Below are 135,034 nucleotides of genomic sequence, written 5' to 3' on the forward strand. Positions count from 1 at the left end.
GTCCTGCGGTCCTGCAGAGCTGGTGCTGAGACCTAGGAATGGTATGTGGCTGCTATTGGTATATGGAAGGATTGTGGTGAGGCTGGGTTTGGGAGTACATCAAGAAAGTAGGGGCTGGAGCCAACTGCTGCTGCTGGAGTGATGCTGGCAGGAAAGGAAGAAACAGGAACCAAGTCCCTTCTCTCCTCATCTTGCCTTCCAATCTTCCTCGAGTGCCTTTCGTTGTGGGAACCTAACAGGAAGCCAGCTGGTCCTGGAGTCTGGGAAGCGTTGTGTTCAGAGTCCTGGCCTCAGCAAGAGCAGAATACAAAAGGGTAGATGTGAGCTGAGAGACATTGGGTAAATAACCTGCATAGAATTGCACTGTGTGTATATTGCATCTCGGTTCTTTCCATTTTTATGTGTAGCTATTTTAAATGGTGCTTCACAAACATCCTTGCACATACGTTTTCCTTAGAACTTGTTTCCGAAAGTAGAATTGTAGAGTCAAAGAAAATGCATATTTTTAAGGCTTTTGGTCCAGGCTGACAAAATCACCAGAGAGTAGGTTTTGGAGGAAAGGGAGTCCCCCCCACCACCCCACACAGTGTATTCCTGGAAACCACATCACAGAGCAGATGGTAATGGAGAAGATCATCTTTCTACGCTGGGGTGCTGTTACCTGGGAATTGCTTCCTGCCCAAGGAATGAGTACCAGGAGATAGCAGTTCTAACAACCCTATCTCAGAAAAAGAGAGCTACAGCCTCAAACTTCTGTGTCATTTATACTAGTTATATTATTCTCTGAATTTTATATCTATTACCCATTGACCACGGAAAAGCCACAGTGAATTTTAAAGTGTACCCACACAATTGAAGCACACAAAAATGTAATTCCACAGTATCACTCACGCAATCTACCACCAGCGATGTATCCTTCTGCTAAGTGCTCAGTATTAAATTAACTGTGGATTCGTTTGCTTAATTGGGCTTACAGGGGCCAGGAGTGTGTGTATGTGTGCAGTGAGTCTGGACAGCTGGAAGGCAGAGGCTAGAGGGAGTGTAGAGAGGAGATAAAAGTCTGAGTTTAGGAGGGTGAAGAAAGTTGGTGTCAGTTGGCACAGTGGGAGCTCCCGAGGCATTTAGGGGAACAGAAAGTGCAGTGGAAAGAGGGATGCATGGGCGTGAAGGCCTGGGAATCCGTGGGGCAGTGCTGAAGAAACACCTCACCTGTATCACCAGATAGCTAAGAACTACTCCACCTGGCCCAGATTCTTTGGCGTGTGTCTCTGCTCAGCTCCGATGAATGCAGGAATCCCTAATCAGATGGCTGCAAGACTCCCCTCCAGCAGGTAATCAAGAAGCCAGAGCCCCTGAACATTGGGCCAGGTATCCATCTCCAAGGGAGCTGTCCCTCCCACGGTCACCTTGGAAAAAAGCCCTGCAGAGGGACCTTGGCCTTGGCTGGGTATTGTGGGAAACGAAGGGTTGAAGTCTGGGCCTTGAAGAAAGCTTCTCATAATTTTTCCAGCTCTTGACACTTCTGAAATGTGTCTGGGGCATTTGGGAGAAGGTCCCCAAGCCGTATCCAGCCCTGACTATTCTCTGAATTGTCTCCTGGATGTCTCTTGGTATCTTCCTCTCACCAAGGCATACCTCCCATAAGGGCAAGAACTATGTTTGGCAAACCATAATATACCCAGAGTCCCATGCAGTGCTTAACACAGATACTCAAGACATATTGACTGGATGAAGGAATGGAGTTCTAATACAAAAATGTTAACTTTCCACTTGCAAACAGTTCCGTCTCTGGGCTGCTTTGTCTGTCACTGATGTCATCATAGTCATTGTCAGATTCATTCTCCATCTTCCTCCTTCTCTCATCCAATTGGCCATGTGTATTCTATCACCACTCCAGTGCCCTAGCGTAGTCCTCTTTCTGCGCTTTGTGCCATCCTTCAACTTCACATCTAAAACCCCCATTGGTTCCCTTTCACTTTCAGCATAAAATCCAAACTTCTTAGTTTGGCCTTCAAGGCCCACCATTGGTCTCCAGCATCCTTCTGTCTGCCTCATCCATTTCTCTCCTGCATGTGTCCTGATGCTGCCAACCTGGTTTCCTCCTAACTGCTCAAATATGTTCTGGATTTACCTGTTCTTATATCTGGGCTCATCTCCCTGCCTGTAATCTCCTCTTTTCACTGGCCAATCCTGTTTGATGATTTCTCCTTCCACTGAACTGAGAATCAGACTGAAGTCACAACATGAGACCAGCTCTGTGTCATGGTAGGTGTCGGGAACTGGTGATGAAGCTGAGGCTCTGGTACATGTAGTGATGGTCAAGGTCACACAGCTGGTAATAACAGCTGCCACTTATTGGCTGTCTTCTATGTTTTAGGTCCTCTTCTAGGTGTTTTACACACTTCCTTTCCAATGTGCTCAATACACTTGCAACATATCATTCAAGTAAGGATATAGCATTAAAAGATTCCACAACTGTGCCCATTGCCAGGCAGGACCATTGCAGGAAACTGGCTCAGTGATGGAGTAAGTTATGGCTGGAATAAGGAGAGGATAGGATCTTGGAATGCTGCTGAGGACACCAGGGGTTACCTTGTGTAATAAACGCTCAGTTCCTGGGGAAGGCAAGGGAAAGGAAAGGAGAGATGCAATGAAAAAAATCCTCCATTTGTGTCGAATTATTTCTCTCCTGGAGGAAGAGGAGATAAAATCTGGAGGTGCAAATGGGGCATGGTTCTATCTATACACAAGACACACAATGTCTTTTTAAAGACATTAGTGCAGACTTCAATGTACTGCTTCTCAGGTGGGGCCTGGGATTCTTCATGTCTAACAAGCTTCCAGGTGATTCAGATGCTGTTGAGTCCTGCACTTTGGGTAGCAAAGCTGTAGGAAGATTCCATCTTCCTGTGACTGGGGTCTAGGCCGATGTGTGACCAGGGCCTAGGGTCAGTCTACAATTGGGGAATTGCATCAGTCCAAAACTGGAGAATTGTATGATTGACCATACTTTTGGTTTTGACCAACACTGCATCTGTCCTCCAACCTATAGCCACGAGTCATAATAAAAAAATCACACAAGAGTGAAGGAGAGAAAAGATATTTCCCCTGAAAGAGGAGGTGCAGAGCACATGGGGGAAAGATTCCCGTACTATCCGGGTTGGTTAGCTCCTTTTTTGTAAAGGAAATTTCTCCCTCTTCTTTTCTCACTCTCCATCCCCGCATTTTACATATGTTCTTAACAAAGAAATATATGGTTAGTGCCACATCTGGGAGTCTTGTCCACAAGGCCTGATGGCAATATATAATCAGTTTGGGAGAGGGGGCGGCACAGCATAAAGAAAGGAAATGGTTTCTCTAGACTAGGAAAGAAAAAAGGAAGAAAAGGAAACCAATATGTATTGAGCTCCTGCTATACACAAGGCACCCTACCAGATGTTTATATGTAAGCCAATCATTTCATCTTCCCAAGAATAAAATATAGTTCTTATCTTATTTCACAGATAAGGAAACTGAAGTCCATGAAGGCATCAAGTACCCATGGTTGCTTGAGTGTTAAAGCCAGGACTCCGTCTAGATCAGTAATCTCAAAATCCTTGCTGCCTCATGGGACCTAGTCAGATGAGTTCAGTTTGGGAAATAATGCATTTGAGGAGCCTGTGGAGTGGGGTGGGGCAGGGAAATACTCAGGTGGAGTGGTTGAGGTCTTAGAAGTCCCACATGGTAGAGTGCAAAGAGAGAAGAGGCCACGGCAGAGACTGCTCTCTTATTCTTCCTCAGTGTTCAGAATACCTGAGTTTTAGCTAGACACAGCCATTGGAATGAAGATTCTGCTTCTCATCCACCCACAGAGCTGGGTGTGGCTATGGTTAAGTTGTGAGTAGTGGGAAGTGTGGGAGAGTGGTTCTCACCTACCTTTGTCCCTCCGTGCTCCCTTTTCCTTCCTGCAGGCTGGAATGAGGCTGTGAGGCTCCAGCAGCCGTTTTGTGCCATGAGGCAGTAGAAACCTGGGTTCCTGATGACTGTGGAGCTGCCAAACTAATCTGGACCTCCAGATTCCATACCTGCAAGACACATGAACATCTGTCTTATGTAAGCCACTATTACTTTTTTTGTTTGTTTTTTTTCCTGTATGGCAGAACATAATCTTAAGGAACACAAAGGCCAAGGGCATCTTTTCCATTCAGGGCTGCCGTTCTCAAACCCAGCCACACTTCAGAATGCTCGGGCCTCCCAAAGACCAACACATTGAGACTTGCTGGAGGGCGTGGCTGCACATTGGTCGTTTGAAGCTCCCTAGGTGATTCTAGTGTGTAGGAACTGATCTAGGACTGAAAAGGATGTGAAGAGGGCATGTTCCTAAAGAGAGAAGAACCAGGAGAGTGAGCTGTGAAGGCCTGAGGAGGGAATTTGAGTTAAAAAACAGGCGGGCATCAGCACTGAATGCCTCAGTTGGAAGCTGGGGAGGGGGGAAGCCATGGAATTAGGTTATTGAGCTCACTGGTGACTGGGTGAGAGGCATGAGGTCAGGGTCCAGTTTGAAATGGGCTAAGGAGGGGTGAGTGCTTCATAAGAAGCCTGGTAGCCCATCAATGATACACTGGATAAAGAAAATGTGGCACATATACAACTTGGAATACTATGCAGCCATAAAAAAGAATGAGTTCATGTCCTTTGCAGGGACATGGATGAAGCTGGAAACCATCATTCTCAGCAAACTAACACAGGAACAGAAAACCAAACACTGCGTGTTCTCACTCGTAAGTGGGAGGTGAACAATGTGAACAAATGGACAGAGGGAGGGGAACATCACATACTGGGGCCTGTCGGGGGGTGGGGAGAAGGGAAGGGAGAGCATTAGGACAAATACCTAATGCATGTGGGACTTAAAACCTAGATGATGGGTTGATGACGGGTACAGCAAACCACCATGGCACATGTATACGTATGTAACAAACCTGCACGTTCAGCACATGTATCCCAGAACTTAAAGTAAAATTAAAAAAATAAAGAAGCCTGGTAGTGTAGGAAAGAGAGGTAGGCCACTAGCTTGATGGGACAGTGAGCTCATATTTATACTAATGACTAAATTTCCTTGAGTGATGAAGGGGCAGGCAGCGTGCTAAGCCTTGCCAGGCATCAGCACCTCATTTCACGGTGACCCTTCGTCTGAGTTAGTGGCTGTTATTTCCACTTCACAGATGTAGAGGCTGAAATACAGAGATGGAATGACTGGCTCAAGGTGAATGCAGCTGGTAGGTGATGGAGCCTGAACTTGAATCCAGATCTAATTCCATCCTGGGAAGGCCACCTTTAGCCTGGAGGCACCTGGAGCCTGTTTGTTGCTGGAGGTCAAGGGAGAGGTTTTACGTGCAGATCCTTGAGGATGCAGAGGGCATGGGAACTCAGCTGTAGGTTTGGGCTTGGATGAAAGGAGGGGCCCTTCCTCTCTCTGAGATGGAGGTGAGGATGTGGGGAGTTGTGGAGAGGAGGGAAACTGGGGCCCTCCTGTAGCACCTCCATCTTTCCAGGAGCCAAAGCAGGGTCATGGCAGGGCACAGGGGCAGTAGGGACTGATGAAAGCTTGAACAGCAGGAATTTGTTCTCTGCCAGAGGGCAGGAGAGTTGGCCTATCTCTAGTATTGTACTGAGGCCATGGGACCTTGTGATAGAAGGCTGATTCCAGGCTCTGATAGTGCTAAGCCAAGCAGAGCTGATTATTAAATGTCCAAGGACTCCTCTTCTGATAGAGACATAGGTGAGTTCTCTCCCATCCCCTGCCTCCTATCCCCAGGACAGCCTCCTAACAGGATTCTGCTGTGGCTGCAAATGAATTTGCTGTGATCCCAAACTCTTTGATTCCAGCAGCCATCCCTGGAGAGGATCCCTGGAGAGGAGAAAACCCAGGCCATCCGGATTTTCTGCATGGGAGACCTGGCTGACCGCTGCCTGGGCTGCTTTCAAGTCTCACCGAATTATGAAGTCAACTACTGGGTGTTTAGAATGTCTCAAGTTCAAAGACTAGCAGGCTAGAAGCAGACATCTGAGGGAACTTCAGGCACCTTAGCAGGAGGAATATTAAGATGTGGCACGCTGAGCTTATCGGGAGACTGGATAGGGATCAGAAGGAATACATTTCTATTCTGCGAGCTGCAGAGCTCAGGAGTCGTTCTTCTGATATCAGGCCCATTGGTGGGTTTAGTTTTGGTGCAAGTTTCTTGGCCATGGAGCTTAACTAGGAGGAAGCGAATTGCAATCATTTTGGCCTGTGCTCCTTAGAGTCCCAGGGATCAATGGGAGGTGAGTGGCTGGGTGGGCGGGTAGAGCAAGGAGAACAGGGTACAGGAGACACTGCCACTTATTTATTTGTTTTTCCTACAAATATTTATTGAGCCTCTAAGTATGTACCAGGCACGTTCCAGAAGAGGGACTCAGAGGTCGTTGGAAGTGTGTGCCAGGAACCACTGAGCAAGGCCCTTGTCTCTCTTTGTGGGCCTTCTTCAGACACTTCCCCCTCATACACGGGATCTGGGATCATTAAACATCTCATTGTCCTTTGGATTCACCAGCTTTTGAAAGTGCTGCTCCTGCTGGAAAAGCCCTCGCTTCCACTCTTCACCTAGAAAACTTCTATTCATTCATTAAGGCCTGACGTCACGTTTTCTGGGAAGTCTTCCTTGCTTATCCTCTGACAAATTTGATTTTTTGTCAAATTTGTATTATTTATATCTTTGTGTTATTAAATTTCCATCACATTTCAGAGTTTCTGAGTGTTTAAATAACTTAACCTAAGTTCACACAGCTAGTTAGAGTCTCAGCTACGATTTGAACTTGGAACTTCCTGACACCAAAGCCAATACACTTAACCACTAGATCACATGGCCACTGAAGTTAGTGGTTCCTTCTCTAGGCTCCCAGGGCCCCAGAGTTTTGTCATGGAACTCATCATTGTTGATTGTCATTATTCATTTGCTGGTGAGATTTCCAGGGGTACGGGCTATACGGAGTCACTATGATGACTCAACATAGAATCGACAGCCCAGATGCTGGTGGGATGATAAGAAAGGCTATTAATGTGCCCGGTACTGGGCTAACCTCTCCATATTCATTGTATCATTGATTACTCATGACAATCCATGAGACAATCATTACTATTCTTCCCATGTCATATTTGGAACAACTGAGGCTTAGAGAGCTGAAACAATATGTCCAACTCCCACAGCTAGAAGAGGCAGACCTGGGGTTCAAACTCAGGTCTGGCTTATTCCAGAGCCCATGCTTTTAACTGCTATATCACACTACTTCTCCTCGACGTGTTCTCTGAAACCCTGTAGTGATGCTGGGGTACAGAGACAAGTGCCACCAAGCTCCTACCTTCAAGGAGCTCACAGTCAAGTGGAGAAGACAGGCATCCCGGCATCCCAGGCATCCCTGATTATCCTGGTATGAACAGATAATCACAACACAAGCTATAATGCAGGTAGCCTGGAGAAAGGAGTAAATAATTAGTCAAACAGAGGGAGTGCTAGGGAAAGATTTCAAAGCAGTGGGGATACCTGAACAGGGTTTTGAAAGTTAAATAAGAGTCTTCCAGGAGACAAGGAGGTAGAAGGACACCAGACATACAGAGCAGCATACACGAAGGGAGGGAGGGAGGGAGAGAGAGAGAGAGCTGCTGGGTGGTAGGGAAACTCCAAGTGATTAGAAATTTCACCCTTCCTGTCTCTCCTTCCGCAGCTGACTCTGCTAGGAAATGTGGAAAGCTGCAGCTGCAGACAGCTGGCTGTGCCTGCTTCACTGGAGTTCTCAGTTCTCTTACACCTGTCTGTTTAGAAAGGAGCAGACGGGCGGTGAAGCTCTGCAGGATTCTTTTCAGTGCTGGGGCAGGAGGAGAAATGGTGGGGACAGCCACTCTGGGCATCAGAACCGAATACCTGCTCCCCACTCCTCTCAGTTGCACAGCCCAGCTCCTGGCTTCGCTGCAGTGGGAAGGGAGATGAAGGACTCTTGAACTCAGAATATGACTGATCAAGACCCTTACAGCTGGGGTGGAGGTAGGGGGCTGAAGGCAGGTTCTGGAGGTGGAGATTGAGTCTTCCAGTTGTTTTCCTGGCAACAGCGGGAACAATAGATTCTAGGTTCTGGCTGGCTCAGGAGTTGGGGTGTCTGACCTGTCTTTCCTCAGTCCCTTCTGCTATAGATACTGATAGTCCTCTGCCACCAGGCTCTGCCTACCAAGTCCCTGAGCTCTTCCTGACCTAGCCTGGCTCTGAGAGGGGAGCCAGCATGGCAGAGTGTGGGCCTGGTACTAGTTGTGTCTCCCTGAATACAGGATCTGAGAGCTGGGGAGCTTTGGACACCCAGAGCCCATCAGCCTGGTCTCTCCCCTCACTGTAGGTTCCCAGGCCAGTGGCTGGTTCCTGATTTTACCTAGTCTTCTGCACTGGGATAAGAACCTGACATCCAGCTTCCCCTTTGGGAGTAAGGCCTCTTCCACGGGCTGCTCCTGGTCTGTGTTTTCCACTGCAGTCTGGGAGCCTACTTCCCCCATGAAGGCCCTAACCCCACCCATGAAGACACTACACGAATTACTGTCCAGACTGGACTCCAGATGCAGCCTCGGATTAGACCCAATTTGGCCTCATCTCCTTGGAGCTGTCTAGTAATTTGGAATACACGCTGCTCCCTACTTAGCCACCTGCAAAGCAGGGTCCATCTCCCAGCCTGGTTCTGCCTTTTCCTCAGTCTTATATGTGTGTGTCTGAGTACATGTGTCAGTCAGTGATCATGCCAGGATGGCCAGCTGGACTTGTGTCAGCATGCATATATGTTCCTTGAGCCTGTCCCGTGCAGGCGTGCACTGAGTTCTCAGCCCAGTTCTGAAGCGTGTTTGTGAATATGCCCAGATACATCATGAACATCGCTGGGATGCTAGGAGGGGGATCAGTATGAATGACATTGCATGTCCTCAAGTACACAGGTATGTGTCTACGCACACGCACAAACCTCTCTAATATGTATGTATGCACGTGTACATGTGTATAATATGGCTAAGTGTGTGTCTGGGAGTATTTGACCATGTCTGATGTGAATCTTCTGCCCATTCTGAAAGGAAAGGGGACATGGGCCCACTCTCCCTTTTTGTAGTTACACTGTGGTCAGGGCTGGCTTGTGACAGAGGGAGTCAAGGTGAGTGCCCCTCTGAACTTCTGGGATCTTTCTGCCTAACATTCTGAGACTTCCCCAGCTGTTCCCTAGTCCTGCAGTCTTGGCTGTCAGTACTTCAAGATTATCTGGCCAGGCGTGGTGGCTCATGCCTGTAATCCCAGCATTTTGGGAGGCTGAGGCGGGCAGATCATTTGAAGTCAGGAGTTTGAGACCAGGCCAACATGGTGAGACCCCATCTCTACTAAAAATAAAAAAATTAGCCAGGTGTACTGGCACGTGCCTGTAATCCCAGCTACTTGGGAGGCTGAGGCAGGAGAATCACTTGAATCCAGGAGACAGAGGCTGAAGTGAGTCGAGATTGCACCACTGCACTCCAGCCGGGATGACAGAGTGACACTTGGTCTCAAAAACAAACAACAAACAAACAAACAAAAAAAAAACAAGAAAAGAAAAAGATTATCTGGTGCCTTGGCCCAGTCCCCACCCTTCACTTTGGAAAGGGTGTACCTGCAAAAGGTACGAGAGGAAGTCCACACCCCCACATTTAGTCTGGCAATGATGCCAACTATTCAGGACTCGCCTACTGTGGCCTGTGTAGGTCCTCCTCCTCCCCTGCTCATGTCCAGGCCATTGTCCTTAGTGGGACAGGGGGGCCTGAGGGAGGAGCTTCTGACCTGGCTGTTCTGGAGGCCTGGGCTTGCCAGAGGCCTTCAGCTTTGGCAGAGGACTCCGGGCTGTTTGGAGGCACTCCCAAGGCCCCTGTGCTGTGTCAGGGGCAGGAGGTGATGGCGGGGGGGTGGGTAATACGTCCAGAGCTTCCCCTTCCCAACAAATCTGTGGATGGGCAGGGGGAACACTCGTGGGGAAATTACCAATTTAAATAGGAAATGCAAGCAATGTGGATAGAACCCCAGGACTGCAGTTTGAGAGCTCATTCTCTGCCCCGTGGGGGTTTGATTACAACCAACTTGGCTGATAACGTGCAGAGAGGGCCAGAGAAATGGTTTCCAAGGAAACTCAGATCTTTCTAAGCCCCTTCTGGCTCAGGTGGGAGCCAGGGCTGGCCGGGAAAGCAGAGGCTGTGCTGAGTACCATGGTGCTCAATTCCCGGTGAGCCCTCTGCCCACTCTCTGCCTGCTTCTGTGCTTATCCCTGCTTCCCCAAACCTGGCCTGCACTTTCATTCCTGTTTACAACAGTTGTTTCTCTCTTTGTCTCTGCTCCCTTAGTCTTCTTATTTATCTCAGCTGATGTCTGCACTTGGGAAAGTTGGCAAACAGTAAAAAAAAAAAAAAAAAAATTCTAATTTTTTTCTTATTAATGGCGACTATTCATTCAACACCTACTCTGTTCCAGAAATGCCACAGGATTTAGTTCTATTATTTCCATTTTCACAGCAACCATATGGTAGACAGGATACTATGTGTTCATCAGATCTTTTTTCTTCCTGGAACTACATTTCCCAGCATGCCTTGCTGTAAGGTTGAATCATGTGACTGAGTGCTGGTCAATGGAATGTGGGTAGGAGTAATATATGCCACTTTTGTGGCTGCCCGCCCCCTCCAAATATCACGAACAATCTTCTACACATACTCATTTACTCTTTTTTTTTTTTTTGTAGGCCGTGGAAACAGAAATCTAGTGGAGGACTCTGATCCCTAGGGAATGTAGGGCCACTGGACCCAATTGCCCTATAATCTTGTGTGGTATTTCCCTGCCCCTGCTCAACTTCATTGGATGGTAATGTTACATTTGTTAAGCCACTAAGGTTTTGGGGGTTGTTTATTAGGCTGTTGTCTAGCCTGATAACACAAGCCTGAAAGAAGGGCATTCTTATCCCTATTTTTCCATGGGGGAAATGGGCTCAGAGATACTAAGTAACTTGCTAAAGTCACACAGCAAGTAAGTGGCAAATCCAGATTTGAGCTCAGGTTATGTCTTTTCCACTAACCCAGGCTAACAGGATGATTGTTCCTGCTTAGGTATTGCCTTGGTCTTTGTTTCTTGAGGAGTCACAGAAAGAAAGACACAGACCAGGACTGGGAGATAGGGAAGGAGGGAGCAGCTGGGGGGCAGGTGTGTAGTGGTGCATCATAGCAGCAAAGGGAGGTAAAGGTTCTAGGAAGGGGTGGTCAATTGTGTCTAATGAGATCCAGCCAGGTGGAGGAGGAAGAGGGCTGGGAAGAGCCCATTAAATTTAATGACCTCAGTGACAGTTTTATCTGAGTGATGGGGCAGATGCCAGCTTGCAGAAGGTTTGGGAACAAGTCAGTGATTATGTTCGTTAAGGGAAGGAGAGAGGAAAAAAAGAGAGATAGCTTTAAGTGGAAGCCAGGCCAAAGGAAAGCATTTTGAGAAGGAAATCAGTGGTTAGGGAGAGGTTAAAAATAAGAAAGGGAATCATGACCTACATAATGCAAGGCATCTGAATGTGATGATTTCCTCCTTTAGGCTTGGTTCTGATGTGCATTTCCAGGGCTAAGCTGACTGGCCAGGAAGCAGGGAGCAAAGGGGGTTGGACACAGCCAGCAAATCACGCAGCATTAACTGGGCTGCGAGGCCGGATCCTGAGTGGGCAAGCAGGTGGCAGCTGAAGTATTGTGAATCGAGAGCCTGAAATTCTTCAGGATCTTCTAAGATTATCCATTTGATTGGGTCATGGAATTAATGCGGGTAAGCCTAGTTGATCAACCTGAGTAGAGGGTGCTGTCACCTGCACAACACCTACCACAACTTCCTAGAACCTAGTGGCCAAGCTTGTTAAGTGTCCCCAAATGCCCATTCTCTCCTTCCTTTTAGTCAAGGAGCCGTGAATTTTAGGGAAGAACATGATCATTTAGCTCAGGACCACAGTTCCCAGACTCCCTGCAGCTGGATGCGGATGTCTACTCAGTTCTTGCTAAAACGATGTGTGCAATTTCCAGAGCACATCCTTATATGGAAGCTATTTGCAGTGAACATTGTCTGTTTCCTCCTTTCAATGAGGTGGAACTGGAAGTGCTGGAGATGAGCTGCTGTGGCTGTATGGACAAAGGCAAGATCCTATGGGATGGCCAAGCAACCAGACAGAAGAACTCTTGAGACCTTGAGGAAAAGAACTGCCCGCAACTGCTCTTGACACTCTCTCCCTCTGGCCTGTTGTGTGGGAGAGAAATAAACTTCTATTTTATTCAAACCACTGGATTTATGGGTCTCATTGGTACAGCAGCTTGTCCTGCACCTTAATTAATATTCCTCCTACCCCTCTCCCTGTCAACATCTCTTTCTATAGTGTTCTCCTTCATTCAGCAGTCGACCCATCCCCCTCTCTCATTTCTTCCCTTCTTTCTCTTCTCTCCCCACTTTCATGGCAATATTCTTTGAGTCTCCACCCCACATCTAGACCATCTTCTCTTTCCTATTCCGTTTCTTCTGTAGAGCAATTTATGCCTACCAACACTAGCGCTCTCCAGGGTCCTGGCCTTGGCCCTGCACTGCTTTCCCCTCCACGCTGTACGTGCTTTCTTGAGTCAGTCTCATCTACTTTCTCAGTTTAAATTCTGCCTGATGACATCAGACTTGTTTCTCCCACTTGACTTCTTGGGTCACCTCAGCTCCATTCAACATATCTGTGTCAGTTAGGATGCTCGTGGCTGTACATGGCAGAAAACCCCACTCAAAATGTCTTAAACAATAAGGAAATTTATTGGCTCATATAAAAGAAGGGGACAGGTTGACCTTCTGGATGGCTTGATCCAATGGTTCAATGAATTCATTGAGGGTCCAAGTTTTTCTATCTTTCCATTATATTCTTCTTCTAGAATGGCCTTATCTCTTGAATTGGAAGATCACTGTCAGTCCTAATCAGGACTGTTTGTTTTCTGTTCTCAGCAGAGAGCTCCTCTCCCACAGTTATTGAAGACAGATGCTTTTCTTTGGTCTGAATGAATCAACTTATGGCCCCAATACCAATAAAGACACAAGGGAATAATATGTGCTTATTGGCTTAGATTTCTACTCCAACCGGTTATTAGCAAGGGGGATTATTACAGGATGGGTTATCATGATTGGGTTACACGGGTCAAGGCCCATCCTGGATCTGGAGTGATTCCTCACATCGCATTTCTGGGACAGGTGGCAGAAGGCCTGAATGGATGTTGTGCGTTGATTACAATGTCAACGTCAATATCAAAATCTAAATTCATCATGTATACTCATTCCCTACAACCCAGACCTCCTCTTGTCTTTTCTATTTCAGCACATGCTCCCACCATGAACTCAGCTACTTTAACCAGAAACTAGAGTCAGCCTTGAATTTTTCTTTTTGACCCTCTCAATGATTACTCAGTTATTCAGTACTTTTCTCATTTGTAGCCCCCTCTTCTATCTGCTCTCCCCAATCTAACGGCTTTTTAATTGGTGTTCTTTCTTCAATCCCAGCAATTTTCAATCTACTCTCCCTGCTGCTTCTAGAATGAGCTTTTGAAAATACAAATATGATCCTTTTTGTCAACCCTTTGCTTATACCCTTCATTGGCTTCATATCATTTACGTGATAAAATCTGACCTCTCCCTAGGTAGCTGGGGGGTAAGTAGGAATTAAAATGATTTATCTTGGCTACAAAAGGAGCACAGCTAATCCTGATGCATAGTAATGTCAGTAAATATTTGTTGCACTAAACAGAATGCTGCGTGGTGTGTACATGTGTGTACAAGGGCCTGATGAGAGAGTGAGTGATTGGCAGGAAGGGAGAGTCGACACGAGGTAGCCTGAAGTTTGACAAAGCTCAGAATTCATACTGGCACGGTAGGTTGGTCTGTTTGTTTTTAATTGTAGTGTGGTGCTTAGGAGCTTTGGTTTAGAAGTTACGCAGCTGGGGTTGGGTTTGAATCCTGACGTCATTCATTGCCACCTTGGGCAAGTTGTTGAACTCTCCAGCATCAGCATCTTCATTTTCTCTGCAAATGAAGAGAATACTATTACCCAAATCCAAGATTTCTTGTGAGAATTTGCTGAGGTGATGCTCAAAAAGCACTCAGCATGTGGTGAATATGCAATTAATGTTGGTTGTTATTGTTATTTCTTAATTGAAACGTAACATAAATTGTAGTCATGCTCCATATAATGATATTTTGGTCAATGTCGGACCATATATATGACAGTGGTCTCATAAGATGATAATGGAGTTTATACAGAAACTTGATATATGGCACTTGATATTGGCATTGCAGATCAAGTAGGGGGAAATGATTGATATTCTGTAATGGTGCTGGGACATTTAGTTTTCCATATGATAAATATACATATAAATAAAAATATATATACCCTCTAGGTTTGTGTAAGTACACTCTATGATGTTCACGCAATGACAAAATTGCCTAACGACACATTTCTCAGAATGTATCCCCATCGTTAGGTGACACATGGTTGTACTAATATTTAAAATGATTAAGAGACGTTTTATTAGTACAAACTTCTCCTGTAAGAGGATGAATTACATAATATTTCCTTTCACACATGAACACAAATTTTTCTATTGATTATCTTCACTGCATTAAAATTTGGAGTGGGATGTCTTTAAGTGCGAATATTTTTACATTACTTTTTAATTTTTAAAGTTTTTGAAATTTTTTTTTTTTTGAGACAGAGTCTCACTCTGTTGCCCAGGCTGGAGTGCAATGGCTTGATCTCGGCTCACTGCAACTTCTGCCTCCCAGGTTCAAGCAATTCTTCTGGGTTCAGCCTCCCGAGTAGCTGGGACTACAGGCGTGTGCCACCACACTCAGCTAATTTTTTTGTATTTTTAGTAGAGATGCGGTTTCACCATGTTGCCCAGGCTGGTATCGAACTCCTGAGCTCAAGTGATCCACCAACCTCGGCCTCCCAAAGTGCTGGGATTATAGGCCTGAGCCACCGCGCCCCACCATTACTTTTTAAGTAGTTAAAAATTCCTAAAAATGAAATTCAAACCAAATGTTTAGGGACCTCTTGAAACATTTCTGAGGAAGGCTGTGTTCCATGGGACATAATTTAAAAGCCGTGGATCTAGCCCTGCACAGTACAATACTAGCTATGTGTGGCTATTGGGCGACTGACATTGGCCAGCCCAAACTGAGAGGTGCTGTAAATGTACAATACACATGAGACTCTGAAGACTTAGTACAAAAAAGGAATGTAAAATCTCATTAATGTGTTTTCATATTAATTACCTGTTGAAATAATATTTGATATATATTGAGTTAAATAAATATATTATTAATATTAATTTTACCTGTTCCTTTTTACCTTTTTAAATGTGGCTACTAGAAAATGTACAACATAGGCTGGGCGCAGTGGCTCACGCCTGTAATCCCAGCACTTTGGGAGGCCGAGGCGGGTGGATCCTGAGGTTAGGAGTTCCAGACCAGCCTGGCCAAGACGGTGAAACCCCGTCTCTACTAAAAAATACAAAAATTAGCTGGGCATGGTGGCAGGCTCCTGTAATCCCAGCTACTTGGGAGGCTGAGGCAGGAGAATTGCTTGAACCCGGGAGGCAGGTTTGCAGAGAGCCAAGATTGTGCCACTGCACTCTAGCCTGGGCGACAGAGCAAGACTCCATCTCAAAAAAAAAAAAAAGAAAGAAAATGTACAACATGATATATGTGGCTTGCATTATATTTCTATGTATTTCTAACAGGGCTGATCTAGACTTCCTCCAGCCCTACCTCCTTCTTGCCTCTGGATTCACTGCCTCTCTGTTCTGCTTTGCTCTCCTTAACTCCTTTGGAACATCTCCAACATCCACTTTTTGCCCCGCACGTCTTGTGAAAGACCTGTGGCCAGAGGTTCTGCACAGTTCTGCTCTGGCACCTGTGAATTCTCATTTAGAACTTCCTTGGTCCATTCTGCCACCTCCTGTGGGTGGAATTGAGACTCAGGAGCACAGCCTGATGTCCCTAGAGACTTCATTAGGGCCAGTTCTTGTGTGTGGAACTCAGCAGAGCCTTTGGCTGAGCAGGGGCGGCCGGGTGCAGGGCAAAGTATACACTTTCTGTGACCCTGGGGGATGCTACTCCTCCAAACACCTGCTCCTGGATTTCTGCACTGTGGTAATTATCAGTGTAACAGCGAACAATGGTGCAAACACAGGCTTTGGAGCTAGACGTTCTGATCCCAGCTCCACCTTACGAGCTCTGCAACACTAGGCTTGTTTGTTGATCTTTTTGCATCTCGGTTTCCTCTTCTGTGAAATGGGAGCAATACAAAGCTGTGAGAATTATTGATAGGCTTTAAGAGGGCATGCATATAAACTGCCTAGCCTGGCATATGTGCAGACCCTCAGTGGATCTGACTTCACTTCCTCTCCCGAAATCCGTCTCCACACTGGGTGAAGAGTAAGTTTGGTAAAGGAGATGAAGAGAACAGGGAGATGGAAAGGGCTCAGAACAGAAAGGCTGAGGGCACCAAAGGAAAACTTCCTGACTGTCCATTTTTGTCTAGGGCTAGCCCTGAGGGAAGAGACAGGAGTGGGGCTGCTGGGAGCTCTGGGTTAATGAAGAACTGGAGCCCACTCCACTGCTGTCACCATTGATTTTTCGTTCCAGGCAGCTTGCAAGCTGCCCCAGGAATCAATGTCGGAAGGTGAAAACAAATTTCTAAAATTAGCCCAGAATACACTGCAAGAAAAACCTTTTGTGCAACAAATTGTAATGAAGCTAATATCTGAGGAAGGTGTCATAACAAGGAGTTCAGGGGACAGGCAGCACATCCAGCACTCTCTGCTTCACCACAGGGGACTCAGTCCCCAAGGGTACTGATCCTATCCACCGGGAAAGACATACAACTCGTCACCACACGGACACATGCACAGCACATTCCAGCACCTGTGAGTCCTATTATGCAGCCATTAAACCAGCAAGAAAGGACAGCCAGGCTAAGTGCTAATTTTGGGATGGTGTGGAGGGAGGGGCACACATTTGTACTCTGCTGGTGGCACTGGAAAGTGTTCCATCTTGCCAGAAGGCTCTTATCTATGGGCAGTAAGTGCTGGAAAACCATTTAGATTTTTGGCCAGTTACTCTGCTGAGCAGAGTCAGATGTGACCATTTGTGCTGGGTTAGGAATCCCAAACATGACAGTTTTCTGCTTGCTTTTCATGATGATGTGTCTGCGGTAAACCTTACTATCTGAAGTGAGCACCCTCACAGAAGCCCAAATGCCTGAGTGTCTTATTTCGCAGTCTTCCCACATCCTCCTGCCAGCATAAGCTATAAGAAGAAAGGAAATAAACAATGAATTTCAGGAGAATCATTTTGTGCCAGGAGACCCTCACCTGGTACCCATCTCCAAGACTGTGGAATTGTAGCAGGGGAGTTTCAGGAAGGGTGTGTGAAGGGGGAGGACATTTATTCTGGCTTTTTGTGACTCATGGATGACATAAATGAGCTGAAGACAAGCCTATGGATTTCCCATCCTCAGAAGTCGTTGGGATGTTTTAGTACAACTAAGCGTCTGAGTAAGAAGGCTCTTGGTCTTTTGTCCTCTTGCAGTGGGACCGAGACATCATTACAATCCCCAGCAGCTGGAAAAACTTGAGTTTAAGGGCCCAAATCTGCCAGAGGAGATAGTCAACAACTGGAGGAAGACATCCCACAATCTCCTTTTGCAAAGCTGACTCCAAGGAAATAACCAAGAGGGAAAACAAATATTTGCAATACCCATGTTTTTAGCTGCATACTTTTGTAGGTGCAAAATATTGGAAACAATCAAATGTGCCACTTCTGGGGCTTGGTTAAGTGGCATAGTGGGATCATGGGGTGCTATGTGGGGGCTCAGGGTGAAGCAACTAGGGTGAGATGTTATGGGCTGAAAGGGACACAGAGTCATTTGCCCACTGGGATTGTAACTGGGTTAAATGCAGGCACAGACATGAGATGAGACATGATGCATTGTAAGTGAATAGATATATAAAGCAGACGGAATCAAGTAGGAAGAGCGGATTTATTTATGTGTGTACTGTTCTTTTGTTAGTAAAACCATGCTTATTGTACCTTCAAGAAAGAAAGAAAGAAAGAAAGTAACCTGAATCCGTAAGGCATCTGCAATTTGCTGTGATTCCTGCCTCTCCTCCTTCTAAATAAACATTCACTTCTGTATTTAAAAAGAGTCGTGATAAAAAAGAGAGTTCATCGACATTAACTATAAAATTCACCAAGATCACAGACCAAATTCTAACAGGGCCCTTAGGGGTAATTTTGTCTAACCCTTCATCTCACTCAATTCAACAGCATCTACGGTCAAGCATCTACCACAATCTAGGTCATGTGCAAAGGACCTGGGGAAAAATGTTGAGCAAACCCAGAATCCTGACCCTCATGGTCTTCAAGGTTTAGGGTCTTTAAGGCTTAGGTCTTCAATGTTTCAATGTACGATCCCTTCTACATTGCTTCTCATAAACAGTGGTCATCCGATATCTGCTGGAATACCTGTGGGAGACCATCTGCTGGACACCACTTCTTTTTGAGATCAGTGCTCCTCCACTGTAGGACATCACTTGCTGGGAGCTGAAATGTGGCTCTCTTATTCCTTCCACATTAGAGCTGAAGCTGCTCTTTGGGGTCACACTGAAAAGATCTCTTTCTCCTCTAGACTAAGCCCATGTGTTTTCAAGACGGGAGAAGGTATTTAAAAGTCCCAACCCTGGTGTGCTTGGCTGTGGTCATACCCAGGGGGAATGGTGTGCCCAGAGCTGCTGTGCCCTCTCCCAGGACTGTAGATGGCCTGGCTCTGCTGATCTGCTCCCTAGGCCCACCATGATGGGCTTTCTTCCTCAGTGGAGACCTTTCTAAATATGTGGACTCCTCAGTTGTCCTAATATGGGCTGGCACCCAAGGAGTTACAGATCTTTTAGGTTGTTCAGTTTTTAACAAGAAGGAGCTTTAACGAAGTCCTTTAGAGGCTACACTGGGTTGAGGTGGGTAAGGATGTGACTAGTTTTTTGACTTCACACTCCTGTTTCTCCTCCCCTGACTCCAGTCTTATGTTCTTTGACTTCCTCAAACCCAAGAATCAGAACTTTCTTCCTTTTCTGCGACAGAGGGTCTTAATTTCAAAGTTCAGGATCCAGAAATTCAGTCCCAATGGCCCCAATATTCAATCCCAATGGCACCTTCCCAATTTCTCCCAAGAAGACTAGGGACCCTTAGTCAATCAGAACCCTTGGCAGCCAGCCGTAGAGGATTCCCAGTGTGGGGCTGTCAGGAATGCTTCATGCTCAGCAGCACTCACAGTATTTGGGAAGCTGTCTCTTTCCAGGTTCCTTTCTCAGGGTCTAATGTCTTCAGGAAATCTTGATGCTGCTGTTCACTAACTGTTTGGTCTTGGGCAAGCTCCTTGGTCTCTCCGAACCTTGTCTTGTAAAATGGAGAAAGCCCTGGTATCTATTTCATAGGGAGCCATGAGATATTGGAACTGAATGAGATAACTGATTAAAAGAATATGCCCGGCCGGGGGTGGTGGCTCACGCCTGTAATCCTAGCACTTTGGAAAGCCAGGGCGGGTGGATTGCCTGAGCTCAGGGGTTTGAGACCAGCCTGGGCAACAAGGTGAAACCCCGTCTGTACTAAAATACAAAAAAGTAGCCGGGTGTGGTGGCGTGCGCCTGTAGTTCCAGCTACTCAGGAGGCTGAGGGAGGAGAATTGCTTGAACCTGGGAGGCGGAGGTTGCAGTGAGCCAAGATCATGCCACTGCACTCCAGCCTGGGCAACAGAGCAAGACTCTGTTTCCAAAAACAAAAAAAAGCATATGCCCCATTACCAGGTACACTGTAAGCACTCAAAATGTTTGCTTCACCGTCTATCACTAAGTTGTAAAGGGAGGCACCGGAGCTAGACTCAAGACCCCAGGCTTGGTCATGCCAAAGTACAGTAGAAATTTTTTCTCCAACTTTTTAGACACTAGCATTCTATGTCTGGGAATTGCATTAGTTTTTGAATACCTTCAAAAGCTTTATGCATTTACTGAGACCTCCCCCACCATCCTCAAGTCACCCCAAATACCACCCAGAAACTGAGAAGTTCACATTTTGGTCTGTGTCTTTCCATAACTTTTTTCAATTCTTTTTCTTAAAAAATAAAAATGGGCTTGAACTATTGCTTTGTAACTGAATGTTTTTCCCTTCATAATATTTCCTGATGTTGTTTAATATATTCTTATGCCATTATTATTTTTAATGGGTATATAGTTGTCAACTTCACAGATGAACCATGTCTAGTGGACACTTAGATTGCTTCCAGTGTCGAGTTATTATAAGCAATGTTGTATGAACATCTGGATTTTTTTTTAGTGTCGTAGCCATGTTGACTGTGTTCACTGAACCTCTAAGTCTTATTAAAACCTGCTGTTGCTAAGTTCCATTACTGTCCCACCCACCTCAATTCTGTCCTTGAGCAGTTATTATTTTGAAGCCAAGTTCGGACATGACATTTAAACCCTGTTTTATTTTATCTTATTAGATTCAGCCCATCGGTCCAGCCTGTCTAGAGCCATCTGGATCCTGTCAATGTTTTTGTAGGCTGCCTCTCCTTTTATTCTTTTTAAAAATTAACTACAAATTTCGTAAACAAGTCTTTTATGTTTTCAACTAAGTCATTAATAAAAATGTTGTACAGGTCAAAGTTGAGGCCAGAGCCCTGTGGCAGGCTTCCAGAGACCTTCTTCAGGTTTGATCAGCCCTCGCTGGGTTCAGCAAGTTACAAATTCTCCTAATTGAACCAGCATTCAGCTCACCTCCTCCTATAAGTTTATAATAAAGTTCATAAAACAAAGTTGGACCAGATGGTCTCAATACCCAGGCTCAGTCAAGGGGAACCATCTTCAGATGCAGAAGCTCAGGTTCTGGATGGAGAGTTGGGCTCCCATTGTTTCTATTTTAACTGGGGCACTTGGCCACCTGGTCTACTCACTGCCTCCTTAGTGACCCAGGCTGAGGGCTCCCTGGGGTTACTGTCCCCGTCATCAGTCAGTGACAGCCTAGGGGAAATGGCTGACAATACCAGCTGAGCCTAAGTAAGAGGGAAGTCCAATGCTGAAGGAACCCAGCCAGGGAGGGGAACCTCTGAGTGCTTCATCAGAACGTCAGTCTTGACCCCACATGCAGCACTGGGCCGTGGACACGGGGAACCACACATCCTAGGCTTTCACCACTGGGGAGCGACCTGGTGTTGATAGGGTGGTTCAGGGCCCTGCAGAAAGTACAGACTCCAGTTGCAGTACTTAGCTGTGTGGCTGTGGGCAAGTCCCTTTTCTTCTTTGAGTCTCAGTGTCCTCATCTGTTGGATGGGGATGAATATTATATACCTTTTAGGGGCTGGCATGTGCATTTAATGAGATAAGGTAGAGACAATATATATGGTACAGTGGGGGCAGACCAGTGGCTAATGGACTTGATTTGGCCAGCAAATGTGTTTTGTTTGGACTCATAGCATTAAAAAAAATTGAGGCGGTTTTCAAAAATCAGGCTATTTTACTTTATACTCTGAGTCCTGGTTTCTCTTGAAACATGAGAAGATATAGCAACATCAGTCTCACATTCCTAGCTTCCCGCACGTGCAGCAATATGGCAGGCCATTCACGACTGTTCCCCTTGGACAGGCATCCTTTCCGTTAGCTTTTGCTGTGGTCTCCTCCACTCACACAGCATATGCCTAGGCATGTATGCCCAGCCTGCTTGACCTGCTTACTTCGCAGGCCTGGGTCCTGGAGAGATGGGTTCATCACCCCTGGTGCAATGTGGATGAGCACTGGCTCAAAATTGGGTTGCTTAGCCCTTGTGTGACCTCTCAGTGCCTCAAATTCCTCTTCCATAAAACTGGCATTAAGAATGGGTTGTTACAAAAATTGTGTCTGTCGCAGCTCTTAGCTGGTGCCCTGTGGAGTTGTGCAGACTGCACGGCCACCCATGGTGGCCTCGGCTGGGAGACCAACCTTGGAAATTGGTGGCAGCCAAGGGAAAGCCAAAGTGCAGAGCAGCAGCAGGCACAGCACCTGCCTCATGGCCTCGCCACCTCCCTCAATTACAAGAGGTCATGGAAGCCATCATAGGGCAAAGGGACGTCCCAGGTGACATTCACTATACATCACGAAATGCAGCTACTGGGGAAAATGTCATCTTTCATAGAAGAGGCACCCTATTCCTGTGTTACTGTGCCTTCAATCTCTTCTGTCTGCTTTGCTGCAAGGGTCCCCGTGGGTCTAAGACATCAGTCAGGTCTTTCCTTATGCTTCCTCCTCGTGTCTTCAGAGTATCAGGGCTCTTCAACATGGATTTCCCTGAGAAACCAGAACGGGCCCCTGTGGGCCTCAGAGGAGCAAAGAATTCTTAGAAAAGGGTGCAGCCTCACCAGGCCACAGGTGGCAAGCTGCTTGGAGACCAGAGCTATTTTACTTTAAGACTAAAAACTTCCTGGTGCCACAGAGCAGCCCAGTACGGAAGTCTCTGGGCAGTGGTGGGTATAGATGATCATCCCTTATGCCTGTCCAGTGATTTCAAAGTGCTGGGCTAGTAAACCAGCTGGCTTCGGTCTACAAGTTTTTGGCCCAGTGCTCTGGCCTGTTGTATAAGTTTGTAACAAACTCGTCTGTGTGCTATCAGCAGATTTCAAAGCTGCTTCCCCTCTCTGCACTCTGGTCTCCACTGGAGACCTCCTTCCTCTCATCTGATGGGGGTGGGGGTGTTAATGAACCCTGTTGGGCACAGCTGTTGGAGTGGCTAGGCTCTGATGCCTGCCTACCATGCAAGCCTTTCCCACTTTCGTGAAACCACCAATTCTCCACCTCCTGATTTATTCCCTTTTCTCTCTTCAGAAGGTGAAGACCATCAGGCTTAAGCTCAACATTTCTCTGTACATTTACCCAGTGCCTTGTTCTTCCTTCCTGCCTCAGCATCCAGGAGTTCCTGTCAGTGTTCAGAGAGCACCTACTATATGTTGGCACTGTGGACAGCACTCAGCAGACAAGGTTCCCCTTCTCTCCAAAGTTTATTACCCCCAACTGCTCCTCCAGAAGCACCTGCAGCTTCCTGTGCTCTAGATTAGGTGGTGTAAATTTACAGCCCATGAGCCAAATGCATTATGGTATCTGTTTTTGTAAATAAAGTTTTATTAAGACATGGCCATGCTTATTTGTTGACACGTGGTCTTTGGCCACTTTTGTGCTATGATGGCAGTTGGGTGATTGCAAAAGAGATTATATGGACTGCAAAGCTGAAAACATTTACTCTCTGGCCCCTTACGGAGAACATTTCTGATCCCTGCTCTAGGTCCCATGCCTCCCTGCCTCCCCTACACCCAGATGAGTTGCTTCTCTCACCTCCATGAACCCCTTTCTCTGGTCCAGGTTGCTTGCCTGTTCTGTAAAACCTCCCTCTCTGTTCATTGACGGGTTTCTTGAAGGAGTTCTGTATACTCACTGTCTCCACTGCCTCCCTGTGCTAGCACCCAAGGGGGTGAGGGTGTCCGTCTTCCCAGGCTCTGAAAGCCACTCTCTGGATGGGACCTGGGAGAGGTGGGAGTGGCATGGAAACCTTCAGAGGAATCTGCCCGCTGAGACCTTCCTCCTTGTGGGACTCCCCCAGCCCCCTGAAACTTGTTTCTAGTCCAGCTATGCACACGGATGATGTGAGGATCTGAGAGGGGAACAGGATCATACAGAGAAGAGAATGCAGGATGAGGACTCAGGCAGATCTGGGGGCGACTCTGCCACTTGCTAGATGCGTAACCTTGGGTTGGTTCCTTCACCTGCGACCCTCTCAGTTTTCTCATCTGTACAATGGGGATGTGATGCCCTGTCTCTGGCACCTGTATCCAGAAGGCTTCCTCTCCTCTCCTGTTCCTGCCCCTCCAACTCCCTGGGGGTACCCACTCCCCTGGGGGATGGCTAGAGGATAATAGAGGCAGGCCATGCTGAGCGTAATGGCCCATGAGATCAGAGCCAGAGGGGCCGATGGCCTGTGGCCTTGCCCATTTCTGGACTCTGGATCCCTACCCCATGCCCCTCCCCTGAGCCTGGTCCTTTCTTACAAGTGTGAGCTGAGGATGAGTGTGCCCAGCCAGTGGCGGGCTGCAGAAGGCAGCAGCCACGAGAGCTGAGGGCCTTTGAGAGGCACAGGTGCTGGGGCCTGGCAGAGGAGGCCCGGCTGGTTGCTATGGAGAGAGAAATGTTATGTGGTTAAGTTGTTTGACTGGCGGCCTTGAGAAATACCCATGTCCCCCCAGGGCCTCAGAGCCATCTATCACTCAGAAGGCCTCCTTTCATGGTGAGGGTTATTTATTTGGCTAAGAAAACTGCAATTACAGTCCCTTCCATACAGACGGCCCTTCCCTTTTTACACATTTTATGGAGCCCTCTTCAGTTTATAAGGATCCTGAGGCTTCATTCTGTTCAGCGCTGACTTCCACTGTGACAGGCATTTTGGGACAGACATTCTATGTGCTGGGCACAGAGTGGTGCGGGATAAGCCCCACAGAGCTCTTGCCTTGCAGCAGCTCCTAATCCCATGCAGACAAGCTCAGGCCAGGTACAGTGGCTCATGTCTGTAATGCCAGAATTTTTGGAGGCTGAGATGGGAGGCTTATTTGAGGTCAGAAGCTCAAGACCAACCTCTACAAAAATAAAAATAAAAATTAGCTGGGCACGGTGGTCCCAGCTACTTGGGAGGCCGAGGCGGGAGGATCACTTGAGCCCAGGAGGTCAAGACTGCAGTGAGCTGAGATCCAGCCACTGCAGTCCAGCCTGGGTGACACAGTGAGACCGTGTCTCAAAAAATAAAATGAAAAAACAGAAAAGAGATGAGAAAATCTCAGAAGCAAGGTTCTGAGTGGGAAAGAAATGGGATGTGGAGGTGGCCTGGGAAGGGAGGAGGGACACTCTCATCTGAGATGGGAGGAGAGGAGGCAAAGAAGGATGAGACTACAGGAGTGCTGTGAGGGGAGCTAACAACAATCACGCATCTGCTTCGATCCAGGCACCGTGCCAGGCATTTGGTGTACATGGATTCATTTATCACAACAGAATTCTTTTGGTTGTGAGTAACGGAACCACAGTGCAAACTGGCTGAGATGAAGAGATTATTACTGGCTCAGGTGCCCAGAATCTAGTAAGGGCCGTGTTGACAGAGTCTGAGGAGTCACTTTTTCATACCATGTGGGAAAAGGCCACCAGCTGTTCCCAGCCTCCCCATTTTGTCTCTCAGGCAGGGGACATTTTGCTCTTTCCCTGGCTGCAGTTTGAAATATCCCCGGGAAGGACTTTCACTGGTTCAGACCACATCAGGTGGGCCTTTGAGTTGGTCGCAGTGGCCAAGAAGAAGGGCATGTCAGAAGGTGGCTGGTAGCTCCCATTGGACCCGGTGCTGGAACTGGGGTGCGAGGTTAGAAGTAGTCATTTCTAGGGGAAGTGGTGGTGGTGGTAGCACAGAAATGTCTCCAGAGAGTCATTAAAAAATTCATTTAACAAAATCTGATGAATACCAACTATGCGCTAGGCATGGTTTTGCCATGGCAGCTTACTAGGGCCAATACTCAGCCCCTGCTCTCTTGGAGCTTATACATTTGTGAGGGAGACAAGGAATAAACAAGTAGATGAAGTAACATAATTTCAGGTCTTAAGTGATAAGTAAAACAAAGAGAAATAATGTAAAGAGATTAGAAAAAAATGGGGGGAGGTGCTGGTTTTGTTGGGGTCATCAGGGAAGGCCTTGCTGTGCTGAGGAGGCTGCACTGGTCATGAACTGCCTGTAGGGGAATGAGTCATGCCAAGATCTGGCAGAGGGAACCACATGTGCAAAACCCCTGAGGCAGAAATGAGCTTGGCATGTTTCAGGAATAGACAAAAGTAAAGGTGGCTGGAGCAGTGTGAGCCGGGGAAGAGGAGTGGCTGATGGGGTGAGAGTAGACAGGGCCGGGTTGCATGGTGTCCCCTTTGCTGGCCATGGTAAGGAGTTTGGATTTTGTTCTAAGTGTGATAATCCTCCATCTTGGAGCACTGACCTTTCACAGATAAGGAAACTGAGTCACAAGGAGGTGGAGATAACTTGCCCAAGAAGGAAGGTCGTGCATGGTGGGACTCTCTGGAGCCAATCCTTGCTTGCTTTCTTCCACATCTTTCTTCCTCTAGTTAGCTGTGAAAAAATTAGGAGGGGGCAAGGAAAGAAAGTGGGCAGCAGCCTCATGACCTGTCCTTCCTCTGTAAAGTAGGACAGATGGTCTTCAGAGAGGGAGGGGCAGCGGTGGGTCAGTGAGACTGGCAGAGGGTGGAAAGGGTTGGTACAACTGTGGAGCAGAATGGGAAATGGACAAGTCTGGGAGTGAACAGGAGGATTGGAGGGCAGAGGAGAGCCTAGCCAAAGCTGGAGACCGCGAATCTGTAATGGAGTGGATCAGCACAGTTATTTGATTTTCTCCAGCAGTACTTGGCAGGCAGCCAGCCTGGGACAGGGGCAGAGAGGAAGGAGGGATCTGTGAATATAGGTGGGGATTGGGACCACAGGTTCGGGGGCAGTGGAGGGTGCTGGTGGGGATGTGGTGGAAATGACATATACACATGCGCAAGCATATGTTTTGGTGTTTTCTAGGACAGGCACAATAAAATGTTAATTAATTTTCAACAAAGGTGGTTATTTACAGTTTTAATTCATTGAGGTTTCAGTTTTATACATGTATAAGATCTTGCTTACAGATAACATCACTGTCATGAGCTGAGCTGTGCCCACCCCACCAAATTCATATGCTGAAATCCTAACCCTCAGTACTCAGAATGTAACAGTATTTGGGGATAGGACCTTTACAGAGGAGATTAAGTTAAAATGAGGCCATTAGAGCAGGCCCTAATCCCATCTACCTGACGTCCTCATAAAAAGAAATTTGGAGGCAAAGAGACACCAGGGGTGGCGTGCACAGATGGATGACCGTGTATATGAAAAGGGCGGCAAGAGGGTGGCCATCTGCAACCAGTGAGAGAGGCCTTGGAGGAGACCAACCCTGCCGACACCTTGATCTTGGACTTCCAGCCTCCAGAACTGTGAGGAATAAATTCTTGTTGTTTAAGCCACTCAGTCTGTGGCATTTTGTTATGGCAGCACCAGCAAACTAATACAATCATGGATCAGAACGTTTTCCTTGGGTCAGACTGTGTCCTAACTCGGCCTGCTCAGCCCTGCCTGATCCAGCCCATGCCGACCTTTCCATCCTCACTGTCCTTGCTCCCCTGACTTCTCTCATGCTCAGTGTTCCAGCCACACTGCCTTGAAATGTCCTTCTTGTCTCAAGGTCTTCCCACATTCTGTTCCCTCTGCCTAGAACATCTTTCCTCTCTTTTTTTCGTCTGGATAATTCCTTATTCTTTGGATTTCCACTCAAATGTACCCCTTTTTTATTAGGGAAGCTTTCTGTGACCATCAAACATTCCCCTCACCCCTGGCCACCAACTAGAGCAATCCTTCTTTGATATGTTGTCTTTGTTGTTCCTTCGGGGACAGATTCCAGGACAGGGACCTGTGTGCATGGAACCGACACCCACAGGGTATGAGGTGGGAGTGAGAATGAGCAGGTGGAGTGGTAGAGCTGTGATAATGTCATAATCAAGGCCAACATCAATTCCTTAAGGAGCTGTGGAGCTGGGACCATCCAGTAGCTTTCCCGTGACTGCATTTACTGGTCATTGGCAATGACATACCCCAGGGATGGGGCTTGGTCTTTGCAAGGTGGCTGTTAAGGGCTGAGGGCAATTCTTGAGGAAGACTCAAGTGAGAGCTGCCAGCATCCAATACCCTTGGCAGTTGGGAATAAGTGTCTCAGCCCTGAAGGGAGGATTGGGGGGCACACCATAGCACCCACTACCTATGCTCCCACCTTTCCTTCAGAGCACTTGGCGCCAGTTGTAAGTAGATATTTCTGTGATTAGTTCACTAATTTTCGTTTCCCACTAGATTTAGAGCAGAGAGGAGTTCCTTGACAGTAAAAGCGGCAACCCACAGGGCATAGAGGAAGGAGGTGGGATGGGTGCATATATGCGGAGAAGATAGTTGGACCAGGGAATGGAAGAGCAGGGACCTCAGGAAAATCTAGGAGAAAATGCTTGTGCGGCTAGAAAGACTTGACATTGGTTATTATTGTAGGAAAAAAGGGAACCGAGTGAGAGGGGAATGTTAGTTCATTTGCCACCTGCTGTGTCCCAGGCACTTCCTTGTTTAATCCTTATGACAACCCTGGGACTAAGGATTGTTGCAGCTTGAAAAGGGTTGATGAGAGGTTGGGCATTTCTAAGAGGAGGCTGATAGGTTGGCTGCTAAGAGGCCTTTGAGCCTGGCATCAACTTTGTGAATTTATTGCAGAATAAATATGGCCAACTTCTGGCTCCTTGGGCTCCCCTTGTCTCTGCTCCAGGCTAGGCATGTTCTCTCTGTTCACGCAGTCTTTTGTCAACTGATTTAGTTAATTAGGTTTCTGCTTACTCAATTACCATCACCCCCTCCCAAAGTCTTGCCTCCCCGTGACCATACCCAGGCCACCATGATTGGCGTTTGGGGTCTTCCCAAACTCTGTTCAGTCACATTTTCAGGTCATCTCTTGGTTTGTGCCAACAGACGACGTATCTCATCATTCTGCGTGGATTTTACTAACCTCTTTCTCAGAGGGCAGCCTTGCTTCTCGGTCCCACGCTCACTTCCACATGTGGCTGTCAGGTATTGCTTTTGTAGCTTTGACAGTGAGGGGCTGAAGCTCAGAGAGGTTAAGTCACTGGCCCAGGAGAGCTGAGATTTGGTGGCAGGTCCTCTGATTTCCAAGGCAGAGTGAAGGGATGGATAAAGGACAGGAGGGTCACAGGTCAGAGGTGCACAACCTCAGGTTCCATGGGGAGTTCTGGGCATAGATTGCTTTGTGATCTTGTACTTAGGGTCTCCCAAGGCTTGGTAGAGACAGTTGTAGCCAGTTCAGCCAAGAGCCACTGGATCCTTGGAGCCACATCTGTGTTGGCCGGAGCTGAGCCTGTGCTCCAGGGATCTCTCAGAGCTGAGCCTACTATGGTGGCCGCAATGGGAGCTGACTAGTGCTGCTGCCTGTGGTTGGGTAAGTTGAGTCTGGGGGGTGATTGGGGTTAAAAACCAGCTCACTTATACTCTCCAACCTTTGCAGCCTGGTTTGGGGCTGCCATAGCCTAGAAGAAGGAGCAGCTTCTCCCTTCCAGACGAGGCAGCATTTTGTAATTTTACCACCTTGTGGGGGAGGCTTTTTCTAATTCCCGCAAAAGTCCAGCCTGAAAGTCAGCCGAGTGGGTTGTGCCCAGCACTCCGTGAGCTCTGCAGACCTCTCATATGCCCCTAGATTTCTGGAAAGCCCTCTAGGCAGCCAGCACAAGGTCAAGCACTTCTGTGCAGCGAATCCCTGCAGGGGGATTTGTTCCGGGAAGGGAATTACATTTCAATTTGATTTAATTCAATGAGAATGACACCAAATTGATCAGCTGGTAAAATGCCATTTGACGGGCAGATGTGCTCTTTCCAAGTCAATAGGAACCACCAGAAAAGTCAGTCTTGTTTTTTCAGACAGAACTGAAAGTTTTACCCATTTTCTTTGCCTTTTAAAAAGGGCTCAAATTCCCTGAAGGTGGAGAGACTTTTCCTGATAGGCCTGTTGACCTGAGCAAAGTGATTAAACCACCAGGCACCCAGGGAACACAAAACAAGTTCTATATCTGTTTTTTCGTTTTTGTTTTTAATTAAAGTCTCCCTAAAGCCTAGGAGCTCTCCAGCTGTGGTTCCTTGCCCCTTTCTATATGCCAGCTTGTTTTCTGGGGTGTAAGCAGACATTTGGGTACTTGACCATGTCCTCTGCAGGAGTTCGCAGAAACCATCTGGTCACCTCTGTTGACCTAGAAGGGTGCAGCGGTCCAGACTTCTGTGCACTTTGTACCAGACTCTTGTATGATCTTGAGAAATTTCTCAGATTCTTTGAGCCTTAGTTCTGTCATCTGTAAAATGGGCATGCAGCCTCCCTTGGTCCATCTCTGGGCTACTCTCTTTGGAGTAGTAACATGAAAAATAGCTATGGCCCCACAATAACCACTGCCATTGTTCCACACACCACAGTCACTAGCATTATTTTTGAGCAGTTACCATGGGGTTCATCTGCATTAAATCGCATAATCCTTGTAACAATTCCATCAGGTAGATACAGTCTGTTTGGCTACGGTGCTTATTTTGAAAACGCAAATTTCTTTCAATGCGATCCATGTGTCAGGAAACTATTTGAGCATCATGTTATTTTTGCATTTGCTTATGTCTGATTTGGTGTGTGAGAAACACAAGGTGAGCGCAGAAAATTGCACCCAGTTGAACTGAGCTGTGTAGGAATATACATAACACACACATGGACACACTTCAAACATCTCCCAGCATTCTCAGTTCATGTGTGTTATGGCCACTCACAGGATGCTACAACCTTCCTTCTGACTCCAGATCTACCTCCTCCCACCACCTGACAGTAATTCTGAGGCTCGCTTCCACATACAGAGTGAAGTGTGTGTGGCGTCATGCTTATTGTAGTGTCTCTGTATGTCTTTTATGGCATTTAACGTGTGTAAAACTGTGTTACCTTTTTTATTAGGTTTCTTTTATTTTTCATGTGTCGCCGAAGGAAGTTTATGAGCATTGTACCCCAACTCCATTGTTCTCATGAACCCTGTGGTTTTTGCACAGTGTGGTGATTCTTTGTTTTATTTATTTTATTTTTTTTCTAAATTGTGATAAAAAGACACAGCATAAAAATTTCCACTGTGATTTTTTTTTTTTTTTTGACAGAGTCTTGCTCTGTCGCCCAGGCTGGAGTGCAGTGGCATGATCTCAGCTCACTGCAACTTCAGCCTCTTCGGTTCAAGCAATTATCCTGCCTCATCCTCCTGGGTAGCTGGGATTACAGGCATGTGCCACTGTGCCTGGCTAATTTTTGCATTTTTAGTAGAGATGGGGTTTTACCATGTTGGCCAGGCTGGTCCTGAACTCCTGGCCTCAGGTGATCCACTTACCTTGGCCTCCCAAAGTGCTGGGATTATAGGCATGAGCCACCGCGCCCAGCCCAATGTGACCATTTTTAAATATACAGTTCAGTGGTACTAAGGACATTCATATTGTGGTGCTACTGTCACCACCATCCATTCACAGAATTATTTTCATCTTAAAAAGACTGAACCTCTATACCCAGTTCACAACTCCCCACTTCTCCTCTCCCCTGCTCCTGGCAAACACCGTTCTACTTCCAGTCTCTAGAAATTTGACTACTCTATAAGTGGAATCATACAGTATATGTCCTTTTGTGACTGTTTTATTTCACTTAGCATAATGTCCTCAAAGTTCACTCATGTTGTAGCATGGGTCAGAATTTCCTTCCTTTTTAAGGCTGAATAATCTTCCATTGTATGTATATAATACACTTTGTTTATCCATAGCGGGTGACTTTTAGGAACACTTACGAGGCATGACAGCAGAGCTCTCCTGTTATTTTTCTGTTTTGCACATGACGAAACAGGCACAGAGTGGTTAAGTGACTTCCCCAATGTTTCCCCACTAATAAATGGGAGATTTGAGATTCAAACCCAGGCCTCGCTCATTCTGCAACTTGTGCCTCTGACACTGTGTCACCTCAAATGCTGTGTTACCTGCTTCCTTTTTTTTTCACGTTATTGTCATCAAACCAGACGATGTTGACTTTGAGTCAGCTTGGTTATTAATTTCCTGTTGTTAACAGAAGCTTTAGTGTCTGAAATCTCTGCTGCACCATCTGGAATTTTTAATAAAAACTCAAGGAATTTCCAGGGGTTTCTGTGTATTGCATATGTGTATTAGCCAGGGAAAAATGCTATTTAAAAATAGAAATGCCTACAGCCACTTTTAAACTCCAGGTGTGGGGCGAGGAGGTGCCCAACAGAAGGAAGGCTGCTCTTTTGTTTAAAAAAAAAAAACAAAAAAACACTATAGTCAGGCTTTTTGGATTATTCAAGGGAAGGCTCACTCCCTACCTCCACCTCGAATTGTCTGGAAAGGGGAGGCTCTAAACTAAGTTGCTCTACAGAACAAGCTAGCAGGAATTCCCGAACAGTTCACTGGCAGCTCAAAAGGGAGGGAGTTTTCAGGGTCTTGTAACAGTCAGGAAAAGAGGAGATTAAATAATGTTCATGGTAGAGAAATTAAGTGCCTCTGAACAGGGCAGCAGTCTGGGGCTCCAGAAGAGTGATAAGACAGATGGGTACACAGTCATAGTAATAAAGAATACTATGGGAAGTATCCTTTGTTGAGGTGGTTAAAGAACTCTTTGATGGTGACAATTTTAAATGTTTTCAGCTGTGTGCTATTTTATACCCTCCTTCACCCTTAACGTAGTCAGCTACAGAGAGCAGGCAGGCTTGGGTTAGTGACACCTTAGTGCAGGAAGGTGGATGGAATGGGTTCCTGAGAAGGAGCAATTGTAGGGAACAGGACAGCAGGGGTGGGAAGTGCAACATGCGAGGGGCTCTTCCCACAAGTAGCTTAGATGGAGGCTGAGATTGCTTTTCATGGATGACAGAGGAATGGATGGTTCAGAAGGCAGCACACATGGCCATCTGGGGAGCTGGCTCCCAGGGAGTGATCCACATGCTGCCCCTCCTGGGCTGTTCTGCAACTTAAGGGCGTGTACTTCATAATGAGCATGGCCATGATCTTTTACAACTATCACTTGCACATCTCCAAGGCACTCTTTGCACATATAGGTGCCCTTCTTAAAGTCATCCACATAGATTTGAAAAGTTAGCACGAGTACTTCCCTGTAATGGCAATAAAGCAGCATAAGGAAGGGACTCTCTTTTCTAATTTGCCCAAAGTCATCATTTGGGCTTGTGGCAGGTAAATAGCGCTGCCCTTTTTTGAGTACTTAGTATGGGTCCTTTATGCATATTACCTCTTCAGATCCTTAAAACAACCAGACAAAGTCAGCCTTGTTCCAGTTTTCATCAAAGAAGAGAGGCTTAGAAAGGCTTAGAGGTTGGTGACTTACCCAAGGTCATGCATCTAGGAAGTGGCTGAGGTGAAATGTGAACGAGGATTCACCCATCTCTCAAACCTGTGCTTATAACCACTTTGGTTTCTACCTTCATCCTTGAAAAAGATGGAGGGGTTCTTAGATCCATCCTTTGGCCTGTAAGTCCCCTCTGCAAGGCTAGGGGTTCTTGTATTGAGCAGTGTTAGAATCACCCGGAGGGTTTGTTAAAGCAGATGGTTGGGTTCCCACCTGCAGAGTTTCCAGGTAGAGTCTGAAAAATGTGCATATCTAACAAATCCTCAGGTGAGCAGAGTAGCTCTTCTGAAGACAGCAGTTGAGAGCACTGTACTAGGCTCATCTAACTTGCTAGGTCACCTAGGCATTGTCTCTGAACCCCATGCTGTGCTCTGCTATACTTCCACAGCCAAGGACACAGACTGGGTGGGGCTTTGATTTACTATCCTCTCAGGCTGGGTGCTGGGTGCTGTCCCTGTCTTCCTGGCCAGCTGCCCAGGTCTGTCTGGCCCTGGCTTGGTCTGGTGTCCGGGCCCTCCCTTCTCCCTTATGGGAACATGCATACTTTCTGTGGCGGGACTGCACATCAACAGTGCTGAGATCTGAGGGACTGGAGGGAGGGGAAGCAGGACCTCAGAGCTGAAGCGGGCTGGAGGACAATGGCTTCATCTGTTCTCTCCCTCTAAGAGCAGGTGCATGGGGCGTGGGGCATGCTGACTCAGGGATTCGAATGGCCTCTGCAGCAACTCAGGGGCTCCTCTCCTCTCCCTGCTGGGTTCAGACAGCCTTTCCCTTGGAGATAGACAGGTTGGAAATCCAAGCAGAAAGAAAAATATCTTAATGTATCAATGTCTTTCAGCAGTGGTTTAAAGCGCCCAAGAGACAGGCTGTCAGATGCAGTCTCTGGGTACCCAGACCAATATGCCTCTGCTCTGCTCTGCTCTGCTCCTGACGCCAGTCTCTTAACTCCACAGCTGGAAGGGGAATCAAATCATGAGAGTGTGTGAGTGTGTGTGTATGCATGGAGAGTGGTATCTTCCATAAAAGAGGAAGCTAAGGAGCTGGGATAAAGCTTCTATGTGGTGTGAGGCTGTATGGGGTCAAGGGGAAGCAGGAAAACAGGGAATCTGGATTGGAGAGATTCTCACACCAACCCCATGAGGTAGGGACTGTCACTCTGTTTTACAGAATCTGAGGCATGGAGAGGTTGAGTCACTTGCTTGAAGTTACAGTTGGTAAGTAATATGGATGAAATTTGAACAGACACTTCACCAAAGAAGAAATGATGGAAAATAAGCCCATGAAAAGATGCTCTACATTATTACTCACCAGGGAAATGCATATTGAGGCCACAATGAGATGCCACCACACATCCACTAGTCCCACTAGAATGGCTAATGTTAAAATACCCAAAACTGTATCAAGTGTTGGCAAGAATGTGGAGGAGCTGGAACTCTAACACACTGTAGGTGGGAATGGAAAATGGTAAAGCCACTTTGGAAAACAGTTTGTCAATTTCTTAAAAAGGTAAACCTATACCTATCATAGCATCTGCCATTCCACTCCTAGGTTTTTACCTGAGAAAAGAAAGTCTTTGTTGACACAAGAAGAACTCGTACATGATTGTTTCTAGCAGCTTTATTTGTTATAGCCCCAAACTGGAAACAACCTAAATGCCCATCAGCAGGTGAATTGATAAACAAATAGTGGCAAATCCATACAATGGAATAATACTAAGCAATGAAAAAGAACTATTGATATATGCAACCACGTGGGTATATCTCACAAGAATTATGCTGAGTTCAAGAAGCAAGACATAAAAGAGTACATACCGCATGCTTCCATTTATATAAAATCCTAGAAAATACAAGCTAATCTGTATTGACAAGAAGCAGATCAGTAGTCGCCTGAAGATGGGGGAGTGAGGAATGGAAGGGGCAGGAGGAAGGGATTCAAAGGACACAAGGAGACCCTTGTTGGAGGGATGGAGGTGTTCAATATCTTGATTGTAGTGATGTATTCAAGGGTGTATACATAAGTCTAGACTTGTCAAATTGTGTAGTTTAGACTTGCACAATTTGTTGTATGACAATTATGTCTTAATAAAGGCTGTTAATAATAATAATAAACAGAACCCAGGCTGCAGTCTGTCTCTGTGCTGGAACTCTAATTTACTCACTGTTCTATTTTGCAGCTGTGTATTAGAGAGCAGGGCTGGCTCTGGGTCTGCACAAGGTAGATCGTCACATCACCCTATTCCGGGTAAAGTGCTTGGTACTTCACATTGTTTACTCTTCCCATTCCTTAATTCTCTCAGGAAGGTCCTGTTTGATTATGCCCATTTAATGCACGTGGTGTGGAGTTAAGTGACATACTCAAGGTCACATGGGTGGGGCGTGGGAGAAGGATGGCCCCCCTCCTTCACCACTTACACAACCAGCACCTCTTTCAGAAGAGAGGTGAAGGAGCAGCAAGCTGAGCCCAAGTGATTTCCAAGGCCTTTGGTCAGGGTCCAAGAACAGGCTGGCCAGGGCAACAAATTTCTTCTCCAAAGGGATGGAAGCAGATCCATTCTAAGGCTCCCTCCAGTTCTGGTCTCCAAGGAGTCTGTGAAATGAAATACCTAAGCGGATGCCCTTGCCTGCATTTTAGAAATAGACCTGGTCCTGCCGTTTACCTTCCCGGTGACCTTGAGCAGTTCAACTCTCTGGGCCTCTATTTCCTCATCTGTAGAATGGCAATAATTAGACCTAACTTCTAGGGTCTTAAAAAGGGTTCAATAAATTAAGGGATATAAAAGTGCTTTGGACAATGATGAACCCTAAAAAAAAACAAACTTTGTTTGTCTTGGTATTTCATAGTTTGTCGTTTGCCCTAAATAAGGTCAATTTTTTAAAAATTGTGGTAAGGTATATAATATTTATTATTTTAACTCTTTTTAAGTGTGTAGCTTAATGGCATTAGGTACATTTGCAACGTGGTGCACCACCATCACTTTCCATTTCCAGAACTTTTTAATCATCCCGAACACAGATTCTGTCCCATTAAACACTAACTCTTCATTCCCCCTTCCCCTCACCCTCTGTTCCCTGGTTACCTCTATTCTACTTTCTGCTCCTATTAATTAGCCTATTCTAGGTCCTTCATATAAGGGGAATCGTACAATACTGGAATGGGATCATTAACCCCACATTAATTCCCACTTTTTTCTGTTTGCTTGGTTTTGGTGTCGGGGTAGGAGGAGAGGGAACTTTGGAGACTGCTTTGTAGACAGTGGAGCCCATTCTTTCCAGAACAGAAGATGGGGTGCTAGGGAGTCCTTGGGCCTCTCTGAGAGGCTGGACTTGGCATGTAATCTAATATGACTGATGTTTTTATAAAACAGGGTAAATTTGGACATAGAAAATTAACACCATGTGAAGGTGAAGGCAGAGACTGGGTGATGCTTCTATAAACCAAGAAACTCCAAGGACTGTCAGCAAACCAGCAGAAGCTAGGAGAGAGGCATGGAACGGATTTCTCCTCACAGCCCTCAGAAGAAACCAACCCTGTCACCATTTTGATCTTGGACTTTAGCCTCTGGAACTGTGAGACAATACATTTGTTTGTTTCAGCCACCTAGTTCATAGTACTTTGAAGTGACCTTTACACCACTCTCACTTAGAGATGAGGTCTGTGTCCCCTCCTCTTGAAATTGAGTGGCTTTTGTGACTGTGTACACAGGTAAGAGTAAACTGCAGAGCTGCCTGTCTGTGACTTCCAAGGCTAGGTCATAAAAGGAGATAAAGCTTCTTCCTGGCTGGTTGGGCTGCTTGCTCTTGAAGCCTTCAGTCTCTATGCACGCAGCATGCCTTCCCAGCCTCCTGTGGTTGTAGAGTGTATAGAAGGCAGTTGGATCACTATGGACAGCGGGTAAGAGCTGAGGAAGCAGTCTCCGCCAGGTGGTAACATGGAGGACCCTGAAGGTAAGAAAGGGCTCTTACTTGTTGGAAGCCCAGTTGAATCCACTTACAAATTAATTAGACACAATGCCATTTCCAGATGAGAGTTCTGGGAAGGCTACTGTGGTTAGGGCTTGTTCTCGTTCCTCCTAGGAAACCATTTAATCCAGACTCTGAAGGATCAGGGGATGGGAGGATCTTCTTGCTGGTAGGCAGAGTGGCTGGCCTGTAAATGGCATTATTGGAGAGGCATCCCCAGCCTGAGCCCCAAACACTTCCTCTGCTCCCCTCTGTCTTTCCCTGTTAGCAGCACTTCCATTGAGCTGTCTTCACTCACCCTCAGAACGGGTTTTTATTGAGTTCCTACACTGTGCCAAGCACTTTACCTACATTATCTCGTTCAAACCTTGCAATGACTCTGCCCAACAGGTTTTATTGTCTTTCTACTCTATCATTCACATCTCAGTAAGATTAATTAACCAAATTAATCCTATAAGCAAATCTCAGTTGCACCGTGAATGTCTCAGGCAAAAGAACAGGTTTTAACTACTGTGGAGGAAGACTGGCCCCTTTAAGGAAGAAGTGACTGCAACCAGGGTTGAAGCAGGTTGTAAAATGTTGAAATCTGCTGAGCTCCGGAATGGAAATTTCTTTCAATGTAGATTAGGCCTTGATTCAGGGTACGGAGAGAGACTGGTACCTGTGGTTCCCTTGGCAACTGCTCTCTGATTGGAAGGAGCCTGAGTGCAGAGAAGGGAGCAGCTGGGGGGCCCGGGTGACTCATCCAAAAGTGGGCAGGAAGCAGTTAAAAAGCAGCCATCCGGTGAAGCTGTAGAGGGACAGGGTTTTTGCTTTCTTTTAATCAACATGCCAAGGTTTTGGGAGGGACTGCTGACACCAGAGATATCAGAGAAGTAGCATAGAATGGCTGGCTTCTGAGAAGCCTCTTGGTTAGGAAGGAAGTTGTTCTCTTTCCACTGCAAGCTTAGAAGCCTTCCAAGTTCTCTCCTTCTGCAGCATAAAGAGACAATAAGTCAGAGGAAGGTATCCCCAGGAGTTTCCAGACAGCGGCACAGATTTAAGTGCAGAAATCTGAGCAGAGGTATAGTCCTGGCATTTACATGAACACCTTTCAGTAGCAGGAAGAATAAATGGAAAGAGAGCTACAGAAATACCAGGGGTGAAGTCTTCATCTGAAAGTCCAATCTTTGATCAAGAGCTGGTAGGAAGTCTGAGAATTTGTATCAGCAGTGATTCTAGGCTGTCTGGTCTGAGTAATTGGGATCAGAGCAAAAGTTGATATCATGCTTACCTTGTGCCAGGCTCCCTTCTAAGGGCTTCCTGGACACCTGCTCATGTCAGTCCTCACAGCAATCACATGAGGTATGTTCTGTCGTTGTCTCCTTGTGCAGATGAAGACACTAGGCACAGAGAAAACTAGAGAAAACTGGCCACAGGTGTACAGCTGGGGAGGCCAGAGCCAGGATTCAGACCTGGGGTGTCTTGGCTGATGTGAGCTAGTGTGGGCCAGCATGGGACACAGAGGAGGATTAGCTGGAGAAGCAGGACAGGGGGCAAGAGAGACGATATCTCGGACAGTGCTGGGTCAGAGACACTTTCCTGAGCCATGATTAAACCTGATTATGGACATGTTTTAGCCTGTCAGACTCCAGCACCCAGAGCGGTCCCCTCCTCAGGGTAGTTCCTGGCCAGTCCTGAAACAAGATGGGTGCTTTTATTGTTACTATTAATTATTTTTAGACACAGGGTCTTTCTCTGTCACCCAGGCTGGAGTGCAGTGGCACCATCACAGGTCACTGCAACCTTGAGCTCCTAGGCTCAAGCAATCCTCCTACTTCAGCTTCCCAAGGAGCTGGGACTACACACATGTACTACCATGCCTGGCTAATTTTTTAAAATTATTTTTTTTAGAGACAGGATCTCCCTATGTTGCCCAGGCTGGTCTCAAACTCCTGGCCTCAAAAGATCCTTCTGCTTTGGCCTCCCAAAGTGCTGGGACTATAGGCATGAGCCACTGCACCCAGTCTAGATGGATGTTTTCAAAACACAGATCTAGTTATGGTACTCCCCTCTATAAAAAATCCCTTGTTTGTAGGATAAAGTCCAGGCAGGCCCTTTGGCCTGTCATATAAAGCCTTTCTGATCAGACCCACCCTGCTTGGCCCACTCCTTGCTGCATTCCTGTGATTCCAAGCCCTAAGTTTCCCAAGTCTCTCCTTTCCTCTGGCAGAGCTAATCATGGCTCACCCCATATTTTGATGGCTGTTCTTTCCAGGTGATGCCACTCCTGTGATGAGTTTTCGGTAAAGAGAGGCATGCTTCCTCGGCAGGACTCTCAGATAACCACAGATATAAGCAACATCGGAACATAAAGTCAAGGTACAATAACCATAAACCTTGACAATAATCTTAAAACAAGAAAACAAGTGCTGAGTTCTAGAAAATGAGCCTATGTACATTAATTATACAGTATACCCTCATGTACTATAAAGCGGGCATGAAGGAAAATGGCGCAACTCCACCATAAATTTGATATCAAATGGATGTGCCGGAAGGCAGGGTGCGGCTGAGGCAAGTCAGATCAGCTTCTGCCACTACTGATTGTGTGACTTTGAACAAATAAGCCTCTGTTTCCTTCACGTTAAAGAAGAAATACCAATAGTGTCCAGGTCATGGTGGCGGCATGATAATTAAATAATATGTGTAAGGCTCCAGGCAGTCCTTTACCTTACCTTTCCTGACCAGTAGGAAATGTTCAATAATAATTAACGGCAATTTTCCTCACTTTGTCACAATGATTCTTATGAATTATCTAGATGAGAAGGTAGAGCTGAGGTCATCTTTCCCTGTGTGACATTCAAACTCTTTCCACAATACTTAGAGACACTCAAACTCTGGCTATGTACTTAGAGACACTTAAGATCTTTCTAGGTACTCAGGCTGAGGATTTTCCAGGCATGGTCCTTGGCCCACACAGGGCCCCCTGATGGGCTATAAACAGATTAAAAAAATCAAAGTTCTTGTTTTGTTTTTTGTCTTTTTTTTTTTAAACAGACAAATGCTGTGCAATCTGCAAATGTTTGTTTTTATATAGCACTAAGGGTTGCTTACTGAGTATGTTATTAAAGATCACCAAAATCACTATTAAAAATATATTTATAGTAAAAATCCACCAGATCAATTAGGTGATGAATCATGATAGCCGCCTTGGTTCTTTTACTTAAATTTTTTATAAAAAAAAATCTTTATTGAGATAGAATCCACATACCACAGAATTCATCCACTCATTTGTGATTGTGCAATTCACAAATCATTGTTTTGTTTCTTACCAGTTTTTTGATATCGCAGCGCTTCCCAAATCTCCCTCTCCCTTTGAAAAGTGGGACCAGGTAGAGAGGGACGCCATGGGTCTTTGACGACACCTGAGGGACTGTGGTAAAGCATTTTGAGACCTTGTGCCTTGCAGTGGTTTGGAAAAGTAGCCTGCATTCCCCACTTTTACCACTGGGTGTCAGGCTTGAAGGTGGGTAAAGTCTCATGCTTGGGGAACCCAGCAGGGTACAGGGCCCTGCACTGTTGCTCTGCAGGTAAATGTGATGAATGGAAGAGAAGTAAAATTAGACAGCATGGGATGATTAGAACTTTGACATTTCTTATGTTTGGGCTTGGAGAATTGCTTCACATTTCCTTAGGCATGTGGCAAAAAAAAAAAAAAAAAAAAAAAAAAAAGAATAGTTTTTTCCCCCTCCTTTTGCTCACCCTTTATTACTATATTTCACCATGTTTTGAGGATTGCTGTGTGTCAGGAACTGTGCTGGAAAGGAGAATACAGAGATGTACAAGACACAGCTGGTTCTTTCCCCTAAGGTGCTCATACTATAGGGAGGAGGGAGATTATAAATAGATCAGCAGGCCACAAATGGCAAATGCGAAGAAAGTGGAGAGCACAGGGTCAGAACCAGGGGAGGGGAAGGGCCGTACTATACACGTGACAACAAAAGCAACACAAATGACACGTCTGACCTGTGTGGGGGCTTACACACTACAAATGCTTTCACAGACAGAGTTTATCTATTATTTAAATTATATTTGTTGAGCACTGGGTTAGGTACTGAAGATACAACAGTGAAAAATTACTGTGGATGTTATTGTTTATACTTTGCATGTGCCAGACACTGTGCCTGGCTTTTTTACATACATTATCACATTCAATCTTCCAAGAAATCATACAAGGAAGGATCTCTTAGACTGATTTTTCAGATGAGGAATGTGAGGTAGAAGTTTCTCCCCCAAGAAACCTGTAACTTAGTGAGTTTGGATCGTTGTCCCCACCCAAATCTCATGTTGAAATATAACCCCCAATGCTGGAGGTGGGGCCTGGTGGGAGGTGATTGGATCATGGGGACCGTTTCTAAAGGTTTAGCACCATTCCCCTAATGCTGTTCTCATGACAGAGTTCTCACAAGATCTGGTTGTTTAAAAGTATGTATCACCTCCCCCATCTTTCTATTCCTCCTGCTCTGGTCATGTAAGATGTGCCTGCTTTCCCCTTTACCTTCCACCATGATTGAAAATTTCCTGCGGCCTCCCCATATCACTATCAGCAAAGAGCCTGGCTGTGTTGTGCTCCTGCTCTAGGGATCTGTGGAACTTTGAGCTTGAGAGTGATGATTTAGGGTATCTAGTGGAAGAAATTTCTAAGCAGCAAAGTGTTCAAGATGTGGCCTGGCTACTTCTAACAGCCTATGTCCATATTTGTGGGCAAATAAGTGACATGAAACTGGAACTTATATTTAAAAGGGAAGCAGAACATAAAATATTGGAAAGTTTGCAGCTTGGCCACGTGATGGAAAAGAAAAACCCATTTTCTGGGGAGGAATTCAAGCCAGCTGCAGAAATTTGCATAGCTAAAAGGAAGACAAGTGCTGATAGCCAAGACAATGGGAAAAGGCCTTGTGAGTTTTACCAAACATTCAGGAGATAGATATTTTCAATCTTACACAAGCTAGTCTATAATATAGATAAAGAGGAAATACGAATATGCCCCAACCCATTTTATAAAGCTAGTATAATTTTAACACTAAATCTTGACAATGATAGTGTGAGAAGAAAATTGCAGGCAAATTTTACTTAAGAACATTGACACATAATTCTAAACCGAATGTTGGTAAACAAAATCCTACAATGTAGAAAAGAGATAATATGCCATAAGCTAGTTTACCTAAGGCATGTAAGATTGGGGAAACATTAAAGCATAAAAAATCAATGTGATTCCTTACACTAACAAGATAAAGAAGAAAAGCAATGTGAGCATTGTATTAGTCTGTTTTCACACTGCTATAAAGAATTACTTGAAACTGGATAATTTATGAAAAAAAAGAGGTTTAATTGACTCACAGTCCTGCAGGGTTAACAGAAAGCGTGACTGAGAGGCCTCAGGAAACTTACAATCATGGTAGAAGGCAAAGGGGAAGCAAGCAACCTTGTTCACATGGTGGCAGAAGAGAGAGCGCGCGAAGGGGGAAGTGCCACACATTTTAGTGAGAACTCATTCACTATCGCAAGAACAGCAAGAAGGAAATTTGCACCTATGATCCAATCGTCTTCCACCAGGCCTCTCCTCTGATTTGACACGAGATTTGAGTGGGGACATAAATCCAAACCATATCAATCATTTTAATAGATACAAAAATATAATAAAATTTAATATTCACTTATGATCTTTTAAAGAAGTCTTTGTAAGCCAGGGATAGAAGAAAATGTTCTCACCTGATAAAGGACACTTACAAAAAACCTATACCAAATATCTTTTTTTTTTTTTTTTTTTTTTTTGAGACAGAGTCTCGCTTTGTTGCCCAGGCTGGAGTGCAGTGGCGCGATCTCAGCTCACTGCAAGCTCCGCCTCCCAGGTTCACGCCATTCTCCTGCCTCAGCCTCCTGAGTAGCTGGGACTACAGGCGCCCGCCACTACACCCGGCTAATTTTCTGTAATTTTTAGTAGAGACAGGGTTTCACTGTGTTAGCCAGGATGGTCTTGATCTCCTGACCTCGTGATCCGCCCGCCTCGGGCTCCCAGAGTGCTGGGATTACAGGTGTGAGCCACCGCGCCCAGCCCCAAATATCTTATTTAAAGGCGAAGCACTAAAATCATTCCCTTTAAGATAAGAAACAATACAAAGCCGTCTGCTATCACCACATCTCTTCAGCAATATGCTAAAGGTCCTAGCCAATGAAACAAGGCAAATAACACACACACACAAACACACAGAGGAAATACAGATCACGAAGAAAAATCATATTGTTATCACTTTAAAATGTTAGCTTATAAACATAGAAACCCTCCATGAATATGCAGATACATTATTAAATTAATAAAAGGTCTCTGGATATAAAACCAGTGCAAAAAGTTAACTGCATTTTCTACATCAGCAATAAGCAGTCCAAATTTTACTTCAAAATAGATACCATTTACAGTACCTCCAATGAAATGAAATATCTAGGAGTAAATCTAAAAAAATATGTACAGGAACTTTATGGAGAAAATATAAAAACTATTGAAAACATTAGAAAGTGATAAAATAATAGTGGGCTAGTTTCACGGATTGAAAGGCAATAATTTTAAAAATTTCTGTTTTCCCAAATTGACTCAAACATAGATTTGATGCAATTTCAGTTAAAATTCAATAGGTTTCTTTTTCAGAGATTCTGAAAAACTGATTCTAAAATATATATGAAGAAATAAGAGGCAAAGAATAGATACCATTTACAGTACCTCCAATAAAATATCTAGGAGTAAATCTAAAAAATATGTATGAAAACTTTATGGAGAACATATAAAAATATTGAAAACATTAAAAAATGATAAAGTAATAGTAGGCTGGCTGGGTGCAGTGGCTCATCCTGTAATCCCAGCACTTTGGGAGGCCAAGGCAGGTGGATCACCTGAGTTCAGGAGTTCAAGACCAGCCTGGCCAACATGCTGAAACCACATCTCTACTAAAAATACAAAAATTAGCTGGGCATAGTGGCAGGTGCCTGTAATGCCAGTTACTTGGGAGGCTGAGGCAGGAGAATTGCTTGAACCCAGGAGGCAAAAGTTGCAGTGAGTCAAAATTGTGCCATTGCACTCCAGCCTGGGCAACAAGAGCAAGACTCTGCCAAAAATAAATAAATAAATAAATAAATAAGAAAAAGGCTGAGTTCATAGATTGAAAGACAATAATGTAAAAATTTCTTTTTTTCCAAATTGATTCAAACATAGATTCAATGCAATTTCAGTTAGAATTCAATAGGTTTCTTTATCAAAGATTCTGAAAAACTGATTCTAAAATATGTATGAAAGAATAAGGGGTAAAGAATAGTCAAAATCTGCTAAAGAAGAAGAGGGTGGAGAACTAGTTTATCAAAAAGCATTACAACACTATAGAAATTAAAACAGAGTGGCACTGTCTTAGGAATAGACAGACCAATGGAAGAAAATAGAAATCTCAGAACAGCTCCTAATACCTAATACAAAGGGAAACTTGATTTATGACAGAGTTGGTACTACAGTTCAGTAAGGAAAGACTCAATTTACAAAACTGTATTGGGTAAATTGATAATTTGCCATAAAAAATGTTGGGATAATGCCTCACACCATATATAAAAATAAATTTTAGATTGCTAAAACTTTAAATGTAAATGTCAATATTCTAAAGCTTGGTGATGATGATTATGATGATAGCACATAATACTATGTTCCAGACTATTTTCAACAGAGGTTATTTAGTCCAACAGAACATGTATATGATGTAGGTACTAATACCGTTTCCACTTTGCATTTGAGTAAATTGAGCCACAAAGAGGTTAAATAAGTTGATCAAGGTTTCATCACTAGGATTTGAACCTAGGCAGTTTGGCTTGGGAGTTTATGTTCTTAAATACTGTAAATAGAGAGGCAGGGTGCATTTATGACCTCAGGATAGGTAAGGATTTCTTAAAATCCAAAAGTAGGAGCCACACAAACAGGTATGAAAAATGTGACTATGTTACAAACTTTTGTTTGTCAAAAGACACTCTAACAGAAGTAAAAAGAAAAACCACACGCTATAAGAAAAGATTTGTAACACAAATAAGTGGAAAAGATTAGCATTGAGAATATGTTAAAAACAAAAAACAAAAAACCTCCTACAAGCCAATGAGAAAATGACAACCTGATATATGGTTTGGCTGTGTCTCCACCCAAATCTCATATTGAATGTAAGCTGAATTGTAATCCCTATGTGTCGAGGTGTTAAGGGATCTTTGGGGTATCAATTGGCCAGAAACTTCTGTGGCTGGTGGCACCTTTGCTGAGTTCTTGTCCTGTGTCCAGGAAGAATGAGGTACACAGACAAGTGGAGGGTAAACACGATGAAGAGGAGGTTTATTGAGTGTTAGAATGCTCAGAAGAGACCTGCGGTGGATAGCTCCTCTCTGCAGGCAGGTCATCTCGTTGAGTGTTCAGCTTTCAGCAGAGAGGAGGCCCTGGGGTCTGTGGCTCCTCTCTGCTGGCAGGTTGTCCCATTAAGGGTTCAGCTCTCAAGAGAGAGGAGGCTCTAGAGAGGGTAACTCCTCTCTGCAGCTGGTCATCCTTGTCCTGTCGGGCGTTCAGCTCTCAACAGAGAGGAGGCCCTGGAGATGGTAGTTCCTCTCTGCAGGTGGTCATCCCAATGTCTGCTGCTTTCAACAGAGAGGAGGCCCTGGAGAGGGTAGCTCCTCTCTGCAGCCGGTCATCCTGATATCTGCTGCTTTCAACAGAGAGGAGGCTCTGGAGAAAGTTGTTCCTCTCTACAGGCAGGTCTTCCTGTCTTCTTCCCAGCTCTCAGCAGAGAGGATAGCTCCTCTCTGAAGTTGGTCATCCCATCATCTCTCCATCCTCTACCCTGCTTTAGCTGAGCCTAGGGCTTTTACGGATGTCAGAGGGGAGGAAGTGTGTGTCAGTTGGTCCATGGGTGGCCATGGGCAGGCCTGAAAGGCACTGCAAGTCCCCACTTTGATCTGCGGGACTGACTGCTCAGCCCCCAGCCTTCAGGCCATCCCTGGCCTAAAGGTAGGGCCTTACTGGGGATCCACTCCCTTCAATCCAGGAGCCTGTCTGCCTCCTGCTGCCATCCATGGTGCCTATGGTGCCCAGGCTGCTTGCACCAAAAGGCACCTGCAGGCCAGTGTCAAGCCACCCTCAGCCCTCCCCCTCAGTTTCTCCTCTCATGCTCATTTTGCCCAAATTCTGGAGGAGGCCGAGGTAGCAGGGTACTGGCATGTCAGCACTGCCCCAAGCATGTGCACACCTGGCCAGGCTGTGCCAGTGCCCAGGATGGGCCCCAACCTGGCTCCAAGATTGGAGTAGGGTGCCAGGAGTGGAGAGGCCAGGCAGCAGGAGCAGACACTCCCGAGCCTGTGGGGCCAGGGGGTTGGGGGGGACTTCTGAGGCCCCCAAGAGTGAAGACTGCAGAGACTCTTGGGTCCTGCACTTGGGAGGGTGGTCACAGCTGCACCTAGGGAACTCCCACCTTGCCAACTCAAAAGGGGTGGGGCTCCCACTTGTCACCAGCTCCTGCCTGCCTCACGGAGTGTGAAGCCCTGGGGTGGTGCCTCCCTGCTGCAGCCTGCATGATGGCAGCGGCCACTGCCAACAGAGGGAGGAACCTGGTGGGAGGTGATTGTATCAAGGGGGCCAGTTTCCCCCGTGCTGTTCTCGTGGTAGTGAGTGAATTCTCATGAGATCTGGTTGTTTGATAAGTGGCTCTTTCTCCTTCTTTCTCTCTCCCTCTCCTACTGCCTTTTGAAGATGTGCCTTGTTTCCCTTTTGCCTTCTGCCATGATTATAAGTTTCCTGAGGCTTTCCCTGTGAGTCCATTAAACCCCTTTCTTTATAAATTACTCAGTCTCAGGTAGTATCTTTATAGCAGTGTGAAAACAGACTAATACACAACTCAATACAAAAATGGGCAAAGTAACTTAAATAGACACTTAATGAAACAGGAAATCTGAATGTCTAGACTGAATGTTCAGTTTCACCAGGGAAGTAAAGGAACTATTTGTATTTATTTGTATGATTATTTGTAACTTGGGAAATACAAATAAAACAGATAACATTATATGCCCATTACATTGTTAAAATTGAAAAAAAGTCTGATAAGATCAAGTTCTAGCAAAGGCATGGAGTAATAGGAACTTTTACACTGCTGGTGGCAGTTCTAAGTGATGAAATTTCTTTGGCATAAATTTAGCATTATCTAATAACATTAATAATGCACATACCCTGTGATCCAGAAATGTTACTAGGTCTATACCTTAGAGAACTTATATAGGTGCAGCAGTGGACACATCAAGAAAGCCCATGGTAACATTGCTTGTGAAAGCAGAACAATAAGCAATGTCCATCAATAGTATAATGATACAGCAAAATACAAAACAATAGTAGAATGATATAGCAACAAAACCAAAAAAATCCATCTGCATAGATAAAACTGAGGACAATAATCTTGGGTCAAAAAGCAAGCTATAGACAAGTTGCTGAGTAGGAGAAGATATTTTCAAATCACACACCTGAAAAGGACTAGAATCTTGATTATATAAGAGCTCTCAAAACTCAATGGTAAAAAGAAAACAAGTAATCTACTAGAACATGGGCAAAACACATGAATAGATATTCCATAGTGTAAGTTATTCAAATGGCAAAAAAATCCATGAAATGTGTTCAACATAAGGGTAATGCACATTAAAACCATGATAACATATCACTATGCATCTATGAGAATTGCTAAAATAAAAAAAAATGAGAACACCAAATATTGGCAAGGATGTAGAGAAATAGGCTTGTTCATATATTGTTGATGGGATGTAAAATTGTAGATCTAGCCTAGAAAACAGAGGGCAGCTAATTATAAAACCCAGCATGCCTATGACCCAGCAGTAGCGCCCTCAGGTGTTTATCCCAGGGAAATAAAAACTTATGTCCACACAAAAACCTGGGGAGCTTTATTTGCAATAGCCAAGTGTTCACAGCAGCTTTATTTGTAATAGTCAAATATACTACAGTTTGTTTAACCATTCAAATATACCACAGTTTGTTTAACCTTTTGCCTGTTGGTTGAAGATGCCTTTCAACAGGTGACTGGTTAGACAAACTGTGGTATATACACAGGATGGAATACTACTCAGCAATAAACAAGCAACAAGCTATTGATTGCGAACAACTTGGATGAATCTTTGGGGAATTATTATGAGTGAAATATGTCAATGCCGAAAGGCTACATATGTATGATTACATTTATATAACATTTTGAAATGACAAATGTTACAGATAGAGAAGGGATTAGTGGTTGTTGAGGGTTAAGAATGTGGTGAGGTGGAGGGAGGTGGTTATAAAGGCACAACATGAAGGATCCTCATGGTGATGGACTGGCTGGTGTCTTGACTTTAGTGATGGACACACACACACACGCACACACAGACCACAAATGATACAAGTAAATTGGAGAAATCTGGGTAAGATTGGTGAGCTGTATCATGTCAATAACCTGGTTATGATATTGTACCAGTGTTTTTAAAATGTTATTGTATTGTTCTCTTCTCATGCTGCTGATAAAGACATACCTGAGACTGGGTAGTTTATAAAGGAAAAGAGGTTTAATGGGCTTACAGTTTCACATGGCTGGGGAGGCCTCACAATCATGGCAGAAGGTGAAAGGCACATCTTACATGGTGGCAGATATGAGAGAAATGAGAACCAAGTGAAAGGGGTTTCCCCTTATAAAACCATCAGACCTTGTGAGACTTATTCACTACCATGAGAACAGTATGGGGGAACCACCCCCATGATTCAATAATCTCCCCCTGGGTCCCTCCCACAACACGTGGGAATTATGGGAGCTACAATTCAAGATGAGATTTGGGTGGGGACACAGCCAGACCATATCAGTTACCACTGGGGGAAACTGGATAAATGATACACAAAATTGCATATGAATTTATAATTATCTCAATAACAAATTCTAATTAAAAATTATTAACTCCTTCACTCAAAAATTTCAGAAACAAATTTATCATAGCTTTGACTTGGCTACAAAAACCCCAAGCCATACAAACCTACATAACTGCAAGATTCTAGTCTTAGAGATCAAAAACATATTAAACAATATATTGTTCAGGATATAAGGTGATAAAGAAAAAAAACATTGGAGAATGAATTCAGATTAGCATTTCTCTGGGTTACGAAGAGAGGCAATCAGATCAAAGAGGTCATGCTTGATGGTCACGCTTTCATTTCTAAACTGGATGGTGGGATACACGAATGTTCCCTTTATTGTTATTCTTTGTACAGCAGACATGTTTTATAAATATCTTTTGTACCCACTCAGTATTTAATGAAACCTTGTAGGAAGTCTTTGGTGTGTGTTGGTGTATATGTTGTGTGTGTATTTGTGTTTGGCAATGTATGTTTCCACCTCCTGAGCCTGGCAAGCTCTTTCCTGCCACAGGACCTTTGCACTTGCTATAACCTCTTCTGAGAACTCTCCTTCTTTGGTTCTTCAAAGATTGTGGTCCCACCTCAGCTCAGGCAAGTGAAGTGAAGAGACTTTCAGATCAGTGCGTATGCATCCTGAACGGTCTTGTTTGTTGATTCACGTATCTGCCTCTTCTGACTAGAATGTAAGTTCCCTGACATCAGAGAGCTCCTCTAACTTATTCACCCATTACCTAGACGTGGGTTGACAGACTGAACGAACGCGTATTTATGCATATGAATTTAGGGTCTAAAAAAAGCATGCCAATTGAAAGCGTTGGCTTCCTAAGAATTTCTTTGGGCTACTGACTATTTTACTCTTTAATAGTATCATGGTAAACTGGGGGTTAAATTGCTTTTGCAATTATTGAAGGCTTCTGAGTGAAGGGAGTTACGTAGAATAACAAGGGGCATGTCTTTGAAGGACACAGGTAACAGCAAAGAACAAGTTTAAAAGAGTTAAACACATTCTAGCTAAAGAGGGAATAAGTTTAAATTGGGTTATTTTCCCTGGAGATTATTGCAATTTTAAGAGTAATGCTGCTTCCAAGAATGTTAGCTTTTCTCTTGGTGACCACGGATATAACAGTGTGTGGGTCCGTCATTAATCAGGATAAGGCATTTCAGATCTGGGTCCTATTACCCTAGGTTTGTTTGTAAAATGGATTTCTTTGCAGGCAGCACTGACGTGTGACCATGTGATGTTTGGATTGTGCTTCAGAGCAGGGGATGGTTTGGCAAAGGCCTTTGCAGTTTATAACCTATTTTATTTTCTACAATTGAATTTTGAATTTTGAAGTCCAATCAATTTGAGTTCTTTACAAGTATAATTTGGTTACCCGTGGGATGGTTTGAATTTAAGTTTCATGGAAGTAAGTTTGCATGCATTTTGGTGTTTTTAAATTAATTCTCATTGGAAACGTTTCATTATTCTGAAATGTTTGGTGATAGTAATTGTGAGGCTAGAACTGCTTGTTCATAAATAGGGTTATTATTGGATCTCCTCATGCCTTGATTGATTTATGATGAAGAAGACACACCTGTAGCATAATGCTCTTTTTTTGGTGGTGATTTCAAGTACAATCACTATGAAATATAAAACCAGGATACAGAAGTAGAGAATTTAGTTCATGCCTTTCTGTGTAATTGATTTGAATACATTGAGTCAGGCTACATGCTTATGGGGAATTAGAGGATCAGCAATTTACAAATGTTGCCATTATAGTCGGATCGGAAAAAGAAGCGATGGGACCTGCTGAGTGGTGTGAGGCAATGGGAAATGTATCTTTTGACAGGAACCCCAGTGCCTAGGATTTTCTGTAGCATGAAATGGAGTGAGTGTGCTGGGCGAGGTGGAAAGCCACCATTTCTGCAATCAAAATTATAAAAAGAATTATAATAACTGCCAGTTATTAAGCATTAACTGTGCACCAAGCACTTTGTTAAGACTTTGTCTCTGCATTATTGCATTTGATCTCATAAAAAGCCTATGCAGTAGGTTGTGCTAGGTTGTTGATTGTTCATCTGGCATCACCGCCACCTGTCATCAGGTGTCCCTTGCTTTGTGGAAGAGGAGATGAGACCTACATTTCCCAGAATGCCTTTTGCCATATGGCTCCTGGTTTGAGTCTGCCAAAAGAGGTGCTTAGGGAAGGTTTGGAAAGTAGGAAAGGTGGCGAGGCTGTGATTCTCCAGAATTAGTTGCAGGTAGGTAGATAAATAGGCAGACATGAGGTTTGAAGCACCTTCCACTTGAGCTTTACCTGCTTCATTGCTGCAGCCTGAGAAGGCCAGCAGAGCTTCCCAGGGGTTTTGGGTAAGACCTTGGATGTCTGCTGTACTGGTGTCCTTGGGTGCTCAGTGGTGGCTTCCCCAGCTATTCTTTCCCAGGTCTTCTAACAACTGTAGAAGCTTCTAATTCCCTTCATTAAAGCCCTTCCTACTTGGACTATGTGGAATTGGCTTTGGTGTTTCTGATTGGACTCTGACTGATACATAGGGTATTATTCTTCTTTCCAGTTTTTAGACAAGTGAACTGAGGTTTAGATAGGTGAATTGACCACTCACAAAAAATGGCAGAGTGGGATTTACACCCAGACTGTAATCACAAGCCTTCACCATCTCTGAAAAAGCACCTGGAGATCCAGGTGCATGAACACTGCTCACAGCCTCATACATATAATGTTTGCTCGATCCCAGAACTATAGCCCCACATTAATTGTGACCGTGGGCACCCCTCTCAGAGACAGGGTTTTCCATTTGTTGGTCCACTTAGACTGCATGGTCACTGGTCAACTATGGTTGCTCTTCCTTGTTGGAAACCCAGACAGCCTCTGGAAATTAGTTAACTTGTGGATGAAAACAAGAAATATATATTCATATCTTGCCTTGCTCATACCAATTGCTATCGTAGGTGACAGATTCTTGCATCAGTAATTTTAGAGACAGCTAAAATTGTTCATGATAGATGTCCACTTGAAGGTTACATAACGGGATATTAACACTGCTTACATCAGAGGAGAGGTCATGGGTGGGGACTGGCGCTATAATTTACCATCTTTTTATTGTATGTTTCAGTTGTTATAATCAAACATGTGTTACTTTTGTAATTTGAAAAACATGCTATAAACAAACTGAATATAAAATCAAAAGACATGCTCACTTAGATACTAGGGCATGTGGCATGATGTATGTGATGGTGACACCAAGTTGACAACGGACATCTATAATGTCACATAATGCACTTTAAGTGATGGCACAGGACTTGTAAATGGTAGCGAGCAGAGCAGCAGTGGTTCTCAAATCTTTGTCTAGTTGGAAGAACCACTTTTAAATAACATTTCACATGGAACCACAATATACAAAACTGATAAGAGGGAAGCTACTCTGAATAAAACTACAGTAATCCCTGGAGCCTCAGAGCCCCAAAGACTAGTATTTTTGTTTCAATCCCATGTTCTTCCATTAGCCTTAGAAATGCCACTGTAGAACCTTGCTGCCATGAAGAAAACATAATGACAACATAAATGGCAACAAGAAATCAGCTCTCATGCTGATTGATTACTTGTGTTCTCTCATTATTGTTCCTTCTCTTTGTAGGGTAGGCCATGGGAATGAGCCCTCGATGCTTCTCTACAATCATGAGTAAAAGTCAGGCTTCTCCATGGAGCAGAACTAGCTTGGACACTAGCTTGATGAGCAGATATCTCAGGAACTATATAGGACAGAGAAGATGAGGTCCCAGTGAGCATTGTTTCCCCAAAGCCTGGAGTCAGAAAGCCCCATGGGATGGGAAGAAGAGGGAGTGTGTCTTCAACTTGAGATATTCTAAAACCCTGAGTCACCTTAGATTGGCAGCCCGACACAGATAGGCTTGGAGCAAAGAGCAAGGACTGAGGGATGGATGAGTCAGAGGGAAGGGGTCTGGACCAATGCCTCCATTGTGAACTGTGAGGCTCTTGCATATTGGGAGCTCTCTGAAGGCAGCAGTGTCTCCAGCATCACACCAAGAGCAACTGAGGCTAGGCTTGTGTCTCTACCCTCTCCCTTCTAAGTGAGGGAAGTCTTTGGTTTTCTGTGTGTCTCCCCACAATGCCCAGAATAGGGATTGATGCAGAGGGTGATGTTGTCTGAATGCAATCAAGTGACTTTGCTTTCCTGTCTCGGCCGTTTCATACTGATATCACAAAATACCACAGAGCATGGATGGATCTGTAGGCCATTATCCTTAGCAAACCAACACAGGAACAGAAAACCAAATACTGCATGTTCTCACTTATAAGTGGGAGCTAAATAATGAGAACTCATGGGCACAAAAAGGGGAACAATAGACACTGGGACCTACTACTTGAGGGTGGAGGGTAGGAGGAGAGAGATGGTCAGAAAAATTAACTATTGGGTACTAAGTTTAGTACCCGAGTGATGAAATTATCTGTAAACCAAACCCTTTTGACACGAGTTTACCTATATAACAAACCTGCAAATGTACTGTGAACCTAAAGTAAAGTTAAAATCCCACAGACTATATGATTTATAAAGAACAGGAATGTATTTTCTCACAGCTCTAGAGGCTGGGAATTCCAAGATCAAAGTTCCAGCAAGTTCAGTTTTCTGATGAGGACCTGGTCTCTGCTTCCAAGATGGCACCTGGAATGCTGCATCCTCCAGAAGAGAGAGATGCTGTGTCCTCACATGGCAGAAGGCAGAGGTCAAGAGGAGCAAATTTCATCCATCAAGTCCTTTTGTAGGGGCACTTAATTCCATTCATGAGGGCACCACCCTCAAGACTTAATCACCCCCTGAAGGCCCCACCTCTTAATATTGTTACATTGGTGATTAGTTTCAATGTCTGGATAATGGAGAGGCCACATTCAAACCATAGGATCTCCTCTCGTTAAACATGAACCCAGTGTCCCCATCTAAGTCTGGGCTTGGATCCTGGATTCCTGGTTTCAATTCTCAGGGCCTCTGGACAGTGTTCTGGTGACATCATGGCTCAAAAATATCTTGAATCTTAAAACCCATAGTCTGTGTTGAAGGACTCACTTACCACTCCAGAGCTCAGCTATGCTCTGGGAAATACAGCAGAAGGGGCTGGCATCTGGGAGGACCATGCAGGACGGGGAGGACATGGACTGGGAAAGGAAGAGAGCGGCAGTGAACATGGCAAACTTGGCTTGTGAACATGGGGCCCTCTCTTGGCCAATTTCGAGGAGCTGGTGGCAAACTAGGTGGTTTAAGTTTTAGACTAGTCATGGTATAGGTATTTACTGTCAGATCTGAGCTGAGTCTGCTCAACAGAGCATCCCCAACAGGCCTGAGCTCTCACACTCATTCCTTCTTCTGCTTCTCTTCCTTCTCCTCCTCCTCCTCATCATCATATTAGCCTGAGTTCTCCATATAAAGAGAACCAATAGCATATGTTTATGTATAATATATTCCTTATCACATAAATATACATGTCTTCTATATGATAAGGAATTGGCTCACATGGTTATGAAGGCTGAGAGGTCCCATGATCTTCAGTTGACAAGCTGGAGACTCAGGAGAGCTGATAGTGTAGTTTTGGCCTGAGTCCAAAGGTCAGAGACTGTTGAGTGCTATTGAGGGCCCATGTCCTTGAGGCCATCAGCAAGGGGAAAGGCAGCTTTTCTGTAGGAGGAAAAGAAGATAGCAGAAAGGAGAAGCCACAGAGAGACAGTCAGAATTGCTGATGGTTAATTTCCAGTCTGAATCTTAAGGCAGCAGAGAAGACCAGTGTCCCAGCTTGAAGACAGTAGGGCAGAAAGAGTGTGAATTCTCTTTAACTCAGCCTTTTTGTCCTATTCAGGCCTCCAACAGATTGGATGAAGCCCAGATGAACAAATTGGAGAGGGCAATCTGCTTTACTCAGTTTACTGATTCGAATGTTAATCTCATCCAGGAACTTCTTCACAGACACACCCAGAATAACATTTAACAAAATATCTGCGCACCCAGTGGCCCAGTCAAAATGACATAAAATTAAGCAATTATTATTATCATCATCATTAAATACCTATTTAGTAGCAGATCAGATCAAGCACCATTGGCCTTGGTGAGAATTTTTTTTTTTTAAATTTTAATTGCCATGGAAAGCCTCGATGATGTGATCTGATTTACACTTACAGAAGGACAACTGTGGCAGCTGTATGTGAGGTAGAGAGACCTGTTAGGGGGCTGTTGCAGTAGGCTAGATAGACAATAATGGGGCTTTGACTAGGGGTTTTGGAGGTAAATCTGACAGGTCATTTGGAGAAGATTTGAGGAGGAGCAGATTTACGAGGATGGTTGGTAGTAAAATCAAGAGTTATGTGCCAATGTTATGTTTGATCTGCCTGTTAGATACCCAAGTGAAGACTGGAACTGACAGTTGGATAGATGGGTCTGAAGCTCAGAGAAAAAGATGTGCCTGGAGATAGACATACAAGACCCATCAGGCGGGGGCTGTGGCTTACGCCTGTAATCCCAGCACTTTGGGAGGCTGAGGTGGGTGGATCATTTGAGGTCAGGAGCTCGAGTCCAGCCTGGCCAACATGGTGAAACCCTGCCTCTACTAAAAATACAAAAATTAGCCGGGCATGGTGGTAATGCCTGTTGTCCCAGCTACTCAGGAGACTGAGGCAGTCTCAAAAAAAAAAAAAAAAAAAAAAGCCATCAGCATGTGGAGAGTACTTAGGGCCATGCGGCTACATGAAATGTTTCAGTCAGCTTTCACTAGGTCATGCTGCACTAGCAAATGACCCCCAAATTCCACAAGTGCCAGTGGCTTACAAACAACACACGTTTATGTTACTCTTACTTTACCTATTATCTGCAAGTCAGATCCCAGGTCTGTTCCTCATGTCTTTTCATTCTGGTAGCTGGGCTGAAGGAGGAGGCCCTGTCTAGAGCATGCGGTTCCTGGGGCAGAGGAAAAGGAGCAAAGGCAGAGCAATATGACCCTAGAAGCTTCTGTTCAGATGTGGCATGCGTCACTTCTGTGCACACTCCCTTGGCCCAAGCCTGATGTTCCATGGCCATGCCTGATGTCATTGGGGGTGGGAAATGATATCCCTTCCTGCAGGGAGGCCCTGCAAGTCACATGGAACAGGCAAGGAGGCAGTGAAGAGTTCATTTAGTCAGAACAAATGGCTGAATACTCTGTACATTCCCCTCTCCCGCAACATTCACATCTGCATCCTCAAACACCATGTCCTCCAATGCATAGATCAGCTGTTTCGTGCAGTGGCTCACACCTGTAATCCCAGCACTTTGGGAGGCTGGGATTTGCCTTGCACAGGTGGGACCTGTATGCTCTCAAATAAATGGCCCTCGTGGTGTTCACGTGTCCCCAACGCAGGGTGTATGAACTTTCCTGATGACTTCGGAGGCTGAGCACATGTTCTTCCCGTGTAGCATGTCACCCTGTATGTGTGGCATGTGTTAACATATCCATCCCCTCTCTGCATGCACCACACTTCACGGAAAGAGGATCCTCAGGCTGCTTCTGAAGATCCTATCTTGGGACTTTGGAGGTTTTTCTCCTGCCCTGATCTTGAGCTTTTCCCCCTGATCTCTAGAAGTCACCACCACTGGAGGTTCTAGGATTGGGGGAAGGGACACGAAGGGAAGGGGAGACACCCCAGATAGAGGAGATTAAAAAAAACCCATCTGCAATAAATCCCTGAGGAATAGAGAGGAAAAGCTGGTCTGCCACCAGGAAAACAATGAAGAGGTAGCAACAAATGCGTGCAGGTGCTATTGAGGCCCATATCCTTGAGTGCGGACAATGAGGCCATCGGCAAGGGGAAGCGCAGCCGTTCTGTGGGAGGGAAAGATGGTGGCAGGGAGAAGAAGCAACAGAGAGGGAGTCAGCAAAGGTGGGCAGAGACATGGTGACCGAGCAGAGCCACAGACACACAGAGAAACTCAGGCATGGCAATGCTGATGCAGGGGCCAAGGCCCTTGGCCACCTGAAGTTTCACTGAAAAATCAATTCACAAAAGATAGATTAATAGGAGAAAAGGCATACACATTTATTTAGTGCGTATACATGAGAGGCTTCAGAATGAAGGCCCAAAGATGCAGGAGAAAATGTCCACTTTTGTGCTTGGGTTCAACAAAGTATGAACAGTCGTGTAGAGATACGATTGGACAAAAGGCTATGATTGAATGCTAATAGACTGAGAGGGGAAACCCAGCAGGGCCTGTCTGCTTAGATTCTTCTTGGCATCTGTGAGCACGCATTCCTTCCTTCTGGGCAGGGAGCAGGACCTTCACTGGAATGGGAGTCTTATAACCTAAAGTCAAACAAGGTAGTTCAGATAATTTCTTTTTCTTTTTCTTTTCCTTTTTTTTTTTTTTTTTTTTTGAGACAGGGCCTTCCTCTGTCACCCAGGCTGGAGTACAGTGACTCAATCACGGTTCATTGCAGCCTTGACCTCCTGGGCTCAAGTGATCCTCCCATCTCAGCCTCCCAAGTAGCTGGGACCATAGGAGCACACCATCATGCCTGCCTAATTTTTTTTTTTTTTAAATAGACAAGGTCTCACTGTGTTACCTAGGCTGGTCTCAAACTCCTGGGCTCAAGTGATCCTCCTGCCTCAGACTCCCAAAATGCTGGGATTACAGGTGTGAGCCAGCACCCCAGGCTAGATAATTTCTTTATGGCCAGTTTTTACACAGAAAGGCAGAGGGAAAGTTAGAGTAATATTTTTGGGTTTTATGGCTGGCTTTGGGTAAAGGAGGTTCTGGTTTCCATGACCCGCCTCAGGGAAGAGAGATTCTAGTTTGTATGGCTAACCTCAGGGGAGAATGAGACTGAGAGACAAGAGGGCAAAAGAAGGTTAGAGAAGAACTGCTTCTGAGTCTGCTTCTGAGGCCTTCCTTTTGGGGTGTTGCTTTCTGAACCCCAACACTGACAAGGTGCAGAGACAGTGATGAGGTGAGATAGAGGTGCAGAGAAATGGGGGTGTTCTAGAGAGCACAAGAAAGAGGCAGGTAGAACTGGCCAGAGGCAGGGCTGAGGAAACAAGAGGGCTATTTTTCCTGTTTGCCTTTATCCAGGGGGTTGGGGGCCCTGGCAGATACTATGAGGGATTGCCCTGGGCAGGTTCCAGGCAGTGGGTATCAGTAGGAAAAACTCAGTCAACAAGTGTGGCTATGTGCCCATCAGCCCATTCAGTCAACAAGGGCCAGTGAGCAGATATCAGCTAGCAACACAAACAACATGAGAAACACGGATGCAACGCTCCTGGGGTGCCAGGTATGGTGCTGGGTGCTGGGGAATGGAAAGAGACAGATGAGGAAGGCTCAGACTCTAATAGGGCAGGCGAACACATCACCATGGAGAAAATACTGCTGTTTAGTGTTTGCTCTGGATGAGTACTGAGCCTGTCGGATCAGCATGGATGCCTGCCCGAGGCCTCACAGCACCCCAGGAGGTAGGCATCAGTACCCCCATTTCACAGAGGAAGAAACTGAGCCTCAGAGAGGTTAAGCAATGAGTGCTGAGCAGAACCAGAGTTTGCACCTGTCAGTTGGATTTCCAAAGGGGCTACACTTGCCCACGGTGCTTTCTTAAGTCTGTCCAGCAACAGAAGATTGAACGCTGACTGGTGCACAGAATGATAGAATGATGCTGCTTACTGTGGACTGTCAGAGAAGGGAGTGAGAAGAATTAATTGGTGGGAAGGCAGCCCAGGAAGAGGGAATAGGCTGGGCAAAGGCAAGATGTCCGAGGTTTCTCTTGCCTCATGTTTTCCCTGCTGAAGTCCTGGGATTGGTCATTTCTTCAAGGAGCCCTGGCTCCTTTTAGTGGAGAACAGTATTTAAAAACCAAGACCTAGGTGCTAGGTGTGCTTGTTGCTATGGGGATTTCTTTGCATCTTGGCCCTCTCAGCAGACAGAGCTGGGAGATAAATACATGTTTGTTTGTTTTTTTTCTTCACTCTTGTTGCCCAGGCTGGAGTGCAACGGTGCAATCTCGGCTCATTGCAACCTCTGCCTCCCAGGTTCAAGTGATTCTCCTGCCTCAGCCTCTCAAGTAACTGGGATTACAGGTGCCCACCACCACACCCAGCTAATTTTTGTATTTTTGGTAGAGACATGTTGGCCAGGCTGGTCTCGAACTCCTGACCTCAGGTGATCCACCTGCCTTGGCCTCCCAAAGTGCTGGGATTACAGGCGTGAGCCACCGCGCCTGGCCCAGATACATGTATTTTTATACACACATACTTAGAGACTGTCAGGGGATGCAGTCTGAGCTGCTAGAAAGGACTGTGGTTGTGAACAGCATGGGGGACCTTACACTCACCTTAGGATCTGGAAGAAGACAATGTGACACCTGCGAGCTGGTCCTGAGACCAGACCCTCTGTTTCAGACTCGGAACGAGAGAGTCTGGGAACGGGGTCTGCTGCTAGTGGGATTGCTCAGGAAGCCCCCCAGCATTCCACCCATCTGCGGTGAAGAAACGTGAATTTATTTATGGTTCATCAGTAGGAATCTGTTTGGGGAGAAAGCATTTGAGCTCTCCCCTGCTCAGAGCTAAATGCAGCAAGCCAACCACCCCACATTGTCCCTCAGTCCCTCCCACTGCAGCCTTATGTAGGGAGGCCACAGGGCTGGCACTGTCATCCACCAGGAGCTATGGAGCACCCTGACTGCAACTGGGAGGGACAGTGCACCCCGCAGAGGGATGCCACCCAGAAGGCAGAGAAGGGAATGCCTGGAGTCAGGAGCCTGGGGGAATGCCATGTCCATGCCAGTAGGAAGGTTTTCTTCAGGGCTACACCTGCATCACCTTTGTATCATCAGTGTAAAGTTTCACTCTGGGAAAACATTTGAAAATGTTTAAGAAATGAATGAGTGCACAAGAAACACCCAAGGATGTGGGAAGGAGGAAAAAGCCAGGCAGATTCTGTTTCTATGACTTAGCTCTGAGTTGTCTGATTATTGTTGCCTTTAGAAAAATCCTTGCCTCCCTTCAGCCTCTGCACTCTGGGCAGGACTGGTTCAGATGGCTCAGTTTATCTATCTACAGGAATAACTGCAGATGATGGGATCCCAGTGGATGGATTCCCAGAGTGAAGGAGGACTTGGTGGGGTCTCAGCCTGAGTAGACTCAGGCAGGCCATGCAGGGACTCAAATCCACTGATCTACAATTTAAGGCAGAGATTTCATTTCTGAGGCAAGACTGAGGCCACTGCAGAAGTGGGCATAAGGCCAGAGCAGGGTAGACAGCCAGGCTGGATTGAGGCTGTGTTCCCTTGGGCATGGGCTAAACCCTGTTGGGCTCCTTCAGTTGGGGCAGGGTTGGTATTGGAGTCTGTGTTTGGCCAGGGCTGCAGGTATGGGTCTGATTTCAGCATGGTGAAGGTGGGGAGAGGTGGATGTACTGGGGGAGGTGGATGCAGGGATTCTGGGGGTGTTCAGCTTTTGTCCTGGCTTTTTTATTTCTTGCAGCCTCTTAAAGGGCTTTCTAAATCTCCTCCCTCTCAAACCATCCATTTCTTTCATCGGCTTTGATATTGTAAACACAATTTTATGGGTTTTCTTTTTAAGGAGGTTGGATTTTATCTTTCGTGTCTCCTTCATTGAGTCCTTTTCAGAGGCCTCCTTTTCTGTTTCTGAAAACCTTTTCTCTGCTTCCCCCCCAGCCTGCTGCCCCAGCAGGTAGGGTTTGATGTTTGCCCTCAGGCATTGTTATCCTCGACCTTCTTGTGTTGACAACACAAGTCCAGACACCTGAAAGCTGTTGTGTATTGATCCTGCCGGGTCCTCCTCAGTACTGGGCGCTGCCGAAGGAGGCCTCACAGAACTGGAGCTTGGGCAGTTGGCCCAGACTCTGCCTAATAGGGCTTTGCTTTTTCTTTTTGGTAAAACATACAGATTTCCTAAGTTTCTCTTCTCTTAACTTGGCATTTAAAATCCAGGAGAGTCTGACGTTGAATGAGTTTTCTAGCACTGCCTCCCACAAACCCTCCTTAAGGTCCATGTGCCTTGGGATCTTCATGCTCCTTCATATTTTATTTCTTCTTATTAAAAAATTGATCTATTTATATATTGCTTGGTTGATTGGTTGAGGTATATCCCAATTCTTTTGCTTACCTTTTCCATATTCCTCATGTCGAAATCCTGTTCATTCCACAAATGTCACCTCTCCCAGGGAGTCCTCCCTGCTTTTCCTAATTAGCACTAGTCATTCCTTCTGGGATCCAGGGCTCTTCGCTTCTCTCTCTATGGGACTAATTACTGCCCTGGGTCTGTGCTTCTGCTCATCTCTCCCACCAGGTTTTGAGTGCCATCTCCTTGTTGACAAGGGCTGTATCGTGTTTATCTGTCTCCAGCATGACAAGCCCTGGCGCACAGTGGGAAATAATCCAAAAGAATTGCATTTAATCAAAGATCATTTTCCGTGGACTTTTTCTCTTTTCAGTTTGCCCTGGGATGTTGATGCTTAAGTCCTTCGCAGTTTGTCTGCGAGTTCTTTGTCATTCAATGTGGTCCACAGAGGAGCAGCAGTAAGCACTAGGGAGTGCATTAGAAATGAAAAATCTCAGGCATCACCCTGGGCTACCAAATTGGAATCTGTATTTTAATGGGATGACCAGTTGATTTCTATGGATACTGGTCTAACTTACTTGCTGGGGGCTGGGATGAGGGAGGTGAGGACAGGACTGACACGTACAGCTGTGCAGGCTATGCACTGCACAAATGTGCCCGGCTGAGGGGCTAAGTGGGGGCTCCATTTGCCCAGCTGTTCAGGTGGGCTGTCAATCCAGAGGGGATATCTTCTAAAAACTCATGCCTTGGTTCCACATAGGCTACAGGTGTAGGGAGGGGTGGGGTTACTGTCGTGGATATATCCTTTGTTGGTTTCTAACTTCATGCCCCCTGACAACAACCTGAAAAACATGCCTATTTTGTGTTCCAGCCCTTCTGGCCTTTTGGTCTTTCAGTTCCTCAAATATGTCATGTTTCTTTCCTCCATTAGGCCTTTAACAGCTTCTTTCCTCTGCCCTCTGTCTTCCTGTCTTTCTTCTTCTCCTGCCTCTCTCTACCCTCAATCTATCATTACCTCCTGTTTAAATCCTTTGAGTCTCAGTTTAAATGTCACTTCCTCAGGAATGCTTTCTCTCCTTCTCTGGATTACATCAGATCCCCAGGGTTGTTTGCTGTCGGAGCTCCCTGTACCCCGTCATGGCATTTATCTCCATTTATAATTATATAACTAATTGCATAATTAGCAGTTTCATGCCTGTCTCCTCCCTCTCTTTGTTGCAAATGCCTCAAGAACTCTAGCCCCAGCTCCTAGTTCGCTAATTTACTCTAAGATGCTTAAATAATATTTGTTCAATGAATGCATAATATAAAGACACTAGCCAGAGAAACAACAAAAAAAGACACTAGCCAGGACTGCCTGGGTCAATGTCTTCTTCCTTTCCTATCATGAAAATTCCTATCCCTCCCACCTTGAGCTTGGGCCCTGGTCACACTGGTATGCTAACCCATTCTGCAGGACTTCTGATGCACCTGGAAGCTGTGTGTTCTTAGAGTGAACAAAGAGATTTTCTGGCCAACACCTGCTCCTGACATAAACCTAATACAGTTTTCCTTCCTGCCTTCATCTGGCATGGTCCGTCCTTGTGCCTTGCTTAATTTCACCAGACAGCTAGCCAAGATATTAACCATCCTGCTTCTCTACCTTGTGTTTTGTGTAAGGGAGCACAGTGCAGAGAAGAGCCCAGAATTTGATATTAGATTTGACTGTAGCCACTAACCATGTGACTTAGGTAAGTTGCTTCTTTTTTTCCACCTATATAAAGATAAATTTGGCTAGATAAGAGAGGGCAACTCTATGGCACACAGGCTATCATTCCTGTTCCTGCACCCATGGCAGACATTATTAATTGATCATTGAATTCTTTCTTGTGGAATCTGGACAGAGCCTTAGAATTCTTCCTAAGGCAGTGCTCCAGGCCCCCACTAGCAGTTGATCAGAGTTGGCACTGAGGTAGAAGTCTATTTGCTGTCCGAGCAACAGGTGTTCCGAAGGTTCCCTCTTGCTCTGGCAAGTAAAGATTTTGTTTCCTCTGCTGTTCTCCCCAGCCTCTCTAAGGAAACCTTGTCAGCTCTCAGCACTCTCAAAAACCTCCAACCTCTTACACCCTCTATTACAACCATGGGATTGCCAAGCATTTTTGACATTCCTCTTCTTTCCCGTGCATTGTGGAAGAGCGCGCCCTGAAACGTGTGCAGGCCAGTCTCAGAGGTCCCCAAAGTGATCAGAATTTCAATTCATTTGAGCATGCATTGAGCAGTAAACCTTTACTTTAATATTTAAAGTAAATGACTTGAGCCCACTCCTTCCCAATGGTTTTAATACCTTCCCCAAGGTTTCAGCAAATTCCTGGGATGGTTTTTGTTCTCACGCTTACCTTTCCCTTCTGACTTGCTTTCTCGACTTCTCAGTCATCTGCTTGCCAGCTCCACTCCTCTGCTGTCCCTCTGTGCATGGTCCCTGCAAGACGAGGTTTCTTTGCCTTTATTCCTCTTGAGCATCACCCCAGCAATGTTGATCGCTAGCATTTGCCTGAAGGTTTGGGGTATTGTGGGGAGAGGGGCAGGACTGTGTGTGTGTGTATGTGTGTGTGTGTGTGTGTGTGTGTGACAGCATAGAATAGCACAGTGCAGGAAACACTTTAAACCTGAGTTTTTGACATCTGTTTCTTCAGGTTCCTCAGCCCACACTGTCCCAGAGATGTCCCACCGTCCACCTTTCCTCTTTAGACCCTAAGCCTTCTTGCTGTGTCCACCCTCCCCTACATAGCTTCTCACATACTCCCCACGTCCCTTTGTTTTCTCAAGAAATGCATACCTTCCCACCGAGGCTGTCCAGAAGAATGGAAACGTTTCTTGTTTTTTCCTTTTTTTTTGGAAACCTTTCTTCATCTTACTACGCAGTTTGGTCCCTCCTTCATATGACTGCTCTTTCTAGATTATGCCTAGGAGAGCATCACATTTCATCCCAAAGAGGCGCTGCAACATATTTTCCTAAATAAACAGCCATCTCCTCTGATAGGAATTTTCCTATCCCCCTAGCATGTAAAAGCAACTACAGTCAGTTCTTATTCTGAAGGGCAATCATTGTTTCTTCCTGATATCCACGATGAATAAGCTGCATCCTTAACCTCAAAGTGCTCACGGCTGGATGGTGAATATAGAAAAGTAAGCCATCAGTTACCTTATGAGGTGAGCAGTGTGCAGGAGAGAGGACTAAGTAAGATAAATGGGGGCCCTGGGGAACACATGGTGGGAGCAGTGGGGCAGAGCCTGCCAAAGCTTCTCAGAGGACGTGCACCAGAGGAGAGTTGGAAAGGCTAAGTAGGAGGTAGAGGTTAGACTGGAAACGGTGGTAGAGAAGAGAAAGGCAATCCAGGCAAAGGAGACTGCATGTGCAAAGTCGTGAAGTCTTGAAAGAGCATCGTGAAGTCCACAGCACAGTTCCCCTCCAGTGCAAAGAGTAAGGTAAGAGATGAAGTTACAGAGATAGGCAGAGACCAGGTCTCAGGACCTTAGTGGGATCTCTTGCAGGGCATTAATCTGGGGAGTAATGGGGCTGCTCTAGGAAAACCACTGGGCAGCTGCTGGTATGGAAACTAGATTGGGACAGAGAGCGAGGGTTGATGGGAGCCCAGAGATTTACTTTTTGCTAGCCTCTGGGAGAGGGAGTAAGAACCTGACCAAGAGCAGGCGCAGTTCTGATGGAGGCAAGACTGGATCTGAGGGACATTTAGATAAAGCAGGTTAAATAGGATGAATGGAGGCTGGTTGTGGGGATGAGGGCCTGAGGGACTCTTGGGATTAATTTATTGATCAAACATTTATTGGTATACATTTATTAGGGATTGCTCAGGAATTCCAGATCTCCCAACCAGGGGCAGAATTCTCCCGTAGCCTCTGATTCCACTAACAGCTTTGAGGACCTCCCATACCTACCCTTTGGTGGACAACCTGGGGAACAATGTTGCCTCCCTGCTATCAGCTGGACCTCCAGTGTGTTGGATGCTGCATTCAGCCAAGGAAAAGGTGATGTTCTGTTTTATGGCAGATGAAGAAGGTCTTCAGATCTGGGAGTGTGGGTGTGTGTGAGTGCTGGGTTGTTCCAGGCATGCCAATGAAAAGTTTAGAATCATATCTCTACTGGTAAACCCAATCCAAACAAAACTAGTTAGAAGACAATTTCACAGGGAAGCTGGAAATCACTGTCCCATTGTGGAGTGGGGCTGGCACTCTGAGAGTGGCTGAAATAGGGATTCATGGAATGAAACTTGACTCTGGTTTGGGATTTCAGATTCAAATGGGTCTAGGACACAGAGAGCAGGCGTTGGTCTGCACATCTCATCACAGGCTCTGCTTTTAGGACTCCACTCCTCACTCCTAGGAAGGGGACAGGAAGGAGCCATAGGTCCCTTCAGATCCCCACTTTCCCCACAGCCAGCCAAGAGGGTGCGGTTTGAAGTTAGAGGAGATTGGTCTGTGCTCTAGGCTTGACTGCTTGGTTAAGACTCTTAACCATTCTGAGTATTTTAATTAAGATTATTTTATTTGCAAGTATCAGAGACTAAGTTGGCTTAAACAAAAATAGAGAATTTTGGGCAGGTGTGGTGGCTCACGCCTGTAATCCCAGCACTTTGGGAGGCCAAGGCGGGTGGATCATGAGGTGGGTGTTTGAGACCAGCCTGACCAACATGGTGAAACCCTGTCTCTACTAAAAAAAATACAAAAATTGGCTGGGCATGGTGGCGTGTGCCTGTAATCTCAGCTACTCAGGAGGCTGAGGCAAGAGAATTGCTTGAATCCGGGAAGGGGAGGTTGCAGTGAGCCGAGATTGCGCTATGGCACTCCAGCCTGGGTGACAGAGCGAGACTCTGTGTCAAAAAATAAATAAATAAAAACAAAAATAGAGAATTTTTTTTTTGCAGGGAGGCAGTAGCTCTCACAGGGGACTGGGAGGCCACCAAGAATCAAAGCAGTCACCCTATCTCAGTCTCACGCTCCCTGGAGCCAGACAGTCTTTCATGTTTGGATTTCTCTGGGCTTGTGCTTAATCGTCTCTCTTTCTCTCACTTGTTTTTGTTAGTTTGCTTGTTTGTTTTATTTTATTTTTTCAAAAATTTTTATTTATTTATTTTTTTGAGACAGGGTCTCACTCTGTCCATAGGCTGGAGTGCAGTGGTGTGATATCGGCTCACTGCACTCTCTGCCACCTAGGCTGAAGTGATTCTTGTGTCTCAACCTCCCCAGTAGCTGGGATTACAGGTGTGCACCACCACGCCCGGCTAATTTTTGTATTTTTAGTAGAGACGAGGTTTTGCCACGTTGCTCAGGCTGGTCTTGAACTCCTGGCCTCAAGCAATCCACCCACCTCCGGCTCCCAAAGTGTTAGGATTATAGGCGTGAGCCACCATGCCTGGTCCTCTCTCTTGTTGTTATCTGTCTTTTGGCACATGTCATCAGATGATAGTCCAGTCTCCAACTTCCCCAGTGCGGCTGATTATGAATTGCACACTTTAGTGGGAGGACAACTCTGATTGCTTCATCTTGAGTCATGTGCTCTCCAGTATCCAAACAACTGTAGCCAGGGAGCGAAGCCAGTTACTGGAATGAATGTCATCGTCAACCAGGAAGGGGGTCCGGCGGGGGCTTCCTAATCTTCCAGGTAGGGCCTGAGCCTTAGGCGTCTCTTCTGGAAAGTGGGATGACAGTGCTCACCTCAGAAGGTTACGTGACCGTGAGAGGAGCGAAGACATGTGGAAGGCCCTGGTCAAGTCTATGGCACTGGCACACACCCCTCCTTCCTGCTGCTTCCTCAGCTCCAGCGTGCTCGCACGCTTTCCACCACCTGCTCCTGCGAGGGGAGAGGTCCTGAGCTGAGGGAGCTGGAGGCGCCGGCACTCCTCTGCCAGCGCAGAATCTGTATTCAACTGTCTTCCGACCAGGAGTGAGGAAACTGTGTCTGGGGGCAGCTGGCTGGTCGTGGACTGCTTGGGTCAGTGCGGCTTTGTCTCAGTCTTAGAAGCTGTAGAAGAGGGCGGCAGGTTCAGCACCAGGAAGATGAGGGGAGGAAGACCAGAAAGCCAAAGTTCAGGAGCCATGACATGTCTGGATTTGGGGAACAAAGAACAGAGGATCAAGGATCAGGGAAGTGTAGATGACCTCTTCTTTTTCCCTCCCTCCCTCCCTCCCTTCCTTCCTTCCTTCCTTCCTCTCTCCCTCTTTCTCTTTCTTTCCCTCCCTCCTTCTCTTTCTTTCTTTCTTCTCTTTCTTTCCCTCCCTCCCTTCTTTCCTTCCTTCCCTCCTTCCTTCCTCCCTCCCTCCTTTTCTTTTCTTTCTTTCTCTCTTTTTTTTCTTTCTTTCTTTCCTTCTTTCTTTCTTTCTTTTGTTCTCTCTCTCTTTCTTACCTTTCTTTAATTTTTTTTTTTTCAGAGACAGAGTCTCGCTTTGTCATATAGGCTGGGTGTGCTGTGGTACGATCATGGCTCACTGCATCCTTGACCTCCTGGCCTGAAGTGATCCTCCCACTTTAGCTCCCAAAGTGCTGAGATTACAGGCATGAGCCACCATGCCTGGCCAGTGACCTCTTCTGAATGGTTTGTGTGCTGTTTAAGCAAGATTTTACTGGGTCCATAATCAAAGAGATTTTCTTCCCCCAAATCCCATAGCAGTGAATGGAGGGAGAATAGATTCGAATTCATCCTGTTGGATTCCACCACATTCCATTGTCTCCTGTGTTAGTGGGAAAGGCTTTCCTCCTACTCCAGATGTTTCTTCGGTGAAGGTGGCTTAATTAGTGTAACTGAGTCCTTTTCTATCCCGCTTGTTTTTGCTACCCTGGGGAGATGGAATGACTTATCTGACTGGCACATTTAAGAAGAATAACAGTCATGTCTCTGTGGTACCTTGTCTCCCTTGGGGGTGATCTGGCCTGGATGAGACCATGAGGGCTCTACCTTGCTGTGTGTCTTGACTGGGCAGGGTTCCTGCAAAGAAGTCTGCCCTGTTCTGTGTGTGTGTGAGAAACTTAAACTTGGAATTCATTCTCCTAACTGTCATCACTAAGCTACATCCTCCAACTCAGCCTCTGTCAGTAATAATATCAATATTTTGATCTCCATCTATTTGTTTTATATTTAAAAATTCTGCAGACTGAGTCAAGAAGAAGGCTGCCACTTATTGAGAACCCCCTGGAGACCCCAACAATATTGCAATGGTTAACAATATAAATAATACTAACAATCATAATAGAAACAATGCCTGTTCATGGAGATTTTACTATGTGCTAATAGCCTTACATGGATTATCTCAAGAACCACTTGCAACAATCTTAGGAAGTAGAAGCTATTATTTCTCTACTTTACTGTTGAGGAACTGGGAGTTTAGAGTAATCTGGCTATTAAGCAATGTGCCCAAGTCACACAATTAGTCTGAGGTAGAACCCAAATTTTACTAGGCATGACCAAAACCACGCTCCTAACCACTAGGGTATACAGCCTTCTGGAAGGAAAGGTCTATGGAGATGATGTCATTAGGGATGGCTTCCTAGAGGAGGAGGGGACGGAGGCCCTGAGCTGAATCTTGAAGGCTATGCAGATAAAATACTTTGAGCTGTTAGTTTACCAATTCCATTTTGCTTTGTTCATTGGCAGATCCCAATGCTATGTGCTCCATAACTCTCGGGTGCCTCTCCCTCAAATTTAGATATCATATCATTTGTTTAACTTGCTGAATAAAGTAATTAGTACCTGGGAGCCTGCCTGCCTGGCAGAATATATTGGTGCAGCTAACGAAGTTTATGCCTTCAGGCCGTGCAGTGGAATTTGATTTAATTTGTCCCAATGTTAGGAAAGACGATGGGAGACTTTGGCATCTTCTCCATCTCCGTCTCGGAGTAATTCATTGCCAGTGTGGAGGGAGGCAGCATTGGGCCGTTTTAGCACTAATGGAGACTCCAGAAGCTTTCCCAGTGGAATCTGACTTGCTTTATGGATGCAGTTGAGCAGCTACCAACTTCCCTTGCAAGGGAGATGCTGTCTTTCAGAGTCACAGGGACCATGCCTGGGGAAGGCACCCTCTCAAGCCCATCCATGGCAGCGGCTGCTACAATGGCTTTTGCGTACAAGATTGTGAGCTCCTTGGGGTGGGGATTTTATTTTATTCACTGTCTCTGTTCCAGACAAGGCATTAGGTGGGACTCTGCCATTCACCTTGTCCTGTCCCTGTAATGATGATTCTGTTTGAGAGGAAGAACAAAACTAACCCTTTACCTTCCCCAAGGCCTCTGCCCCAGCCAGCCGACCTCCTCCCTGCCTATGGCACACCTTTACCGTTTGCTCCATGCTGTTCTCCCAGACAATGCCCTTTCTCTCTGTTTTCAAGTCTCTGAATCCTTCCTACCCTTTTAGTCTCAGTTTTACCATTCCTTCCTGTAGCCTTTTCTTCCCTGGATTGCTCTAGATGGTATAGTGCTGGGAGACAATGTAGGACAGAGAGTCAGGATGCAAGCTCTGGAGCCAGATGGTCTGGGCTCAAACACCAGCTGTATTGCATATTTGCTGTGTGATCTTGGGAAAATGACTTAACCTCTCTTTGGCCTGGTTTGCTCCTCTCTCAAATGGGAGCAGATAGGGTCTTGTGAGGATAAATGAGTTACTCTGCAGGTAAAGTACATAGAACTGTGCTGGTAAATGGTATGTGCCATCTAAGGGTTAAACCATAACAACGTTGCTCTCTCCCTCCATGTTCTGTGTCCTCTGGGGACTTCCCGCCTTCAAGAGGCTGCTGGGTTGTGCACCTGGTCTTGCATCCAGTGACATCTGGGCCAGCACATCCCTTCTCCTCACTTGGTTTCCCCAGGGAGCTGAGTTAGGTGTGAGGCTGACCTGTCCCCTTCTTGGCCACCCAGGCAAGTTGGGCTGGCTGGCATGCAGGATGTCCGTGCCCTCCATCAACTTTCACGGTCTGGGTGCTCTGTGGCAGACGCTGGCCTTTGCAGATAGAGAGAAACCCTTTAGAAGTGTGCTGTTCAAGGGAGGAGCCTAGAAACACCAGGGGCCCTGCCCAGAGATGGGGTAAAGGAAGAAGAAATGATTGGAGGTCTTAACTTGGTGGCAAAGTGCCTGCTCCCAAGCTCAATGAACTGGGGAAGGAGGATAAGGAGAAAAGACCAGCAGACTTGGGGATGACATCCTTGTCTGGGTCTCTGCAGAGCTGTCAGGGGAGGAGGGTTAGGGGCTGCTTCCAGGGCACAGCTAGGACCAAGGGGAAGAGGAGACAAATTTTGGCTCAATAAGAGGGTGACTGTTCTCGTAACTAGAGCGGGCCATGTCAGGGTCTTTGTAAGGTAATGAGCTGCCCATCACTGGAGAAGTTAAGTACAGCCTGTGTGGGATTTGTTGTGCTGACACTTCTTAAGAGCTTACTATGTTCTAAGCCCTGCATTAAGTCCTTTATCATCTCATCTAATCCTCATCACAACTTCATAAGGGTGGGTAAAATATAATATGATAAGCCTCATGTTATAAATAAAAAGTTAGAACCTAGAGGGTTTATGGGATATACCCAAGTCAGGCAGGCCACCGAGAGACCTTGGCTTGACCACCTATTATATATTACTGGGTACATTGCATTTCATTCCTTTAAGTTTCCGTATCTGAAAACTGGAGATCATGAAGTACTGTACAAGGTGAATACCCAGCAAATATGAGCTACTGTTATTCTCAGACACGGTCATCTCCTCAGGTGAACACAGCTGGTTTCAGCATCTTTTTTTCTGGGCAGGTCACTGTGGTCCTGGGTTGAGTCAGACCCCAGTCTCTTCTCTTACATGCAGCTGAAAGTCTTGGCTGTGCCAACAAACATTTCCTTAAAGAATGTTCTTGGGGATGTTTGCAGGTATCCACGAAAAAGGTACCTTGATCAGAGCAGTGCAGGAAACAATGGGTTAAATAAAACTAGCCTGGTTATTTCTTGCAGGGCTTCTCAGAGCATTTAGAATGCTAATGTGCACGGTGAATCTCCCAGAGAAGGCTAAAGTATGCAGCATTTCCAAAATTTATTTAATCATGAACATCTCCCATCCTTTTATTTTTGGTGTCATTGCCCAGGATTGTTTGCTGACTCCCTAGCCAATAACTTCTGCAAAAGCGCATGACTCTCAGGCTATTGGTAAAGGGGCAGGGAGAGTAATCAAGACAGGAGGCTGTCAGGCTAGCTGGCACCCAGGCTGGTTCACAGAAGCTGCCAGGAGAATGGCCTTCCTTAACTCTTGGCCAGAGGTTTCTCTCATGTGGTGACACCAGCAGATAGGCAGACAGGTGCATGATGTGAATTCACTGACAACTGCTTATGATGGTGGCAACCATTGGTGGTAGAAGTGACAGCAGGTACCGTACCCAGGACATTCTTGAGCACATGGGTTTCATATATCCTTTCTACCACTCAAGTCTGCCCCCGTGTGCTTTAATTCTTTAATCCTAAGTGCAAGGCTCTCCCAAGTACTGTTCCAGGATCTCCTTCTCAGGTTATGAGAATGTCAGGATCATCCGATCTTTTCCTCATTGTCATTTCTGGGTCACCAAGATTCTTACCATCTGAGGTATGTTTTTTCTTGCTTACCAAGAGGTTTATTTATTCTACTGATTCAATACATCCCATGTCTACCAAGAAAAAAACATAATAGATCAAATATTCCCAAGAATGCATAACCACAGCAGAACCTCTTACAAGGTACACTTCCCTTTCTTATTATCTAACCTAATTATTTCTCTCTGTTATAGCACAATACATTTTCCTCCTAATCATTGGTTCACTTGGGAATCATGTCTTAAAGACAGCTAGAGAAAAGGAGGTGAGGGGCTTTGCAGGGTGGGAGTGGAGGGCTCTGTCTCCAGGCTTCAGCTCTGGCAGTGCTGTGGGGTGGAGGGAGTCAGCTTTCAGCCCGGGAAGGGTCCAGCCAAATGGTTCTGAACCTGTGGCCTCTAGGCCCTTTTGAGAAAGAAAAATGAGTCAGCATCAGCTCCGGCGTAGTTTGCTTCCCTTCTAATCGGTGCCAGGGCCCAGATACCAGGGCTGTAATTACTTATGCTGTCGAGAGAAAGGAGTTCTTAAAGTGATTTATCATGGAGGTGACAGAAAATGACAATTGCTCATCACTTAAAACAATGAGCCTGCCAGATGCTGACTACACAGGTGTGGGCACGTGGGGTGGCAGCATTCCATCTCTATAGGACTTCACTGGTGGAGTTAATGAACAATTAGCCCCCCAAGGGACATTGCCTCCAGGGAGAGGCACCCATGGTCAGGGCTGTGACTCCCATGCAGGCTCTTCTGAGAGGTTTTAAAAACATGTATCACACTTTTACTCTATCAGGCACTGTGATGTGTTTCACATAGATCATGACATGAGGTGGAAATTATCTGTCAGGTGTGCTGAGAACCCCAGGGAGGCAGGGGTCCCCATAGCTGGACCACCCTGAAGGGCCAAGAGAGCCAATTGTCATGGCAACTGGCCAAACTCATATACCGACTCCCAGGACCAGGGTGGGAGTTGATGGCTTGACTTAATGTTCCAGAGGCAGCAGTGAGCTTTGGGGCTTTCTCTGCCCCTGCATTTCACCCCCGACATCCCCTTAGGCATCCCTGACTTCTTACCTCAATGTGGCAGATGGAACGTTCTTTTCTGTCTTTTCTCCCATCTTTGTTTTCCTCTGGCTAGACTCTTGGGCAAGAAAAGCCCGTCTGCGCGTCAGGACCCTCCCCAATCTCTCGTGCATGGCACACACTTCTCCCATCTCTCCTCCTCAAGATGCACTTCAGTGCAGTTGTGAGTAGCACTGCTGCTGGAGTCTGACTGCCCGTGTTCAAATCCCAGCTCTGCTCGTTAGCTGTATGACCTTGAGCTAATTATCTAACCTCTTTGTGCCTTGGTTTCCCCACTTGTAAAACAGAAGTACTTTAAACATTAAAAAGATTAATGTATGCAAAGTGCTTAAAATGGCTTTGTGTGTTACTGTTACTTACTTCCTTTAATTAATATCTTGAGCCTCTACTGTGTGGTGGTAGTGAGACTGATGCCAGGATACATACAGTGGTCATCCTCACAAGCACAGCTCTGCCCTCGAGTCTTCTTGAGCAAGCCGACATTGGACAGATAATCACACAAATAATTATGTACTTAAAATCATGACAAATGCGACAAATGTGACATAGAGGGAATACAGAAGCTAGGAGAGCATTTAACAGGGGGACATGACCTTGTGTGGGAGATCAGGAAGGCTTTCCTAGGGAAATAATGTTTAAGCAGAAACTTGTAAGATGAATAAGGGGTCACTAGACAAAACGAGAATAGAAGAGAGTGTTCCAAGTATACAGAAAAAAAAAAAAAAAAAAAAAAAAAAAGTAAAGCATGTACATAGGCCCTGGCTGCAAAGAAGCATGGCATTTTTGCAGAGCTGAAAGGAAGACCAGTTTGGACAGGGCACAGATAGAGTGAATGAAGTTAGGGATAACGGCTTATTTTCTTTTTCTGGTCTTTCCTGGCCTCTCTCTCTCTGCTCCTTCCCTCTCTCCTCCCAGGGAAGACAAGTGATTATTCTGACTAGTGAGTTTGAGACGAGGTGCTGGGTATTCTGGACTCCGTTAGGGGTCTCTTGGCAGTAAACATTCTGCTCCTGCAGGGTGAAGTCTACAGTCCTACCGTTCCTTGAGGCTGGACGTGTGAGGATGCTTGATGATGAGGGTGGACTTAGGAAACCCAGTGTTGACACTTAAGCCACAGTCCACAACAATACACTTTCAACAACGCAGCTGATGTCTTGATCTCCATCTGCAGGACTTCATAAGTTCTATATTAAGGCAGGGTAAGAAAGGGGTGTCATCTATTGGGCCCTATGGGAAGGGGCCAGACCATGCGAGACCTTATCAGCCATCTGCTCTTTCTCCACTCTCTGGCCCATAGTTGGGTGTTTCTGTTTGGAGGTAGGATCAAGTGCCGAATATCAAATATTTTTAATACAACTCTGTTTTTCTTTTATAGTTGGTGGGCTAGGGGTGGGGGAAATGAGTCCAGAAACCTCTTTAATATCGAAGGGTCCAGGGATTCAATTATACTTGTCTCTGACAGAAAGTCAATTTTAAAAGAATACATCAACAGTTTAAATGGTAGTGCTGGCTTTGTTCTGCAGTGAGGAATTTTGAATTCTCTAGCTTGGTCTCTTTGAGCCCAGCCAGCTTGGTAGATTTTGGCCCAAAGCATGAGGGACCCCATCACCCATTTACCCCTACTTGAATTGCAAATGGCATGAGGCTTTCAATTCTTTTGCAGTTCATTTTTGAAAGGACACACCTTCCATCTCATTTCCTCCTTAGGAGAACCTTGCAAAGGGAGGAATTTTTGTCCCATTTTACAGATGAGGTAACTCATGCTTATACAGGGGAAGCAACTGGCCCAGGGCCACACAGTGACAAGTGGAGGGTCCAGGAATTGAGGCCAAGTCTCTATGATTTCAAAGGCCATGCTACCATCTGCTGGAAGCCTTATCATTTTTAATCAGGGTTTGCTCATGACTAGCCCATGAGAGAAAAATGGAGTGACTGGGCAAATAAGAGGCAAAACTGCAGTTGCAGGAGCCTCAGGCCAGGAGCCATGGACACACTCACTCTTGCCTGCTAGCCTCCTTTATTCCCATAGTGGGCAGTCATGTTCCACTTGGTGGAGAATGGGGCCACACAGTCCCCGGTTCCTATTGCCAGTTCTGAACAACCACTTCACCTCTCAGCTTAAAGATTCCTTCTTCAGGGAAGCCTTCCAAGATGCCAAGGTTAGGCCTCTCTGTCATTCCCCTCCATGGCACTGATCTCAATTTGTAATGATTGATTAATCTGTGTTGTTATTTGATTTGTCCTTTGAGGTAAGTATGACTCTTCCATGAGACTCCGAACCTCATAAGGAGATCGCCTGATACAACCCTGGCATTCTGTAGGTAGTTCTTGAATGAATTTGTTGAATAAACTCAGCAAGTGAAGAAGAGGGGGAAAAGTGTTTTAGGCAGAGGGAATAGCACTTGTCAAGGCCCAGAGGACGGAACGAATCTGGCACTCTAAAAGCAAGCATGTTGAGTCTGATCAGATTGGACTGGAAAGGGAGGGGCAGATCGTTAAGATGTTATAAATCCAGTTAAGGCTTTTGGACTTCCTCCTGGGTGCAATGAGAAGCCTCTGCAAGGTTTTAAGCAGGGGAGTGATGAGGTAGATTTGTGTGTTAGCAAGATTGTTTTGGTTGGAGCAAGGGGTGAAGCTGGAAGCAGGGAGGTCAGGAAGGAGGCTCTTGGAACAGCCCAGGAGGGAGACGAGGGTGGCGTAAACATTGATGGTTGCTGTTAGTGGTGTGGGAGGGAAATGACACATTTGGATGATGGGATGGGTAGGGCTTGGTGTAGAAGGTGGGTTAAGAAAGGTTGGCTGGGCACCGTGGCTCATTCCTGCAATTCCAGCATTTTGGGAGGCAGAGGCAGGTGGATCACCTGTAGTGAGGAGTTCAAGACCAGACTGGCCAACATGGTGAAACCCTGTCTCTATTAAAAATACAAAAAATTAGCCAGGTGTGGTGGCTGGTGCCTGTAATCCAGCTCCTCGGGAGGCTGAGGCAGGAGAATTTCTTGAACCTGAGGGGCAGAGGTTGCAGTGAGTCGAGATCATACCATTGCACTCCAGTCTGGGTGACAAGAGCAAGACTCCATCTCAAAACAAACAAACAAAAAACAAAAACAAAAAACAAAAAACCAGAAAAGGTGTCAGGAAGAGGCTTGGGTTTCTAACTAAGGCAACAAAGCAGTAAGGCTGTAGTTTTGAGTGCACGGTTGTTGGTCTGGGCTCATTCACAGTGGCAGGGTTGAAGCCAGTTCCCACGGGGCTCCTGACTTCACACATTTTAAAGGGGTTCTGAGCTGGGCATGGTAGCTTATGTCTGTAATTCCAGCTACTCTGGAGGCTGAGGGGGAGGATTACTTTAGCACAGGAGTTTGAGATTAGCCTGGGCAATATAGCCAGACCTCAACTTCCTACCAAACAAACAAACAAACAAAAAATTTCAGAGTCACCCTCAACAGGTAGAATTTATCCTACTACAGATAGAAATTCTGGTCCAACTGTCTGGGCCACCTGAAATCCCAGCTGGGTCAGCTGCAGGAGCTCAGGAAGCCTTTTCTGGGCTGCCACTCAGAGAAAGACACTCTCATGTGGGAAACCAGAGGGCCAGTGCCTTCGCAGTCTGAAAAGCAAAGCTGAGTCCACATCAGGATTAGGACGTCTGAAAAGAGCCAGTTAAGGCTTGTTCATACAATCCCAGATGTAAACACCAGGGAGCTTCCTTGAGTCTTGAGAAATAAGCACGGGCCACAAAAGGAAGCTGGGTTTCCTTACCTTTGTCTTGAGAGGAGGTTAATAGGCTCGTGGAACTTATTACCTAGGGCTGGCTGGGATCAAGTGATTGATTTATGGATTGATTGACAGCCACTCACCCAACAGATACTTATCGAGGGCCTGCTATATTTTGCTCTGCAGTGCCCTGAGGGTTCGAGGTCTTGGACCTGCTACTAACCTACCAGGTAACCATGGACAATCCCGTTCTCCTTCTTGGATTAATAATCATAAAAGCCACACTTTACTGAGTCATGAACATGTTCAAGGTGCTGATTGCTCACTACTCACAACAGTTCCTTGAGGTAAGTATGGTTACACCCATTTTACAGATGAGGAAGCTGAGTTTGGAGAGATTTAGTAATTTACCCAGGGCCATATGGAAGCAAGGTGGAGCTGCAGTTCCACTCCAGTGCCAGAGGTCAAGGGAAAATGCACTCTCCCACGAGGCATCTTGGCGTTGAGGTGCCAGGAAAGAGTTTTAAGTAGAAGGATGACACAATCAAACCTTTGTTTGGAAGATGGATCCAACGTGGGGTGACCTGATAGGAGGCGTTATAGTGGTCCAGGCCGGAACTAGGGCAGGGACTGTGGGCTGGAGAGGCAGGGCTGGATAAGAGTTACATGGCAAAGGACAAATCCCCAGCACATGGGGTTGGAGTGGACAGAGCAGTGGGAGATTCTGAGGTTTTCAGTGGTGTGGCAGGAAGGATGATGGCAGAGACAAGGAGGAGTGGAGGAAGGGGAGGTTTTGGGGGCAGATGAGAGCTTCGCAGCCTAGAGGTAGCCCTGTCCTGGCACTGCGGAAGAGCCTCTGTCCAGACAGCAGTGCCTGAGGTCATCTGTGGTGTGGAATTCTATCTTTCTTTCTTAATGGTTTCCCAGGCAGGGGCCATATCTTCCTGTTTACTCTTTAAGAATTATTTGAAATGGAGTGTATGTGTATGTGTGTGTGTGTGTGTGTGTGTGTGTGCGTGTGTGTGCGTGTGTGTTTATTTCTCAGCTTTTAACCTTGCCAACTTGCGCCTCTTAAATACTAATTACCTCTTGGGCTCTGACAATTCTGCTTTCTTAAAACAGCCTCAGCAGGCCTTTCCTGCCCACGAAAGGCCAAGAGTGTGGCTGTCTCTGTGTCGAAGGCCTCTGGACAGTGCAGGTTTTGGGGATAATTAGCCAGGGAGGGCGAGGCTCCAGGAGTAGACAAGGTGACTCAGGGTTGGCAGCCACTGCGTCTCCCCAGCAGAGCTCTGGTGCTCGAGGCAGGAGGTGCTACAGCAAGCTGCTGGCTGCGATGCGTCCTGTCCCCCCAGGCCTAATGAGAAGAGTCAGGCCAACCACAGTGCCTGCTGGGGGGCGGGGGCACCATTGGGACCAGCAGGCTTTTCCCAGGACAGGCTGACAGCCGCATTGTTTCCTTAGTGCTGGAGGGGAAATGAGATTCCTCCTAGGGGGATAGTGTCCACCCTACAGTCCACCCAGTCCTCAGTCGCCAAGCTCCCCACTCCCCGGGACCAACCCTGGGCAGAGCAAAGGGATGTATGTGTGGGAGAGGGGGAGGTCCTTTGAGAGGTGGGCAAAGTCAGGGCCTGTGCTTTAAGTTACCAGACGTAATGAGAGGTGCTGTGCCCCATTCAACCTCTTCCCAACCCCCAGCACCCCATGCAGCATGGTTAAAATTAGTGGTTAAGATCTCTTGGTAATCAGGCAAACCTTGTTTGAAATGCCAACTCCTCTTCTTCCCAGCTGTGTGACATGGGCGAGTTACTCAGCCTCTGCAAACCTGAGTTTCTGTAAAATGGAGATAACAACAGAGCTGGCCTTCTAGAATGGTAGCCGTGGCTTGATGAACTTGTATTTGTTTGCTAGGACTGCTGTAACAAAGTATTATAAACTATGCTTTTAAAAAAACAGGATTTTAGTGTCTCACAGTTCTGGAGGCTGGAAGTTTGAGATCAAGGTGTTGGCAGGGGGGTGTCCTTGGAGGGCTGTGAGGAAGGATGTGTTCTGGGCCCCTCTCTTTTGTCTGTAGATGGCTATGTTCATGCCATGTGGCATTCCCTTGATATGCACGTCTGTCTCCGAATTTCTCCTTTTTCTAAGGACACTAATCATCTTGGATTAGGGCCCACCCTAAATACCTCATTTTAACTTGATTATCTCTGTAAAGACGTATCTATCTCCAGGTAAGGTCACAGTCAGATCCCCAGTCAATTCCCAGCCTGGGTGCTGGGCATTTTGGGAAATGGTGACATACATTTTAACCCATGACAGAGAAAGATGACATGCAAAACACTTAGTAGGGCACAGAATAAGTGAGCTATACGTTATTATTATTGTCCTTGCCATAATCCTATCCCTAATCTCCAGCCCCCTTCTGAAATGTGCTCTGTTTCAGCTTCAATATCCTGTCTGTTCCCCAGAGCTTTCTCGCCTGTGCTTTCCCACCCTAATCTCTATTTTCTGTTTTTCCCGACCTGAGAATTCAATCCTCATCCCCAAGATGGAAAACGATCACTGGGAATGGTGTGACAAAGGTTTAGATCACTGGGTGTGTGGACCACATGTGAAGGGGGCTGGTCTGAGCCTAGGTCCTGGCTGATAACTGAAGCCTGTCTCCTGCTTCTGTGATGGTCATCCTCTGGGACTCGCTTACCTTAGTCTCTAGAGAAAGATGTGGCTGAGAAATAAAAATAAAATTTGAAGCCCCACAACTAAGTGAACAGACCCCCTCTTGGCCAAAGGAACCTCAGAGAAACTGTAAAAACTGAGTACCCATCCAAGACAGAATGGGATGGGGAGGCAAACACACCTTGTTATATCCCCTCCCTCACTGACTACCATTAGACTCTTTCCTAAAGGTGAAACAGAAACCAGCCCTTGTGAAAGACTTGTCAGATGCCTCCCTTTTTGCCGTTCTGACACAACCTACTAGCATTCCTTCCTGATAAGAGACCACTGACTGGGCTGGGCATGGTGGCTCATGTCTGTAATCCCAACACTTTGGGAGGCCGAGGCGTGTGGATCACCTGAGGTCAGGAGTCTGAGACCAGCCTGACCAACATGGTGAAACCCTGTCTCTACTAAAAATACAAAAATTAGCTTGGCGTGGTGGCGTGTGCCTGTAATCCCAGCTACTAAGGAGGCTGAGTCAGGAGAATCACTAGAACCTGGTAGGCGGAAGCTGCAGTGAGCCGAGATCATGCCACTGCACTCCAGCCTGGGGGACAAGAGTGAAACTCTGTCACAAAAAAAAAAAAAAAAATAGAGACCGCTGACCATGGACTGGTTCTAGCCGGTTTAGAGGCTGTGCACAGGATGCTTCTGCATCCTTTCTTTGACCTTTTGACATACAGAGCCTAACTTTACTGCATTTAAAAGTTAAGTCTCCACCCAAAGTGATATGGTTTGGCTCTTTGTCCCCACCCAAATCTCACCTTGAATTGTAATAATCCCCACCTGTCATGGGAGGGACCCAGTGGGAGGTAATTGAATCATAGGGGTGGGTTTTTCCCATATTGCTCTCATGATGGTGAATAAGTCTCATGAGAGCTAATGGTTTTATAAAGGGGAGTTCCCCTGCCCATGCTCTCTTGCCTGCTGACATGTAAGACATGACTTTGCTCCTCCTTCACCTTCCACCATGATTGTGAGGCTTCCCCAGCCATGTGGAAGTGTGAGTCAATTAAACCTCTTTCCTTTATAAATTACCCAGTCTCTGGTATGTCTTTATTAGCAGCATGAGAATAGGTTAATACACAAAGTGAACATGGATGTATGTACCATGCATGTTTGTTTATTATGCATGCATATGCCCCACTATCATGAATAGTCATAGCTCCTCCTGTAACCCACTAAATGTGTATACTTATCCAACCCATTTTGCTAAATTACTGTTCCACCCTTACCTCCCTTGTAGTGCTTGCTTTTGGTTTCTACTGGAGGCTACATTTTCCCACCTGTGGGATGGCCAGCTCACAGGCTGCAACCCTTATAAGAAATAAAGCTCTTCTTTCCAAATTTGTGAATCTTGTGGTTCTTCAATTGATACGGATAATGGCTAAGAATTTGGACTCCAATATCCCTTGCCTCCTAGCTTATGGATCAGCAAACTCAGTCTGTGGGTGATATTTGGCTCACTGCCTGATTTTTGTAAATAAAGTCTTATTTAGACAATTACACCCATTCATTTATATATTGTCTATGATTGCTTACATGCTGCAAAGACAGAGTTGTATATTTGCATCAGAGATCAACCATATGGCCTGCAAAGCTGAAAATAATTACTATTTGGTTCATTATGGAAAAAAGTTCACTGACCCCTGTCTTAACTTTATGATCTTGGCAACTATCTTGACCTTTCTGTACCTTACTTTCCCATTTATTAATTAGAGGTGGTGATGGTACCTTTCTTATGGGGGTGTGGTGATTGTCAGGCCTCTGAGCCCAAGCCAAGCCATCACAAAGGTGTCAGACCATGCAGGGACGCCTGCCTTGGTCCTTCACCCTTAGCAGCAAGTCCCGCTTTTCTGGGGGAGGGGCAAGTACCCCAACCCCTTTTCTCTGTGTCTCTACCCCTTCTCTGCTTTTCTGGGGGAAGGGCAAGTACCCCAACCTCGTATCTCTGTGCCCCGATCCCTTATTTCCACGCCCCGACCTCGTATCTCTGCGCCCCGACCCCTTCTCTGCTTTTCTGGAGGGCAAGAAACCCCCACCCCTTCTCCGTGTCTCTACTGTTTTCTCTGGGCTTGCCTCCTTCACTATGGGTAAGCTTCCACCTTCCATTCCTCCTTCTCCCTTAGCCTGTGTTCTTAAGAACTTAAAACCTCTTCAACTCTCCCCTGACCTAAAATCTAAATGCCTTATTTTCTTCTGCAATGCCGCTTGACTCCAATACAAATTCGACAGTCGTTCCAAATAGCCAGAAAATGGCACTTTGAATTTTTCCATCCTGCAAGATCTAAATAATTCTCGTAAAATAGGCAAACGGTCTGAGGTGCCTGACGTCCAGGCATTCTTTTACACATCGGTCCCTCTCTAGTCTCTGTTCCCAATGCAATTCATCTCAAATCTTCCTTCTTTCCCTCCCACCTGTCCCCTCAGTCCCAACCCCAAGCGTCGCTGAGTCTTTCTAATCTTCCTTTTCTACAGACCCTTTTGACCTCTCCCCTTCTCACCAGGCCGAGCTAGGTCCCAATTCTTCCTCAGCCTCCGCTCCTCCACCCTATAATCTTTTTATCACCTCCCCTCTTCACACCTGGTCTGGCTTACAGTTTCATTCCATGACGAGCCCTCCCCCACCTGCCCAGCAATTTACTCTTAAAAAGGTGGCTGGAGCTAAAGGCATAGTCAAGGTTAATGCTCCTTTTTCTTTATCCCAAATCAGATAGCGTTTAGGCTCTTTTTCATCAAACATAAAAAGCGCAGCCCAGTTCATGGCTCGTTCGGCAGCAACCCTGAGATGTTTTACAGCTCTAGACCCTAAAAGGTCAAAAGGCCGTCTTATTCTCAATATACATTTTATTACCCAATCTGCTCCCAACATTAAATAAAACTCCAAAAATTGGAATCTGGCCCTCAAACCCCACAACAGGACTTAATTCACCTCACCTTCAAGGTGTACAATAACAGAAAAAAGTTGCAATTCCTTGCCTCCACTGTGAGACAAACCCCAGCCACATCTCCAGCACACAAGAACTTCCCAACGTCTGAACCGCAGCAGCCAGGCGTTCTTCCAGAACCTCTTCCCCCAGGAGCTTGCTACACGTGCCGGAAATCTGGCTACTGGGCCAAGGAATGCCCGCAGCCCGGGATTCCTCCTAAGCCGCGTCCCATCTGTGTGGGACCCCACTGAAAATCAGACTGTTCAACTCACCTGGCAGCCACTCCCAGAGGCCCTGGAACTCTGGCCCAAGGCTCTCTGACTGACTGCTTCCCAGATCTTCTTGGCTTAGCAGCTGAAGACTGATGCTGCCCTATCGCCTCGGAAGCCCCACAGACCATCACAGACGCTGAGCTTTAGGTAACTCTCACAGTGGAGGGTAAGTCCGTCCGCTTCTTAATCAATACGGAGGCTACCCACTCCACATTGCCTTCTTTTCAAGGGCCTGTTTCCCTTGACTCCATAACTGTTGTGGGTATTGACAGCCAGGCTTCTAAACCTCTTAAAACTCCCCAACTCTGGTGCCAACTTAGACAATACTCTTTTATGCACTCTTTTTTAGTTATCCCCACCTGCCGAGTTCCCTTATTAGGCCGAGATATTTTAACCAAATTATCTGCTTCCCTGACTATTCCTGGACTACAGCTGCATCTCATTGCCACCCTTCTTCCCAATCCAAAGCCTCCTTTGCGTCCTCCTCTTGTATCCCCCCACCTTAACCCACAAATATAAGATACTTCTACTCCCTCCTTGGCGACCGATCATGCACCCCTTACCATCTCATTAAAACCTAATCACCCTTACCCCACTTAATGCCAAGATCCCATCCCACAGCACGATTTAAAAGGATTAAAGCCTGTTATCACTTGCCTGCTACAGCATGGCCTTTTAAAGCCTATGAACTCTCCTTACCATTCCCCCATTTTACCTGTCCAAAAACCAGACAAGGCTTACTGGTTAGTTCAGAATCTGCCCCTTATCAACCAAATTGTTTTGCCTTTCCACCCCGTGGTGCCAAACCCATATACTCTCCTATCCTCAATACCTCCCTCTACTACCCATTATTCTGTTCTGGATCTCAAACCTGCTTTCTTTACTATTCTTTTGCACCCTTCATCCCAGCCTCTCTTTGCTTTCACTTAGACTGACCCTGACACCCATTAGGCTCAGCAAATTACCTGGGCTGTACTGCCGCAAGGCTTCACAGACAGCCCCCATTACTTCAGTCAAGCCCAAATTACATCCTCATCTGTTACCTATCTCGGCATAATTCTCATAAAAATACATGTGCTCTCCCTGCTGATTGTGTCCGATTAATCTTCCAAACCTTAATCCCTTACAAAACAACAACTCCTTTCCTTCCTAGGCATGGTTAGTGCGGTCAGAATTCTTACACAAGAGCCAGGACCGCACCCTGTAGCCTTTCTGTCCAAACAACTTGACCTTACTGTTTTAGCCTAGCCCTCATGTCTGCATGCAGCAGCTGCCGCTGCTTTAATACTTTTAGAGGCCCTAAAAATCACAGACTATGCTCAACTCACTCTCTACATTTCTCATAACTTCCAAAATCTATTTTCTTTCTCATACCTGATGCATATACTTTCTGCTCCCTGGCTCCTTCAGCTGTACTCACTCTTTGTTAAGTCCCACAATTACCATTGTTCCTGGCGCGGACTTCAATCCGGCCTCCCACATTATTCCTGATCCCACACCTGACCCCCATGACTGTATCTCTCTGATCCACCTGACATTCACTCCATTTCCCCATATTTCCTTCCTTCCTGTTCCTCACCCTGATCACGCTTGATTTATTGATGGCGGTTCCACCAGGCCTAATCGCCACACACCAGCAAAGGCAGCCTATGCTATAGCACAAGCCACTAGCCTGCCTCTTAGAACCTCTCATTTCCTTTCCATTGTGGAAATCTATCCTCAAGGAAATAACTTCTCAGTGTTCCATCTGCTATTCTACTACTCCTTAGGGATTATTCAGGCCCCCTCCCTTCCCTACACATCAAGCTTGAAGATTTGCCCCCACCCAGGACTGGCAAATTAGCTTTACTCAACATGCCCCGAGTCAGATAACTAAAATACCTCTTAGTCTAAGTAGACACTTTCACTAGATAAGTAGAGGCCTTTCCTATAGGGTCTGAGAAGGCCATGCAGTCATTTTTTCCCCTCTGTCAGACATAATTCCTCAGTTTAGCTTTCCCACCTCTATACAGTCTGACAACAGACCAGCCTTTATTAGTCAAATCAGCCAAGCAGTTTTTCAGGCTCTGAATATTCAGTGAAACCTTTATATCCCTTACGGTCCTCTGTCTTCAAGAAAAGTAGAACGGACTAAAGGTCTTTTAAAAACACACCTCACCAAGCTCAGCCACCAACTTAAAAAGGACTGGACAATACTTTTACCACTTTCCCTTCTCAGAAGTCAGACCTGTCCTCAGAATGCTACAAGGTACAGCTCATTTAAGCTCCTGTATAAATGCTCCTTTTTATTAGGGCCTGGTCTCATTCCAGACACCAGACCAACTTAGACTGTGCCCCAAAAAAACTTGTCATCCCTACTATCTTCTGTCTAGTCATACTCCTATTCACCGTTCTCAACTACTCATACATGCCCTGCTCTTGTTTACACTGCCGGTTTACACTGTTTCTCCAAGCCATCACAGCTGATATCTCCTCGTGCTATCCCCAAACTGCCACTCTTAACTCTTGAAGTAAATAATCTTTGCTGGCAGGACTATGCTGAATCTCCTTAGGCACTCTCTAATCAGACGTCCTAGGTTCTCCCAATTCTTAGACCTTTTGTACCTGTTTTTCTCCTTCTCTTATTCCATCTAGTTTTTCAATTCATACAAAACCGTATCCAGGCCATCACCAATAATTCTACACGACAAATGTTTCTTCTAACAACCCCACAATATCACCCCTTACCACAAAATCTTCCTTCAGCTTAATCTCTCCCTCTCTAGGTTCCCACGCCGCCCCTAATCCTGCTTGAAGCAGCCCTGAGAAACATCGCCTATTCTCTCTCCATACAACCCCCCAAAAATTTTCGCTGCCCCAAGACTTCAACACTATTTTGTTTTATTTTTCTTATTAATATAAGAAGGCAGGAATGTCAGGCCTCTGAGCCCAAGCCAAGCCATCATATCCCCTGTGACTTGCACGTATACATCCAGATGGCCTGAAGTAACTGAAGATCCACAAAAGAAGTAAAAATAGCCTTAACTGATGACATTCCACCATTGTGATTTGTTCCTGCCCCATCCTAACTGATCAATGTACTTTGTAATCTCCCCCACCCTTAAGAAGATTCTTTGTAATTCTCCCCACCCTTGAGAATGTACTTTATGAGATCCACCCCTGCCCGCAAAACATTGCTCTTAACTTCACTGCCTATCCCAAAACCTATAAGAACTAATGATAATCCACCACCCTTGGCTGACTCTCTTTTCGGACTCAGCCCACCTGCACCCAGGTGAAATAAACAGCTTTATTGCTCACACGAAGCCTGTTTGGTTGTCTCTTCACACGGACGCACATGAAAGTGATGATTAAGTGTGCTGATACATACAGTGCCACGTAGGCTATTAGTATTATTATTATACAAGTCACAGCCAAACTCCACTGGCCCAGAGCCATGTGCCCTCAGCTGGGGTTGTAATCAGGGCCAAAGGCTTGACTTCACAGCCTTGCTGGAGGAACTCGGCCTCTCTACACCTATAGCATCCAGACCTCCACCAGCAATTTCTATTAATAGTTTGCATAGATGGGCCTGCAGTGCCTCTCTGTTTTTTTATCTCCAGCTGCCCCACACAGGATCTCACACTTGTTCCAGTTTATGCCATCTCATTCAACAACGATTTGTTGAGGACCTATTAGATATGCAGAGAGTCTTGAGCTGGGCATTAGCCGGGGCAGGAGATAAATACAGCATCATCCCTGCCGTCACATTTATTGTCCTCCTTCTACTCCTTATGTAATAGGATGCCTGGTAGAGACTCAGACCTCACAATTTTTGTAGCTGAAAAAATTTTGAGCAGTATTGTAAAAATTTTGAGCAGTTTCTGTCTTTAAGGGTGGAGACTGAAATTTACCTTTAGGGCAGACTGTCCCTTTGTTCTTGGCAGAACCTCTTGAGTGGGCCCTTGTAGTTATGTAAATGAGAAGCAAGTGCTTTCCCTGGTTCTCCAAGACCTAAATGCAATTGCTTCAGACTGAGATGTTAGGTGTACTGCTTAGTAATGGAAATCAGGTGGGTATTTTAGCGGAATCAGGCCTCTGCAAATTATGTTTCCTTTAGAGAAATGTTTCCTTTCTAATTCTGGATCGAGACTGCCCCAGGCCTGTAAATTGCCACATTTGTATCTAGTTGGTGAGGTTTTTCTGCGGCAGTTGTTCCTAGTTGTAATCTTGGAGAGCCAGACTCTGGGAAGTGTACCGGGGGATTCTTGTGGGGCTGCCTTGTTATGGACTTGATGCCAGATGTCTCCCTTGTGGGTGGGTGGGGGTCAGTTTCAGTGGGGGTTCCCATTTGGGGATAGGATGTGAGGATTTGGGAGGCAGGTCTGGACTCCAGAGTGGGAAGGCTGGCCAGCAGCCAGGGAGGGAACCAGTCCAGTAAGAGGTTTTAAAGTTGGAGTTGGGTCTGTGGGTTCAAAGAGTGGCCTCTTCTAGTAGCAGTTCTAAATTATTCTTTCTGTTGTGCTTCCCTTTCTTGAGTCCTAAACCTTCAGTTTGGGATTGGGGGGTGGTGGATTGGGGAAGATAATAATCTGGGGTTTAGAAGGAACAGCCAGTTTCGATTGAGGGCCTCAGAAGTGGACGTCAGTGGTGGATCAGGATGGGACAGCTAGGCTCAGTAGCCTGGTGTATTAGTCTATTCTCACACTGCTAATAAAGACATACCCAAGACTGGGTAATTTATAAAGGAAAGAGGTTTAATTGACTCACAGTTCTACGTGGCTGGGAGGCCTCACAATCATGGCAGAAGGTGAATGAGGAACAAAGTCACGTCTTACATGGCAGGAGGCAAGAGAGCTTGTGCAGGGTAACTCCTCTTTATAAAACCATCAGATGTTGTGAAACTTATCCACTATCATGAGAACAGCACTGGAAAGACCTGCTCCCATGATTCAATTACCTTCCACTGGGTCCCTCCCAAGACACATGGGAATTATGGGAGCTACAATTCAAGATGAGATTTGAGTTGGGACACAGCCAAACCATATCACCTGGTGACCTCACCAGAGCCCACAGCAGCAGCAAGCAGACCAGCCAAGGGGCTCATTCTGGAGCATTCAAGGCCGTACCCTTGAAAACTCTCAGAATTAGCTGGAGGACAGGTTGAGGGGTACATTTCCAGCAATGAGGAGATGGTTTCATGGAGTATGCAAAAACAGCCACTTGTCACTCTTCATTTCTTTGCCCGTTAAGCCAAAACCATCAGGTAATGATCTGTACTTCCTTTCATCTTAGAATAGTTCACTGTCACCTCCACCACCAGTTGACATTTGGGATCTGTGTAAATTTAATATCGGTTTGGCCTATTGATATTGGACAGGACAGAGCACACTAAAATAATACCACTTGTCCAGGATAACCGAACCCTTTGGTACTTAGGAGCAGGTGCTGAAAATCCTAGATGTCAAGAGTTCACAATAAGGAGGTAGGAGGGGACTCCCAGGACAAGTATCCCTGAAAAAGGGGCAATGGTTACGATGGCAGGTGGCCCTCTTAGTAATTGCTGTTGTGGTGCCCAGAGGGACTTGAAACCAAAGGTAATTGTGCAAAGTTGCAATGGCAGAAGCTGGTGTTTCTCTTTCCACCAAGCATATTCTGAATGTCCACTTTTGAACTCAGCAGGCAACATCTGTCTTCTAGATCCCATGATGGGTCATTCAGTAAAATCTCTGGGGCTTCCATGAGCTAGATGCCCCTTCTGTGTCTACTGGTGCTAGTACCAGGAATGATCTCCACAGGGGAATTTGGAGCTGTGTGTTCCCACAGAAGGGAACTAGCTGTGTGTAGTGAGGAAGCAGATTAGAAGCAAGTCCCCTCTGAGAGGACCTAGATAAGAAATGATCACAGAGAAAAGAGCAAGAAGGGACTCTAAGGAGAAAAACATTTAGTGCATGAACCAAACACTTTGCACACCTTTGGAGCCATTGAAGTCACCATCACCTTTGCAAAGGGCCTGCCCCGATCAAGCAGCTCTTTATTGGATAATTCAGGTCGATAGCCTGCTTTTACACAACTTGGGGCCAGATGCCTCTTGGTACATAATGTGTGCCAACTCATACCTGTAGGTGATTTTCACAGATGGTCCCTTCCCCTGGAGGGGGCTTAGTGCCCGCTCCAGGACTCTGAATGGCCCTATTCAAGAAGATCCCCAAAGCATAAGAGGAGAACAAGACTAATGGGCTGCAAGTCACGTGGTTTGGAAAAAGAGGTGGCCTAGTGCAGTGGCTCTCAGGACTGGCTGAGACGGTGAGTCCTGTGCCCCTGAGCTGGGATGCCTGCAATTCTAGAGAAAAGGAAGCTGGGCAGGGCCAAAAGGAAGGTTGACAAATCTCCTTGGCCCACAGGACTGCTGCAGGGCCAATATCCTTTTTCTGGAAACAATGCAGACAGACAGACAGACCCTACAACTTTTCCTTTGAATAGGAATTGAGTTTTCCAGGGAAGGACATTTAATAAGTTTCATTCAGGAAGTCTGTTGCCAATAAAGACTTAACAAAGTTAATTAGACTAAACAGCAATTATCATGTCTCCTCATTGTTCAATTATCTGCTGAACTGGTGTTTCCTGATTAATTTTCTGATTAAAATGTATTAAACTGAAAAGACCAGCAAACAGGCCCTGACAGATTCCTAAAGAAAGAGGGAGGTTGCAGTTGCCTGTGCGGGACACTGGGCACTGGGGCCAATGAGGTTGTCTCTCACCTTTTCAGCTAGGGGACAAGGGAAGGCCAGAGGGTCCAGCAAGGTGGGAGTGATATCTGTCTACCTGCATCCCCACAGACACACCTATCAACATCTCCACTCAGAGTCCTCCTCCCAAACCTGGACTTCCTCCTATATGGGAATGGCATCTTGGCAAATGGTGCCTGTAGGTGGGTGGAAAAACCTGGGAGCTGCCTTCAGTCTTTCTTGACCCCCTCCCACCATGTCATCTCCCCCTTCCTTAACCAGCTAAGCATGGTGTATTAGTCTATTCTCACACTGCTATAAAGAATCACTGAGACTGGGTAATTTATAAAGGAAAGAGCTTTAATTGACTCACAGTTCCACATGGCTGGGGAGGCCTTTGTAAACTCACAATCATGGTGGAAGACAAAGGGGAAGCAAGGCACATCTTGCATGGCAGCAGGAGAGAGATAACTCACAGGGGAAATCACTGCTTATAAACCATCAGATCTCATGAGAACTCCCTCCCTATCATGAGAACAGCATGGAGGAAACCGCCCACATGATCCTCCCACCAGGTCCCTCCCTCAAACGTGGCAATTACAATTCGAGATGAGATTTGGGTGGGGACGCAGAGCCAAACTATATCATATGGATTGTAATCATTTCCTTACAAATGTCCTTAACTCTCTTCCAGCAAAACCTCTGTCCTGGCTAACCCTATCTGTTGGTCTTCCTGGAATCTGCACCCAGGCCTCTGAGCATTGCTGGAGAAACCCTTGTAACCCTGCTGACTGATCTCACTTTGAATTTGTGACCACAGACCTCAGATGGGCATCTGACGCTGCCCAGCAATGCCATAACCTTTCCTTCCTACCTCCCCTTCCCCACTCTGAGAGGGCGGGCAGTCTCTCTCTGCTCAAACACTGCCCCTCCCTCCCTCACTGTCAGCTGATGACCTTGCCTTATACTTCACTGAGCCTTAGAAGCAATCAGACAGGAACTCCTGTGTCTTTCCATCAAGAAATTGACAAACCTCCTTCTATGACAATGAAAGACGTGTCCCTACTCTTAACAGAGGCCGACCCCTCCACTCGGGCCCTGGATCCTGTTCTTTCTCCCCTTCTCAAGGACTTTGTTCCTGTAAATATCCTTTCTCTTTCCTGCATCATCAGTTTCTCCTGTCTCAACTGGATCATCCCATTAGCATACAAAATGCTGTAGCACCTCTCATCTTTAAAAAAGAAGAAAAGAAAAACTCCCTTTGAACAGCATATATGTACTACAGCTATTCTTTTGAATGTCTGCTACATTTCACAATCATAAAAGTGTAAAACAAAAGTTCCTTCCCTTGACCCCATGCCCCACCCTAGTGTTGTTCATTTTTTATGTGTTCTTCACAATAAAACTTCTCAATGGACTTGCTTGAATCCACTGTTTTTACTTCCACATCTCTCACTCTCCCCTCTACATACCAGAACTTGGCCCTTGTCTTCACAATGCCACTGAAACTGCTCTTATCATGGCCAGCAATGACCTATACCTTGCCCCATGTAACAGTCCTTTCTCTTCTGACCCATTTATCCTGCAAACGCATTATTCTTTCCCCCTGGCCTCCCTCACTGCTACTTCTATTTTACTTGCCCTCCTTGCCCTCTCCTCCTCCTCTACACAATGTCTAGCCCCTGTGGATTCTGGATCCTCTTTTTCTCCTCTTTCCATGTTTTTATAGGTGATCTCCTAAGACCCACAGCTTTCAACATCTTCTATAAGTTGAATGACTCACAGCTTTATGTCTCCCGCCTAGACATCTCCCTGGAGCTCCAGTGTGAATGTCCAACTTAGAGCTCAACATTTCCATTTGGATGTTTAATAGGCAGGTATAAGACAGGCGAAAGAATCCCCCAGATTCTGAGAATGGTTTCTGCACTGACATCCATCCTCCTGGTCAGTTGATCGTCTGACCCTCTAACTGTATCTGGCTCATGCCACCACTGGGCTGCTCCCGCTTTCTGTCTCACTGGAGCAGGGCCAGAATAAACTGCTTAGGCATCACATGGTGTTTAAGGCTCACTTTTTTTTTTTTTTTTTTTTTTAAGACAGAGTCTCACTCTGTCACCCAGGCAGGAGTGCAGTGGCGCGACTCGGCTCACTGCAACCTCTGCCTCCAGGGTTCAAGCAATTCTCCTGCCTCAGCCTCCCAAGTAGCTGGGATTGCAGGCATGCATCACCACCACTCCTGGCTAATTTTTGTATTTTTTAGTAGAGGTGGGGTTTCACTGTGTCGGCCAGGCTAGTCACAAACTCCTGACCTCAAGTGATCCGCCCGCCTTGGCCTCCCACAGTGCTGGGAGTGAGCACTGTGAGCCACTGTGCCCGGCCTAAGACTCATCTTTGATGTGAATTGGATCGAAAGGGAGAAGTCACCCCTGGGGAAGCTGGTCACCTAGGACCACCCCAGAACCCTGGACACACAGTGGGTTTTCTGTGGGTCTCTCTGGGGGTCACTCACTGAGCTGCAGTCAGTGACAAATCAGCTGGGGCTGGGTGGTCCAGGGACTTTCAGCTGGGACGGTTTGTCTCTGCTTTCTGTGGTCCCATCTTCCAGTGGGCTAGCCTGAGTTCCTTCAAAGGGCAATTTGTGCTTGGGTCTTACATTATAAAGGTGACTAGGTGATGACATGAGTCAGTGCCATTGAAAGAAAAGTTGAATGTTACTCCCAGTTCCCCTATAAATAAGAGGCACGGAACAGCATGCCCCACGGGGCCACAGAGGGAAGCGTCAGTGGTGGTCAGCAGGCAGAAAGGAGGGAGCAGAAGCCATGCCCTCTATTGGGTTTCCACAGGAAGGCAAGGCAGGGCAGGGCAAACGGTTTAGGATTGGCTAGTTTGAATAATTCCAGTGGGCTTTGGAGCATTAGGGCTGTTGCTTGCTGTCTGGTACTTGGTCCTAGGTTGATTTAGGGCAGGGGATTGCCTCATGTGTGAGAGTTGGAGGAAGGAGGTGGCTGGGGGCGTGCATGTGGGTTGGTTGGTCTGTATATGAGAGGCATGCTCACCGACAAGCTGTTCACTGTCTCTAGGAATTAGCTAGAGAGGGGTAGTCTCTCCCCAGCCAGCAAAGCTCCCCAAAGATGTCAAAACATTATAAAACAAAGTAAAAAATATGATTAATATACATGGCAGCAGGAGGCTAAGAGTGGAAGCTGTGCAGTGTTGTACTTGAGATCTGGCTTTTGAGCTCCCCAAATAACTTCTGCTGCCTTCTCTTGATCAAAGGAATTTCCTAAGGCCAGCTCAGAACCAAGTGGATAGAGACATAGACTCCTTCTGTTGATGGGGGAGCAGCTGTACCACATGGCAAAGGGGTGAGCTCACAGGAATTGGAGAGAATAGTAGCCATATTTTGCATCCTACTGTAAGCCTATGGAGTGATGTTTTAAAGATGGAAATCAAAGGAGATCACTGTTTTATGTAAAGCCGTCCAACAGCTTCCTTCCCACCACTATTGCGGCAGGCCCCTCAGGATCTATCCTTGGCCCGCCTCTGGTTTTATTTCTCAGCCCTGTCTTTGTTCACTGCACTCTGGCCGTGCTGACTCTCTATTTTTTGGATGCTCCTAATTCCAGCCTCAGGATCTTTCCCTTGTCTGGAGCACTTTTTCCTAGAACTTTGCATTTTTGGCTATTCTATCCATTTTTTAGTTCCAGCTCAAGAGTAAGCAACCCAGAGAATCCTTCCTTCACCTGCTAACCAAAGTCACCTTTCCCTAGCTCTAGGATGGAAGTCCCTCCGTGCATTTTAATGTGTTGTTTTTCTTGTTATAATAGCTAATACTTACAGAGTGCTTACTATGGGACAGGCATTGTTCTAAGCCCTGAACATGTATTAACTCATTAAATCCTTACAACCACCCTATGAGGGGGGTTCTACTAATGTCCCCAGTTAACAGATGAGGAAATTCAGCCACAGAAAAATTAAACAACTTGCCCAAGTTCATGGCATGGCACATTCTTATCATGTTTATTTTTGTTTGCTTGTTTATTTCTGTAACCTCCACCCTCCCCCAGTGTAAGTTTCATGGGCGTGGAGACATTGGCTCTCTTGTTCAGTGTCTAGAATGGTGCCTCGTACACAGTCAAGGTTCCATAAATATTTGTTGAATAAATGAATGCACCTTCCAGGCCAATTTGTTGCCAAATCCTGTCTGCCATACTTCCTAAGTATTTCTTAATTTCAGTGTCTTTCTCTGTCTGTTTCTGCCACATAAGTAAAGATCATCTCTTACCTGGCCCTTTGGACCATCCTCTACAGACTCAATTGCACTTCCTCCAACCCATGGCAGAATGAGCAAGCTGAAATAAAAAGTTAGGGCCTGGCATGGTGGCTCACACCTGTAATCCCAGCACTTTGGAAGGCTGAGGTGGGCGGATCACGAGATCAGGAGTTCAAGACTAGCCTGACTAATGTGGTGAAACCCTGTCTCTACTAAAAATACAAAAATCAGCTGGGTGTGGTGGCGTGCACCTATAGTCTCAGCTACTCAGGAGGCTGAGGCAGGAGAATCACTTGAACCCAGGAAGTGAAGGTTGCAGTGAGCTGAGATCATGCCACTGCACTCCAGCCCAGGTGATAGAGTGAGACTCTGTCTCAAAAAAAAAAAAAAAAAAAAAAAGGCCACATTCTTCAGCTTATAAACCTTTTGTAGCTTTTAATCATCATCACAGCAAACTGCAAACTCATTAGAACCCACGTGGCCCTTCCAGACCTGGTTCCCTCTGCTTCTTTGCCAGATTCCCCAGTAACAAACTCTCCACAGCTCCCCCATCTGTACGCTTCTTCCCATAGCCATGCCCTTGTCTGAGGTACCTTTGCTTTCTCCCTGCAGACTCCTATTCTACTTTTGAAACCCAGTTTAAATGGCCTCTGTTCAAATGCATGGTCATATAGTTTGTAACTCATTCATCTACACTGCAGCACTCATTTATTCATACATCCACCTTTTCATTCATTCATTCAGCAAGATTTACTGGACCCAACCTTCAGAAGCTCAGCCTTGTGGTCAGAGAGTTGCAGTAGTGATTTTTTTTTTAGTTTTATTTTTTAGATGGAATCTCACTCTGTTGTCCAGGCTGGTGTTCAGTGATGTGGTCTTGGCTCACTGCAATCTCTGACTTCAAGCAATTCTTCTGCCTCAGCCTCCTGGGTAGCTGGGACTACAGGCATGCACCATCACGCCTGGCTAATTTTTGTATTTTTAGTAGACACATGGTTTTGCCATGTTGGTCTGGTTGGTCTTGAACTCCTGACCTCAAGTGATCTGCCTGTCTTGGCCTCCCAAATTGCTGGGATTGCAGGCGTGAGTCACTGTACCCAGTCATGATTTTTTTTTTTTTTTTTTGCACTCATTCATCTGTATATTTGTTTCCTCCTTCACACTGAAAGCCTCATTTGGTTTTATATCCCTAATGCCTGGCTTAATAAATGTTTGTTAAATAAATGAAGATAATTATGAAACAAACAAGCACAGACTGTTAAGGGGGAGCTTGAAGCAGCCCTAACTCAAACTGAGAGGATCAGGGAAGGCTTCCTGGGAGAGGTGATGTCTGAGCTGAAATTTACTTATTTCTTGCCTTTCCCTCTCAAACTGTGAGCATCTGAAGGGCAAAGATTCTGTCTTATTCACATTTTTGTCTGGGCTAGCATATAACATAATGCTTGGTACGTATTAGTTAATTCAAGAAATTTTTTCAGGCTAGGTGTAGGGGCTCATGCCTGTAAATCCTAGCACTTTAGGAGGCCGAGGTGGGCAGATAACTTGAGGCCAGGAGTTGGAGACCAGTCTGGCCAATATGGCAAAATCTCATCTCTACTAAAAATACAAAAATTAGCCGGGTATGCTGGCACATGCCTGTAGTCCTAGCTACTCGGGAGGCTGAGGTTGCAGTGAGCCTAGATTGTACCACTGCACTCCAGCCTGCACAACAGAGAGAGAGAATCTGTCTCAAAAAAAAAAAAAAAAAAAAAAAAAAAGATTTTTTTTTTCAACTTTTAAAAATTATAGTAAAATACACAGAACAAAATGTATCATCTTAAGTGTATGGTTCAGTGGTATTAAATACATTCATTTTTGTGCGACCAGCACCACCCTCCAATTTCCAGAATGCTCTTTCATCTTGCAAAACAGGAAATATTTTTGAATGCATGTCAAATATCTCTTTCCTTGCTCCCCATTCCTGCATGTCTACCCCATATTCAGTTTTTGAGACAGTCCAATAATTCAGCTCACCCACAGCCAGCACCTCTTGTTTAACATGAGGTTTAGCCACAGTGTACACAACCAGCCAACAAGACTTAGAATAACTACCAGGAATGCTCAGATTTAGACTGGAACCATGGATCACTTTGCCTTCCAGCTGTCCATAAGGATGCTTCTTTACCCCCAGACCTGGGAGGGCTTTTCCAACTCTGCCACTGCATTGGAATTCTAAATCGGCGCCTGACATCTGAGCCTAAGGGTTCTAACTGGAACTTGGAGGCTGACTAGTTGCATGCTCAACCCTTCCCCTACTTCCTTCCTCTCTTGTGTTAACTCTGTAGGCATCTGTCTCACCCACCAGATTACAAGCTCCTTTGAGACCAGAGACCATACCTTCAGCATGTTTGTATTCCCCACAGTGCCTGCCACACTGCAGGCAGGCATCAATAAAGGGTTGTTAAATAAATAAAGAAATAACCCACACTGAACGATTTATCCTAATTAACTCCTTGGAAGTAGTTCCCTTAGGATGAATTCAATATGTGGTTTCTCCCATCTTCTAAAAGCCTCACCCTTTATCTACAGCAAATTATGGTCATGCTGGTTTCTACACCATTGGTTTTCTCCATAAACTGCCTGTGCAGGTCTCTCCATTGAAACTGCAATGGCCCGGTTGACTCTGTACCCCAGAGCCCTCCTCTCCCATCTTGATTCCTGGGCATGCAGGTTTGGTTTAATTGACTCCTGGAAGTAATATTGGGGTGTAGCTGAGATATGATCATGTCATGATTGTAGGCTAGGAACCCAAGACAACCTGAGGGTGTTCTATACACAGAACCCAATGTGGTGCATGAATCAGCAGCCTTGTTACGAGGGGCCATTTTTGCCTTACCTGTGTGGTCATCCATGGCCTAAAATGTTTTGATCTGTTTCATCTTCTTCCACCCTAAAAGCTTGGAACCAAGTCTCAACTCGTACCATTTCAGTGGGAGAACAGATTAGCCCAAAGCTTCAATGTTTGTTAATAGAACCAGAAGAAGAGCCAAGAGGTTTTACCTCGATGCTTAGAGCTGGGCTGGCTTAGATCAACCACCAAGATTTTTTTTCTCCCAGAAAGTTCCTTTGAGCTCTCTTACCTAATCTCATGGGATAAGACAGAACATCCATAAAATGACCACACCCATGTTTGCTGGACCCTTTTGGAATCCTATTCAGTGAGACCGTGGTCCAATATGCTGGCCCTGAACTTGAGTACTGGAGAGTGCACCTCTCCTTCAGGAGTTGGGGAAAGGATGGATAGGAAGGTACAGGTTCCTTGCTCTTTCCCTAGAACCCAGTGTCCCCATTCCAGTCATCTCCAGGCTCTGGGCCCAATTCAGTTCTGGGGAAAGGGAATTTTAAGGAGCCTCGTTTTAAGATTTAGCACCTCAAGGACTCAGTCCAATCTTGAATAGAAGCCTTCTGCTTAATCCTGAAACCAAGTTCTAACTTTGTACCCCTGATATCTGGGGCTAATTTTGCAGTCCCGACCTCCCCACCTTATGCTCTGACCTTGTACTTTAGTCCTCCTAATATTGGGACCTTACTTGGCTCAGACCACTCCTGTGCGTTTGAGATGCTCTGTCTGTGAGCCCAGGGCCCTGGGACCTTATGCTTCCTCACTCCCTGCCATGTTCTTTGCATCTGCCTATTTCACTCACCTGCAGAAACACCTATTGTCTCCTAAACTTTCTTGTGGCTGAACTTGCTTGGACAACTGTTCATTTGTTGACTACCTGTTACCGCTTGTCTTGATCCTGGGGCAACACTGACATGGATTGATTTATTTCAATCAGCTTCAGCTGGGCTCACCTTCCAGCCCTTGACTCATCCCAGCTTGTGTGCTGGGTCCTCAGGTTCTAGGATTTCCTGGTCACTCTTAAACCTCTGCTCCTGAGTTCCAGGCTCCTCTTTTGATTGATCTTGCATGAAATTTAACTAGGTTTAGACAAAACTGCTTCACTCCTGATCATCACTGTACTGTTTAGTGTCACCTGAATGCAGTTTAAAATAATGAAAAGCTTTATTTTTCAGCATTATTGATTTACTACCAGTCATTAGTCCCCACAGAGAAAATATTTAAAAATGGACTCAGACCAAACTATAATAGGAGAGGATAGTAATGGGCCCATGTTAAATGGAATAAAATATGATCACATGCTGTTATTTTGAATTTATGTCTTAATAACCTAATTGAGTTTTTAGATGATCTGGATATATTTGCTCCTGACACAGCAGTTCTGGAGATAAACATGTTTTCTTTGTTGAAGACTGGTTTGACAAGTCTAATTAAGGTTTAAGAAATGATTACTTCATTCACTCATGCGTTCATTCATTCATTCATTCATTCATACATGCATGCATGCATTTATGCATTTGTTCATTCTACCAAACACCTCTTGAGTGCCCAGCATGTCCCAGACCCTGGGGCAGGTGTTAGAGGTTAAGAGGTAAATAAACAGGGGTCTCAAGTTCAAGGAATGACTTTTCTAGAAGAAGAGGCAGATTATTACAATGCAACAGGTGTGGTAGGTTGCCGCCAAGATAGCCCCCAGTAGCCCCCACCTCTTGGCATTCATGCCCTGGTGTGTTTTCCTTCCCTTGCATGTAAGCTGGACCTAGCAAATGTTTTCTAACAAATAGAATACTGTGAAAGTGGTGAGATGTCTCTTCCAAGATTAGGTTACAAAAAGACTCTCTGGCTTCTGTTCTGGGCTGCCCTCTTACTCGCTGGCTCATTTGTTTTGTTGGAAGCCTGTGGCCATGTTGTGAGTTCTTATGTGGAGAGGCCCATATGGCAAGAAACTGATATCTCCAGGTGATAGTGAGGACATGAGGCCCGCCAACAGCCATGTGAATGAGCTTGGAAGTGGATCCTACTCTCCTTGATTACATCATCATGAGGGACTTTGAGCCAGATGCTCTGAGCTAAGTCACACCTGAATTCCTGACACACAGAAACTGTGAGATAATAAATATTTGTTGTGTTAAGACACTAAGTTTTGGGGTGATTTGTTACACAGAAATAGATAACTAATACAACACGATGCTTTGCTGGAAAGATGAACCATGCGCTGTAGGGGTAGAGAGGCAGGAGTGATCAAATCTGCATGGAGAAGTTGGGCAAGGAGGGTATGGTCCTCTAGCTAGAGAAGAAGGCTACAGATAATTAGTGGTGATCAATCCTCCCTTTCCCTCTCTTCTTATTACCATGGAAAAATCTTCAAGCTCCTACTCTAGAATCCACACCTGGCAAAGACTCTGCACCGTGTCGTTCTGTAGATCTGGGCTAATGCACTATTGGTAATGGACTAAAAGAGATGCTGGTGGTTCCCTTCCTCTCCCTACACCTCTTTCAGACACAGTGGACTGGCTCTGTCCTGACTATCTCCTTCAGATTACTGGGTCTCAGTCTAGCTGCCTTTTCCCCCAGAAGGGGCCTCAGACATCCCATCTTGCATTTGCAAAGTCTCCATTCAGCACAGCTCAGCACATCTCCCTGTGCCCTCCTCAATTAAAAATGACACAAAAGTAAAGGAGACACATAGCTCTTTGAAAAAACTTCCAGATCCAAACTTTTTAATGAAGATGGAATATGAAGAGCCTGTCTTATCTCTCCGATGTGACTCCCATGTGCTGTAATCAAGCAGAATTAATTAAAAGCAATCAAGTGGCGAGTTGGCATAGGGGCCTGCGGCATGAGTCTTTCATCTTAGCCACAAGAATGCTCTTCCTGAGGGGGTGGGGTTGCAGGCAGAGAGTTGGGTGAGCCCATTGCTAGAGGGAAAACCAGCTCACTAGCAAGTGTTCAATGCCAAGGCATGACCCATGCTGCTGGAGTGAGTTTAGTGCGACTCAAAGAGGTGTTTCCACATTGTATATGAAGGGTCCGGTTCAGGGCTTCTTAAACTCTCAACCTATGGACATCTGGGGCTGGATACTTCTTTGTTGTGGGAGCTGTTCTGTGCATTATAGGATGTTTTGTGGCATCCCTAGCATCTACCCACTAGATGCCAGTGCAACCCCTGCCTAATAGCAACAAGTAAAAATTTCTCCAAACATTACCAAATGTCCCCAGGGTAGGGGTTGGGGAGCAAAATTGTCCACAGTTGAGAACTGCTGGCCCAAACTAGAGTTTCCTTCAATAAAGGTGTAGCTAGACTAGGACACCTTTCAGTCACGGTGGCCCCTGGCACCCTGGGGTAGCTTAAAGATGACAACGACCCTCTAGCTTGCAGTAAGTTGGAAAATGTTATTATCCCAGTGGGGCCAAAGAGCCAGTCACATGGAGACAGGCAATGTGAAGCCTCAAGTCTAAAGGGGAATGATTCTTCCCTAGACTTATATAGAATGCAAGAAATTCCTCACCCCGGAAGTATTTTACAACCACTGCCAAGTATTGCACAATCTCTCCTAACATCAGCCACCTCCTCATACTGTGACATTTCCCAGTACAGAGTGACAAATGGGGGCAGGAAAGGGGTTGTGGTGGTGGGATATCAGAGGACTTTCATCTCCAATTTGGCAATACTTTTTCTCACTGGTCCCCTCTGTCTTTTTGCTTACAAATATCTTATAGAATCTTGGAATATTTGGCTCCTGTTATACTCAAAGGATATGAGCTTTGCTAGACTTTTCAACAACAAGAGTGTGACTTAAACAGCCCTGTCTTGGTCCAGCAACAATAGATTAGGCGAATGGTATCATATCCTACATAACAACCAGGAGAAAAGTGGAAGGCATGCTAAGGTACCACGGGAGTGCCAACTTTCACCCAGTGACCCCATTTATTAGATAAAGAAGGACAGAGAGTTGAAAGATTGCTTAATGCAGGGTGGCAGGGGCTGAAGCATTGCTGGGTCCTAAAGAACAAAGGAGGAGGAGTTTCTGTCCGAGCTTGTTTGTGCAGTGTAAGTAGAGAGTCCGTTAGAGCTCCCCTCTTCCCATGATTATCTGTCTTTTTCAGCCTCCCTCTCGGGCTGGATGCCTGCAGAATTGGGGAGGTGTGGGGACATCCTTTCTGGATATCCACAGAAGGAATGGGTGACATTTGAAGGTGGCCAGGAAGCAGAGCATGTCTAGAACCCCTGTTATGGGCCAGGCACAGTGCTCATATTTCATTAACCCAAACAGCCCTGAGAGAGAAATAGCATTACCGCTTTACAGTGAAGGAAGACGAAGCAACTAGAAAGTTGCAGAGCCAGGATTCAAACCGAGTCTCCTGACTCCAAAGTTTATGGTCTTTCCCCCGTATCTGCTTCTTTCCTTAAGCTCATAAAATAGACTTAAGGATGTGGGTCTTAGAGCATTGAGGTCAAGGGCTGTTGATGGGCAGGATCCCAATTCCAGAGGAAGCGGTGACAGAAGTATACCTCAGGCTCTGGTCTACTTTTGGTCCCTTCTGAGTTTCCTTGGGGCTCACAGCTTCACTGCAAAACTGGGGTACAGCTTAAAGAGCAAATTGACGGGTACCTTTGCCCTTCCTGACACCTCCCTGGGCCACACTGCCATTCCTCATCTGTTACTTTATTTCCAAAGAGTTGTTCGGTCCAAGAGTTACCTCCAACTCACCTTTCTTTGGTCAGGTCCCAAAAAGATGCCTTCACATCCTAACCCAGAACGTGTGAATGTGACTTTATTTGGAAAAAGTGTCTTTGCAGATGTAACTAAGTTAAGGATCTCAAGATGAGATCATCTTAGATTATCTGGGTGGGCCTTAAATCCAATGATAAGTGACTCTATAAGAGACAAAAGAGGAGAATGCTGGGAGAGAAGAGGAAAAGGCCATATGAAGATGGAGGCAGAGATTGGAGTGATGCAGCCACAACCCAAAGAATGCTGACAGTCACTGAAAGCTGGAAAGGGCAAGGAAGTACTCTCTGCTAGGGTATTTGAAGGGAGCATAGCCTTGCTGACAGCTCAATCTCAGACTTCTGGCCTCCAGAACTGGGCAAAAATAAATTTCTGTTGTTTTAAGCCACCAAGTGGCTTATGTGTTATGGCAGCCCCAGGAAATCAATATAGGTTCCCAAAGTTAAATATAAGGTCATTGCAATTTGCTACTGCTCCATCAGCCTGCATTGATGGGATGCCTGGTACATTTGTGGCCTCCTCCCCCGGTTGCAATGAGGGGCAAGAAGGTGCCCCCGAGGCACTTGAAAGCCATTCACAGCCAGGAAACACAAAGTATAAGCTTATATGAGGCTAGAGAGGTAGCCTGGGGCTTGATCCCAAAGGGCCTTAAATCCATGTTAAAGATTTGGAGTTCATCTCTAGGATCTTGAGAAGCTCCTGCAGGTTTTAAGGTGTATAATGAATCAATGAGTGTGCGTTTTAGAATGCACACGCTGGGTGCCAGATGGGAGATAGAGAGGGCAAGATTCCCATATGCCTCCATCCAGCTCTGCTCTTCACCTCTAACTCCAAGTGACAGCCCCTAGGTGGGCTGTCTCTGCTTGGTCAAGGAGACAGACACACTTGGGAGAAGAGTTAGCCAGCCAGAGGAAGTCAGGTTCAGAGTGGTGGACTGTTGAAGCTCTTCAGGCACTAAACTTTTATTCGTCACTAAGGTCTCTCAGCTAGTAGTCTATTTCCATGAAAGTCATCAAAGATTTTTTTTTTTTAAAATCAGGGCAATTAAATCAAGCATATTCCTCAGTATCATGGAGAGACTGGAGGTTAGAGACTCCAAAACCATCCCTGGCTTAATGACTTTGGGATCCCTGGGCCCCTCCATGCAGCAGAACAGCAATTAACCAAGGTGGGTGACTTTCTTTCTGCTTGTGTTGACAATTGGAAACAGAAGCAGCTTTTGGGTCTGGGGTAGGAACCAGAACTGAGTTAATACTTTAGTTTGCCCTGAGAATAAAAAAAGAATGATAGGGCTGAATGGGGGCTCCCCACTGCCTCTGACTTCCTCAGATCTTAGGCTGTGTTCCTCTGCCATGGCTCCTTTATTCCCGGGCCTCCTTCCAAGTTGTTACTTGTCATCTGTCACCTGAGTCACCCTGGAGCCTCACAGCTGATCTTCTGTCTTTTCTTCCTTTGTCACCCATCCTTTACATCAGCCATGGGAAGCTCTCTCTCAGGCACCAGGTAATCACGATTCCAACACACATCCTATTGCCAGTGGGTTCAACCCGAAAGTCTTTAGTCTGATGTTCAGTCTCATCCTTCACTCTTTGTCTTCTGCTCTCTGCTTCCCTACATCTGCTGGAGCTGACACTGTGCCAAATCCTGTCCAGGACCTGCTTATTTCCATCACTGTCTTTGTTGGGTGTCTCTGCTTGGGACACCTTCCTGTTTCATCTCCATCCAAGCTTTGAGAGACTTTGCAGTATATTCATTAAGTGTGTGTAGCGCTGGAATCAGACTCTTTGAGTTCATATTCTGCCTCTGTCACTTACATGAAATAAAATATATAAGCTCTTGGCTCAGACCCTGACATAAAATAAGTGTTCAATAACATATGCTTGACAGTATTATTTCTCCCGCACATCACTTCTGTTGAATCCCAGTGTTCACTTCTCTCAGGAAGTCTTTCCTGCGTAACATTAACCTGGGCCTCCCTGACCCTGCTCACTCACAGGCAATAAAACCTCCCTTGGAAGCTCGAATCAGGGCAGGGGTCCTTTCAGCATGTCTGACCCCATGGGTGGGTCTGGAATGACTAGCACTTTCTGATTCTCTTTGGTCCGGTACATATTGATGAGCCTCCATTGAACTGCTCTGAATCAAAGCTTTCTCTTAACATCAGTCATGGACCACCCATCCACCCACCATCCATCCATCCACTCAATCATTCAGCGATATTTTGAACACTTATTATGTGCCAGGAACTGTGCTATGTGTTGGGTATACAACGGAGGAAAAGGCAGACTCTGCCCCACCTTCATGAAGTCATTGGGCAGTAGGGAGAAAGATACTCAGATAGGCAAATATGACACAGAGGGGCCAGTGTTCTGATGAGGGAAGCACAAGGTGCTGAGACAACCTGAAAACCCTAAGGAGAAGCTCTGCAACTGCCTTAGAAGATCCCTGGAAGCGATCCAAAGGAAGCAAGTTTAAGCTGAGACCCAAAGAATAAGAAAGATGTTAGCCAAGTGGAAGAGAATTGCTGGTGAAGAGTGTTTTAGTTGAGGAAACTGTGTGTGAAAAGACACAGAGGTGAGAGAGGGAATGGCATAGTGGAAAGTTGGGTGGGGTGGTGTGTGTGCCCATGCACCATGCAAGTTGTATGCATGGGTGCCTGTTGGAGGTGAAGGTGAGACGAGGCGGGAGGGGCAGGCAGGGGCCAGGATATGCAGGGACTTACAAACCATGTGAAAGAGTTTTGACTTGCACATCACAGCCATGGAATAAATGAGAAAGTGAGTGGGAGTTTCAGTGGGGGAATGGCATGATTAGATTTATAATTTAGAAAAATCACACTGGCTGCAGTGTGGAGAATGGAGGGAGGTTGGTTTGTGAGACTCCATGACAAAGTCGGCTTCAGTTCTTTCCCCAGGCAACCGGGATCCTGCTTGAGCTTGAGCTCCAGCTGAGGCCCTACTGCCTTGCGTGGTTCTTGCTAGGTCCCCTCCTGAGGGTTGGATCTGTCTCTAATTCTCAGCTGTTGACTCAGGTCCTGCTCACAGTGGACAAGTGACCTCCAACCAGGATCCTGTCACTCCAGGTATAGTCTCTGCATAGAGGGGACACATGTCCACATAGATTGGGTCTCTTGCATTCTGATATACTTGACTACTGGTCTGGGCCAAGCTTGAGACAGCTGTATATCTTTGGAACAATACAGTTTGGACCTTTGGCTATCACTTCTTGTGTAGTGGCAACCTTATTCATCCACTTATTTGTCTCAAACATTTACCAATTATCTGCTATGTCCCCAGCGCTGTGCTAGGTACTGGGTACCTGGTAGTAAGCAAAGCCAAGATGGTTTCAGTGCTCATGGCATTGTGAGAGATGGCTCTTTTTTTTTTTTTTTTTTTTTTTTGAGACAGAGTCTTGCTGTGTCGCCCAGACTGGAGTGCAGTGGCGCAATCTTGGCTCACTGCAAGCTCCGCCTCCTAGGTTCATGCCATTCTCCTGTCTCAGCCTCCTGAGTAGCTGGGACTGCAGGCACCCGCCACCACGCCTGGCTAATCTTTTGTATTTTTAGTAGAGACGGGGTTTCACCATGTTAGCCAGGATGGTCTCAATCTCCTGACCTCGTGATCCGCCTGCCTTGGCCTCCCAAAGTGCTGGGATTACAGGCGTGAGCCACCGCGCCTGGCCTAGAGATAGCTCTTAAATAAAATAAATAAATACATTTCTATTAAATAAATAGAAATTGTTCTAACTGAAATTAAAGAAAAGAGTAAGATTCTGAGAGGGGATGTGCTTTAGGTTAGATGGTGCATCTGGCATCTCCATTCTGATCCTCCAGGTCCTTCCTCCACTCTGGTCTCTGCCTTGGTGGGCTGACCTGGATGGTCCACCTCAGTGGGTTCTCTTATGTCTGGCTTCTAATAGAGTTCAGCCAAAGGGGGTGGTCAGCCAGAGATTAGAGGGTGAGAGAAGAGTGAGGTTGGGATATTTATTCCCCTAGCTTTCTCCCTGGCTGGTTACCCTGGGCTGGCCACATTCTTTGTCTTGTTCCTTTATCCTTCCTGGCTAGGGGCAGTTCTGTCCTCCCTCTGGTGGTACCCCTTTGTCTCACTTCATGCCTTTATGCATAGTCCTTTTAGAAACCTCCTTGAATTATCCTAATGTGAATGTGCCATTGTTTCCTGCCAGGACCCTGATGGATACAGATGGCAATAGAAAGCCTCTCTGAGGAAGTGACATTTAAGCTAGACTTTCGGGATGAGCGGGAGCCAGCCATGTGAAGAACGGGGGAGGAGAGACACTCCAGGCAGGAGGAAGTCGCGTGTGAAAACTCCAAGGTGGAAAGAGCTCACTGTTGTGTTCAAGGAACAGAGAGAAGGGCAGTGTGTCTAGAGTGCAGCGCTCAGGAGAGACAGCACGAGATGAGATTTTCTGAATTTCATCCCGATCACACAGCACACAGCAGAGGAAGTGGTTGGCCTGCTCTCCGGGTCACCTCTCTCCTCATGCTGGCCCTTACGAAAGATAAAAATACCGATAACTAATGCTTATTGAACACTTACTATGTTTCAGGTATTGTTTTAAATAAATTTATATTAAATAAATAGTAATTGTTCTAACTGCAATTAAAGAAAAGAATAAGGTTCTGTGAGGATGAGAGCGGGAATGTGCTGTAGGTTGGATGGTGCGCCCGGCATCTCCGTTCTGCTCCTCCAGGTCCCTTCTCCACACTGGTCTCTGCCCTGGTGGGCAGACCTAGAGGGTCCACATCAGTGGGTTCTCCTATGTCTGGCTTCTAGAAGGGTTTAACCAAAGGCGAGGACAGTAGGAGAATGCTTTGCATGCATTGATTCATTTAATCCTTCAACAACCCCAAGAGGAAGGTATTCTTAGCATACACATTTTACAGATAAGGAAACTGAGGTTCAGAGAGATTGAGTAACTTATCCAAATTCCACAGCTTCAAAATGGAAGAGCTGGGACTTGAAATCACGTAGTCTGGAGCCAGGGCACTACTCTTAATCACCCGCTATAAACACGTTTGCTAAGTCCTTGGCCCCCACTAGTTCTTATCTTACATGCCTCAAACATACAGTGATTTCCTGTATTTATCAATCAACTCCAGTGGTTTCCTATATCTGTCAATTGTTTAATAAATTATGCACATTTTTTTCTGTCTTCTCAAATGTATCATAGACTTCTCAAAGACCTAGACAGAGTCTTTTAATTCTGCACTACCTATAAAATCTTGTAAAGTGATGAGCACACAAAAAAGTACTCAATAAATGCTTTTTGGATTCTTGATTTGAATTAGACAGTGGGTGTAAAGTAATAGTGCCTGGGAAATAGAAGGTGTTTAACAGATGGAACCTGTCACTGGTGCTTACAAGGAAGGAAGCAAGAAGGAAGAAAAGTTAGTTTCCTAGGCAATCAAACATGAGATTGTTGGATAATCACACTAGGTCATCTCCTTGGTACCCATAGTCCAGGATCTTGTCTTAAACTAGGCACTAAAAAGTAAATTGGGGGAGAACAGGATTGTTCTCCTAGATGTCAACTTAATGTCATCATTTTTCTTTCAATCATCCAATTTGTATCTATAGGTTTTGGGATCTTATATTTTCAGCTGCATCTCCTCTTGGGGTGATGAGTTCTGTAAATTCATTCCCTGCTGTGTGAAGGAGCACTTCCTTTTATTGATCCTGAATTTACCTCCTGCAAGTTTCAAGTTTCAAGATTCCTTCCCTCCCTTTCCTTTATCTTTCTCTGGAACAAGTACCTGGGAATAGGTGAGCAATTCCCTGTGCTTTACTCCACCCTATACCTACCTATTCTTCATCCCAAGAAACCTAGTGGTTTTCTCTCTTCTCACTTTCCTCCAAACTTTTCCTTTCATCTCTTCTTGGTACAGTGAAGACAGTAGAATGAACTTCCAAAAAGAACCTTCCTAAAAATGAAGGTAACCTGGACAGAAAAGAAGCAGACCATACACACACTGTTGGAACTGTCTGGTGGCCCAAACTTAAGCCCCTTCATTGAAGCAGAGAAGCGCCTCCCCAGATCCCTGGTTCCCAGGCACTGAGAACACCATACTTATTTTTCAAGTGGCTGGCTTGTTCTCCACCTGATTTCCCTGCCTGTCCTTTGGCCAGGTGGTTGTCAGGGATCTTATTGTTTCCTTGTATAACAAAAGCTCACCAGCCATCTTGCCTCCTAAGAGAGATATTTTGACAAAAGAGACATTTTATGTTGATGATTTTGAATGCTACTGGGTCATAGTGGCTATGTAAACATTTTTTTAATGTCAAAATATTGTGTATTTTAGATATCTTTGAGCCTCTCTGCCCATGTGTCTCCCCATTTCTGGGAACTGTGCTCCTTTCCTGACTTTCACCTGATCTGACCTCTACCCCAGAACTCTGCCCCTAGGCCAACTGTCTACCCTGTAAAATCAGCCAAGGGTGTGGAGTGAGGGAGGGGGAGTCATGGGGTGAGGTTGCCCCTTCCAGAGGGTGTGGGCAGGGTAGGCAATAAAATAAGTCGTGTGTGTGTGTGTGTGTGTGTGTGTGTGTCAGTTTCACACATTACTTGGTTAAAAGAACAGAAGAAAGGCCATTTTTTTTGTTTGGTCACGTGAAGGTGCCATTGGCATCTAAATGATTGTGTCCAAGTACCCACATCAGAATGTTGTTCACCTTGGAACCAGCGATTCTCAAACCCTGGCTGCACATTAGACTTTGTGGGGGCCTTTATAAAAGCGAAGCCATGTCTCCCTCCTTTCTGCTCCTGTCCCCCTGCCCTCTGCCTGGAATCCAAGTAAATCACAATTACGTTTTGAAAACTCCCCAAAGGATTCTAAAGCACAGCTAGAGAAAAGAACCACTGTCCTGATCACACATACAACCTCTCAACACCCACACACTGTCTCTCAATCTGTCTTTTCCACAGCTCCAGTGACAGTCAACGGGTGGGGCTGAGAAACCACACTGAAGATTTGTCCAGAAGAATATTGATCTTGGGGCCCTGATCAATGAGCTCTGTATTATCACAGTGTTTTTTTTTAAATTACTTTATTGTATTTTTAGTATCTAGTTTCATTTTCCAGTCTCACGAGCATGCCTGGTTTATGCCTGAGTTATAGGGCTCACTAAAACTTATTTATTAATCCACTCATTTATTCATTCATTCATCTAGTCACTCAATCACTCATCCACTAATTTACTTATTCACTCTCCCACTCACTCATTTATCCCTCTGACCAGCATATCCATCTGTCATTTATTTACCCATTGGTTCATTCACTGTTTCCTTCATTTCTCGTGTTTATTCATTTGTTCATTAGTCCATCCCTGTACCATCATCCCACCCATTCATTCATCTATCCATTCACTCTTTCGGTCATTCATTCAATCATTGTTAATTTATTCACTTTTCAGACATTTTCTGACACTTTATAGATGAAGGCTCCTGAACCTGGCTCTGGGGAAGCACAGATGAATTACACTCACAATAAGGTTGCATTTGGAGGCTGAACTTATTTGTTCTCTGGGGCCAGAGAAGCTTGGCCTTTTGCTCTCTTCCGTGATTAGACGCAGTGACTTTTGGTGGGAAACACTTCACCATCCCAGTGAAAAGTCTTTAAAGTCTAGGGACTCTCCCAGGACAGGACCAGAAGGCTTCCTCTGGATGGAAGAAATTGCTCTGTAGTGCTAGCTGGTGGGGAGGAATAGGAGAAGATGGGAGTGACACCTGATGTTTCCAGTTTAGGAAAAATCAGCTGCTTAGAGCTATGCCTTCTTACAATGAAATTTTCTTTTGAATAGGAATAAGGAAAACGGGAAAATATAATAAAAAAGAACTAAAATGGGCTAAAAATGGCACAATGAAAGGCAAATAGAGAAAAGATAAAAGCAAATTGCTGTAGTAAATATAGTATATAAAATAAATAAATACCCACCCTCAAGAGACCAGTGAGTCCTGGTGGGTGAGTTAAGTGTGAAAAACCTGGGGCAGGTGGGGGAGAAGCTGGGCTATCTTCTAGAAGGGCCAACTTGTAGACTGGGGTTCCCTTCAATATTCTGTGGTTAGAGATTCTGGCTGAGAGTTCTTCAGAGAAAGGTCCTAACTCTTAATGCATGTGTTTCACAGAGAAATTCATTCATTCTTTCATTCTACAGATGTTTACAGAGTGTGTGGCCCACTGCCTCCTTGCAGTTTACCATTCAGTGGGGAAGGCAGACACTTGGACAAGTAGTTACATGTAGGGGTGATGGGTACCATGAGGAGGAAGTACAGGGAGCTATGGGAATGTCTAATGGGAGAAACCAATCTAACGAGTCAGGAAAGTTTCCTGGAAAGTGTAGGTGTAAATGGTGACTTGAAGGTGGATGTGTGTTACGTAGTGAGGAAAAAAATGTGCGAAGGCTGAGGGTATGGGAAGGCATGGAATGAAATCTCCCCTCTGTGGCTGGTATGCATGGTGTAAGGGGAGAGGGGCAAGAAAAAAGGCAACAACTAGAAGTGTCATTCATCCAACAAACCATCACTAAGCATCTACTCTGTATACTCCAGAGCTAGGAGTATAGAATGTAAGGACAAGGGGACACAGTTTCTGTCTTCAAAAGCACCTGTTGTTCAAGGAGCTTAAACGGAACGGAGAACAAAGGAAGGGTTAAGAGAAAATTGTTGAGGTTGCCGTCCCTGCCAACACACTGACTTTGATGCATGACTCCCTGCTGTGGTTGAGGGAGGCACAACTTGCTTTGTTTCTTGGGTGCATTTTGCCTGGGTGGGAATGCGTCAATGCTGGACTTTTCCAGCCAAAGTGGCAGTGTTTTCTAAAGAGCAGCTAACTGGACAATGTCACCGCATGGTGATTTTGTCATAAGAGGGAGCAGCAGGAGGAGGACTGGGGATGGAGGGCATAGACAAGTGGTCCAGATCGGCTACATGGGCAGTACAGCCTGGCAGGTCTGATCTCACCAGGAGTGGCCATATGGAGACACAGAAGGACTTCTGGGGTGTTTGAATGTTGAAGTGTGTACAAAGTTGAGGTGCCACCAGAGAAAACCAGGTGGTCTGTTTCCCCCCAGGCCTTACAAGGTGCTATTTTTCTTGGTGAATTCACCCATGCCCAGGCTTCAGTCTAGCCTTACATAAACAGTTTGGTCCATGCCCCGGAATGGATCAAACTCAGGAATGAATACCAATGTACTTAGGCCAGTGGATTTCATAAAGGTCTGGCGTGCGACATCAGACCTCCTTGAAAAATATTACCACTTGGGGGAATGGCATGGCTACTCATGTCCTCTGGACACAGCATTTTCTCTTTCTGGCCATGCCAAACGCGTAGTTAAATTACAATCAGAAGGTGTTTTCATGCATCAGTCAGGTTTTAATGCTGGACACAGGAACTTTGGATATTTGAAGAAAGAGATTTATTTATGATGAGGAATTAGGTGCTTCCAAAATAGCTGGATGGCTTGGAGGACAAACTCTAAGTGGGGCCTCCAGGACTGATTCCTAGTAGAATGGATCCACTGGGGGAGCTGTTACCTTTGATGTAATCTGGATAGCAGGAGATCAGGAGGTTGAGCCTGAAATAATTGAGGTCAAATGTACAAAGCTATAGCTGTGATCTAGGGCTCAGGAGTCTGCCTGTGGCACTACCACAATTGCCTCGATGCTGAAACATGAAGTCTGATGAAAGCCTACTAATATCTCTACTCCCTTGCTTGTCAAAAGGAAGACAGCCCCTGCCTCACTTTTCCCTGCAAAATTTCACCTAGGTGCATTTGAATGATGAAACCTATTTCTCATTGAGAACTCAATCACTCAATCTCCAAGGGAGTCTTGGAAATGTAGACTAAAACAAATCTTTCCAGTATAGGAATACTCAGTAGAAGGAGGTGGGAGTGGATGCTGAAAGCCAGTTGACAATTTCCATCACTCCTAGTACATGTGCAATTAGAACAATAGGATTTAACTACGCAATGTGAAAGGTGAACAACGTGAAGCCATGATACCCTAAAGAATCAACCTGTACATATGCCACAAGTATGTTACAGGAAACTGAAGGGGTCAAGGCCACGGTCCATGGTGACCCGAATCCTCAGGGCTGGGATGGACAGTCCAGTGGTCCTCTAAGTACCACTTGTTCTGTGCCTGTGGCTGACCACTTCTCATTTTGATTCACAAATAATTTCTTTATAACACTCCTGTCAAATCTTTTACATGACTTTGCTGATCTCAGAAAATATGTGTAGATTTATTTGTGCCATTATGTTGAAGGAGTATGGCTCATGAGATGCAGTTCTAAAGCAATTTTATTTTTGTCTCCCATGATCCCAGTTAAACTACATTCTATGGGCCTACTTCTTCTCTTGTCTCTGGATAAAAACCCAACTGGGCTCTTAACATCTATGGTTGTTACCATATAATAAAAAGTCCTATAGATACTTTAAGTTTCAACTATATTTCTAATTTAGTAATTAAAATATGCAGCCCCACAATCTTGCCTTGAAGGATAGACTTCTCGACTCAGCCTGCTGCACGCTGGAAGCTGTAGGGGAAGGAAGATGTGTGGTTGGTGCTTTCTCTCTTTCTTTATTCACGTAGTACTTCTACTCCTCTCTCATCTTGCTAGCCATGTTCATGATGCCTCCAGGACTGGATGAGGAAGTCATAGAAGAGGTTAGGGGAGCAAGGATGACTTCACTTGACTGTTATCACAGTGGTGACCAGCTTCAAATCTCTTTGGACTTGGCACATGTTTAAAGTGACTTCTTCCTCTCATGGGTGCTTTTGGGAGACTTCAGAGATGCCCACCTTCTCACTGAAGATTTCTCACCTGCAGTCCCTGATCTAGACCTCATGCATCTCTATTTCGGCTGTTTGCATTCTCCTGAGAATCCAGCAGCATCTCCGCCTTCTCTCTGCTGAGGTCTGTTTGCTCTTCCATGTGGCCTTCCTTGAAAGGACCTAAGATGACCCCCACCCTGGCTCTCTCTTGCACTTGACTTATATCAGATTCATGTGAAAGTCTTGTTATTCCTTTGCTCTGGCAAACTCTGGAAGAACGTCACTTTCCAGACTGTAGCCCTCAGCTCTGCATCACAGGCTGCGGCAGCCAGCCTCTTGACATTTGGATTTCTCAACTGAGATTACAGGATTCCCACATTACGTTCTCCAGGGGGTATCACAAAGCCATAGTCTCTTGATTTGGGGTGAGGAGGTAGCACCTGTGTACTCATCAGGCTAGGCTAGATAATGCTGAGCTAACAAACAGACCCCAACCAAAGTGGCTTAATACTACACAAATTTATTTCTTGCTTTCAATCCACTGTGGGTCCAGATAACACAAAAGAGCAGTTGTCTTCCAAGTGTTGACTCAGTGCTCCAGGATGCTTTAATCTATGGCACCTGGATATAAAAAATGGTTGTACAAAAAAGTACTGCAGGTGGATAGTCATGTTGGTTGCACAACAATGTGAATGTATTGAATGCCACTGAACTATATACTTGCAAATTGTCAAAACTGTAAATTTTATGTTTGCCCACAATAAAAAACCCTGTTGTGGGCTGGGTGCGGTGGCTCACGCCTGTAATCCCAGCACTTTGGGAGGCCAAGGCGGAAAGATCACGAGGTCAGGAGTTCAAGACCAGCCTGGCCAAGATGGTGAAACCCCGACTCTACTAAAAATATAAAAATTAGCTGAGCTCAGTGGCAGGCACCTGTAATCCTAGCTACTTGGGAGGCTGAGGCAGGAGAATTGCTTGAACCTGGGGGGCGGAGGTTGTAGTGAGCTGAGATTGCGCCATTGCACTCCAGCCTGGGAGACAGAGTGAGATTCCATCTCAAAAGCAATAACAAAACAACAACAACAACAACAACAACAACAACAGCAACAAAAAACCCTGTTGCATGAGAAAAAACAACTATTTTTAGTGAACTTAACTTTTGCTTCATATGAGAAAATAATTTTTACCTTAAGTAGCTGCTAGATAGTCACTCAGATGCTGTTGATAGGACCTAAGATGACCCCCTCTTTCTTTTCAGTAATTGTTATAAATATTAATGGGCTAAATGAGTTTAATAGAATTAAATAATAAAAAAAGTGTTTCTACAATTGTCACAGCAAAGGAAGAGAGGGCAGCAGGGCTGAATCCTGTCATGGAATGCTTCCATCTGCAAGTGGCACATTTCAGTGGCCAAAGCAAATTATGCCATCCCTGACTTCAAGGTAAGGTAGATGAAGTACAATCTCTTTGATGCCCAGAAGTGAAGAAAAACCAAACACCTGTCAGTAAGCTGTACCTCCCATGGCCTTCCACAGCCTCCCTCTCCTCCACCCTGGGTAGGGGTAGGATTCGTAGCACAGCTTACTCCAATAAATTCTCTGCTAAAATATTTTTTTCCCCAAATCCATCTCTTGACCTGCACATACACTGGATGTGAAACTGATGTTTACAACCTCCTTTGCAAATTGTGCATATGGTCTACAACCTCCTTTGACATATGAGAGCTATTGTCTTTTGGTGCCCTGGCTAACAATTGCATTTTAACATTCTGTTATATATTTGTTCATGTTCTGTCTCCCCTATCTGAATGAAGGCCCTTGAGATCAGGGACTACATCTGTCTTGTTTCTGGGACTGTCTGTTAGGCTGCATGCCTAGCACGGCATTGGACATGTTGCAGATTTTTCAGAGCTATTCTGGACAGGAAGGAGGGACAGAGGAGAGAAGGAAGGAAGGAGGGAGACAGGGAGAAAAGGAAGGAGGGAGACAGGGAGGGAAGGAAGGAGAGAGGAGGGAAAGAAAAGAAGGAAAGAAGAAAAGAGGGAAGGAAGGAAGGAAAGGGGGGAGGGAGGAAGGAAGAAACAGAGAGAAAAATAGAAAAATGGTAGAATGGAGTTGAGTCAGGAAGCAGAGTCAGCAAAAAGAGTTCATGGGAGAAGGCAGAAAACCAAATCCCAGCATGGAGCCAAAAACTGGCAGATATCCAAATACTGGGTCAAACTCAGATCCAGTATTCAGGGGTGAAGCACTTTAGCGACAGAAATAAAATTACAATAGAGTGGCTAGGATTTGGTGCCTGATCGTGGGGTATGAGGCCCAGTGTCCCTGGAGGCTTCACGTTCCTCATTCTCCCCAATGAGAAGGGGGAAGAAAAGAGAAATGGCACTTTCTGAATGCCAGGTACTGCCTAAAGTTGTCTTATTGAACTCTCACGGTAACCCTATTATAGAACTGGGAAACTGAAGCTCAGAGAGGTGAGATAACTTGCCCAAGCTCACACAGCTAATTAGTGCAGCTGTAACCCAGATCTGGGTATCTCTAGGATGTGGGCTGTCTTCATTGCACAGATCCTTCTTAGTCCTTCTCTGAGGACAAATGATTCCTCTTTCTCTCTCTCTCTCTCTCTCTCGGAATTCAATTCCAGATAGCCACTCCGCTAAGTGGATAGCATGAGATGCTCACTTTTCAATTTCCTGACTTCTGAGATGTTGGTAGCCATTGTGAGAGACATAAAACAACTTCAGGGTAAACCTGCCTGCCTCCACTCCATTTATGTCTGGTTTCAAGATTCCTCCCCTCACCCAGCCCCTGACCTGCCTCCCACACAAGATCTCTGAGCTCTCTAAGCACACGGCTTGAAGTGTTTTCTGTGGCACAACTCTATTTCAAAGAAAGATCCAAGTGCCTGTGTATTTGTGTACAAGCCTGTGTGTAGAATTGCTGATGGTGTGCTGTCTGGGGAACCTCTCTGAGGGGTGCAGGTGTGATGAGGGTGAGGTGTGTAAAGGCTATATGTGCTGAGTGTGAGGTATGTGTATACACAAAGTCATTTACAGCTGCCATTGGCTGTGGTTTAACAATGGCCTGGAGGGCTGGTTAATGTGCCCTGTGAACTGTGCTGTCGGAGATCTCTCTTGGGCGTCATTGAGTTCGCGACTGTGGCTTTGCCTAGTGATCTAGGAAAATGGCATGGTGGCCAATTCACCTGAGGGAATTGGTGATGATGGGAATTGTGTTGAACTGTGGCTTGCCCCTTAGGACACTAGTAAGACTTGCCTGCAGTGCATGCACATCTGTGCTTGATGACTACACTTGAAGTCACCCTGGCTGCTGGTACTGATGATCTAAGAGTTCTGCAGGGAGAAAGTCTGTGAAACCTTCCTGGGTACACCATGGGGGTGGTGGGTGCACCAAGATGTTGAAAAATGCATTGACAATAGGCACCAGAATCCTTTAAGAGCTCTGTAGTGAGTCATCTGTAAGCTGGAGATGGAACTAGGATCCTTGATCTCTGTGGTATAATGGGGTCCCAGTGCTGTCGAGGCAAGATGGTGGTGACAAACCATCAGAGACAAGGAGTGTGTAACTTCTGTAATAATCCACAAGCAGAGATGCTTGCTTTGAACTTTCAGCAGACTGTTTCACCTTCCTATCAGGCCAGCTGCTTCTGGGAAATGGGGCAGGTGATAAGCCCAGTGATTTCCATGAATCTTCTACCTCCTTGCCAATGCATTTCCTAATACTTCCGTGAAACAAAGCCCTCCCATGGTACATTGTTTGGGCATGGCTGAGTAGGTTGTACATCAAATATAGGCTTTCTTTTCCTGCCTACAGCACCAGCTGAAGTCCAGAACCATCATTTCTGGACTTATCATCTCCTTGGTATCCACACAGTAATACTTCCAACCAGGGCACACTTTTTAAGGCAAAGGAGTAAGGTACTGAACTAAAGACCACGCACACTATTCTAATCACATGCCCCATCACCCAGAAGAAACTGGCTTGATAAGGTGAAGGAGAGGTCTGCTGAAAGTTCAGTTACAACTGAATAGCCTCAATTGATGAATAGCATCTGCGAAGATGAGGTTGGATTCTGCAGGGTATGGTGTATGTCTTAAACCAGTAGTCAATGTCTGGTGCTGTTCCATAGCCAAAGTGAATGGATCTGGGCCCCAAGGAAGAGGTGGAAGTAGTTTTTTCACAATTACACTCAGTAACCTACTTGAAGATTCTTTCACTTGCTGTTTCCTTGACCTTGGGCTTCCCAGTAATTAGAAGCTGAGATAGTCCCCTGGCCATTCTGGGATCCTTGTGTGGCTGAACCACCAGGCTGAAGGGGGCATCTCTGTGCTGACCAGGATAGTTGATCCTGGCTGCCAGGGGAAATTGGTTTGTTGCCACACAAGAGGGGCAAGAAGTACTCTGCTTGGAACCACAGGGCCACTGGAACATCTGTTAGTACTCACCTGTGCAATAGTCCTGACCAGTGGAAAACTGTGACAACCCAATAAAGACAAGACCGCAGAGGACTCGGATCTCACAAGAATGAAGGATTAGGTCACCCCATCGGGCATTCCAAGAGGCCAAGGGGTACGTGGATTGGGCAGTAGAAGAGGGCACTATGGATTACCTACTTATGTCTCATGTTCAGCTATAAAAGCATGGAGAGTAGCAGCTAAGCTTTACGGCAGTTATTTTTCTCTTTTTCTCCTCCTCTACTACCTTATATGAAGAATACTGGTGGTATTCCTCTTTTAGGTTTCAGTAGAGAGTTTGACTGAATTGACATTACCTTGTAATGATACAGAAGAGATGGACTTTGTGTGTTCTCTGTATTGAAGACATGAGCTTTTTACCCAGAGGAATGACCAAAGTAGATGCTGAGATGTAAAAAGGGTGGCTTGTGCTAGATATTGTTATTGGCTTCTTCAGATCCTTTTGCCACCATTCTCCACTCTGTTCTGTGTCCCCAGGGGCTGGCCTTTCCCCACTAGATCAATGAGCTCCTTGTCCTTTGGGTTTCAGGTGGGTGTAGTCAAAGAGGAGTGTTGTAGGAGGTTAGAAAGAAGGAAGAGTGAGGTCAGGGCATAGATTTTCCTAGATCTTTCCCTGCAGGTCACCTTAGGCTGACTGACTGTTTCCCTCCACGAAAAGTTACAGCTCCTGTAGGTGGCCCTCCCTCTCTGCAAAACTTTCTTTTCTTTCTGGGTTCCAGTAACCACTCTGTTCCTTGCCTCCTGTGGGTGGGCAATCATGGCACTTTGCTACTACAAACTCCATAATGCTGAACCATTCCTTTGGTTTCCTTATGCCCTCCTCTCACCTTTGTAAATGGCCCCTTTATTAAACTCTTCTCAAACCCTTCCCAATTCCTGCCAGGACCCTGATTGATACACTGAGCTTGGCCGATCGGTTGTGCTGCCCAGGACTTTCAGTCTGGAGCATGTAATGCAAAAACCCCCACCAATGGTTGGGAATTCATTTGTGGTAATCGTGGTAGTGCCCAGTGGCAACAGCAACTGTGGCTAATGTCAGTGTCCTTCTTCCGCAGTGACCACAGCATCCTAGCCAGATCATTTCCTGTTTTTTGGCCCTTGGGGGAGCCCTTGGTTCTTGCTTATTTTCCAACCCTGGTACCTCAGCCTCCTAATAATTTTGTAAGCCTCCAATGTCATTCTAAGAAATTCTCTCTCTTTTTTTTTTTTTTTGAGACGGAGTCTCGCTGTGTCACCCAGGCTGGAGTGTAGTGGCATGATCTCAGCTCACTGCAACCTCCACCTCCCAGGTTCAAGCGAATCTTCTGCCTCAGCCTCCCGAGAGAAATTCTCTTAAAAATTAATATAGCCAGAGATGTTTCCAGTACCTTTAACAAAAACCTTGACTGATACAGCCATTGAGGCAGATATTTGATGTCTGGTCCAAAGCTTTATTTTTTGGCCAAATTGAAACTGCATGGAGTTCTTTAAAAATGGCAGATTCAGTTAGTATGAACTCCTTTTGTTCATTGCCCTTGGCATTTCCCCTTCTTTCTACCTGGAATGTGGGCTGATGTTGGAGGCACAGCTGCCATTTTGCAACCACAAGTTAATCATAAGGAAAAGGCTAAGAATGTGGTAGAAGTCTTGGCCTAGATGTCCCTGTGCCTTTGGGCCAACATAGCAACAACATCTTCTAGAGGCTTTCTTCTTACCAGAGAAGAAAGAAAAGCCCTGCTTGGCTTAAGTCATTGTTTCTCATTTTGTTATTAACATAACGAATTCCTTCTATTATAGTATTATTTACTTCTATCTCTACAACAATTCTACTTGAGATTGAATTCTCTGCATATCAGGTGGAGATTCAGAGGCTCAGAGCAGACAAGTGACCAGTCCAAGTACACACAGCTAGTACTGGGGAAGGGACGCAAATTGAGAACAATGCCATGAATATGTTTTGGCCCATTCATTTGATAAGAATTTCAGGATTTCTTATCTTGTGCCAGGCCTGGGTGCAACATTTGAGATTCAAAGATGGATACAACAGGGTCCTTGCCATTGAGGCCCACCAAAGTGAGCCAAGTGAGAGATGATGGGAAGTTGCCCAAGGAAGATAGAGAGGGCTGGGTAGAATTAAGAGACATTTAGAAGGAAGAATTGTAGGATTTGGTGATAGATTCAAAGGAGAGGACGGATATCTAAGTTTGTGGCTTGAACACTTGGGAGAAATGTGTGGTCATGACTGGTATAGAGAATATGCAAGGAAAGGCAGGGGTGGTGGGAGGCAGGTGGGAGAGAGCCTGGAAGGCAGGCAACCAGAGGCAGAATGGATTTTTGAAGCAGGGCAGCTTTGGGGAAGCAAGGGCTCCAGGCTGTTGTCATGGGATTGGTGACTGAGATAGAGTGGAGGTGAAAGTTGAGGCTGGCCTGAAAGCCTCAGCTGTTAACTATTAATGCCATATTCCCTATTCAACCCCTTCAGGGCAGCCTGGGCAACTGGAGCCACAGGGGAACAGCAAGAGGAGGGCTGTGCTTTCACATTGGACCCTTATAGAAGGCCTTGGCAGGCTCCCCTTCTCTCCCCAGCTGTTTTCTGGGCTTGAATTCAGCATTCAGTCGCTCTCCTCATTAGAAAGAGTGGCTCCGTGGGTCTGCAGGATCACTCAATACAGTAAGTGAGCCAACCCCAGGGGTTCTTTCAGGTAACGAGTACTTAAGCCCGCCATTAGCCACCATTAGGGATGCCTTTACTGCTTAATGATCACCAACTACAGGGCTTGGTGGGGCTGGACAGATGGAGAGCAGGGAGGAGCTTCCCCACAAAGAGGCCATTCCAATGTTCTTCTCCTGAGACCCCAGAATTGAGGCTGCTCTGCCCTCCAGGCACAGGATTAGTTACAGATCACTGGCCTGTCTTGGTTAGAATAGGTAGAAATCTATATTTGATGAGTCTATGGGAAGAAGGAAGCGGATGCTAGGAGAAGCTAAGGCTCCTGTTTCTTTCTGATGGGTGGGATCTAAGGGTATTTGTGCTCTCTCTCTCTCCCTCTCTCTGTATGTGTATGTTCGTGTGTGTGTGTGTGTGTATGTATTTTGGGGAACCTGTTCTCTGCTCTGAGGGGGTCTGGGATTCAGGGTTAGATATCCCACTTTATATAATAGAAATTTCCCCAGGATCCACCAGTCCATGGGTATCAGTGAAATCATGGGTAACAGAAATGGCTCAAATTTCACTGTCTTGTGTCCCCACCTTACCACCCTCTGAAAAATCTCGTGGTTTCCCAAGAATCCCTGGGACGTCTCTGGCACTTCTGGACACATATGCTGCTGTTTCAGTGAGCACCAAGTTGCCCTCTAGGGGGTGCTGCTGCTCCACTGGGCATGGCCCTGCAGCCATCATTGCTGCTCTGCAGGTGCTGGGAACTCCGGGCACTGTTGCTGTTCTGCTGGGCACTGCAGCCTCTCCCTCTGCACTCCTGGGCAACCCTGTGAGCTCTGCTGCTGGTCTGCCAGGCCCAGAAGTGTCCACCAGTCACCACTGTTGCCCCACTGTTGCTTCACTGGGCTCTGTTATTGCTGCCATCTCTCAAGGGACACAGCTCACGGGCCCAAAGCTGAATAGTGGTCTGTTGTAGGTGGAGAAGAAGGGAGAAAGCCTCTCGCCTCTTGTGCTGCACTATCTTGGAGGCATCCCAAACTTCTATAAAGTTGGATGACACAGGCCCTCCTGTCTTTTTTTTTTTGAGACGGAGTCTCGCTGTTGCCCAGGCTGGAGTGCAGTGGTGCGATCTCGGCTCACTGCAGGCTCTGCCCCCACCGGGTTCATGCCATTCTCCTGCCTCAGCCTCCTGAGTAGCTGGGACTACAGGCGTCCGCCACCTTGCCTGGCTAATTTTTTGTATTTTTAGTAGAGACGGGGTTTCACCGTGTTAGCCAGGATGGTCTCTATCTCCTGACCTCGTGATCCGCCAGCCTCGGCCTCCCGAAGCCTCCTGTCTTTACTTAGGTATTTTATTGTTCAGCAAATATTCATTTTCTCTCCCCAAACCTCTAGGAGAGAAATGTACTTCCCAACCATTAATGCTGAGCTTGGCCGCATGACTTGCTTGGGCTAATGGGACATTAGCAGTTACAAAGCAAGCAAAAGCTTGGAATGTGCTTGCGCAGTTGGACTTGCTGCCTTCTTGGGCCTTTGCCATTGCTGGGAGAAGAACATGCCCTCCAGATCGAGAAACCTGGGGAACAAAGCCAGATACAGCAGGCCTATGGCTTGAGGCAGAGCCTCCCCAGTAGACCTGCAGATGCCAGAGTAAGGAGTAAATGCTGACTGTTGTATGCCACCAAGTTTTGGATGGTTTGTTACGCAGCATTATTGAGGCCACAGTTGACTGAGGTAAGCTCACTCCACTCTAAGATCCAGACGCGTGTCTATGGAAATAGACTAAGATGAGCTGGACTTAAGCCATCAGGTAGTAATGAGAAATTTCCTTTCATTGATTAAACTATCCAGCTGGGTCAGGTTATCTGAGTTTGATCCCTTCTTTACTTAGGATAAATTCTCTCAAAAGGCTCTCAGGTCTCATGCAAATGAGCTTCACAAGGGCCGTCTATCTGAGTGTATTAGTCCCTTTTCATGCTGCTGATAAAGACATATCCGAGCCTGGGAAGAGAAAGAGGTTTAATTGGAATTACAGTTCCACATGGCTGGGGAGACCTCAGAATCATGGCAGGGGTGAGAGGTATTTCCTACATTGTGGCAACAAGAGAAAAAATGAGGAAGAAGCAAAAGCAGAAACCCCTGATAAACCCATCAGATCTCATGAGACTTATTCACTATCACGACAGTAGCACAGGAAAGACTGGCCCCCATGATTCAATTACCTCCCCTTGGGTCCCTCCCACAACACTGAGTCATGTGTAGACTCAAGCTGTATATTTCTCTGTTTGCAAACTTAAGTTTATTAATTTTTATAAACACTCCAGAGCAGGGGTTGGCAAATTCTTTCTGTAAAGGTCCGGATCATAAATACTTTTGGTGTTGAGGACCATACGGTTTCAGTCACAACTACTCCACTCTGCCACTGTAGCTCAAAAGCTGACATAGACAATACTTAAATAAATAGACATGGATGTGTTTCAATAAAACTTTATTTACAGATACCTAGAGCCTGTTGACCGCTGCTCCGTGGCAAAAGCATTTTAGCTCTTCCTGCTACCAACACATGGCGGTAGCAGTTGTGACTGGTTATCACCTGATTTGTTGGGGCATGTTTGCACTGTTTGTGTTACACTGAAGGTATTTTACAAATGTTGTTATCATCATGACCAACAATAAGTGGAGAAGTGGAGAAGTGGCGAGTGAGCTTATTGAAAATGCTGGTTAGAAGAGACATATGGTTATGATGGAATCCAAAGTGGAATAATAATTTCAAAAATTGAAAGTGGTGAGAAAATGGATGTTGTAAGTGAAATGGGATACTTTTTTTTTTTTTTTACAGTGTCATGATTGTGAAGGATAGAGAGTAAATCAGGCAACACGTAAAAAAGTGCTGCACCCATGCTATTGACAATAATCAGCAAAACATAATGAGAAGCAATTGCCAAAAATCAAAAAAGGAGAAAAACTTTTGAGTGTATGGCTAGAGAGGAGAAGTATCAGTGGAGCCTCATTAGCCTAATATGAGTTCAGGAAAGGGTAGGAGTCTGTTTGAGAACTTAAAGGCCACAGTGAACTGTTGCTTGTTGCAAGCCATAAATGGTTTTTCAGGCTCAGGGCCCCTAAAGTCTATACAAGGTCAAAGAGATGTTGACACTGTAGCCGCTAAGATTTTCTCTGTAGAGAGCTTTAAGGAGGAGATTTACTTGCCTTAACAGATTTTAAAAGTGGGAGATATAGGGCTGTTTTGGAAAAAAACACATCAGAGCAAAACATATTATGTGAAGCATCAACTCACTCGTCTATCTAGTGGAAATGGGCCTGGAGATTACAAGCTTAACCTTCATGAGGTTCTTTGCAGTTGCAAACAAGCAGACTTACAAACAGCTGTTTGGAACTGAACTTGTTAACACACACACATGCGTGCACACACACATACCCATAAAACAAGGTAGTAAAATGAAGGGTAAAATCTGTTGCTTTGCAGAGCACAATATAGTCATAATTCACTTAATGACATTTTGGTCAATGTTGGATCACGTGTCCCAAAAGATGATAATACTATCTTTTTACTGTACCTTTGCTATGTTTACTTGCCATTGTGTTACAGTTGCCTACAGTATTCAGTGCACTAACATGTTGTGCAGGTTTTAGCCTGGGAGCAACAGGTTATACCGTATAGCCTGGGTGTGTAGTAGGCTATATCATCTAGGTTTGTGTAAATATTCTCTGTGATGTCTGCACAACAACCAAATTGCCCAAATGACCCGTCTCTCAAATGTATCCTGGTCTTAAGTGATGCATAACTTACTCAGTTTGGATGGGGGGATGGCGGGGAGGTTCTCAGCTCAGCTGCTCCCTCCTCACTCAGGGGCACGTGGGCTTAAGGAGATGGTTTGCAGGTGAAACACAGTGGTACAGTGGAATGAGTATGGGTTTTAGAGCCAGGCAGCTTTGATTGGTGTCTGAATGTTGTCTATACTAATCATATAATCCTGGTTGCTACTGTGAGAAGCTTTCTACCTCCCTCAAAGGAAATGGAGGAGAAATGTATCCTTGGGAAAAAGCGGGGTGGATACTTCTGCTATGGAGACAGAGAGGGTAGTTATAGCACCGACCAAAAGGGGAATAATCAAGGCATTATAGCAACTTGTTAGCTTATAGGTTAATATGGTAAGTAAAGGATCTGGGGAGAGGGGAAATATTGATCAAAGGGTACAAAGTTTCATTTAGGAGGACTAAGTTCTCTGATCTATTGTACAGCATGATGGCTAGAGTTAATAACAATATGTATTTCAAAATTGCTAAAAGACTGGATTTCAAGTGTTCTCACCACAAAGAAATAATGAGTATGTGAAGGGATGGATATATTAATTAGCCTGATTTGATAATTTCACAATATATACATGCATTGAAACATCATGTTGTACCCTATAAATAGAAACAATTATTATTTGTCAATTCAAAAAGTGAGCTGAAAAACAAATTAATACAAGGGCAAATCCAAAGAACTGCAGGGGGGAAAGGAGTGAAAGGAGGGATTAGGGTGATTCTCACCAGAGGAGCGAGAGGTGACCTGGCTGTGGCCCTCCTTTCTTTGAGGTCCAGCATGAAGAGAGGGTGGTGGTGACTTGGGGGATGGAGCAGTCTACTTCTGGTATCTCAGGCTCATCGAGCTGTGTTAGTTAAGGTTCTCTTGGATGCAAGTAATAGAAACCAATTGGAAGTAGCTTAAGGTATATTATATTTGATTTATTAGAAATATGTTCTAGTGTCTCATGGAATTCAAAGAAACAATTGAATAACCTAGCTGAGGGAGGAACTTAGCAGTAGGAGTTCATAGACTTCCTTCCCTCTAGGGCAAAGCTTCTTTAACTTCAGTAGCATCAGAATCACCAGGATGACTCCTGGGCCCCACCTCTAGCAGGAATTTGCTTTTTTTTTTTTTTTTTTTTTTTGAGACAGAGTCTTGCTCTGTCGCCAGGCCGAAGTGCAGTTGATCTCGGCTCACTGCAACCTCCAACTCATGGGTTCAAGTGATTCTCCTGCCTTGGCCTCCTGAGTAGCTGGGACTACAGGCACGTGCCACCATGCCCAGCTAATATTTATATTTTTAGTAGAGATGGGGTTTCACCTTGTTGGCCAAGACGGTCTTGATCTCTTGACCTCATGATCCACCCGCCTCGGCCTCCCAAAGTGCTGGGGTTACAGGCATGAGACACCATGCCCTGCCTAGGAATTTGCATTTCTAACATATTCCCAGGTGATACTGCTGCTGCTGCTCCTGCTGCTGCTGCTGCTCTTCCTGCTGCTGCTGCTGCTGCTGCTGTTAGTTGGCCCAAGAGCACTGCTAATAGCATGGCTCAGTGATCAGCTCCCAGCCCTGTCCCTTGGTTCAAATGACTTGGGCCATCCTGGTCAAGTGTTCTTCTCTGGTCCAATCATTTATGGCCAGGGGATGGAGTTACAGGGTGTAGACACGGCTGCCTGAGGGCCACCCCCAGTGTGTCATGAACACTTCAGAGAAAAGAAGGGCTTGGTGGATACAACAGAAGGTGTCTGCGATTCCACTCCTCACAAATGCTGCATTCAGGAATCCGAGTCTTGAACGCTGAAGTTCATTCTGTAGGGTTTGTCTTTGAGCTGCCACTCTGTCTCTTGGGATTCTCTCCACCAAGATTAGCCTTCAAGTGAGACACTGCCTTCCTGGCTCTTTGCTTTCTAGTCCCTTTAAACAAGTAAGTAGGGTATTTACATTTTAGTACTAATCCCTACTGGAAAATCTAGAGGAGATAATACATCTAACTAACTTGTGAGAAGTTACACAAGTTTTGAAATGTTCTAAATCCCTTATAGTAGCAGGGTTGAAGACTCTTGGTTCTCCTCTGAGTGGGTAGCCTGGCTATGTCATTGCTCTCCTCTGCCAGGAAGATCTCTCTTCTTAGCAGTAGGTCTGCCTTTGCTACCAGGGCAGAGACACAGAAGCTTTATTCTCTCAGTGGTTTATTATAATACATCTTTGGGGACAGCCCTAGAGTGATCCCCACTGGGCATTTCCCCAGGAAACAAAATCCTGAGGAGGGAACTGCCGATGCTTGGATTCCTGCCTTTTCTGTTTACTTACAACATCTTTATTTATTTCTTGGAGGACAACAAGCTTTCGAAAACAAACAAATAAATAAACTAAACCCTAGTTGTGTTTGGAGCAGAAAGAACAAGGGAGGTATTGCCTGCCACTGGGGAGGGAAAACACACAGGAAAATAGAGAGAAAGCAGACTTATGCTGCCATTTAGCAGAGTATTTTCTGCCAAAGAAATGGATACTCAGAGTGGTGAGGGCACACGAAGCTTCGGCAGGGGAGCCCGTCCTAAGTAGAGAGGCTAAAAGAGAGTGCAGAATCACTGACACAGGACTGGGAAAGATCTTCAAGGATGACTTCCCTCTATAACCTCTCCACCAGGTAGTTATCCAGCTTTTGCTTGAACCTTTCCAGTGACAGGGAGCTCACCACCTGTAAAGTCAGCCTACTCTTTCTTGGGGTGCTTCTGACACTTAGAAAGTTGTTCCATGTAGTGGTCTGTCATTTCTCCAGGCTGACAATGACAAGTTTACCAGGTCCCTTTGTGGTTGGGTTATTGCACTAGCCTTGAGCTGAAACTGTGGAAAGTATGAGAATCAGGCACCAAATCAGAATCCCAATTCAGAAAAGGAATTATATTTTGCCTGAGACCCTTCATATCTAAAGCGATACAAAGATTAAATGTGAGTGGTACTGAAACTTGTAGTGATAAGGCCCCTTGTGGAGGAGGAATGGAACAGGCTGAGTCATTCCAGTCCCTTCTCTTCTGTCCTGAACAGTTCAGCTCTCCCCCAAACTTGCATAGCCCACTGAGCAATACAAAAGGACTGCAGTGAACCAGACTGAGCCTTCTTACAAGGCAGCAGGCCACCTATTATTTCTTAAGCATGTGCTTTGAGGCTTTACCTCCACAACTGGCTTAGCAGAGTCTTCTTTTCCAAGCACAGAGAGAATATTCTCCCTGAGAAGAGTTCTGTGAATACAGTTTTCTCCATATCATTGCATATATAATAATATCTCTATGTCTCTAATGCATTGGGCTAGATTTGATTAATCCATTCCTTTTTTTTTTTTTTTGACGGAGTCTTGCACTGTCGCCCAGGCTGGAGTGCAGTGGCACGACCTTGGCTCACTGCAACCTCTGCCTCCCGGGTTCAAGCTATTCTCCTGCCTCAGCCTCCTGAGTAGCTAGGATTACAGGCACCCACCATTGTGCCTGGCTAATTTTTTGTATTTTTAGTAGAAATGGGGTTTCACTGTGTTGGCCAGGCTGGTCTCGAACTCCTGACCTTGGGATAGTCCGCCTTGGCCTTCCAAAATGCTGGGATTACAAGCTTGAGCCACCGCGCCCGGCCTCCACCCCCCTTTTATTCACTCTTCTCTACTCTTTCCTAGGATGAAGTCTCTGGTGTTAGTTTTGGCCTCAAGCTCTGTTTTCTAAGGAACCTGGGCATGCTCCATTTCTTTTCTTTCTTTCTTTTTTATTTTTGAGACAGAGTCTCCCTCTGTCATCCAGGCTGGAGTGCAATGGCACCATCTTAGTTCACTGCAAACTCTGCCTCCTGAGTTCAAGCGATTCTCCGGCCTCAGCCTCCCAAGTAGCTGAGATTACAGGCACACGCCACCAGGCCCAGCTAATTTTTTTTTTTTTTTGTAGAGATGGGGTTTCACCATGTTGGCCAGGCTGGTCTCGAACTCCTGACCTTAGGTAATCTGCCCGCCTTGGCCTTCCAAAGTGCTGGGATTACAGGTGTGAGCCACTGGGCCCGGCCCCATTTCTTCAATCATTGTATTCCCAGTGTCTGGCCCAAGTGCTAGGAAATAATAGGCACTCAGTGTATTCTTGTGACTATGATCCTTTTTCGGTATTGAGTGGTCAAACCAATATTTCAAGACCCATTCTGGAGGCTGCCAGGGTCTGGACAGAAAAGCAGCAGCAGGTGCTCTCTGGGAGGGAAAGGGGTAAAATGGAGCTCAGAATTCCCGATTAAGGCACATTTCAAAAAGGAGACCTGCTTCTAACCTTCAGGTGTCTCCTCCCAACCCCCACCAGGCCAACCCTGTGAAGGGGGATTGATTAGTTTACAGCGTCCTTGCTTGCTCCCTTCTCCTTAGCCTGGAGAAGGCTTCCCAGAACCTGTTCACCTGAGACAGCCACTCAGCCTCACAGCACGAACAAAGGGCTGTCTGGGCCTCGGCTCTCAGCCAAGGATGCCTCCTAGGTGTTGTCATGGCAATGTCGGAGTCAGGGGTTGCTCACCACAACTCTGCTTTGATTGTAAAAAGTAAATTCCTTCTTCCTTTTCCCTGAAGTGTCAGGTGAAACCTTTCCTGCTGTGAGATGAGGGGTGGGGGAGGCCCCCCTGTTGGAGCAGGTGCCTGGATGTGAGTCATCTCTGAACCAGCCTGCCTGGACTCCCAGGGAGTGAGGTACTCAGAAAGCATCATATGTCAGAGTCAGGGAACTGGAGATCACACAGCAGTCCAATCAGCAACTTGTCCAGACTGGAGACAATTCAAATGGTCAGTGCCTACAACCAAGGACATCTCTGATACTGGGGTGACTTAGGAACTTATAGGATCAGCTTGTCTGTTCTGGGCTGGTGAGGATTGGTTTGGGAGTTCACTGGGTGCCCTTTGTTAACAATGAGAATGACAACAACAGTTGCTAGCCCTTGTATAATGCTTACCATGTACCAGGCGCTGATCCAAGGAACGTGGTAAGGAGCTTGGATTGGCTTCAGTGGGGCATGTCAAATGCCCAGCAGAACACCTGGCATATAGAAGTGTTCAATAAATAGAGCTGCTATTGTCATTATCAGATGTTGTCATTATCAGACTCTGATCCCACCTACGCCTTCTCTAGTAGGTCTGTTTGACTGCTGAGGTCATTTCAAGATAGCTGGAGGTCACCTTGCCCGCTTGGATTTAGGATGTAATTGCCAATCTGAAGGATCAAACTACACATTACATTTCCTTATTCCTAGTTCCCCAGAGCCCTGCTCTGGCCCCAGCTAACCCTATTCTCTTCTGTGGGAGTTCTAATGCGTTCCTAAGGGGTCAATGTCCACAGACCCTCTGGCTGGACCCCTGTTCTAGTGATCAGTTTGTCAAGGATCCAACTTAAAGAAATCCCCAGGTTGTATTTGTGTCCTGCCGCCAGGCTCAGCATAATGGCCATGACAGTTGAAGTAAGCAATTGGCCAATTTTCTTCAGGAACGTTTGAAATAAAAAGCAGTTTGTCTGAGTGGAGGAAATTGTGAGAGCCCCAAATGGAATTGCTTAAATTTATTGCTGGAGAGTTTTTACATATTGAGCCAAAGGCATATCTTTTTGCACTTGGTCTTGAGTTTTCGGGAGTGCTGCACTGCCTTGGAGATGGAGAGGTCTGGGCTGGCTCCAGAGTTGGCCTGTAGGAAGATCCATCCCATCCCCAGACCTTCCATGAGCAGTCTTAGGTCTGCCCCATCCTGTGGGAAAGATTTGAATGCCAGGATGGGAAACACTCCAGGCTTTTTCAGTGGAAAGTGAAAAGTGGTACCTGCATCTCAAAATAGGACCTTGACCAAGACTTCTCATCCGTAGCATCAGCCATGATCTTTAGCTGCTGAGCGGATCAGAGGCTGCAGCAGATACGACTTTTCAGGTGGGTCTTTCAGCCATTTAGTGGATGAGCACAGCAGGCAGGAAATGTGGGGGCTGCCAGGAAAGAGCCCCTGCCGCAGTTTTTCTGGTTGGGACAGACACAATTTTGACCTCAAGTTCTAGAAGGCACTGGGGACTTCAACACAAGTCAACACTAGAATAAGATGGAAATTATTTGCAGGAACAGCAGGGAAATGTAGTCAAAGGAGGTAGGCCAGGTTATTATCAGACCAGAGATCTGGTCTGACTTGGCAGTAATTCACTGTGTGACCATGGGCAAGCCACTTTTCTTAGGACCTCAGTTTCCCTATATGTAAAATGAGGTAGTTAGAATAATTTGAGGCCCTGCCCAGCTCCAACATACTGTGATCTGTCTCCTTATGGATCATACCCCAAAACCTTCCCTCTCTTTACCTGTCTCTCTCTCCAAATATGACTTACATATTTTATTTTTTTTTAAAATGTAAATATTTATTTATTTATTTGAGACAGGGTCTGTGTCACCTAGGCTGGAGTGCAGTGGCACAATCTTGGCTCATTGTAAACTCTGCCTTCTGGGTTCAAGTGATTCTCCAGTCTCAGCCTCCCCAGTAGCTGGGACCACAGGCGTGCGCCACCATTTTTTGTATTCTTTTGTAGAGATGGGGTTTTACTATGTTGCCCGGGCTGGTCTTGAACTCCTGAGCACATGTCATACACCTGCCTCAGCCTCCCAAAATGCTGGGATTACAGCTGTGAGCCACCACACCCAGCCTGACTTACATATTTTATACACATTGAAGACGCCTCATGCAATACTGACCTCAGTGCATTTAGATATACTGAGAGGAGGCATCCTGGTGCAGGGAAAATAGTGTTGTCCCAGGAGTCAGCCAGATCTGGTTCAAGTCCTGGGTCTGCCTCTCATGCTCTGTGACCTTGAACAAGTTACTTACCCTTTCTGACCCTCAGTCTCTTTCTCTAAGCCTAGGAATAATGTTGTGGGGATGAAATAAGACAGTGTCATAAATCATCAAGGATTAAGCTGGGCAAACATACGTGCTCACTCAGCATGAATTTCCTTCCTCTTCCCATGCTCAGACCCATGTAAGCTGCATCACCTACAGTACTGCTGGATGAGGGAGGACCCCGCTTTGATCTTATGCATGAGTTTGTACTCTAAAGGGGAAGTGTTATCTTTCATGTTATCCTCTAAGCAGCTGGAATGAAAGATTCTTGGACCAAATGATAGGTATTCTTGGAAGTGCTACTTTGATAAATGGCTTGAGCTGGGGATTGGGTGAGACTCCTGGGATTATCCTTAAGTAAAATAGATTGTAGCAAAACTGCCTTCGAAAGAAGGTAGGTCCTATTAATTGCAGAACTTTTGCTGAGCAAAGAGATTGAATGAGGGATGTGAATCTAGGAAAGGGGCTGAATTACTCTGAGCTATAGAGGGGAGGGACACTGGTGGATCTAGGGGAAAGAAAAAGAGCCAACTGATGGCACAAGAGAGAAGGGGCTTTGAGGAAAAGTTGGAAGCATTTAAGGGCGATTTTGAAAAAGCAGCAGGCCTACTCACATCATTACACATACACAGAGATTTACCCTGTATCAGAGATGTTACAGAGAGACACAAGTATGCTCACATACAGACATGGTGCTGTCTATAGGCATGTAAATAAATCTCTATGTGTGTATGTGTGTGTGAGACAGAGAGAGCAAGCGAGCACATGTCCACGTGCGCACATGCTCTCTGGCACTGGAGACAGCTGTGCTCTAAGCCTTATGGACACTAGTCTATCTGTATTTAGTCTGTATTAAGCCTTCTCCCTTTACCTCCTCCCGTGCCATGAGGCCTGGCTGGGGTCAGAACTGCTCTGTTCGTAGACGTGGTGTTCAGAACCCTGCACTGGCTTACCAGACTGAGCAGGATGGTGGGGTACCTGGAGAAAGTGACATTTCTCACTCTCTCGCATTTGGTGGCCCAAATAATAACATTTTTTTTTTTGCTTGTAAAAGTAATATGCTCACTCACTACTATGTGCCAGGTGCTGTACTAAGCACTGGGAATATACTAATGAGCAAAGGAAGCATGAACCTGACCTTTCTGCCCTCATGTAGGATAAGGGGATGAACCCAGGCCTTGAGGACCTAAAAGAAACTCAGGAGTGCTTGGAGTGTAGACAAGGAGAGGGAGTGCAACAGTGGATGAGTCTGGAAATGGACACAGGCCAGATCACAAGGGGTTGTAAAATATGTTCAAAGATTTGAACTTGATCTTCAGGGCCACAGGGAGCCATTGAAGAGTTTTTAGCTTTGCTTTCTAGAAAGATCACTTTGGCTTCACTGTGCATGCTGAGTCCTTTCCTTAGAGCCAGAGTCCTTTACAGCCTCTATGATGAAAGGCAGCAAAGTCCAGCCAGGACCCAAGATCATGGGCTTGGGTGAGGCCTGGCCATACACCATGGGCTGGATTCTCTCCTTCCAGTCACCCCAATTCATGTGCACGGGCTGAGGCTTCATGGTGGCAACATACAGTCAATCATTTTCAGATATTTGACTTTAAATAACACTTACTGAGTGTCTAAAATTTGCCACTTTGGATTGCATCATTTCATGCTCACATTAGCCTTACAAAGCATGTAGAACAACTTTCATGTTAGAGGAAGAGACAAGGGACTGACGTTCGCTGTGGAGTCCTATCCATATTCCAGGTGTGGAACTAGGGGCTGACCTTACTTAATCCCATCTGAACATCTATGATATTAGGGCTGTTATCTTCATTTTAAGATAAAGAAGCTAACATCACAGGTGAAGCCGTTTATCCAAGAACCTCAAGTAAGTGGTGCAACTGGGAATTTTTTCCCCAAGTTCTTGAGCTGCAAGTCAAGTTCATTTTGCTAGGTTATTTCCCGAAAACTTAACAAAAAATCTTCTCTTGCCTAGCAGAGTCATCCTCAGTCCTGTGTGCTGCTTGGGAAAGACACAACGGAGTGAAGACAAGGGCGACTGCAGAGGCTCAGGGCATCCTTGGGCTGGCAGACTGAGAGGGTGAGCTTGCTGCAGCTCCCTGGGGATGGCACGGATTCCCACATCCTCCTACTGCCCCACCAGAAATGTAATTCAGGGCTGAAGAAGGCAGGGGTCAAGGGCTTTGCTGTACACCAGTTCACATGCTCAGTTATCACATGAGTTAAGCCTCTCAGGGTCAGCCAGTTGTGGGAAAAGAGTCAGGCAGGGATAAATGGCAGGAGGTAGCACAGTGTGGGATCATAAGTTTTGAAGTCAGAGCTCTCTGGGTTTAAATGCAAGCTCTGCTATTTAGGAGCCATGGAAACTTTGCTCTATACCAAGTTACTTTGAGGCAGCTTCTTTGCCTGTGTGACTTTGGGCAAGCCTGTTTGTACCTCCGTTTGCTCATCTGTAAAATGGAGATTATAACACTTCTTACCCCTCTGAATTTTTGTGTGGATGAATAAAATAATGCAAGGCATTAACCCAGCACTTGCATGTTCTGAGTTCACAATAACTGCTACCTATAATTGGCAGCCATTGACTAATGAGCCAAATCTAAGATGAGAATTAAACTCTTGGCATAGAGTTTGGGTGGTGGTGGTATGTGTTAAATGACAAAAATTTTTGTTTGTTTGTTTGTTTGTTTGGAGACGGAGTCTTACTCTGTTGCCCAGGCTGGAGTGCAGTGATGTGATCTCGGCTCACTGCAACCTCCACTTCCCGGGTTCAAGCAATTCTCATACCTCAGCCTCCTAAGTAGCTTGGATTACAGGCACCCACCATCATGCCCAGCTAATTTTTGTATTTTTATAGAGATGGGGTTTCACTGTGTTGGCCAGGCTGGTCTTGAACTCCTGACCTCAGGTGATCCACCTGCCTCGGCCTCCCAAGGTGCTGGGATTACCAGTGTGAGCCACCGTGCCCAGCCCAAATGGCAAAATGTTTTAAGAGTACCCAGCATAGCGATGACCCCCAGCACAGTACCTAAGGGGTGCCCAATCCTTGTGTCTGTCCTGGTTTCCCTCTTCCTGGGTCTGTGGAAGAGAAATCAGCAGATGTTTTCAGTGACTGCAAATATTTACTAGAAATCTTCAAGGTTGGTCCTTTGCTTTGTCAATCCTTGAGGGAGTAGCTTGGATTGTGTTTGCCGCCACACACCTCCTGTCTGTCTGCACGCTGGACTGCCAGGAGAGCTATGAAATAATAAAGTTATTCCTCTCCCCAGATGGCAATCCCCCACATTACTTCACTTTATCAATTACACACGTCTTTTGAGCAGCTTTTTCCCTGCCGTGATCACAAAGGGTAATGAGGGGTGAGGCTTGCTCTGGCTGTAATTCCAATGCAGAGCTGTACTCCAGTTAGATTTCCAAGTCACTTCAGCAACTTGGGACTTTTGAGTCCTGCTAGGAATCATGAGGTGGGAATTAGGGAGCTTCTCATTGCCTTGGTGACCACATTCCACCCTGTTCCCAAAGGTGGCAACAAGGTGATTAGAGCCCTTCACTCAGTGCACACGTATCAAGTCAGGGAGCCTCGTGGTTTGGAGATTAATTACTTTCTACTCAAGGCAAGTCCCTTTTTGGTTGCCAGGAACAGACTTTGACCTTCATATTTTTCTTTATTTTTCATCCCATTTTCCTCCTTCTTTTCATAGCAAAACTCCTCACGAGTCACCTGTACTTCCTCTGCTCTCTTTCTCTCGTGGCTCACTTCAGTCCCGGAGTCTCCACTGAAACAGCGTTTGTCAAGGTCACCGATGAGCTGTGTGTTGTTACATCCCATGGCCAGTCTCAGAGGCTGGTGGTTCTCAGCAGCACTTGCTCCTGCTGAGCACACCTCTGTCTTGAAACACTTTCTTGGCTTGGCTTCTGGGTCATCAGTCCCTCTTGCTTTTCTATTTCATTGGCGTCCCCTTTTCAGGCTCTTCTGGATTCATCTCATCCTCACAACCTCAGAGATCTCTTCTCATTTCTTTCTTTCTTCTTTTTTTTTTTGAAGAATAATGTAGATTTTGTTGCAGATTTTACCTGGAATATGACATAGAAGACTTCTACAAATCCTTCTTAGATGCCTCTTATGCTCATGTTTTTCAACAGAAAGTGAATATTTGGCTCTCTCATGCTCCCTCCTAGTGCCTGATCATGTACCCTTAGCTCCATTCATTTCTTCATCGCTTTCATCAACCACCCTCCCAAGAGCATATTCCTAGTCCCCCTGAGAAATGCTGTTTATCTTCAACTCCCTTTGTTACACTTACTCCCTACCTGGGTTACATAAATACACTCAAGCCTCCTTCATAGACTTCCCAGCGTGCTGGATCCCTCACTTTCTCATCATTACAGATCAGCCTCAGCGTTCATTTCATATCATGCTGAAACCTGCATGGAACACCTCTCTCATCTGAAACTATAGTTTAAAGAAGATTAGGATTTTAAAGGAAGCTCAACATCACATGATCGCCTCTGGCAATTAATATATGGGCAAGCTGAGACCCTGAGAGAGGAGCGTGTTAGATGCCCCAGAACACTGTTGTTAGCAATACCATGCTAGGAAGAGGAGGAGCTTCATGTGAGTTGAGTATAGTCCACTGCATGCTTCCTTCCTGCCTTGATGTTGCTTTGACCTCACTAATCCCCACCTGGGAGAAGCCCCGCCTGCTGAGGTGAGTGGCTCTGCTCAGGCCCACCACAGCACCCTGTGACCCCTTAGTATCCTGCTGCCCCGGTGGGTTGAATCATAACCATCCCTAGCCCATGAGTTCACTGTCATGGGGATGATGCCATTTCTATTGGTGAGCTCCAAGCCCTTATTAGGAGCTGACATATTTGTAGAACTCAGACTCAAACCAAAGCTTTAAATCCAGCTTCTTCAATAAATAAAACTTTAGGTTTTTACTTAATTTTTAAACTTTTATTTTAGGTTCAGGGGTACAAGTGCAGGGTTATTATGCAGGTAAACTCATGCTGCAGGAATTTGTGGTACAGATTATTTCGTCATGCAGGTACTAAGCCTAGTAACCAACAGTTTAAAAAGTTTGTTTTTTTTTTTTTAGATGGAATCTCACTCTGTCACCAGGCTGGAGTGCAGTGGCATGGTCTTGGCTCACTGCCACCTCTGCCTCCTGGGTTCAAGTGATTCTTCTGTCTCAGCCTCCCAAGTAGCTGGGATTACAGGTGCGCACCACCATGCCCAGCTAATTTTTGCATTTTAGTAGAGATCTGGTTTCATCATGGTGGCCAGGC

General features: G+C 45.7%; 1 long non-coding RNA gene and 1 other non-coding gene across 3 annotated transcripts; both read left to right on the plus strand.

Moving 5' to 3' along the window:
* Positions 1-37,027: 37,027 nt before the first annotated feature.
* On the plus strand, positions 37,028-105,759 carry LOC129143533 (uncharacterized). Of its 2 annotated transcripts, XR_008547102.2 has the most exons (4): positions 37,028-37,172; positions 39,445-39,548; positions 102,182-104,224; positions 105,325-105,759. It is a non-coding gene; the product is annotated as an uncharacterized LOC129143533 (long non-coding RNA). The 2 variants fall into 2 exon arrangements; XR_010154528.1 differs by lacking the exons at positions 102,182-104,224; positions 105,325-105,759 and adding an exon at positions 40,502-40,869.
* Positions 48,238-48,332, plus strand: MIR552 (microRNA mir-552). Its single transcript, NR_035902.1, has one exon. It is a non-coding gene; the product is annotated as a microRNA mir-552 (primary transcript).
* Positions 105,760-135,034: the final 29,275 nt, after the last annotated feature.

Source organism: Pan troglodytes, chromosome 1 (genome assembly GCF_028858775.2).
Source record: "Pan troglodytes isolate AG18354 chromosome 1, NHGRI_mPanTro3-v2.0_pri, whole genome shotgun sequence".
Lineage (NCBI taxonomy): Eukaryota > Metazoa > Chordata > Mammalia > Primates > Hominidae > Pan > Pan troglodytes.